General features: G+C 36.2%; 23 protein-coding genes and 1 long non-coding RNA gene across 44 annotated transcripts in view; 9 read left to right on the forward strand and 15 right to left on the reverse strand.

Annotated features, from left to right (window-relative positions):
- Positions 1–639: 639 nt before the first annotated feature.
- On the reverse strand, positions 640–4,983 carry LOC111498410 (probable sodium/metabolite cotransporter BASS6, chloroplastic). 3 transcript variants are annotated; one of them, XM_023149650.1, is made up of 8 exons: positions 4,633–4,983; positions 4,436–4,542; positions 3,572–3,702; positions 3,280–3,473; positions 2,947–3,199; positions 2,611–2,864; positions 2,444–2,526; positions 640–1,168 (listed from the first exon to the last, which is right to left on the reverse strand). In XM_023149650.1, the coding sequence occupies exons 1-8, from the start codon at positions 4,817–4,819 to the stop codon at positions 1,085–1,087; spliced, it is 1,293 nt and encodes a 430-aa protein (XP_023005418.1). In that variant the 5' UTR covers positions 4,820–4,983; the 3' UTR covers positions 640–1,084. The 3 variants fall into 3 exon arrangements, with proteins under 3 accessions (XP_023005418.1, XP_023005419.1, XP_023005421.1); XM_023149651.1 differs by lacking the exons at positions 4,436–4,542; positions 4,633–4,983 and having other exon boundaries at positions 3,280–3,484; positions 3,572–3,663; XM_023149653.1 differs by lacking the exons at positions 4,436–4,542; positions 4,633–4,983 and having other exon boundaries at positions 3,554–3,643.
- A 4,387-nt stretch (positions 4,984–9,370) lies between these two features.
- On the forward strand, positions 9,371–14,952 carry LOC111498339. Of its 5 annotated transcripts, none has more exons than XM_023149527.1 (7): positions 9,371–9,427; positions 9,560–11,277; positions 11,391–11,541; positions 11,640–11,787; positions 11,887–12,132; positions 12,763–13,042; positions 14,702–14,952. In XM_023149527.1, exons 2-6 carry the CDS (start codon positions 9,609–9,611, stop codon positions 13,039–13,041), a joined length of 2,493 nt encoding a protein of 830 aa, XP_023005295.1. In that variant the 5' UTR covers positions 9,371–9,427; positions 9,560–9,608; the 3' UTR covers position 13,042; positions 14,702–14,952. The 5 variants fall into 5 exon arrangements, 4 of the variants coding, with proteins under 4 accessions (XP_023005295.1, XP_023005296.1, XP_023005293.1 ...); XM_023149528.1 differs by having other exon boundaries at positions 9,397–9,435; XM_023149525.1 differs by lacking the exon at positions 9,371–9,427 and having other exon boundaries at positions 9,442–11,277.
- Positions 14,953–15,688: 736 nt separating this feature from the next.
- On the forward strand, positions 15,689–17,339 carry LOC111498435 (probable sugar phosphate/phosphate translocator At1g12500). Its single transcript, XM_023149685.1, has one exon. The coding sequence runs from the start codon at positions 15,895–15,897 to the stop codon at positions 16,966–16,968; it is 1,074 nt and encodes a 357-aa protein (XP_023005453.1). The 5' UTR covers positions 15,689–15,894; the 3' UTR covers positions 16,969–17,339.
- A 2,014-nt stretch (positions 17,340–19,353) lies between these two features.
- On the forward strand, positions 19,354–22,226 carry LOC111498372 (guard cell S-type anion channel SLAC1). The gene is made up of 4 exons (XM_023149583.1): positions 19,354–20,128; positions 20,197–20,658; positions 20,775–21,118; positions 21,704–22,226. The coding sequence occupies exons 1-4, from the start codon at positions 19,580–19,582 to the stop codon at positions 22,080–22,082; spliced, it is 1,734 nt and encodes a 577-aa protein (XP_023005351.1). The 5' UTR covers positions 19,354–19,579; the 3' UTR covers positions 22,083–22,226.
- Positions 21,471–21,820, reverse strand: LOC111498557. Its single transcript, XR_002720802.1, has 2 exons — positions 21,729–21,820; positions 21,471–21,616 (listed from the first exon to the last, which is right to left on the reverse strand). It is a non-coding gene; the product is annotated as an uncharacterized LOC111498557 (long non-coding RNA).
- A 90-nt stretch (positions 22,227–22,316) lies between the features above and the next one.
- Positions 22,317–27,489, reverse strand: LOC111498391 (protein TPX2-like). Of its 4 annotated transcripts, none has more exons than XM_023149617.1 (17): positions 27,126–27,489; positions 26,614–26,757; positions 26,421–26,510; positions 26,058–26,202; positions 25,657–25,762; positions 24,889–24,939; positions 24,436–24,533; positions 24,267–24,342; positions 24,119–24,181; positions 23,887–24,002; positions 23,709–23,787; positions 23,568–23,633; positions 23,411–23,470; positions 23,239–23,316; positions 23,078–23,122; positions 22,797–22,900; positions 22,317–22,713 (listed from the first exon to the last, which is right to left on the reverse strand). In XM_023149617.1, exons 1-17 carry the CDS (start codon positions 27,292–27,294, stop codon positions 22,695–22,697), a joined length of 1,509 nt encoding a protein of 502 aa, XP_023005385.1. In that variant the 5' UTR covers positions 27,295–27,489; the 3' UTR covers positions 22,317–22,694. The 4 variants fall into 4 exon arrangements, 3 of the variants coding, with proteins under 3 accessions (XP_023005385.1, XP_023005384.1, XP_023005386.1); XM_023149616.1 differs by having other exon boundaries at positions 26,421–26,522; XM_023149618.1 differs by lacking the exon at positions 22,317–22,713 and having other exon boundaries at positions 22,798–22,900; positions 23,078–23,085; positions 26,421–26,522.
- A 1,975-nt stretch (positions 27,490–29,464) lies between these two features.
- On the reverse strand, positions 29,465–33,210 carry LOC111498333 (probable LRR receptor-like serine/threonine-protein kinase At1g12460). Its single transcript, XM_023149519.1, has 3 exons — positions 32,837–33,210; positions 31,247–32,567; positions 29,465–31,144 (listed from the first exon to the last, which is right to left on the reverse strand). Exons 2-3 carry the CDS (start codon positions 32,410–32,412, stop codon positions 29,659–29,661), a joined length of 2,652 nt encoding a protein of 883 aa, XP_023005287.1. The 5' UTR covers positions 32,413–32,567; positions 32,837–33,210; the 3' UTR covers positions 29,465–29,658.
- A 1,964-nt stretch (positions 33,211–35,174) lies between these two features.
- LOC111498460 (transmembrane protein 64-like) lies at positions 35,175–38,901 on the reverse strand. The gene is made up of 4 exons (XM_023149721.1): positions 38,319–38,901; positions 36,685–36,921; positions 36,375–36,592; positions 35,175–35,681 (listed from the first exon to the last, which is right to left on the reverse strand). The coding sequence occupies exons 1-4, from the start codon at positions 38,577–38,579 to the stop codon at positions 35,501–35,503; spliced, it is 897 nt and encodes a 298-aa protein (XP_023005489.1). The 5' UTR covers positions 38,580–38,901; the 3' UTR covers positions 35,175–35,500.
- Positions 38,902–40,285: 1,384 nt separating this feature from the next.
- LOC111498447 (copper chaperone for superoxide dismutase, chloroplastic/cytosolic) lies at positions 40,286–44,275 on the reverse strand. Its single transcript, XM_023149701.1, has 6 exons — positions 43,957–44,275; positions 43,828–43,854; positions 43,562–43,634; positions 43,121–43,255; positions 41,081–41,304; positions 40,286–40,694 (listed from the first exon to the last, which is right to left on the reverse strand). The coding sequence occupies exons 1-6, from the start codon at positions 44,209–44,211 to the stop codon at positions 40,431–40,433; spliced, it is 978 nt and encodes a 325-aa protein (XP_023005469.1). The 5' UTR covers positions 44,212–44,275; the 3' UTR covers positions 40,286–40,430.
- A 354-nt stretch (positions 44,276–44,629) lies between these two features.
- Positions 44,630–47,223, reverse strand: LOC111498492. The gene is made up of 3 exons (XM_023149761.1): positions 47,014–47,223; positions 46,581–46,696; positions 44,630–45,372 (listed from the first exon to the last, which is right to left on the reverse strand). Exons 1-3 carry the CDS (start codon positions 47,119–47,121, stop codon positions 44,910–44,912), a joined length of 687 nt encoding a protein of 228 aa, XP_023005529.1. The 5' UTR covers positions 47,122–47,223; the 3' UTR covers positions 44,630–44,909.
- Positions 47,224–48,137: 914 nt separating this feature from the next.
- Positions 48,138–54,773, forward strand: LOC111498449 (PGR5-like protein 1A, chloroplastic). The gene is made up of 11 exons (XM_023149704.1): positions 48,138–48,459; positions 49,404–49,519; positions 49,984–50,080; positions 50,165–50,265; positions 52,428–52,484; positions 53,101–53,177; positions 53,452–53,503; positions 53,821–53,931; positions 54,037–54,134; positions 54,244–54,320; positions 54,523–54,773. Exons 1-10 carry the CDS (start codon positions 48,270–48,272, stop codon positions 54,311–54,313), a joined length of 969 nt encoding a protein of 322 aa, XP_023005472.1. The 5' UTR covers positions 48,138–48,269; the 3' UTR covers positions 54,314–54,320; positions 54,523–54,773.
- Positions 54,774–54,890: 117 nt separating this feature from the next.
- LOC111498523 (histone deacetylase complex subunit SAP18-like) lies at positions 54,891–56,535 on the reverse strand. Its single transcript, XM_023149814.1, has 6 exons — positions 56,356–56,535; positions 56,159–56,191; positions 55,662–55,772; positions 55,466–55,561; positions 55,223–55,297; positions 54,891–55,126 (listed from the first exon to the last, which is right to left on the reverse strand). Exons 1-6 carry the CDS (start codon positions 56,506–56,508, stop codon positions 55,094–55,096), a joined length of 501 nt encoding a protein of 166 aa, XP_023005582.1. The 5' UTR covers positions 56,509–56,535; the 3' UTR covers positions 54,891–55,093.
- Positions 56,536–57,316: 781 nt separating this feature from the next.
- LOC111498496 (transcription initiation factor TFIID subunit 11) lies at positions 57,317–60,880 on the forward strand. The gene is made up of 4 exons (XM_023149766.1): positions 57,317–57,806; positions 59,998–60,085; positions 60,282–60,381; positions 60,535–60,880. The coding sequence occupies exons 1-4, from the start codon at positions 57,448–57,450 to the stop codon at positions 60,660–60,662; spliced, it is 675 nt and encodes a 224-aa protein (XP_023005534.1). The 5' UTR covers positions 57,317–57,447; the 3' UTR covers positions 60,663–60,880.
- A 1,819-nt stretch (positions 60,881–62,699) lies between these two features.
- LOC111498471 (expansin-A7) lies at positions 62,700–63,886 on the reverse strand. Its single transcript, XM_023149739.1, has 2 exons — positions 63,679–63,886; positions 62,700–63,594 (listed from the first exon to the last, which is right to left on the reverse strand). The coding sequence occupies exons 1-2, from the start codon at positions 63,848–63,850 to the stop codon at positions 62,966–62,968; spliced, it is 801 nt and encodes a 266-aa protein (XP_023005507.1). The 5' UTR covers positions 63,851–63,886; the 3' UTR covers positions 62,700–62,965.
- A 3,033-nt stretch (positions 63,887–66,919) lies between these two features.
- Positions 66,920–69,780, reverse strand: LOC111498469 (protein P21-like). 3 transcript variants are annotated; one of them, XM_023149736.1, is made up of 2 exons: positions 68,912–69,780; positions 66,920–67,052 (listed from the first exon to the last, which is right to left on the reverse strand). In XM_023149736.1, exon 1 carries the CDS (start codon positions 69,724–69,726, stop codon positions 68,917–68,919), a length of 810 nt encoding a protein of 269 aa, XP_023005504.1. In that variant the 5' UTR covers positions 69,727–69,780; the 3' UTR covers positions 66,920–67,052; positions 68,912–68,916. The 3 variants fall into 3 exon arrangements, with proteins under 3 accessions (XP_023005504.1, XP_023005502.1, XP_023005503.1); XM_023149734.1 differs by lacking the exon at positions 66,920–67,052 and adding an exon at positions 67,077–67,319; XM_023149735.1 differs by lacking the exon at positions 66,920–67,052 and adding an exon at positions 67,077–67,183 and having other exon boundaries at positions 68,912–69,779.
- Positions 69,781–70,504: 724 nt separating this feature from the next.
- LOC111498470 (protein P21-like) lies at positions 70,505–72,070 on the reverse strand. The gene has a single exon (XM_023149738.1). It carries the CDS (start codon positions 71,321–71,323, stop codon positions 70,520–70,522), a length of 804 nt encoding a protein of 267 aa, XP_023005506.1. The 5' UTR covers positions 71,324–72,070; the 3' UTR covers positions 70,505–70,519.
- Positions 72,071–74,167: 2,097 nt separating this feature from the next.
- Positions 74,168–81,334, forward strand: LOC111498336 (phospholipase D beta 1-like). Its single transcript, XM_023149523.1, has 10 exons — positions 74,168–75,595; positions 76,390–76,506; positions 76,714–76,908; positions 77,182–77,430; positions 77,541–77,609; positions 77,692–77,839; positions 78,334–78,482; positions 79,514–79,684; positions 79,791–79,991; positions 80,907–81,334. The coding sequence occupies exons 1-10, from the start codon at positions 74,636–74,638 to the stop codon at positions 81,198–81,200; spliced, it is 2,553 nt and encodes an 850-aa protein (XP_023005291.1). The 5' UTR covers positions 74,168–74,635; the 3' UTR covers positions 81,201–81,334.
- A 434-nt stretch (positions 81,335–81,768) lies between these two features.
- Positions 81,769–86,227, reverse strand: LOC111498400 (hydroxymethylglutaryl-CoA synthase-like). Its single transcript, XM_023149632.1, has 12 exons — positions 85,966–86,227; positions 85,100–85,206; positions 84,887–85,019; positions 84,258–84,401; positions 83,955–84,113; positions 83,696–83,769; positions 83,542–83,617; positions 83,384–83,439; positions 83,219–83,306; positions 82,999–83,139; positions 82,770–82,919; positions 81,769–82,313 (listed from the first exon to the last, which is right to left on the reverse strand). Exons 1-12 carry the CDS (start codon positions 86,026–86,028, stop codon positions 82,107–82,109), a joined length of 1,398 nt encoding a protein of 465 aa, XP_023005400.1. The 5' UTR covers positions 86,029–86,227; the 3' UTR covers positions 81,769–82,106.
- A 4,159-nt stretch (positions 86,228–90,386) lies between these two features.
- Positions 90,387–93,734, forward strand: LOC111498428 (E3 ubiquitin-protein ligase At1g12760-like). Its single transcript, XM_023149677.1, has 5 exons — positions 90,387–91,232; positions 91,471–91,590; positions 91,683–91,815; positions 93,023–93,187; positions 93,298–93,734. The coding sequence occupies exons 1-5, from the start codon at positions 90,673–90,675 to the stop codon at positions 93,469–93,471; spliced, it is 1,152 nt and encodes a 383-aa protein (XP_023005445.1). The 5' UTR covers positions 90,387–90,672; the 3' UTR covers positions 93,472–93,734.
- A 580-nt stretch (positions 93,735–94,314) lies between these two features.
- On the forward strand, positions 94,315–114,889 carry LOC111498329. Of its 7 annotated transcripts, XM_023149503.1 has the most exons (26): positions 94,315–94,575; positions 94,933–94,997; positions 95,649–95,922; positions 96,132–96,198; positions 96,406–96,556; positions 97,074–97,241; positions 98,994–99,089; positions 99,244–99,411; positions 99,506–99,607; positions 100,423–100,653; positions 100,905–100,979; positions 102,275–102,361; positions 102,471–102,653; positions 102,758–102,916; positions 106,550–106,642; positions 109,494–109,565; positions 109,962–110,079; positions 110,421–110,587; positions 110,881–110,965; positions 112,176–112,307; positions 112,731–112,837; positions 112,985–113,062; positions 113,136–113,231; positions 113,397–113,492; positions 113,588–113,774; positions 114,600–114,889. In XM_023149503.1, exons 1-26 carry the CDS (start codon positions 94,398–94,400, stop codon positions 114,638–114,640), a joined length of 3,276 nt encoding a protein of 1,091 aa, XP_023005271.1. In that variant the 5' UTR covers positions 94,315–94,397; the 3' UTR covers positions 114,641–114,889. The 7 variants fall into 7 exon arrangements, with proteins under 7 accessions (XP_023005271.1, XP_023005274.1, XP_023005276.1 ...); XM_023149504.1 differs by lacking the exons at positions 94,315–94,575; positions 94,933–94,997 and adding an exon at positions 95,063–95,121; XM_023149505.1 differs by lacking the exons at positions 94,315–94,575; positions 94,933–94,997 and adding an exon at positions 95,285–95,326.
- Positions 114,890–115,095: 206 nt separating this feature from the next.
- LOC111498376 (DEAD-box ATP-dependent RNA helicase 47, mitochondrial) lies at positions 115,096–117,847 on the reverse strand. Its single transcript, XM_023149589.1, has 2 exons — positions 117,657–117,847; positions 115,096–117,076 (listed from the first exon to the last, which is right to left on the reverse strand). Exon 2 carries the CDS (start codon positions 116,932–116,934, stop codon positions 115,273–115,275), a length of 1,662 nt encoding a protein of 553 aa, XP_023005357.1. The 5' UTR covers positions 116,935–117,076; positions 117,657–117,847; the 3' UTR covers positions 115,096–115,272.
- Positions 117,848–119,518: 1,671 nt separating this feature from the next.
- On the reverse strand, positions 119,519–121,116 carry LOC111498527 (bifunctional bis(5'-adenosyl)-triphosphatase/adenylylsulfatase FHIT-like). The gene is made up of 5 exons (XM_023149819.1): positions 121,004–121,116; positions 120,664–120,829; positions 120,206–120,352; positions 120,023–120,121; positions 119,519–119,841 (listed from the first exon to the last, which is right to left on the reverse strand). Exons 2-5 carry the CDS (start codon positions 120,778–120,780, stop codon positions 119,725–119,727), a joined length of 480 nt encoding a protein of 159 aa, XP_023005587.1. The 5' UTR covers positions 120,781–120,829; positions 121,004–121,116; the 3' UTR covers positions 119,519–119,724.
- A 4,800-nt stretch (positions 121,117–125,916) lies between these two features.
- On the reverse strand, positions 125,917–128,657 carry LOC111498396 (cytochrome P450 87A3-like). 2 transcript variants are annotated; one of them, XM_023149626.1, is made up of 8 exons: positions 128,072–128,657; positions 127,841–127,990; positions 127,187–127,438; positions 127,025–127,114; positions 126,877–126,955; positions 126,682–126,788; positions 126,427–126,554; positions 126,095–126,199 (listed from the first exon to the last, which is right to left on the reverse strand). In XM_023149626.1, exons 1-8 carry the CDS (start codon positions 128,585–128,587, stop codon positions 126,112–126,114), a joined length of 1,410 nt encoding a protein of 469 aa, XP_023005394.1. In that variant the 5' UTR covers positions 128,588–128,657; the 3' UTR covers positions 126,095–126,111. The 2 variants fall into 2 exon arrangements, with proteins under 2 accessions (XP_023005395.1, XP_023005394.1); XM_023149627.1 differs by lacking the exon at positions 126,427–126,554 and having other exon boundaries at positions 125,917–126,199.
- Positions 128,658–133,257: 4,600 nt separating this feature from the next.
- LOC111498348 (peroxisome biogenesis protein 5) overlaps positions 133,258–134,461 on the forward strand; it is a 14,985-nt gene continuing 13,781 nt past the window's right edge. For all 3 annotated transcript variants that reach the window (XR_002720769.1, XR_002720770.1, XM_023149544.1), the window contains exons 1-3: positions 133,258–133,625; positions 133,924–134,046; positions 134,127–134,307. Coding sequence is in view for 1 of the 3 variants with exons in the window: in XM_023149544.1 (XP_023005312.1) it covers positions 133,506–133,625; positions 133,924–134,046; positions 134,127–134,307 (424 nt within the window). In the remaining 2 variants the exon portion in view is untranslated. The remainder of the gene's footprint in view (positions 133,626–133,923; positions 134,047–134,126; positions 134,308–134,461) is intronic.

The raw sequence follows: 134,461 nt of genomic DNA on the forward strand, positions 1-134,461 counted from the left end.
TTTTAATCCTAATGTTAACATAATTTAGTTTAATTTAATACTGTTTAAATAGGTTTGAGAAAATTTATAGCTCCCATCTTATTTATTACATGTGTCTACTATTTAGGCAAGATATCGCCACCTATTCTTACTAAGATACGGAAGGAAACGGGGAGACTAAATAGGAACAAGAGGGATCCACCGAACAAGATACTTCTCCTTTCCTTTTTTCGGAAGAAAAGGAGGATCCGGACAAAACAAATGATGAATTCCACTTTAAAAGGACACGCAATCAAAAGATAAAAAGACCCGTTTATGGAACTTCTTACCCTTTTGATGGAAATAAAGAAAATTGCAAAATCCGGTTATAAATTTCTATGTTACCCACTTGCTTTTCATTTTTCTTTTTATTCGATAAGAAACCACTTTATAGTATATCTTAAACATTTGCTCATAAGACGTTCAATGTTATATTTGAGTTAGATGTACCGAATGGTTTCTACATTTTTTTTCGTAATCATCAAATTTTTAATAGTGTTCAATATGAAATATCCGATCAATGAAAAAGTAAGTATTACCCATTCATTCTGATTGAGAATAATATAAAGAAAATCATTCAAGCCATGAACTCATCAAAAAAAATCATGTAAACATAGCATCACACCTTAAGATAATTATATTAATTAAGCATAATAATTCAAACAAACATTCATTGTAACAACTTAATAATGCACAAATTACCATTTCAAAGATCAATGATTCAATCTTTACCTATCAACAATTGTTGAGCTAAAAAACGGTACCGACAGATTCTTTCTAAGCTTTACTATCGATACCAATTCTATCAAGCCTTTCATTTTTTTTTTTTTCTTTTTCTTTTCTTGTTATTCAAAAATTTTCATGAGTAAGTCACAGATCGGAACATGGGCCAATTTATTAAAGCATTGGTAATTTCTTTAAAGCTTGTAAGTTTAAATAAAAGAAAGAGTGGGAACCTCAAGTCCAAGTGTTGGATGCAATTCTAGAAAAGCTGTTTCTATAGGTTGGTTCGTCTTCAACTGCCTCCACAACGCCTGTACAATATATAAAAATTGGCCTAACTTTGTCAGCTCTGCTTTATCAAATCCTGTTCTTTGTTCTTGCTCCATATCATAACCAGAGAGAACCCCATTAAGGACATCAGCACAGTCTGCAAATTATCACCCCCAAAAAAAAGAAAAAAGAAACCTGTTACTTTTTTTAATGTAGGAGGAATAGTGCAGATTAAGAAACTGGAACATTCTGATCAAGGAAATATGCTTTTAAGATTTATATCCTATTTTGCTCCTAAACTTTCGTGCTAATTCTACTTTGTTTCCTAATTTTCAAAACATTATGCTTTCGTTTATAATTAGTGAGATCCCAAATCTTTGTAGACAGAACCAATCATTAGTTCCCAACCATGGGGCGAATGGAATCCTATACATAAATCTAATTATAACCCAAATCTTTGTAAACAGAACTAATCATTAGTTCCCAACCATGGGGCGAATGGAATCCTATACATAAATCAGTTAATAAAAGAATAGAAAAAGCTTTTATTGTGTCGCTTAAATTATATAGGAACTCTAGAACCCAAAAGTTAAGAATAACAAGTTCATTCATTACCAAGAATAGAATAACCACTTAGAATAATGAAACAGATTATATTTGTCGAGAAGTGCAAAATCGTATGGATACGATCCTCATTGTGCATCACATTGGTTGGAGAGGAGAACAAAACTTTCCGTATAAGGGTGTGAAAACCTCTCTCTAACAGATGCATTTTAAAATCTTGAAGGGAAGCCCAGAAGGCAAAGCTCAAAGAGGACAATATCGGCTAGCGGTGGACTTAGGCTGTTTCAAATGGTATCAGAGCCAGACATCGGGTCGTGTGACAGCGAGGACGCTAGGCTCCCAAGGGGAGTGGATTGTGAGATCCCACATCGGTTGGAGAGGGGAACGAAACATTCCTTGTAAAAGTGTGGAAATCTCTCTCTAATAGACGCGTCTTAAAATCTTGACCTCCCTAACAGACACGTTTTAAAACCTTGACCTCCCTAATAGACACGTTTTAAAACCTTGAGGGGAAGTAGATAAGGGAAAGCCCAAACACCCTAAAATATATGAATAGATGTCTACATGGACAAGTTTTTGAAGGCAAGTGTGTAGGTTAGATGTCAAATGTATAAATGTATATAGGTTCTTGTTAAATGATTAATAAAAAATTAACAGCTTTACTTTTTATGCTAAGTTAAGGGCTAAAATGAATGATTGAAATAGACTATTTGAAGGTTTAGTGCCAAATCAGAATGAGTATCAACTAATGAAAGTGTTAAGATAAATATAGAATCTCTTTTATAATTAGTATTCGAAATAAATAACGATGAATGATCCATTATTTAAAATCATACCAAGTGTAAGGAACAGAAAGAAAATAACTCACTGAAATGGCAGGGGGCACACTAACAAGGGGATCCTGGAAAAACCTGTTTGCGAGAGCAAGGGCAAGGAGACTGCTTTGCATTCCTACAGAAGGGGAAAGTCTATCAATTTACTGTAAGCAATGTAATGTAATCTTTTGGATATTCAACTGCTGAAAAATGGTCAAACCTGTCTCATAGGATAGTGTTCTCTGCAGTGCTTTCACATCGGGTGCCCGATGAAACGCAAGACCAGTCAAGAAATAACCAGCTACAAAGGAAGATAAATGAAAAGCTACAATGAGCAGTAATATGGAAAATCCAAATGGGGACATAACAGAGTTGATGTTAATAGCTAGTGGAGCTCCAACACAACAAGCTGTCACCAATACCGAAAGTGGAGGCAAAAAAGGCCGTATGGCATCACAAATCCTAGGAAAGAACCTGAAAGGATAGATATATAAGATAATGGCAAGCTCTCAGCAGATGGGATTTTGGATATAGTTATCTGGAAATATTTCATTACCGATTCAGAAGCAACCCTGCAGCAATTGGTGCAACTACAATCTGTGTAATGCTAGATATCATCCCTTTAACATCAACTGGAAGTTTCTTTCCAATGAGCAATAAAGATAAAAATGGAGTGACAAAAACAGCAGTAGCAGTGGATAATGATGTCATAACAACGCTCAAGGGAGCGAGGGCTGGATCAGTTAAAAACGTAGCGTAACTTGAGAGTTGTGCCCCACTAACACAAGAGACCAGCATGATTCCAGCACCTGATCGATTTATTGACGAGAAGGTTAGAATTCTCCAAAGTCCAAACAGTTCGGTATTGATTGAGGAAGCTCATTCTCACCTATTGAAGTAGGAAGACCACACAAAGTCACTGCGATCGTCCCAAATAGATACCCAAGAAGCGGTTTGACAAAAAATTGCCCAACATAACCAGCAAAGATAGCTGCTGGCTGCTTGAGGGCTTCAAGAAAATCCTTTTCACTGGAATTAACCCCAACTGCAAACATCAAAAATCCTAATGCAGGGGCATAGTACCTGTAAAAGCACTGACATATATCAGAAGATAGTCAAACTTCTGGTAAGAATACAAATATAGTTCAATCAACCAAGCTTACTTCAATAACCTTTATCACCTGCTAGTAAACCAAGCAAAAGATGGTGGGAAAATAAGGGCAACCAGTGTGCTAGCAAGAACCACATGAGGCAGGAGAGAATTTGACTGTTTCAGTATCTTGACAAATGTAGCTTCCTTTTTCTCAAAGATCTGGTGAATATGAAAAGAAATTCCAACAGCTACATTAGAATTAATGTCGACTTTAAAATTGCACAAGTCTGCATAAAGAACATGCATATCTTCGTTTTAATTATGCTTGTATTACAAACAATTACTATAAAGAAAATGTTTCAAAATTCGTCATGTTCTAAAAATTAAAAAAGAAAAAGGTTTCTGGGATTTAAACGTGGCCAAAATTTCAAGCATGTTCTTCGAAAATTAAAAACTAGATCTCATTTTGACAGACTAATTTTACAATTATCCTATATAGATTTGAAATATGCTGACTCCAAGGGACAATCAAATTTTAACCTCCTCACTTTTTAACTCCTGCAGCTAAACCAGCAACCTAAGGAGAAACTAGAAATTCGTCCTATGTTTCTTGAAATCCGCTTCCTGTTGTAATCCAATCATGATTTCAACACATCCGCACATAGGTTCTTACTTTTAAGACTCAGAATGCCAAGAAAGGGGAAGGAAAATGCTTATTGCTGACTTCCTGTTGTTTTATCGATTATTTAATTGAATGCTTTTAGACAACATGCACCTTGATGATCCAGCTTATCTGTTTCTAAAGATCATTAAAACTCTTTATTCGGATACTCCATCTTCTATTTATTCCGCACTTGTTAAGGTCCTAAATCTCAATATATTAATATAATCAAGAAAAGACAAAAGCATGAATACTGCTGAGAAAGATATTCTAATTTAACAAAAACATCACCGGAGGTGAACTGTTAGAAGAATCTTGATCCGGCTCCAAAAATTCAGAAAACTTTTCCGGTACACATCTTGTGAAAATCGAGAATCGAGAGCTCCAATCAGCAGAAACTAGACAAAATTCAACTCAACTCAATCAGCTAACAAAACTCGAATTCAGTAAAACGAGACCAATAGCAGGAAAAGTAAGTGAAAACTCACGCGAAGGATGCGAACAACGAACAGAACCTCCATCAATCCGCGGCGGTAAACGAGGAAACGCCCCCAAAGTTGACTGATGACGAGAAGAGATAGAAGTAGGGAACTCCAATCGAGAGCGATGCAACCGATGAAAGCGATGAATCTGCAAATTCTTCCCAGAAATGGTAGAACTCAAATTCATTCTCATAGTGAAATTCCTACTTTTTTCCTTTTACCCGACGAGAGATCGAGCGATGAACGGGTTAGAAACTTGCGATTATGAAAATTGTTTTGAAGAAAATTACGGCGAGAGTTCACAAATTTAGTAATATTGTAACTGTTCAAAACATCTCCAAAGTTTTCTGCTGTTTAAAATGGAACTTATTGTGAAACTCTTCTTTCAATAAACGTCTTTTTGTAAGTTCATTAAATTATAGCCAGGGTTCCACACTTCTTAATAGACTCATCTCAACACTTTTAGGTCAAACACTTCTTTTTAAAAAAAATTAATAATATTTAAACCATGTAAATATTTAATATTCGAATGCTACAAAATTTTAATTATTAATTATTAATGCAACATCGATCGTAAATAAATAGAAATTTTAAAATAATTAGAAAAGAAAAATCCAACCTACATATTTAATGAACAAAGTTCACAACCCAACTCAATTTGTGTACACGCTACTTATAACTTTCTTCTACATATGGTCCACACACATACTCGTGGGTCCACTATGTAGGTTCGTTAGCGTGATATCTAACCCTAACTGTGGGTAAGCATGTGCTCATATAGTCGAAACTAACGTAAAACAAAGGAGCACAAACAACATTGCAAATGTACGTATTTGTTTATTCCACAATTGAAGAATTAATCTATGATTCAATCAGTATGCATGATGTTTCACATTTAAATTTATAGTTAGTGAGATCTTCAATTCCTTAAGAGACGATGTACATTTTCATGGTATCTTGCAAATTTTATTCATGATCATAACGTGAACGGATATATATGGAAGCGTATGCAGCTAATAATCCTAGACAATGAAAATATATTAATCCATATAAAATAGTAGTTTAACTAACATGTGTGTTAGGATCGCACAACAATGCACACACTCGATATAAATGAACACAAAAAATAAAGATAGAAATATGTACCGTAGGAAAGAATACAAACAATATAGTAAGTACATTTCAAAACTCTACCTTTTAGCTTACTATATATAGTTTTACCATATATAACTATCTACCGTATATAACTTTATATGTCATTTACTAAATATAGCTCTACTATGCATAACAGTTGACTAAGCTATAAATAATAAATAAGGAGTATAACCTAACAATTCTCTCACGGTTGACTAATCTAGTCAACCAAAAATTTTATTCTCAAACGACCATGAGCATCTTCATGGTACCATACCAATTGAGGCTTTGCACAACCTTAATATTCCAACATCAACACATTTTGTCAACATGTTTGCTGGATTCTTTGCACCCTTTATCTTCTCAAAACACATCACCATCTTCTACTAACCTGCAAGTGAAATGGTATTGCCTTACGTGTTTTATCTTTAAATAATAGATCGGGTTCCTCACCAACTGTATGACACTCTGACTATCTCTATAAAGAATCTTTTCGTGCTGCTTCTTGCCTAATTCTTCCAGATAGTCAGTCATTCATATCACCTCCTTCCCAGCTTCAGTTATTGCCACGTACTCAGTCCAGTACAACGCATTTTTGAAGCCTAGGCATCCCATCATCCATGGCTTGCTCCCACTTGTTTGTATCCTCCAACTGTAGGGTCTCGTCAAAGGGCTCTAGTTCCCTTTCATCAACAACAGATAGTGTAATGAAGATACATACATATCTGGTACTCTGATAATACTGGATGATCTTCTCAACACCAGTTCAGGTGTCACTTGCTCTACCGCTGGTTCCTGTGCAACAGTCTCAGGAGTGTCTTGAGTATATGCTACAACATCACTAGGTGATTTTTTTCGCAACTCAACCTCAACTCCCACTTGCTTCATTGTCTTGGAACCTTACCTCCACTCCCACTTGCTTCATTGTCTTGGAATCTTACCTCAACTCCCACTTGCTTCATTGTCTTGGACACTTGCTCCACATCTGGTTCCTCAGCAGGAGTCTCAGGAGTTTCATGAGTATCTACTATAACATCACTAGGTGAGTTTCCATGCAACTGAAGCTCAACTCCCACTTGCTTCGTGATCTTGGAACCTTGCTCCACATCTGGTTGCTCAGCAATAGTCTCAGGAGTTTCATGAGTATCTGCTACAACATCACTAGGTGAGTTTCCATGCAACTGAAGCTCAACTCCCACTTGTTTCGTGATCTTGGAACCTTGCTCCACATCTGGTTGCTCAGCAATAGTCTCAGGAGTTTCATGAGTATCTGCTACAACATCACTAGGTGAGTTTCCCTGCAACTCAAGCTCAACTTCCACTTGCTTAGTGGTTTTGGAACCTTGCTCCACATCTATATAGACTATTTCCAACCACACTTTCTTCAATTCTCTTGCATTCCTTGTGAAGTTAACTCGTTTCTACTTGCTCATAATGCAATTCTCACAACGACCCACATCAACAAATTTCAGGCCTTTTAGAACTCCTTTCGCAGCCAACATCTTCATTTCTTTCATGCTCATATGTCTAAGTCTATTGTGCCATAGACTTGAATTTGAAGCACTCTCAACAACAGCAGCTATGTTCATACACTTTGCAGTGATGTATAAGGTTCCAGATTTTGTGCCACGTGCTACCACCATAGCACCCTTCATAATCTTTCACGAACTCTTCTCTAACTCTGTTGCATAACCTGTGCTGTCCAACAAACCAATAGAGATCAGGTTCTTCTTGAGACCAGAAATATATCTGACATTCTTTAATGTCCAATGATTTCCGAGTTTTTATGCAGACATCTCCTTTTCCTTTAATCTCCAAATCTTTGTTGTTGGCAAGATACACCTTCTCGAAATTTCCAGACTTGAAATTCCGGAACAACTCTTTATTTGGAGACGAATGAAAAGATGCACCTGAATCCAAAATTCAGGATTCAATCGAACTGTCCATGCTGAGGGTTAGAGCATCTCCAATGTCTTCGGCTGAATTTATAGAATCATCATCATTTCCAGATTTGTGATTTTGCTTCCTCTTTGGTTTTGTACAATCTATCCAAAAGTGTCATTTTTCTCCACAATTCCAACACGTTATGTTTGGTCTATTTGAAGATTTTTCTCGGTTCTTTGATTTTGATCGCTCTTTGTTTGGGCTCTTCGGTTTACTTCTTCCCCGTTGGTGAACACTGAGAGCACTACCAGATGAATTTTCAATTTCTCGTTTGCGAATACTTTCGCTGAGAACTACATCTCGAATTTCATCAAACTTCACTTTATCAAATCCTCGGGAACTGCTGATTGCGACAACAACAGTATCGCACGACTCGGGTAAAGATGACATCAAAATCAATGCTTTAATTTTATCATTGAAATTAATTTCCATCGAACTCAGTTGACTTACGATCGATCATATTGAATTCATTTATATGATCAACAACATAGCCACCTTCAGACATTTGTAGATTGAACAATTTTCGCATCAAATACACCATATTCATAGCCGACGGCCTTCAATAGATCTAACGTTGTCTTCTCCTTGATGATGTTGAATGCCACGTTTCTGTACAGTGTCAACCGGATCAGCCCTAAGGCTTGTCGATGCTTGAGCTTCCACTGCTTCGTGGTCATGGTATCCGACTTCACCCCAAACAGGAGTTTGTGAAGATCTTTCTGGTACAGATAATCTTCAATCTGCATCTTCCAGAAACCGAAACAAAGTCGATTCACTTAGGTCAAATGAGCCAACGAGGAGCTGTTGAGTCGATGAAGCCGAGCAATAGATGACCGACTAGGTGGAGACAACCCTAAGCTATCGTCTAGTGGATGACTCGAAGAAGTCGAACAGTGTGTTGTTTGAGAAGATGACTTAGAGGGCTAAGTCGTATAGACATTGGACTGGCTCGAGAAGTGGGTCACATGCTTGAGGCCTGACTGGTGTTCGTGTTTAGCTCCGTCTTGTGGTATTGGTTGGCTTGGGCCAGCATATCAATCGAAAGAAATAGATTATCGCTTGAAAGAAATTGAGTTTTGTCCATGGCCGCATGCCCAGTTCCAAACCTCTCTTACTTGCGTCCCGTTAGATAGACATTTACTATTCTTGTTGTGTAAATACGAGAGTGCATATCACCAAAATCATCTCTACACCTAGCATGACTAAAATGCCCCCAAATATATTGTAGGGAATGTAATTAGTTATCAATTCTTCCTACCCAGATTATATGCTATCAAAACTATGGTGATTGCTTATTCGCTTTTAGCTTATAAAATTGATTTATTTCAAATTGTTTTCAAACACATTTTCTCGTTCATATTTTCTAAAAACATTTCTATCAAACATGATCCAAGACTGAGTATACGTCAATATTTTTCGCGAAGTCCAAACTTCACACGACTGAGTTCTCTAGGTTAAGAACAAGTGCTACCTAATCGCTATCCTGTTGTCGTAAGAGTGCGATCGTGCCCACTTTAAGCAAAACCAAAAAGTTAGAGGTCAAATCCCGTGCTTTATGGAACTAATAATTATAATAAAATAAAAATAAATATTATGTTAACAAAATTTAATAAATTTTTATACAAAATGACCTAAATTTAATACTTTTTTTTTGAAATAAAAAAAGGGTTCAAATTTCTTATTTTTGTTTCTGGTGTGGAGGAAGATACCTACGCGCTCATTGGTAACAATGTATTTTCCTTTCATCAATGGTTTCTCAATTTTGTAGAAGAAATGATAAGAATAAGATTGCATAAACAAACAAATTCTATCTTCTTCTCTTCTAATTCCAATTCATTTGTTTGATTCTTCTAAGCTTTCTTTCATATGCTCCGCTCGCCTTTTTTGTACCTCCAAATGATAAGATGGCAAAGCAGGCGAATTCTGTTTTCCTCGAAGAATGGTTGAAGAGCATCAGCGGTATAAGCAGTGGTTTTAACTCTAAAATCAGTTCCTCGTCTGCTCGAGAAATTATCCAAGCATGGGCTGAGCTTAGAAGCAGTTTGGAGCATCAATTGTTTGATGATCGCCACATTCAATCTCTCAAAACGCTCGTTAACTCTCAATCGTCACTCTATGTTGCTGACCCACAAGCTAAGCTGGTTATTTCTATACTATCTTCTCCGAACTTATCTCTTCCTGATGAATCGTATCCTCTTTTCCTGAGGATTCTTTATATCTGGGTTAGAAAATCTCTCCGGCCCTCTTTAGTTCTTGTCGATTCATCCGTTGAGATTCTCTCTCAAATTTTTTCTTCCAAAATTGGATTGAGGAAGAATCCTTTGTTCATCTCGGAAGGAGTTTTGATTTTGGGTGCTATTTCGTATGTAGTTTCAGCTTCTGAAAAATTCAAATTATGCTGTTTGGAGTTGCTTTGCAGGATCTTGGAAGAAGAAGAATGGCTACTGATTGGATCAGTTGGAGGTACAGTTCCAGAATTTTTTGCTGGGATTGGTTATGCTTTATCTTCATCAGTGAATGCTCATGTTGTTAGACTGTTAGATTCTTTATTAGGAATTTGGGGTAAGATAGGTAGCCCTACTGGTAATCTTTCTACTGGGCTAATGATTTTGCACTTGATTGAATGGGTGACTTCTGGTCTGATTAGTCTTCATTCATTCAAGAAATTAGATTTTTTAAGCCAAGCTGCTTTAGAATCTTCAAAGGAAAGCTATGCTTCATTTGCTGTTGTAATGGCTGCTGCTGGAATATTGAGGGCTTTTAATTCTTACAAAGCCTTGTTGAGTAGTTCAGAAAGAGAAACAATATCAAGAATAAGGATTTCAGCCCAGGATTGCTTAGAATCTATAGCTAAGAATTTTATTTCTACTATGGAAGGATCTTCAATTACAGGCAATGATGATCATGGAAGGAGCCTGCTTCTATTGTGTATTTCATTGGCAGTAGCACGTTGTGGTCCAGTGGCATCTCGCCCGCCTGTGCTAATTTGCGTTACTTATGCTTTGTTGACTGAAATATTTCCTTTGCAGCGTTTATATGCCAAACTTCTCGAATTCTCGTTTGGTGAGTCGGGTGTGTTGGGGCTTTCTCTAGTGAAAGAGCATCTGGATAGTATTCCTTTTAAGGAAGCAGGGGTAATTGCTGGTGTTCTTTGCAGTCAGTATGCTTCAATTGATGAAGATGACAAAAAAATTGTAGAGAATCTTGTCTGGGATTACTGTCAAGACATCTACTCAAGGCACCGACGAGTCGGTTTGGTGCTTCGTCATAGAGAGGATGAATTACTTGAGAATATAGAAAAAATTGCAGAGTCTGCTTTCCTCATGGTTGTAGTTTTTGCATTAGCTGTCACAAAAGAAAAGTTAAATTCCAAATATACACTGGAAACACAGTTTGATGTATCAGTAAGAATACTCAATTCATTCTCTTGTATGGAATACTTTCGGCGTATTCGCATGCCAGAATATATGGATACTATCCGAGGAGTTGTTGCAAGCGTTCAGGAGAATGAGTCTGCCTGTGTCTCTTTCATTGAATCAATGCCCTCATACCAAGATCAAACACATGGGCCAGGTATTGGTTTCAAATTATTTTACTTTGCCATGAAAGTTAATTATTTGGGTTCTTATGCTAATATCGTTCTATGCTTTAAGAGGATTTGAAAATTGAAATTCATTGTTTTTTAGATAGCTCTATTGGGCAGAAATTACAATATATATGGACTGAAGATGAGGTGCAAACTGCGCGTATGTTGTTTTATATACGAGTCATTCCAACCTGCATTGAGCTAGTTCCTACACAAGTGTACAGGAAGGTGGTAGCTCCAACAATGTTTTTGTATCCTGTTCTAGTGAACGTATTCTTACAAATCCGCTTTCTTTATTTTTATTTTTTCTCGCGAACTATATTTTATTTCCTATTACCAAGTCTATTAGATATATGGGACATCCAAATTCCAAAGTAGCCCGAGCTTCACACTCGGTGTTTATAGCTTTCATATCAGGCAAGGATGACGGCGAAGATGGAAACAGAGTGATGTTGAAGGAGGAGCTTGTTTTCTACTACATTGAGAGATCTTTATCAGTATCACTCTCAACTTGAGACTTTTTTCTTTATTTGTTCAACAAACTTTAGCTTTATAAATTGAGTTAGATGTTGAGTTTTCAACTTCTATGATTTTAGGGATATCCTGGCATTACACCATTTGAAGGTATGGCTTCAGGAGTTGCAGCTTTGGTTCGATATCTTCCTGCTGGAAGTCCATCCATTTTTTATTGTATCGACAGTTTGACTGTAAAAGCTACAAGTCTTTGCAGTGAAAACTTCATGGACGATGCTGATCTGTGGAAGACATGGCAAGGAGACTTGGAGCCTTCCAAGAAAATTTTAGACATGCTTCTACGGCTCATTTCTCTTGTTGATATACAGGTAATATACTACTTTGTATAACTTAAGATGCGTGTTCTTCCATATTTAGTGTGAGATCCCACATCGATTTGAGAGGGGAACGAAACATTCCTTATAAGCGTGTGGAAACCTCTCCCTAGTAGACGTTTTTTAAAATCGTTAGGCTGACGGCGATACGTAACGGATCAAGGCGGACAATATCTGTTAACAGTGGGCTTGAGTTATTACAAATGATATCAGAGCTAGACACTGGCAGTGTGCCAGCAAGGGCATTGGGCCTCCAGGGAGGAAGGGGGTGGATTGTGAGATCCCACATCGGTTGGAGAGGGGAACGAAACATTCCTTATAAGGGTGTGGAAACCTCTCCCTGGTAGACGCATTTTAAAACTGTGAGGCTGACGGCGATACATAACTGGCCAAAACGGACAATACCTTTAGTGCTGAATTCATTTTCGATTCTTTCTTGTAAATGAAATGTTAATTTCACGAAATTAATTATGCAGGCAAGATATTATTCAATTAGATGTTGGGTGACTTACTAGCAAATTTACTTATTTGATGTACTTCAATTAGTAGTTACTGATGAACTAATTACTTATATATTTCTATCTGATTTTCTTTTGTTTGGATTTTACATCTGGCATATTTTAGGTACTCCCAAGCTTGATGACGAATTTAGCACAACTGGTCATCAAGTTACCGTCAGAAGGCCAAAACATGGTTCTTGATCAGTTATACTCCCTGGTTTCAGAAGCTGATGATGTCACACGCAAACCCTCGTTAGTCTCATGGCTACAATCATTATCTTATCTTTGTTCACGATCGAGGAGTGCCGATGCTCACTCCAACGAGAAGCAAACTACACGGCTTTCAAATTTTGCATGGATTGTTGACCCATTGAACCGTATTCGATCCTATGCACGACTTTGAGGTATGAGTTTTTAATTCTTGGTTTGATTTTCTCCTTCCATGTTAATAATGTTAATTTTATTGCATATGCTGTACGTATAAGATTTTCCTTATTCTTTTATCCTAGTTGTGTTTATCATGGAAGCTGTCTTTAATGTTTCGTTCTCCTCCTCAACCGATGTGGGATCTCACACACAGTTATGAAACATGTTTTATATCATGTATAATACTGATGACACAACTATTTTCAGCCCAAATGATAAGGGCGTGCTGGAAAATTAAATATTCTCTTAAACGCCTCTTAGTTATACATCAACCTCTTGGAAACAGGTACCTAAACACTAAAAATGAGGAAGTTGGTGGATGGGCTACCTTTTCTGGTGTATAATTTTTGCCTTTTAACAATCTCTAGCATTCATCCAGAGGATGATCCTAAAGGGAGCCCATTTTGGGACAAGTTCGAGGCTGAATTAGTTGAATGAAGTGTTCATATCTAAAGGTGGAAGGCTTAGATTTGCTCAATCTACTCTATCAAGTAAGCCTAAAGAAACAAGGACAGCTGCCCTTTACCTAAAATTCCTAAATATGATGAGTAGTTTGGTCGTTTCCTTAGGTTTAAGCTAGAAAATAGGCTGTTTATCAGAATTTAAAAGGATTACTGGCTGTGTGTTAGAATTTGTGTTATCTCCAACCAAAAAGACTACTTGCGAGCGACTGCTGGAACTCTGAACATGATAACTAGGATTTGGGACAGATTACAATAAAGAATCTCGTTGGGCTCTCTCCTTTTGGTTGGAGTTTACATTTTGTAACGACTCAAGCCCACTGCCAGAAAGAAGCTAGTAGGTATTGTCCTCTTTAGGCTTTCCCCTCAAGATTTTTATAATGTGTGCTAGGAAGAGGTTTCCAGACCGTTATAAAGAATGTTTTGTTCTCTTCTCCAACCAATGTGGGAACTCACAATCCACCTCCCTTCTCCAATTGATGTGGGACCCCCCAATCCACCCTCCTTCAGGGCCCAGCGTCCTTGCTGGCACACTGCCTCGTATCCACCCCCTTTCGGGGCTTAGCCTCCTCGCTGACACATCATTTGGTGTCTGGCTCTAATATCATTTGTAACAGCCTAAGCCCCCCGCTGCTTTCCATTTCGGGTTTCCTTTCAAGATTTTTAAAATGCGTTTGCTAGGGAGAGGTTTCCACACCCTTATAAAAAATATTTTGACTCTCCTCCCCAACCGACTTGGGATATCATACACATTCTAAGGATGAAGCAACTACAGATTACTTTTTCACTATTTTTCTTCTGCGGTTAAGGAGTACTCCTTCCAGAAGCTCTTCCAGGTTGCTGGCTGAACGATATGGAAATTTGTGGAAAACTGTGACGGTTGTTCTTATGGATTGATAAAAATCAGACAATTACAAGCTGTTGGGAACTTAAAAATGGTCATAACTCATAACTCTGTAGTCTGTTTCCATACAATGGCATGAGCTGGTGAAGAGAAACCTGTTGTGCTTGACTTCCAACTAGTTGATGAAACTCCTACTGAAATATCTCTGTGCTGCTTCTGTATTTATTCATAGTCGGTAGAACTGAAACTAGAACTAAACCCTGCCCCCGACCGTGTTTTGATGTCGTAACTTCACTCAATCTTACTGTGTGTGTTTGTATTTATTTGCGTAGGTGTTGCCACCGAACGACCAACATATTTAAAAGAGAACGGTTTCGGTCGCTAGCCGTACTAGAAAGGCCAAGCCATGACAGACAAGAAGCTCTTCGACTCAATTCCAACATAATTACTCTCATGCTATCACATCATTTACTCATTTAGGTATCGGTAGCAATCAGCGATACGAGAATGATGCATTGTAGTTGTAGCTGATATTTTGTTACAATGATATTTACAATTAATTTCATAGCATCATTTTCTTTTATTTATTTATTTATTTATTTATTTAAATCTTTACATTTTATGTTATTAAATAATAAATAAAAAATAAATAAATTTAATAATTCAATATTTCCACGTATATTTAATTAATCTAAGTGGATTAAAAATCGAGATGTAATTCCTTCTATTTGAAGCTTTTCCATTCAATATTAAATGCAGGGACATTCAATCACATGGCTGTTCATTATTATTATTGTTATTATTATTGCTTTCATTAAATTACGTGTTTTTCAACCAATAATATAATTTCCTATTTTTGTTTCTGTATTTCTTCAAATATTCAAATTTAATAATTAACCTTTAATTTATAACAAGTTGTCATATATATATGAATATTTATTCACTATTTAAAGTGCCACATAGATTTTATGTAAATCAAGGATCGAAATTGAATTATTTGTTTTTAATCTTATTAATTGTATAATTCTATTAAGGAAAATAATAATAATAATACTTTATAACTTAATTCAGGAATAATTAGTTTTATTATTCTAAATAATATGTATATTTTAAAATTAAAAAATATTTATTTGTTTATTAATTATTCTGAAATAATTTTAAAATATTTTAAATTAAAAAAAAAAATGATTTGTTAAGCGAAGTAGTAAGCGTGAGGCCGAAGTCTCCAAAATGGAGACTATAACTAAAGTAAAGAACTCTTCAATTATATACCGACACTCTAAATCTGTCATCTCTTAATCCAACGGCTGATATCTATCTTCCTCCTAAATCTGAATCTCCACCGTCCGATCATATCACCCTCCAAAATCCACGTTCCCTTTCGTTATCAATCGTCTTCCTCGACTCTCCTTCTTCTTCTTCATCTTCCAGATCCGATCTCGCTCTTTCTTTCTCTCTCTAAAAACCTGCATACTCTCTGGAGAGAGAAATTTGTAGCTCCTTCTCTCTCTCTTCCTCTTTGGCCATGGTGGAGGCTCAGACATGGACCACTCGCCGAATGAGCAACCCTCGCCTCGATGCCTCCGCCGCCGCGGACCAGGCTATCGATATTCCAATGACGCCGCCCAGTGACGCCCGCAACAGTGCGGCTGGTTTTCCGATCGGATCCTACCTGTCGCCGAACGTCTTGACGGTGGTAACTATACTCTCATGGTACTTCTCCAACATTGGCGTTCTTCTTCTCAACAAATATCTTCTAAGCTTTTATGGCTACCGGTACCCTATCTTCCTCACGATGCTTCATATGCTTGCCTGTGCGGCTTATAGCTATATATCGATTAATTTTCTTGAGATTGTTCCGTTGCAGCACATTCTTTCTCGTAAACAGTTTTTTAAAATCTTTGCTCTCAGCGCCATTTTCTCCTTCTCTGTTGTTTGTGGGAATACGTCTCTTCGTTACCTTCCGGTTTCGTTTAACCAAGCCATTGGTGCTACGACACCGTTTTTCACTGCCATTTTTGCCTTTTTGATTACTTGTAAGAAGGAGTCTGCTGAGGTTTATCTTGCGCTCTTGCCTGTGGTGTTTGGGATTGTTTTGGCTAGTAATAGTGAGCCATTGTTTCATTTCTTTGGGTTTTTGGTGTGTGTTGGCTCTACGGCTGGACGGGCGTTGAAATCTGTGGTTCAGGGGATTTTGTTGACCTCAGAGGCCGAGAAACTTCACTCTATGAATTTGTTGTTGTACATGGCTCCGATGGCTGCTATGATTTTGCTGCCTTTTAGCCTTTATATTGAAGGGAATGTAGCTGCCATTACTGTCGAGAAAGCTCGAGGGAATTCGTTTATTGTATTCTTGTTGCTTGGCAATGCTACGGTGGCTTATTTAGTGAATTTGACCAATTTCTTGGTGACCAAGCACACCAGTGCGCTCACATTGCAGGTGCTTGGGAATGCAAAGGCCGCAGTGGCGGCTGTTGTCTCTGTTTTGATCTTCAGAAACCCAGTTACGGTGATGGGCATGGCAGGATTTGCTGTGACTATCATGGGTGTGGTGCTTTACAGTGAGGCGAAGAAGAGGTCCAAAGTGACAACCCATTGAAGATAAGATAAGATCTCGATTAACTTTATGTGGATCGATCTCTATGGAAATAAGGGTGCGTCCATTTTCTTTGATTTATTGCTTTTTTGGCTAAATCTTTCAAAGTGGAGAATGGAATGTATATGATTTAGGAAGAAAAGGAAAAGCTTATTGATCTCTTCCTTTCTTCTTTGAGTTCTTCTCGATTGGAGTGGTCATCATTGGGAGTGAATTTCCTCTCCTTTTGGCCTTGCTGTATCTTTGTGTACTTTTGCTGCATCCTGGGTTTCCCAGATGATTCAAATATATAATGTTCAATTTGATTTCGTGGGGAGGGAAATAATTTCTTCTCCCTACCTCCATTTTGTTGAAAAAAATCTCTTGAAGGGTTACCTGAAAGGTCTCTAATTATTGTCACTTAGTTAAACTTGTGTAGTTTCAGAAAGGCTCAGTCAAAGAATGCCAAGTAAAGGCAAAAATAGCACACACCAAATGACATATTGTCAATAATAATTACTTTGTTGCCATTATTTCAAATGACCATCTGTTTTCTGGTTGTCTACTTTATTGTCACATGCTGTGATTCTTCACCTTTCTATTTATTTCCTTGTTTCAGGGGAAGTGACTCCTTGTAAGTGTACCTTTTTCAACCAAATTTTGTTGCGTTTATACTTAATAGATGGTTTGGACAATTAAATTCTTGAGAAATTTCCAATGGGATGCTTTGGTTCTTGGGATTTTTCTGTAGCGTAGTGATATTATTGTACTAATACTCCTGTTTACTCTGGTTGAACCCTTATGGCTGTTATGATCAGTTGGTTCCTACAAATGCATTCAGAGTATGGATAGATTTCAAGTATCGCTCAGTTCTTATTTCTTTATTGCTTCAAAAAGGGTTTTGTACATAATCTGATTACTTTGTCTCTTAGAACACATAGCAACATCTTATATTATGGTTATTAGGGACATGCTGATTTTTCATCCACACCATGACAGAGAGAAACTACAAAAGTATTTCGAATTTGTATATTATGGTTATTGGGGACATGCTGATTTTTCAATCCAACACCATAACGGTCTACTCAATGTCGTTGTTACACTAAAGCAAAGCTTATTATTATCCATCTTGAAGTCGTATATTGCAAGTATACTTCTCTGTATAGAAAAATCATGAACTTGGATTAATCTTTGGACTGAATGATTGATTTGGATAATGTGAATGATGTATTGGACTGAATTATTTGGATTCTGCATGGTTGCTTGAGATATGGAGATCTCTTTCATTCTCATCTTCTGTCATCATTTGTTGTATGCTATGGGTGAAAATGATTCAATGCCTAACCCCTACCTTCAACCTTAAACAAACCAAATCCACTGTGACCTAACCTTGTTGCTTTGTTCTTGGATTACTTCTGAAATTCAAATCTTCTATGTTCTTGGATTACTTCTTATCTTAACCTTTAAATTTAAATTAAACTAAAATTAATGAGTGAGATTTATGGTATTATTGATAAAATAAAATAAAAAGTGTAAACATTATGATGATGCATTAAAAAACAAATTAAACATTACGTAACCTCTTTTATAATTATAATGATCTGATTTCCACTTTCAACTTATAATATTATATTCGTAAGAAAATTATGTACTTATAAATTTAGAATAATAGAAAGAGACTTTTCACCTTTTGTAAGGGAATGACATTCTTTAAAAATTTTATTCTAGGAAAAATTAACTTTTGGTCGGAAATTTTGATTTAGGTTGCATTTTGGATCGATATATTTTTCAAATTTAATAAAATTTGCATTCGGTAGCATATTCTTAGTCTCTCTATTTTCGTTTTACTAATTATTAAGATAAGTCGAGGTTAGTATCCGTTAAAGAAAAAAAGAAATTAAATTATTTGGGCCCAAAAGTCCGAGTCTAAAGTTAACAAGGCCCAAGTCTTACCGTTGGGCCCGAAATCTATTAAAGTACTTGCACACGTGCCCGTGAAAAACTATATAAATATGGAAGCTCTCTTTCATTTAAAAAGTTCAAAAGTTAAAAGGGATGATAAGACTCGTGATCTATTGACTTCGAAAATAAAAAATCTCTTTGAATATTTGAATATCTCACCACGATAATTGACTCTTTAATGAGTTAATGATCGATCTCGAGAATAAACAAATTTACATTCGCAAACAAGTCAAATTAACGTTCGAGAACAAGTTGCAAAACCCTCGAGCTAACTTTAGTACATTTGAGAACGAGTGGAAAGCTCTCAAGACAAATGAACGTTTAACGATGAGTTGCAAAACCTTCCGGATAATTATGAATCTGAGTGAGATGAGTAATTCAGCACTGATTATTTTTTAAATAATCCCGACCCATCCCGCGTACTTCCTTTACAAATTATGGCCACAAACTTACCTAAGAAACTATAATTAATGGCTTCACCACTTTTCCCACGAGATATCCATCCTAAAGGCCTCACTAAAGTATTGGTCTCAATTTGATTTAACACATCAATCCTCACTTTTTCCAAGTTCTTGTGAACAATAAGAACAACCTCATCAATACCCAAAAACAAATATAATCAACAAAACAATCTTCCCCATTCCCAAATTTCTCTAAAAAAAAACCAGAAAAAATGGACAAAAAACAAACCCCTCCTCCCATTTTTCATGCAAACCCTCGTCTCGTCGACATACGTGAAGTTCCTTCAGAGGGCGAGGAGGAGGAGGAAGGAGAAGAAGAACACGCTCCGCCAAAAATGGCATCGGCGTTGCCCGATGCCATTGAGAAGCGGATGAAGAAACACAACAATCGGCTATGGCCACCGCAACCTCCGACGCAACAACGGAGTTTCGGACGACAAATGTCGTTGGAGACGGGTTTGAATAGGGAATCTAAAGGGAAGGGCATTGAGAGAATGGCTCTCCCAAGGAGTGGGAGAAGCTTTGGAGGGTTTGATTCTACCATTGGTGAAGGGAAGAAAGGAGATTTTAGTATCTTTAGAACAAAGTCAGGTCTGAGTAAGCAGAATTCTGTAATGACATCAAGAAAAGATGATAGAAATGAAATGGAATTTCAAAGAACTCATGAAAGATCTGAAGGAATGGATGAATCTGTGGATAAAAGTGTTCCTGTTGGAAGATATTTTGCTGCTCTTAGAGGCCCTGAGCTTGATCAAGTCAAGGTATAATAAGCTTCTCTCAATAACTATATTCAACTAAGATCATCTTCAAATAATCTCTTTGATTTCAGGACTCTGAGGACATTCTTCTCCCGAAAGATGAGAAATGGCCATTCCTTCTTCGGTTCCCGATCGGATGCTTTGGTATCTGCCTTGGCCTCAGCAGCCAGGCCGTGCTATGGCGGGCGCTGGCGACCAGCCCCGCCACTGAGTTCCTTCACGTCTCCCTGTTCATCAACCTCGCCATTTGGCTCCTTGCCATGGCTGCTCTTTTCGCTGTTTCAACGACCTACATTCTCAAATGCATCTTTTACTTTGAAGCTGTTAAGAGAGAATACTTCCATCCTGTGCGTGTAAACTTCTTCTTCGCTCCTTGGGTTGTCTGCATGTTCCTTGTCATTGGCGCCCCGCCAGGGTGGACGTCGGAGCCGCTCCATCCGGCTCTCTGGTTTGTGTTCATGGGACCTTACTTCTTGCTCGAGCTCAAGATTTACGGGCAGTGGCTATCCGGGGGGAAGCGCCGTCTGTGTAAGGTGTTTGCCTTAAATTACCTAAACCAAAACTCAAAAGTTTAAGTTTGTGTACTATGCATATCTAATCTAATCTAATCTAATCGGTTTAAGTTCACAATCTTTTGTTCATATTTCAGGTGGCGAACCCGTCAACACACCTGTCGGTGGTCGGGAACTTCGTCGGGTCGATACTGGTGGCGAAATGTGGGTGGTTGGAGGCAGCAAAGTTCTTATGGTCAGTGGGGTTCGCACACTATCTTGTAGTGTTTGTGACATTGTATCAGAGGCTGCCGACGAGTGAGGCGCTGCCGAAGGAGCTGCACCCTGTTTACTCCATGTTCATTGCAGCGCCCTCCGCCGCCAGCATCGCTTGGCAGACCATTTATCGAGACTTTGATGGCTTGTCAAGAACTTGCTTCTTCATTGCTTTGTTTCTCTATATTTCTCTTGTTGTAAGGATCAACTTCTTCACTGGATTCAGGTTCCACTCTCTTCTCTTCTTTTCTTCTTTGATGGCTTGTCGCCAAAAGGTCTCCGTCTCCCACCCCGTTTTAGCTAACGAGGAAAAACTCCTCCCCTCTCCCTCCCTCATTTTATTAGCTTAAATGGAGTTTCTTTCACCGTGTTCGAGGCGAGACTCCAGTCCCATAGGTTAAATAGATATTCTAATCTTTTGAGTTTTCTCAATTCTTTCTTGATCTATTTTATCCTTAATGGTTGCACATATTCCTAACTAAATACAAAATTTTCAATTAAAATTTTGAAACTTAATTTTATAAGTTATTGTCATGATCATTTTATAAGTTTAGTTCGCTAGGAAACCGAGGGCATTCATAGAACCTACTTTTAGAATTTCATATGTATATTATATAAAATAAGCATCCATAGAGAATCCAGAGAATGTACTTTTTGTAGTTTTCCCCCATGTGAACAGCCACTGTCCATCAAACCCAAGAGACTGCCTTGGATCACACCATCACTGAATGAAAAACAAAATAGACATCAGAATTTGCATTACAACAGATCAGTACAATTATTATACCTGAAAACATGTGAACTTTTACAGGTTTTCAGTGGCTTGGTGGTCTTACACATTTTCAATGACAACTGCTTCAGTGGCGACCATAAAGTATGCAGAGCATGTCCCTACAATTGTAAGTAAAGGACTGGCAATTGCCCTTTCTTTCATGTCCTCTACCATGGTGTCCCTTCTCTTTGTCTCTACTCTCCTCCATGCTTTTGTTTGGAAGACACTGTTCCCCAATGACCTGGCCATTGCTATCACAAAGAGGAGACTTATAAAGGACAGGAGACCCTTCAAAAAGGCCTATGACCTAAAACGCTGGACAAAGCAAGCTCTTACCAAGCACAAGGATTTTGATGCACAGAATGAACAGCTTGAGGCTCCTTATACAAATGTCTCAACCAGTCAGAAGAGTTCATAAATCCACATTAATTTCCCAGAAAAGTTGTATAACATTCAGAGTACCAGTATTGTAACATTCAGACTTCGATTCATTGCAGTGTTCATAATATAGAAGACATGAGTTCCTATAATGAAAACCTCCTCAGGATCATGAGTTTCTACACTTGCTCTTGAATGAATGAACTACCAGTAATGTAATGTTTAAAAATTCCAAGAGTCTAAAGTCTAGTAAATTTTCAATGAGGGATGCAACTGTGAAGATGAAGCTGTGTATGTATATTCTTTTTGAGTAGCGAACAATACAATTACGTAGGGGGTACACAAAGAAGCTGAAGGGGGGCAGTGATGGCTGTACATATCCGCCGAACTTGCATGTTTATTTGGATTAGGATACAAGTTGGGGGAACATAAAGACCTGGTTAGATAAATCATAAATCTCGAAGCCACCTGTTTGACAACCTTTCCTGTACTATATGGACAGACTTTAAATGATTTCTATGAAGAAAAAATAGCTCGAGAACCTTTCCTGTACTGTTGTTCTCAACTATCATGTAATGATTACTACTTCAAGGCTGATACCAAAATCAGATGCCCCAGCAGAAAGAAATCATTCTTTCAGAACACTACATACTTAGCGAACTCCCAGATTCCTGTATGGATAAAAAAATTGTCTTAGATAATTTAAGTGGTAAGATGATTAGCAAAACTATCACAACTGATGCATACGGCATACCTCATGGTCAACGGGCTGTTGCAGGAATCAGATATGCATCCACTATTTCCCAAATAAATCTGGTTTCCCGCAAATGGAGGCGTTTCTTTCACCAATGGAGTTATCTACAACGGAATACTAATGTTTAAGACAATATAAAAACTTCATTTCTACCAGTGAAGCCATATACTGAACCTTATTGAACCCAGAAAAGAAACCTTATATTACAGTATAAAATCGAATCTGTAGGATATTGAAATGAAATTGTACAAGAGAGAAAAAAAAAAAAGTACAGCATTTACCTTATATTCTGGTTGAAATAACACCGAGTTATTTTCCTTCGAGCTCTTATTCCAAAAAGATCAAGAATAAAAAAAAATTAATGTTTAGAAAATTTTGATTTTTCTCAGTAATTGCAAGTAAATATGCTGATAATTTTGAAGTTATGAAAATGAATTAATACCTTCAAAGGCATGGATAGATGGGACGGAACTTTAGCCAAGGGTCCATTTTTTGAATAGAGTTGAGATGTTAGGGAAAGCTAATATAAGAAGATTAAAACAATCACATTAATCATAGAACTAATGATATAGAAATATTAAAGAAGAAAAAAAACGAACTTAACCCAGAGCTACCTTGTTGAAAAGTTCTGTTGGTGGTTGTAGAATTCTCTTCTCACTATGGAATTTAAATTCCTGAATGCAGTAAGTATGTCAGCTTAGAGACCTTAAGGAATAAGAAAGGAAAGAATGTACATTAATGAAATATTGGGGGGGTGGGGAAGGATTTTACCATTGGTATTGTGGTTTCTTGCTTGCTATTTCTAAAAACACCTATTTCACCTTTACTTGAAAACATCTGCACCAAACATGCCATAAATAAGTCTAATTGCACAACATTATTATACAAAGTACCAATTAAGTAACTATCTACCTTCCTATTAAGAGGACATGCCTTGAAATTCTGCATGACATGATACTCATCATTCTTTTTATCATCAATGGCATTTGATCTGTAGACAGATAAATGTCAATTATTAGTATTCTGACAAAAGAACGTCAGTATTTGCACTTTAATGGGAGCAAAACAAGATTCTTTTCCATTTGCATACCTTCTAGACTCCATATTTCTGGTTACTGTAATGTCAGAATAATCATGATGAAAGGCTGAGGATGAAACAGCAGAAGTATTTTGCATGGCCCTCTCCAACGTCCTCAAATGAAATTCCTTAAGAGGCAGGGAAACAAACACAAAAGACAATATGAGGAATAGTATAAAGCTTTTCTTTAAAAACACTGGTTATAATGAATCCTCGTTGGACAAGATAGGGAAATGTCTCTAACTTGGAACTCAGGCAATTTGGGAGTGCTTTTCTTTGGGAGCGGAAGTGATGGAGCCTCTAATATCTGCGATATGAAAAAGAATGCATTGCCAATCAGCAAAAAGGACACGACAATCCACGACCAATTGTTATTGGATAGAAGTACCAACTTTTCTGTTTAGCGGACGGGCTCTAAACCTTCGAGTAGTTGTGACCTCATTATCTTCTTCCATCCTACTTTTTAATCTGACATCAAAGCAAAAAGTAGCTGTAACCCCATGAAGGATGGGACCAAGATTTTTCTTACTACAGTAAATTAAAGTAGTATAAATTTCAAACCTTATTCTATGTGCCCTATGTGCTGTTTCAAGGTCAGGCTGCCTAGGAATTGTAATCTTCAGCTTGCCATTCGTAGTAGATTTATCAGCAACTCCATCCTGCCAATACATCAATATATTTATATTCTTGCATATAATTCACTAAGATTTCTTGTCCACGTAATGATTAGAATCCAGACTCAAGTTAAAATACCTCAAAATGACTTTAAAATAATGCAGGGAAAGAAAAAAAAACAAAGAGCAAACTTCTAAGATTGGAAAATCCCAGCATATATGTCCATATAAGACTGAAGAACACATGCATTAGAATGGCCAACCTACAGAACTTACAGTACAAGATAGACACCAAAATTTGGAGATACGCACTGGAATTTCTTGCAAATTTGAAATCTATGCTACATTAGTATGGTTAACCACGTAATGATCAACAAAAATAAAAAGAACAAACACACACCTTTTTAGGAAGCTTATGGACCAAACTAGTCTGCTGCTTTATTTCATTCACCTGTAATGCAAGGTTAAAATTAGAACTCATACCAAGTTAAGTGCATAGCAGATTCGTTCAAAAGACTCCATAATCAGCTAAGTACTCAACTGCACACTAAGGCACAAAGAGAACATGCAAAGTCCCTATAAAAAAAGAAGAGAGAAATAATAGAACATGCAAAGAGAACATGGACAAATATCTGCTAAAATCCCTATAAAAAAGAAGAGAGAAATAATAGATATATTATTGTTCATCAACAAATTATAAATTAAAGTGAAAAAAGGAAGAGTAGGAAAGAAAGACATTGAAGAAAAGCACTTGTGCACAAAAAACGTGGAAAACCCCATAATGATATCACTAAGACACACGATTTGCTCATTTGAGTGAAATTATCTCCATCGACTCCCGACAACACCCAAAGGTGCACAACGCCTAGAGCCAAACATGCCTTTTAAAACAGTGATTCAACAATATCAAGTAAAAACATTGATGATAACCAAAAAAGAAAAAGAAAGAAAGAAAGAAAGAAAGAAAAAGGGGTAGAGATGTAACATTTTCCAATGGACTTGAATATCAGAAAAATAATAAGAATGATGATTCAGAAACTGCACCATAAAAAAGACCTATAATTTATGGCGATTTAGAAATTATTAATAAGCTTTAGAGGAAGTTATCAGGACAAACTGACATAATCACAGATCATAGAGACAGGGATATATTGTACAACATATGTACCTTGCGTGAGTGACCTTCATCCAGCTTTTGCTTCTTGATAGCTTGACTTTCGGTCCCAGAACTACAGACACTTGTCTCATTGTTTTTAACAAGTACTCTCTGCAACCTAAAATATACAGGATATTAAATCATTATTTGAAGAATTGATTGAACAGAATCATTACCGGCCTCCATATAAGCAAATAGGCCTTTTACGAAAATTAGCCTCACTGGCTAAACTAAGAGGGCATTGTGATAATTATGCACGCTAGAAGAATCCCAAAGAAGTTGATGTATTTTTCATGATAGTTTGTGCAACAAAAAGGTTTGTGAAATTTTACAAACGACAATATCAAATAAAAAGCAATTTTGGCTTATATACAAACAAGAAAACAAAATGAAGCAGCATCACTAGCACTCACTTGATATCAGTATATTGAGTTTGTCTCGCTAAGTGGCTCACTGTTGGTTTCATCAGAGTGGTGCCCCTGGGTCTAGATGGCTTGACACAAGATGGGGCTTTCACTTTGGGTATGTTCAAGGATGGACGATTGTATGATTTAGATCCTGGAAAACAGAATTAAAGAGAAATAACACATTATAAAAGAAAAATGGTTGTGAATTCAAATACCCATTTCATCCCATTCATTACTATTTGAGAAGTGATCAATTTTGACAGAAGCAAAATGCAGTTTATCAAATCCTTTAGTAACTCAATGTCAAAGAAGAATAAACTCTCCATCTTTTAACATCACCAGTTACTTCTTCAGAGACGGACTGACCACCTGATGTAAATTGAAGTTGTTGATTGTGAATTTTTTGTACGTTTCCATCCCGTGAGTTGGTGAAGAATCCTCTAGTTGCATCTTGGCAATCTACAAGATAATCTTGTAATTTGTCAATATCAGCCCCCGACCAGAACAGTGTATCAAAGCAGAGATGGATAGAAGTCAGAAGATTCTTCAACCAGAAATGTACCTCCATCATTTTCACGTACTGAACCAATTTCCTGGTTGACATCATTATGCGAATCAATTGTGCTGTCCCGGCCTTCAGATTTTTTCGAAGCATTTTCAATGGCGAAAAGACACTCTTCCCTCAAGAACAGTTTGGCTACAAACGCTGACAGAAAGAAAAGAAAATGAAAATTCAAAGGAACAAAATGAGCACAACGAAAGCGCCACACATTATTGCAAGAAAATCAAAAGTACCAGTTCCCTTGGCACACTCCCCGTGCCATACATTTCAAGAAAATCCCAAATTCCAGTCCCCTTCACACACTCCTCACTCGACGAAAAATCAAAGAAATAAACCCACGGCATAAACAACGAAAGCGGATCATCTTTAAGATTAGTACAACCAAGCAAAACAGAAATTTCAATAGCGTATTGATTCGTAAAATCCCTCTAAAAACGATCATCAAAGTCCCCAAAACCAATGAAGAAACAAAAAAAAAAAAAAAAAACACACAAAACCTCGAGATTACTCACGAGAAGGAGGGTAGCTTTCAGCAGACTGGAACCAAAGCTCAGCTTCACAAGCCTCAACAAAACTCTCCTCGCGAGTGAAATCAAAATACCTAGCCGCATCAAACTCATACTCAATATCGACTTCATAAGCATCAAAAACAACCGGCTCAACCTCCATTTCCTCATCCATTTCCTTCCTTCTTCAGAGTTCAGTTTCACCAACACTGTGAATGGAATGGCGATCGCCCTCTTGGTCGAAAAAGAAGGAGCAGCAATGGTTATTGTCGGAAAACTCGCCGAAAAAGCCCTAAGTCCAGAAATCGAAGAAGCGATTTGCAGCAGACTGAAGAAGACGGGGAGCGTGGTTTTGTCCGTTGCCTTGTTCACTGTAGCAAAATGTGTGAACTCGAATCAAATCAAATATTTATTAACCCCCAAAAAAAAAAAAAAAAAAATTAAAAATATAACTTTTAAATCTCTTTTTTGAAAAATAACGGAAGGATGTTATTTTAGGTTTAAAATTCAACTTTTTCTAATATTTTAGATTTTTAAAAAATAAGTTTAATTAACAAACCTAGTTTTAAACCCGTTGATACATAAATAAGCATAATCCATTAATTATTGATATCTAATTTGATTTATCGGAGCTAAAACGATAGGTAAGAAGTGTAGATCAGTCCGCAAGATGGAGATTCAAATCTTCATAACTTCACGTTTATTGTACTAAAAAAATTATGTGAGAGCTTCCCGTCATAAAATAAATTAAAGCGGAAGCATTTAAAAACATAAAATTAATGGAGTCGTCCCATAATTGTTTCTCTCAACCCTACACGTCACTCTCGTAGTACAATCTTGCTTGACCTAAAAATTATTTTGAAAAAAAATGAGTATTAATAATATAAGTAAGGCGCTCCTCTATGACGTTGCAACAGGTCGTAAACTACAAGGATCTTAAGACACTCTTCCCTGACAGCAAACCTATCTCGGGTTTACTTTTTCTAGCCGAGTTAGGTTGACGGGTAGGATTTTCTTTATAAGGATGAATTTTTTAAATATTTAGAAATAATACTCCTATTATTTACCTCAAAACTATGTTAATATGTTGGTGGGAGTTGGATTAAAAAAAAAAAAGAATTAAAAAATAATTCATAAAAATAAAAAACATAAAATTATTATTCCGATTACACCCCTGAACGATATGGAAAATGGCGGAAATTGAAATGTCGTGAAGGGCAAAAGGGTAATTTGGAATAGGTTTTGCTTGAAAATGAGGGAACAGAAACGTGGGGGTTCGAGCTTTTCTTCTGTTTTCGGGCGGCGATATTCTTCTGTGTGGAAGACTGAAAATTTCGTCTGCTCTATTAGTTTACCCCTGAGAATTGGAATAATTTACAAGAATGCCACCAACGGTTTTAGCCGTTTTAATAAGGGAGCAGGTTTATAGTGGGGCCCGCAAGGAAATTCAAATGGATTTCGTTGCCCAAGGGTAGTTTCGGTAATGCAATGGTTTTTTTTTTTTTTTTTTTTTTCAGTCTCTTTTATGCATGTGACACGTTAATTTTGAATAATGATTTTTGAAAATTTAATATAAAGAAATTAAAACTCTTTATTGTATTTATTATTATTATTACAACACCTTGTTTTGTTTTTTTATATGCTATGGTTTTTGTATTTATTTGAAAATAATTCAACTTTTTGCCAACAAAGTCCCTTTATTTTCTTTCAAACTTACAGCTTGTCATTCTATATTTGTGAAATTATTTATTTTTTTAAAATGTGTTTATGATATATTATGATAATTTTCTTAATGGGTTCAAATTTATTGTTATGCTTGCCTATGTATTCTTATTTAATTTTATAATTTTTAAGATAATTTTTATAATTATAAAATATTAATTAAAAATTTGATAATGCTTATAATAAGTCAAAATTGAGGTTAATCTAAATTTAGGGAAATTTATGAACATTTAAATTCATTTAAACTTAATCTAACTCAAATAAATTAATCCTTTTCATTCATTTAAATTGGCTTCTTCAAATTTCTGAAAATTGAATAAATCCACACCGTTGAATTTTTACCAATTTTAATTGTGCGGTTGAGATTGATAGGGCCCAGAATCACATAAATAACTTCAAACATTAAATGAATGAAAAAATTAAATTTGAAACATTAAATGTATATATTTAATTAATTAAAAATGGAACTTCAAACTCGTTATTTCCTTCCCTATTTAAACAACAAATATCTTTGCTTTGTAAAAAGTATTTTAAGGTTATACCCTTAATATTTGTATTATATTTTTATCGGACATTATAAAAATATCTAGACCATGAATATACGAAAATGTAAATGGGAGGAGTTGTGAAAGATGATCCATCTGAGTACAATAAATAAAGAATCTTATTGTTCGAAAATTACAAACAAATCACGAACGAACGACCCGACCCGATCGAATGAAGAAAGAATACAAAAGAATCCACAGAAAATTGAAAAAACTTCAGCTGTCCTCTCTGCTAAAATCCTGACTGCTACCATCATTTCTTAGATCTATTCCTATGATCCTAATCCGTTTCTTACCGACTCGAGAACTTGAACAACCTCGGCCATGCTCGGTCTCTTTGAAGGGATCTCAGATGTACAGATCAATCCCAACTTCATCACTTCAATGAGCTCGCTTTCAGCAATCCCGCGTAAGTTCCGATCGAAACAGTCAGAAGCCGAACCACTTTCCAACAACTCCCTTACATATTCACACAAAATCACTACCTGGTTTGCTCTTGGACTCTCAACTGGCTTCCTCCCTGTTACCAACTCCAGTAGAATCACTCCGAAACTATAGACATCGCATTTTTCGCTAACTCTCAAACTTTGTGCCAACTCCGGTGCGACGTAGCCTACAGCGGTATGGTATTTGGTTAAGATGTAATTGTCCATAACAGGAAGCAACTTCTCCAGCCCGTAATCCGATAACTTGGCTTCGTAGTTTTCGTCTAACAGAATGTTAGTTGATTTTATGTTGAGGTGAAGAATTGGAGGCTTACAATCATGGTGAAGATAAGCAAGAGCTCTAGCTGTTCCAAGTGCAATTTGATATCTCCTAGACCAATGTAACTCTGTATTGCCAATGCCTGTGCTGGTGCCTGGATAACTCATACCGTGTAAATTGTCGTAAAGATTGCCATTTACGACGAATTCTGATAGAATCAACTGCATTGACGAAGACCAATAGTATCCCTGAAAAGCGACTAAGTTAGGGTGTTTAATGTTTCCCAAACGTCCAATTTCTGTCTCGAACTCGTCTTGGGTTCTGATCCTCCCAAGAGTCTCCAGCTTCTTTACAGCAATGGAGATTCCGACATCAAAACTTGTCTTGTAGACAGTGCCGATAGAGCCACCCCCTATAAGACATTCCTTGTCGAGCAGCGCTTTGGTGCCAGCCTCCCAGTCTTCATACTTCGATGGCAAGGATTTGCTGAAAAGAACCAGCTTCCCAATTATGATACCTGAATCGGTTGAACCGAGTGGTGTGCTCTCAATGATTTCCGTGCTCCTCGCCTTCCTTGTCCGAGCCATTAGGTTCAAAATCGAGATCACGCAAACCCCGGCCAGGATCACAACTGCTGCTACAATTGCAATGATTGCAGATAGACTAAGAACTTTAGGCTTCTTCGATATGGAAGTCGTGCCAGTGGCGTTATTAGCAGAGCAAGGATCCAAGGGAGCACCACAAAGAAAAGGATTGTTTAAGAATGCAGATGGCCCGAAACCTTGGATCGTCTTGGCGGGAGGTATAATGCCTGAAAGGTTATTGGACGAGACATTGAAATGGTGCAGCAATGTGAGATTTTCAAGAGTAGGAGGTATCGAACCAGACAGTAGATTTCGAGATAGATCCAGAAACTGTAGTTTTGAGAGGCTCCCAAGCGTCGACGGAATGAGTCCGTTCAGATGGTTATCATGAAGATCAAGAATTTCAAGGTATGTCATGTTATAAACAGATTGAGGAATTCCCCCTTCCAATTCATTACCAGAAATATCCCTGCAGCAAAAGAAACGACATTCAAGGTACAAGTCGAGTCGAATTTACACATGGGATGAACTGAAAATAATGTCGTTTAAGGTTTTTTTTCATAGAACTTACAGCTCAAGAAGAAACCTGCAACTGGTTATATCAGCAGGTATCTCACCAACAAGTTTGAGACCGTGCAAATTCAAAACCTGAAGCAGCTCGATGTTCCCGAAAATGGCTGGAACTGTCCCGGTGATCGAGTTATAACCCAACCGAACCACCAAAAGCTTGTTCAAATCTGCAAGTTCAGCAGGGATCCTCCCAACCAGCTTGTTAGATTCCAAATCCAAGATTTTAAGGCTCCTACACTTTGTAATGCTCAATGGGATCTCCCCATCTAATTCATTCCATGAAACATCAAGAACTTCCAGATTATCACTACAACCCACAACCTCTGCAATTCCCCCACTAAACCTGTTATATGAGACATTAAAATAAGTGATGTTTTTGAATCCGAGAACCTCGATCGGTGGCGACCCAGTGAACGAATTGCTACTAAGATCCACAAGTTTCAAGCTCTGGCAAGCAGAGAACTGCCTTTGAACACTCCCAGTAAGTGAATTGCTTCTCACAGAAACATATTCTAATCTTTGAATGTTACAAAGTTGCAAAGGAATACTCCCACTTAGATCATTGTTTGAGAAATCAAAGCCTTCAAGGTTCAAACAGTTCATAATTGTTGAAGGAATCATACCTGAAAATCTGTTATGAGAAAACGACACAAATCTAGTTTTGAGACAACTCTTGAACACAGCTGAAGGAATCTTCCCTGTAAAGCCATTTCTAGACAAATCTAGAAACCGAATGTTTGGCAAATCGCCAATGAACTCCGGGACCGAACCTGACAAAGCATTCGAGCTCAAGTTCAGCTTCCAAAGAGTAACAATGTTGCCATATTCAATTGGAATATTGCCAGTAAATCTATTTCCATACAATGCCAAAGTCCTCAAGAACTTCAATCCGGACAAGGCAGGCGATAAAGTTCCAGCCAAGCTGGTGTTCCATAGCACAATCTTCTCCACAAAACCATCGGAATTACACAACACGCCGCTGAAGTTCAGGCAATGATCCTCGCCGGCGACCCAAGTTTTCAAGAAATCAAACGGATCCTCTGTAACAGCACCTTTGAATTGAAGTAAAATGTCCTTCTCAGTGATGGCGGAACAAAATCCGATGAGAAATGTAATCAAGAACAGAAGAGCATGAGAAGAAAAACAAAGCCGTGGAACCCTTCTCATGCTCAAGGAGATTTAGAACAATTTCTGGGCCAATCTATCTATCCATATGGCATTTTAGGAATCCGATTTAGATCGATTTACGATCTGGGTTTTGAAGATAATAAAAAACATCCCCAACATTTCTCCTAAAACCCGTACAGAAATTGCATAAAACCCTGAAGAGATAAACAAAAACACTCAGAAACCGCATAAACAGATCAAGAACAAGAAATGCAAGAAGTACCCAGAGTTCGAATCTACTTTAATCAGATTCTGATCCTACTACACTGCCAGATTCCATCAGAAAATTGTTGAAATGAAGATCCAGAAACAGAGAGAACAAGAAGAACAAAAGGGAACAGTAAAATGAAAGAAAACTTGATTTCACAGCCTTGGAATCAAAGAAAGAGACTAAAAAATCAATGAATGAAGTGAATGGAAGAACCTGTAAAGAAGAGAATTGAAGAAGGGTTGGTTGAGCACCCAATCGGAGTGGCTGAAGCACGTGCAGGAGAGAGCAATGGCGAAAACTCTCTGTCTCTCTGTCTCTCTCTCTCTCTTGTTCTTTGTTTTAGTTGAGATTAGATTGAAATGGGGAATTAAGAAATGAAACCCAGAGTGTGAATGTAGGGCCTTGGCTTTAGAAGGCAACATTTATTCCTTCTCACCAACCAAACCACCAAAACCAGGGTCGCCATTAACGCGGCTGAGAAGGAAAATGAAGGAAAAATCAATGGAAGCAAATGATTTGTCTGTACTCTCTCGATCGCTAGAGAGAGAGAGGAAAAGGGGAAAAGGGAAAAGGGAATTATATGCCATTTCGCTTACAAATTAGAATCAGTTTTTGGGAGACGAACCCAAATTTGGTTGCCTTCTTTATTGTGTACCCTTAATGAACTTCAGTGGACCGAGTCCAACCCCATTAGACCTTTCACACTTTTTTTTTTTTTTTTTTTTTTTTTTTTCTTTTTTTAACGTGACAAAATTCTTAAATTTGGTTAGAAAACTAAAAAACTTACATTTAAAATTCTTATGAATATTAAAAATATTTAATAAATATTTAATATTAGTAATATGTTTATGAAATTTTAGTTAGTAATGTATCCTATATAGTGAATAAGTAGAATTTTTTTAAATAATAAAAAAAATCGAACAAAATCAATAAGTTAAGTTGAATTATAAACTTTATTCGGGTGGCTTAAATCACAAAATACTGAATATTTTTTTACATATATAATATTTTTGAACCATGATGGGACACATAAGTATTTTAATTTGGCACATTGACCACTTCAAATATATATTTATGTATTAAATGGTTTTAAATTTGAAAAAAAAAAACTTTATATTCTATTATTAAAATAAAAATCTAAAAAGGGTCGAAATATGTCAACCCAGCGTGAAATAACCATAATAATAACAACAATAATAATATTATAAATTTATAATAGGTAGTTCTTTTGTCACATTGATTGACCGTTTTATGAAATAAATTATTTTGTAATTATAATAACTTTTAGGTTAAATTATGAAATGATTATAATTTTATTTAATGTCTTTCCTTAAAAAAAAATCTAATAATTTATTTTAATATAATAAAACTTACAAATTTAGGTTAATTTAAATGATATGCGAGAAGGGATAGTGTCCCAGAATCAGAGGGGTGTCCCATTGGGCGCGTGTCGTTCAGAGGCGCGTTGTTCAGGCAACCTTTTTTTTTTTTTTTTGCTTTTTAATGCTTTTTTTTAATATGTATTTATTTATTTATTTATTTTTGTGAAATCCAAGTCAAATAAATAAATAAATAAAGGGACAGGACAGACAATTGCTTACAACTTTGTTCTGTTCATTTGTTTTTCTTTTTTGTTTTTCTAAAGATTCATTAATGTGTACTTTGACTGGTTCACCACATTCGACAAGCCCATGGGCCTTTACCTTTGGGCTTTGGCCCATTATGGACAAGCCCATGGGCCTTTGACATTTGGGCTTTGGCCCATTCTTGTTATTATTAACTTAATTAGATATGTTTTTGAATTTTCAATTTATGGTTAATATGTCTGCTAAACTTTTAAAATATGTAAGCATAAAATTGAGAATTAAACATATAAAGAACCATCTATTTATATTTTGAAATAAAATTTTAATAATTATATCAAGAACAATAAAGGAAATAAAATAATGTACAATAGAAAATGGCAGGTGCTCGATAGCAATCCGATCTACATTAACGACAAACATGGAACGATTAAAAAAATGAAATTGTAAATATGACACAAATATTAATTTATAGCTCTAAAACTTACTCCCGATAATTTCATACTTCTAATTGTAAATCTCATACTTATTACTATTATTCTCTGTCGGTTCATGTCACCCATACACAATCTATGCTAATCTTCGATGCATTAAGATTGTTACAATTGTTGTACTCTCGTGAAGAGGTTAATAGGTCGCACTTCATTGCATATACAAAACCAATACGATCATTGTTGCACCTAATCAAATAGCAATTGTATTATATAGAATCGTTCTTTACGTTACAATTAAAATTAAAAGTGTCTTCTAATTCCAACTTGTTCTAAGTTAGAATTTAGGGATGTACATCATATCGTCTGATAGTTGAAAGCTATTGGGACACTGTTCATCAATGGCCACTGTACCCATATGAGTTCTCTCCCTGAAGATAGAGAGCTACATTGAACTATGCTCAATTTGACACTAAAAGAAATTTATCTTAAAACGAACGGTCTAAGATTTAGTATTGAAAATTGTGTGACATTGAGGAACTCAGCAGCAGAAGAATGAACATATTATATACCATCATCAGCAAACAACACTAAGATTTCATATACAGACCCCCAGCATTTGCTTAAATCCAATCCAATACTTCATTACAATTGAGATTTGAAAGCAGACAAAGTGATAAACACAACATACTTGTTTCATTCCGTTTGGTGCTTTTGGTATGAGTTTTGTCGTTGATTTATGATGTTTGGTGTCGGATATTTGCACTGTTCTTTGTTTCTGTGAAACCGGACATGGATTGAAGCTATTCCATTGATGTCACCATTGCCCAGTGGGGCTCTATGTGCTTGAATAAGCTACTTCACTACTGCAATAATTGCTCATCTTCTGTCTGCAATTCCTTCAGTTTCCTTTTTGCATATACAGTGAAGTAAACTGTTGTAGCAGCCGTAACGCAGAACCCAACAACGGTAAACACAATCTGAGGGGCCGACAGGAACTGCTGAGATTGTGAAGCATCTGCCAATGTCTTGATTAAAATGCCACTGCAGTAGAAAGCTCAGCTAAATAAATTTTTGAAGTATAAATAACTGTCTCAAATATGAAATGGCATGCGAGATCCCACATTGGTCAAAGAGAAGAACGAAACATTCTTTATGAAAATGTGTAAACCTCTCCCTAGCAAACACGTTTTAAAAATCTCGAGGGAAAGCCCGAAAGGAAAAGCCCAAAAAGAACAATATGTGCTAGTATAGTAGTGGGCTTGAGCCGTTACAAATGGTATCAGAACTAGACACTGAGCGGTGTGCCAACGAGGACGCTAGGTCTCGAAGGGGGTGGATTGTGAGATCCCATATCGATTGGAGAGGAGAACGAGTACCAACGAGGACGCTGGGCCTTGAAGGAGGTGGATTGTGAGATCCCACGTTAGTTGGAGATAGGAATGAAGTATTCTTTATAAGGGCATGAAAACCTCTCCCTAGCAGACGCGTTTTAGAAGCCCAAAAAGAAAAGTCCAAATAAGACAATATCTGTTAGCGGTGGGTTTGGGCCGTTAAAGTGAACTTAACTAATGAAAAAGTTGTATTGATGTGGTTTCTTGCAGCAGTGATTCCCACATGTTTAAAAGCCAGAGACATTCTAAATGTAAATTTACAAGCAAGCATTCAAGAAGCATGGAAATCACCATGTGAAAGTATGAGTAACGTTCGAGGTAGGGTAGAGTTCGGTATACGTACGTGTATATCGTAACAAATATTTCTGGCACCATTCCGACCAGCGACCCCAAGATGTAAGGACCGAATCTGACATTGGTTGCTACAGCACAATAATTATATAAAATATAAGGAAATGGAGAAATCCGAATAAGCGCTACTGCCCGAAACTGATGAACGCAGTCTCCTTCGCCTGCTAATCTTAAAACAGAAGCTCTCTTAGGATATTTTTCTAACCATCCCTGTGAAAAGGGGAAACAAAGTTTAAGTATCAAGGGATAGAAACTATGATGAACATTAACAAATAGGATATAAAGTTAGAACAAGCACTAACTTGAATTTTATGATAGAATAAGGAGCCAATGAAATATGGAAGTGATACACCAATAGTTATTGCTGATATAATTAGCAGGAACCCAAAGCCATAACCAAAAGTCATCCCTGCCAGCCACATAGATGGTGAAGATGGTAAAAGTAATGAAGGGAACAGTGCTACCGAGGCGAAAACGAAAACTGCCAGCACCGGAGGACTAAACGTTTCAGCTTCCCAGTTTATAACCGGTATTATTTCCTGTAGAAAATGAAATACCCGTCAGGCTAAAATGAAACGTTGTACAGGTCAGTTGAATTTTTGTATAAGCTAAAACGAATGCACGTGTCTTTACGTGTATATATACAATAGAGAATGCTTGGACCGTCTTGTGTGCACCTTAACTAATATGCCTATCACTACTACATTTGGTTGACATGGAAACATGTAAGATAATAAATCGTAGTTAGGTGCCCACACAAATCAAGGCCCTTAGGATTAGTAAGGCCAACCCAAGAGGAATGCATATGTCCTTTAATGCCTTCAAATGTAAAAATCCCCAAATATCATACATGTAACAACCCAAGACCACCGTGAGAAAATAGTCTTCTTTGGGCTTTCCCTTCCGGACTTCCCCTCAAGGTTTTCAAACGCGTCTGCTAGGGAGAGATTTCCACACCCTTATAAAGAATGTTTTGTTCCCTTCTACAACCGATGTGGGATCTCACAATCCACTCCCTTGGAGCCCAGCTTCCTTGCTGGTAAACCACCCGGTGTCTAGCTCTTATACCATTTGTAACAATCCAAGCCCATCGCTATCAGATATTGTCCTCTTTAGGCTTTCCCTCAAGGTTTTAAAATGCATATGCTAGGGAGAGGTTTCCACACCCTTACAAAAAGTGTATCATTCCCCTCTCCAACCGATGTGGGATCTCACCATCCACCCCCTTGGGACCCAACGTCCTTGCTGGCAAACCACCCGGTGTTTGGCTCTGATACCATTTGTAACCGTCCAAGCCCATCGCTATCAGATATTGTCCACTTCGGACTTTCCCTTCCAGGCTTTCCCTCAAGGTTTTAAAATGCGTATACTAGGGAGAGGTTTCCACACCCTTACAAAAAATGTTTCATTCCCCTCTCCACCAATGTGGGAACTCAAAATCCACCCCCTTCGGGCCCCAGCATCCTCGTTGGCACTCGCTCCCCTCTCCAATCGATATGGGATCTTACAAGACATCACGATTTGTTTTAGAGTGAATTATGGAATTAATGCATTGCATGGTCATTGTTCTTTTAACAGAAAGATAACATAATCAGAAGAAAACACATGATTAGCTTTAGAATAAAGCCTGATAACGTATATTGCAAGAAGAATACTTGAGAAACACATTGAATGCCAATGACATTACCATACAAAGAACTTTCTTAAACAGGAATTTGATCCACATAAATGGGAACACAATTATGGACAAGTTCTAAAAAGTAAAAACCAAAACCCAGAAACAAATAAACACGACAGAACATAGACACAATCGAGCAGAGCAGCAGCAGCACTTATTGAGATGAACTGGTACGAATTAGTACATATTCATTAAGCAGAGACAAGGTCATTACTGGAAGAATTCAACAAAAAAACCCAATCAAACATAAACACTGACCTTATTCATGAAAAATGGTCCAACCCATGTGAAAAAAACAGCAGCTAATGAGACCAAGAAAATGAACACCACCACCGACCGAGCCCATAGCCACAAAGACCTTCCTAGAGAACGAGGCTGAGAATCACCCCCTTCACAATCACAAGGGCTCTGCCTCAATCCAACATAGTCGCCGTTGTCATCGTCACCTCCAATCCCCACCGTGATACTCTCCGCCACCATTTCTCCTTTTCCGCCGTTATCCGTCTCATAATATGTCATCGGGGGCAAAACCCAGAAGCTCAAGAACAGAAGTGGAAGCAAATTTGATGGGAAATTTCAGAAAACCCTAGAAAACGAATCAGAGAAAAGAAGCGTTGTTCTAATCACCCATGAGAGAGATTCAAGCAGAGAGTTGAAGAGAATCAGAGAGAAGAAGATTGATGAATAAAGGGGAAAATCCGAAACTGAAAAGCAAAGAAATTCCGTGAACAAATTTGCATTCTGTAAAGAGAAGAACAAGATCGAGGGAATTAGAAAAAATGGGAAACGGATTTGGGTTTTGTTGTAGAGCAATTGAAACTACGATTACGGCAGTGTGATCACAGATGGAGGAATTTGATTGGTTGTTCTTGTCGGATTGCTCTGTCGTTGGTCTGTCGTGGGCTTTACCGTCACGGTCGGTGAGGTGAAAGATTTATCACGCGTTATGAATTTCCGGAGTAACACTGCTTTACGTTGTCCACCGAGCTTAACCGTCAGCAACTCCAACTATTTTTTATTTTTTATTTATTTCTTCAAAATACATAGATATTTTTTTTTAAAATATAATTTAGTAATAAGATTTTTAAAACATCTATTTTCAATTTTATGTCTACCTATGAATTTAAATAATTATTTAAAAAAATCTTTCCGATATAAAATTATAATTTAAATAGTATAATTTTTTATTTTTATAGATTAAAATATAATAATGGTTCAAATTATCTAAATTTTATAAAATATATTTTTTTAATACGTTAATATTAGAATTTTGAATTTCTTCATACGGTTTTTTTTCTTAGTTTTTAATTATTTTTCTTTTAATTTTTTTTAGATGTAAAGTTTATATGGTAATTTTCATAGCACTAGTAATATATGATGTCAATTGATAATAAAATGGATAAATTATTTTTCTTTTATTAATTTATTATTCATATTTTAATAATAAAAATTATTATATTTTTTAGAACAAGTTTTAAATACAAAATATATTTTAAGCCAATCTTATGGTTCCAACCATATGTGAATTTACATTTTCTATATATTTTTTTAACATTTTTCTTTATTCTCTATTTAATAATTTAAATCATTCGTATCATTAACAAATTATATTACACACAATTAATATTATATGGTTCCGACATTAATTGAATTTTCATTATTTTTACTTACTCATAATAAATTATATTAAATGTTAGGTCTCGTGGTACATAATTAATTTATTGCTCTCGACTTTCGGGACGTCTTAGAATACCCTTAAACAAATTAACTTGAAATAAGATTTTTTTTTAAAAAATTTTGTATCAAATATTATATTATAATTTTGTTAATATATGATATTAAGTCGACCAAATAAAATTTTACATTATATTCGATAAACAATTAATAATGTGCTTGTCTCGCATTTTTTTAAGATTTTTTTTTTATAAAATAATTCTAAAAAAACATTTTATATATATCAGAATTAAAATATGTTCATACGCATAGTAGGTCTGTGTCTTCTTATTTACACCTTCTTTGTCTTTTAAAGATTCATTCATATTCTATCATATTCTATTAGTTTAACTTGATTTAGAATATATAAGTCGAGGACTCGATATTAAAATTCATGATTTTGACCTATTTATCCTTGTCATCATCTCTCATCGCTAAGTTGAGGTCAATAAGGCTTCAACTTTGTCGTCTCTATCGAGACAACTTGGTCTTTAATTAAGTCGTTGTAGATGTTTCCAACTACGACCAGAGACCTGTCCAAGATTTATTCCCGCTCCGAATAGTAAACAAAAGTGAAATATAGGTTCCAAACACAAAATCTTATATGAGAATGATGGATCTTAGCTTCTTTCTAAGAAAGAGACGTAGATGCCCTTATTAGACTTTGCTGGTGACAAAATCCCTGTCACTTGATTCCCATATGGTAGTCCCATCACAGGTGCATAGCTTCTTGTAGTTCTCTCCGACACCTGCGCTTCGAGCTACTACTGCTGCTGCCATCCCCGGAACTGATTTATCTTCGGTCTCATACACCGCTATTGATCGTCCGATGAGATCACACACACGCAGCTTCTGTTTCACACCAGAGAAAAACGCTTCGCCATTTTCATCGGCCTCTAATGTTCCCAGGTCGCCCAATGGCTGAAAATACATTGTGACACTATATTAATCTTTCAGAGACTCATAACCACATAAAAATCATGTCAACTTACTTAGTTCACTCTATTATGGTTTGATGGTTTAGAGTAGGATTAAACTAGAGGAAAGGGAAGAGGTTTTCAAATAGGTTCAAAACCGATTTCGAAAGATTCGTGAGGTTTAACCAAATTGTAGGACTAGATGAACCGACACTAAACTCGAGACCCGACAACTAAATTATAATATGCTCATCAAAAGGCCTATTGCTGGTTACAAGTTTACAACTAATCATCCCAGACACTAACAAAAAAACAACAGCAACAGGCATATGAAATTTATGAATGAACAGGAAAAGGAATGACTTCAAAAGCTATGAGTTGAAAGTTAACCTCATTACTAGGGCCAGAATCTGCAGAATCAAACACTTTCCCTGTGCTAGCAGCACCTCTAGTCAGGTCACCAAATTCATTGATTGACCAACCATGTTTTCCAGGTGACAATCCACTAAAGTTGGCTTCAACCCTGGCTAGTTCCATACTTACTTGAGCCAATCGAACCACGCCAAATATATTCGGGCCTTTAAATTCGGAAACAGCAGCAGAAACTAAGAAATCTGCAAAGAGAGGGCAGTGGTTTATCAGATTAATAACTTTCTCACTCCTATTCTTTCAACGGGTCAATCAGATTCCTCTTTTAAAAAAACCCAAACAATCTAACAAAAAGAATTACAAGAGAAAGGGGAGACTTGGGGTCCAGATCCAATCCAGAACTAGGGAGAACTAAGATGGGCTCTCAACTAGTTATTAACAAAATAACCAGATCATTAAAGAATTGTTCGAATTAAAGTGCCAAAGAGATATGTTTCATACAAATCACACCAGTTTCCCGACACGTGCATGCTTTATTGTATTCTCTGTTAGGCCCCTAATTTGACATACGTACACTAGGAGGGGTAGTAAGGGAAATAAGCACTAGAAAATTAGCTTGTGGGGAAGTCGTGTGGTTGGTGTGGGCAGGAGGACTAGATATTAGAGGGGAGTGCTTTCGGTAGGCAGGCTTTCTTTTGTATAGAACTATGTTTGTGGAGGAGAGGTTACCAGCCTTTTCGAAATAGACTGGATGCTTCTTAGTGTTTGTCATGTTCATAATTCTCTATATTCAAACTCAGCAACTTAAAAAAGTACATGTTCCTCGACGCTGAGGGCATCCCCGAAGGGCGGGAGATTTGGTGATATTTCTGATTGGCTGTCACGGACTGATTTTTCTTTCTAGGTTATGCGAAGGGGCCAGTCCAAGATCCTATTCTTGCTCTACAAAGACAACATACGCTCTCAACGGCTTCCTACCCCCAGAAGGAAAAGTCCTTCCCTTTTTGGCTGGTTGTGAGCGAGGAGGGATTCGAACCCCCGACACTGTGATTCGTAACCATGTGCTCTACTCCCAGTTTGGCCCAATAGGCTTAGAAAATGAACCGGAGATGAAACTGTCATATTTCTCCTGAGAGTCAAAATGCCTACGTTTTCGATTTGTTAATGCAGTCATCAGCTAGAACCGAATGAAGGCCTAAGTCATAACAAATGGATTGAAAAGGAATCGGCCTATACCATTTTCAATAACCCTAGCACCCCTTTCCGGCGAATAGGTTAAACAACGTTGTCATGTACCATCTCCGAGACTCGAGATGATTTTCTATTGAGTAGACAAATACTCAACAAAGATTTGATTACAAATGATAGCACAGAGAATTATAGGGCTAGTAAAGTGGAGGGATATCATCTTCAAATTGATTTCCAAAAAGCATATAATCACGTTGAATGTGGACGACTAAAATCCCGAATAACCCCATTGAATCTATTCGCATGTCCTCCTTAGAGGTTCTTAATCCACAATGGTGTATTATGTAAGGGCATACTTCAAAAAATTTAAATCCCATCCTTTGGACTTGTTTTTTCCTCAAAAGATTCGGTGAAAGTTTCATCGGATTATTGTTCCCCACCAGTCCAAAAGTCGAGATTCGTCATAGCACGATGGAGGATGCTCTTTCCGAAGACCTGTTCTTTTCATTATTATTTGGTTATAGCCAGAAAGGAACCAGAAGATTTGTGTATATAGAGAGGAATTAGCAGGAGATTTGGGGTTCGGCTCACTTTTAACCCACCCCTTGAACTATTTCAAACAAGTTCTATTTTGATTTTCCTTCTTTATTGATTCATAACAAGATCAAGTTTTGATAATTTATATTCTACATTTCGATGGCTCTCCTTTGTCCTCACCTTATGTAATACCTATAAATTCAAATGGTTTCCAGAAGCAACATTATAACTTGATAAAACATTCAAAAATCTAAAGAACTCAAAGAGGCTTTTATCATCTTAACAGCTAAGTATCAGATTCAGAAAAAGAGAGAGGGCGGGCTTAATTCAACGTACCCTCGGGAACCCCTTGCCCAATTAACCGAGTTTTTCGACCCGTCTGCTCCAAAGCTTCAGTCATTGTCTTCACAGGTGTTGTACCCAGTATCCTAACCACTTGATTGCTCAAGTCCACATCAACACTCTTCACACCTGAAACAACAATTAAAGTTCTGGAACTAGTATACAGCACATGAATGAGGATGCTATTGGTAGAATTAGTTTAATTACAAGCTGTTTAGTGAAAGGTGTTCAATGAGAAATCATTTTAAGACTTGGTTCATACTCTAAGAAAGCACTCACAATTGGGGGGAAGTGCTTTTAGCTATGAAAATGCCCAAAAAACTCCCAAACATAGGTTAACAAGAGGTTAAAACCAACCAAAAAGGTGAAACAATTATCAATTGAAACATGAAACACGAACATCAAATAAGATAAATCTTCACCTAAAACACTTACCATCAACGCCCTGTAACTTGTTCTTGACGGCATTAACGCAGCCCTCACATTTCATATCCACCATAAACTCTGTCTGTCACTCGAACACAATCAACTAAGTAAATTCCAAACATAGACTCGAATTCTCATATTAAACCATAACAAAACAACCCCTCGAGCAATTTGACCAATAAAGTTCCTCATTAGAAAACTACACCAATATGAACCAGAAAGCTTCAAGATAATACACAAATCAGGAGAAAAAGAATTCAAAGAACTAGACTCACCAAAAGTTCGGGCAAATCAACGGTGCTCTGCATCAATCGAAAGCAATTAAGGAGCATTAGAACTGATACACGATTAATAACAGTAAAATTAACGAAGAAAGTATATGGGTTTAAGAAATCAGAGGAAACCTGATAGGAGGAGATTGGTTCCGAGGTGGGTTTCTCCATGGGAACAGCAGAGGGGGAATAGGCAGAGATTCTGGAAAATCCAGAGGAATTTCGAGACGAATGTAAAGAGAGGGGAATGGGTTTAAAGGATTGAGGGAGATGAAAATGAGGAGAAGAAGAAGAAGAAGAAGGACCGGGGAAGATGAAAGCTGCAGATAAAGCAGACGCTGTTATGGCAAGGCTAGTGGTTGTTGCTGCGGACCTTAGAAACGCCATTAAGAACGATTCTCTTTGTTGCTGTTTTCTCTTTCAACATTTGTCAACGAAGCGGCAAAAAACAACACACCCAATATACCAACAACATATTTTTTTTTCTTTTGCAAAAGAATTAATCTTTTTGAGAGAATTAGAATTCATGAAAATTTCACGAAATTTCTCTAAATTTGAGTGGTGGGATTTTTTTCGAAAATTTTCTTTGAAGTATAGTTAAATTTTTTATAATTATTATTATTTTAATCTATATCTTTAGAATAAATTCTTTTTTTATTATTTAAAAAAAAAAAAGAGTGAATTAAAATAATAAAAGAAAACTTGATTGTTTGCTAAATAATAAGTAAATATCATAGTTGTCATCTAATTATAAATTTGTCTTTAAATGGCTTAAAAATCAAGAAAATTCCTATTCAGATATAAGATTTCTCACCAAAAACAAACTTTTGCTATTAGTTTGAACTTTGAAGTTCAAGGAAAACTCACACTAACTTATAATAGTAGAATCATCTGGTCGAAGTTCTCTAAATTTGTGGCCTTCTACCAAATGGAACACAAACTTGATACATTGTGATCACATTACGAACCATGGCAGAAGAAATGATCGGTTGATTAGTCCCGACTTTCTTGTTGTGTCGCACAGGATTCGGCCAAAGACTTGTTGCAAAATGCTTAGAAACTGGTAACTGCATAAATGTAGTTCTTCAACCGAAACCAGGGGGCACATCCGGGTCTTCATCGCTATCATCATCTATACACATTTGGTGGTGCTTCGTGTTTGAAACAAAGCCTGGTGCTGGATCCACATTATCTGCATCAGACATGTCGTTTCGACTATCGTTGCCACGTTTAATAAACTGCAGCTCATCTACGTGTTGTTTTTCCTTGTTTGTATGATTACCAGCAAAAGAAAAACCGGAAGGTTCTATAGGATTAGTCTCAGTGTGTTCAGATTGACTGGTGGAGGCCTTCATAGAACCATTGTTGTCAGCTTCCTTCCAAACTGGTATAGCATGGTGGGTGGCTGCTTCGGCGTCTTCCTTCGCTTTTGGGTTCGCCAAGTTATTGTATATCGATTGTACGGTTTCTGTGATTTCATTTTTCATGCCATCATCTGATCTGATTATCTCCCATAAGTTATCAGAAACCTTGCTCATTATTTCATCCCTGAAGACAAGGCAAATATATTATTACCTTATTATCTCTCAGTAGATACTAAAATAAGGAAAATTTTAGTATGGACAATAAAATAAGGAAACAACAAACATAGGCATCCAAGATATTTGATCTTAACATAGATAACTTAAGTCACTCATTCACTGAGCTTTTGAAAGTTCGCCAAGTCAAGAATTCGAGAAATCATCAAACTCAAGTGAGCGTATTTCTCTATCTTTTGAAACGATTTAATCAACAAGAAAAGAAGTAGATGCGCTTTAGAAGAAGAAGGATTTGATGATAACTCTGATGGTAGTGTTAGAAGTAACGATGAGGAGTTGGCTTATTTCAAGAATTGGCATCAGAAGGGTTATCTGAGAGTCATGTGAAGGAGTTTGTGGACTTTTTGAAAATAGGTTTCTGATGTTGTTTTCTTCCAGGAAGTATGTGAAATCTCACGTTGGGAGGAGAATGAAACATTCTTTATAAGAGTGCGGAAACCTCTCCCTAGCAAAAGCGTTTTAACAACCTTGAGGGGAAGCCCGAAAGGGAAAGCTCAAAGAGTATAATGCCGGCTAGTGGTGGGCTTGGGCCGTTACAAAGTAGCTTGGTGGGAGTAGTTTTGCATGCTTTCGCTCGTCAATCGACACAAAAACCTCTCAAAAAAAGACAGATATATAAACCAAGAAAAAGCAACAGTCTAAGGGCAGGGGAAGAGAAGCTCCCTCCCACACAAAAACTAATGAAGCACAACCTCTCAATTATGGAAGATTTGACCTAGGCTATACTCACAAAAGAATTTTCTGTTTCTAAGACACTACAAAGAAGACATAATTTGTACAGTATTGCAAAAAATATATCAAAAGTATTAGACTAATCCTCAAAGATCCTCCTATTTCTTTCCTTACGAGATTAATCTCCCAAACAAGCGCCCACTCTACATTTTGTTCTTTGATATATTTTTTTTTTTCACTTATAATATATAGAGATTTTTGCATTTTTCTGTTTGGTTTGGGGATTTTACAGAGTTCCAAAATAGAAATTTCTTCATGTGAGTTGATCCGGATGAGATAAACCTTTCACCTCCCATTATAAGAAGAGTTCATATAAACTCCACAGCCTACTTTAGCTAGAGAACTCGAGAAAGTACACTATATTGAAAATATGACTATGTCAAAAGAAACAATGAAGAACATGGGACAGCAGAAATTTGGTCTTACCCAACCTCGTCAAATATTGTATCAGAAAGTTGCCGAGGTTTTACATTTTCAGCTCCTGCCCGATTAAGAGCTGCCGATTGCTTCACTATTGCAACTATATTATTGCGCAATTCTTCCTACAGTTAAAAGGACATTTTCTATTAAACCCCAAAATCCAACAGAACGTCAATGTTTTTAGAACTTCAAAAAATACTACCATCGATTTATCTCCCTTAATACCCTAAACAAATGTGCTTAATTTGGAACAGGAAGAAAGAAAGAACTAATAGCTCAAACGAATCAACAAATTCCACAACAAAGAGATACGATTAGCTTATAATTATGACTATTAGAATTAGAATTAACAAAAATACTAAGCAGAAATCAAATGAAGAACAAAAACCTAAGAAATAGAGGAAATCAAGATGGAAATGAAATATAAAAATGAACACACATTGTCTTTCAGCTTGCGAATGATCTTGAGACGGAGCTTATCGAAGTCGCCGTCATCCTTGAGCTTTTCGATAACATCTTCACCACTAATCTTGGGCCCGACCTCCATTAACGACGACCAGCGTGCTTCTTCCCAGCTTCAAAGGTACTGTAGGTATTGTTATGCTGCCATTCTCGTTTGCCCTACACGAATTGCATTATTATTATTATTATTATTATTATTATTATTATTATTATTATTATTATTATTATGGTTTTCGATGAAAAAAAAAAAACTCCTAAACTTGTGGAATAAGACAAAATCCTAGAAAAAGAAAATAAAAATAAAAATAAAATTATTTGCATTATTTTTTAGTACAACAAACGAATAAATAAATGATATAAACACGACCTCAATAAAAATAGTATATACCAATTGACAGTAAGCCCCGACTTCCATTAATATGTTTAAAAATTCTCAATTAGGTCTTTTCGGATGTTTATAATTAAAATTTGTTAACAAAAAAAGTAAGTCTTATTCGACCGGAACATCGGTGAGACGATAGAAGAAGAGGTACTTATTTCTCGGTTCATTAATGTTCCTTATTACATTTTTAGATTGTTACTTGAACATCCTCTTATATGTCAATTACATACTGCATGTCATACAAACACTTAATTTTACATAATATAAACTAACAATTTTTTTAATTAATAAGTGAGAAAAACGTTCCATTATAACAAGTCGAACAGAATCGAATCAATTAATGAGCTATACGGGCCAAAACCAAACCGAACCGAATCAAGTTGGGTTCAGAAAAATTAAACCAACCTAACTCGAAATGTTAATCCAACCCAACCCAATCGGTATAATTCGGGTTGGGTCGGTCTAGTTTGTTGGATTCGGTAGGTTGAATATACACACCTAGCTACACCTAGAGCAAGACAGTCAGAGTCTCCCACGTGGCCAACACCAAAGCGGCACGTGGACCAGAACAAAATACGTTCAGGTAATGAAAGATTGAGGGACACCTCAGATCCTAACGACCAATAAAAAATACACATGAAGCTGACGTGGCAGATTTCATGGATTTGAAAAACCTCTGCCAAATGAAAAACACAGAAAACCGTTACAATTTCCCTCCACACATTTTCCCATTGCCTTATCTTTCTTTCCCTCCAAATCGAGCCACAGTTTTCCAACACTCATCAAATTCCTGTTTGTTTTCTCTTCTTCTTCTTCTTCTTCTTCTTCTTCTTCTTCTTCTCCCTTTGGCCATGGCGACCAAATTGACGTTGTCGTTAGCGTCCTTGAGTTCGCTTACTGTTCCGATTCAGAATCAGAAACCGGCAGCTTCTCTGTTTTCGTCTTCTGCAAGGTCCCAATTGATTAGGGTTTCTAGCCGGCGGGTGCTTCTTCGACGGCGGGTGCGTCTTCCACCTCCCCGGGCAACTACTGATCAACCAGGTTAGGGTTTTCCCTTCGTGTTACCACGAGTAGTGCTAAGCTTAGTGCGATTTGTTGACTGTGAAGGTTGCAGGGAGTGGGACAGAGCTAGTAAGATTAGTGTGTTGTTCGATATATCTTTTGAAGTTCTTGTGGTTACAAATTAGATGTTTCACTTAAAAAACAATTTAAACGACATTAAATTCACCCAAAAATAATAGAGTTACTAGGTTTTAATGTATATATTGACAAAAATGTAAAGGTCTCAATTTAATGGAATTGTTGATGGAAATATCGATATGATGTTGATATCAATGGATGGTTCTAGAAAGAATCATAAATATTTAAGTTAGAAAATAAGCATTTCACCCTTTTAAATAAGTTAAAAGTTATTTGAGTTAATATTAATGTTCACATTAGTGATATTTTGCTGCTATTTTTTTATATAGAGAACTTTACTTGTAATAAAATGGAAATGTTGATGCCTTCCGTTTGTCGATATGAAACTCATGGACATGAAAATCTTGATGAAAATGTCAACCGATGAAAACTTAATACCATCGAAAGATTTTGAATGCTCTAAAACCACTTTGGCTAATAGTTAAAAAGAAGTCCAACAAACTTAGAAATATTTTTTGATACAGTTTTTCTTCCTGTATCTCCTTAAGTAAAAATTATCTTGTAGTTTTCAGAACCAATCAGATAGTTAGCATACGAGGTTTAAACATTAATTTGCCTGCTGAGCCTAATGAAATTAATCCTATGAACTAGTTATTTGCCTGATGCCTGATTCTGTAAGTTTTATGAAAAGTTTGGTATTGCAAATAGAACATAATATTGAGAACTTCTTGGCTTTCACCCCATCTTGCTTGCCTCTAGAGAAGCTTCTGAAAGGAAATTATCATTTAATCCTTGATTGCCAGAAGTACATGCAATATGTTGAGTTGAGTCTAAATTTCTTTCAGGTCAGGTTGGGGAAGATGAGGTTGTCGATGGTAATGTCCTTCAATATTGTAGTATAGACAAAAAGGAGAAGAAGTCCATTGGAGAACTTGAGCAAGAATTTCTCCAAGCTTTACAGGTAAAAAAATTGCAACATGAGTTCTGAAGCTCTTTGCCATCGTATTCTTCTAAGTTCTAATTTATGCAAGATTTGATTTTGTAAAGAGACATTAAACATCAGGACTTGAAGTTCTGTTTCAGAATTGGTCCAGTTTAAACTCAGTAAAATTATAATGTTTGTATGCCTCTAGATGTTAGATAACTTGACGGCATGTGTTTGGAGTTCTTTTAGTACGTTCAGTTACAGTTTTTCCATGACCAAATGCACTCTCCACTCGAAATTTTTATTTGATTCTTTTCTAATTTGTAAGAAAGCACTTATAGAATACTTTTGGCTCAAATGATTTACAAGAAGCACTTCTGAAGTACTTCTATTAAGTATCAAAGTGATTTGTCATTTGAAAAAGTACTTTTTGTTAAAAGCACTTATTCTAGAGGTACTCCCTAATGCACCCTAAAATAGTTTCTCCTCATGTTGTGCAGGCATTCTATTATGAGGGTAAAGCAATTATGTCAAACGAGGAATTTGATAATCTCAAGGAAGAATTAATGTGGGAAGGCAGCAGTGTTGTAATGCTAAGTACTTACTGATCAAAAATCAAATCTCTGCGTTTATGCCTAATTCGTTTGAAGATTTTTCAGATACTTACAATTTGTGATACAGGTTCTGATGAACAAAAGTTTTTGGAGGCCTCAATGGCTTATGTATCTGGAAATCCAATTTTGACGGATAAAGAATTTGACGAATTGAAGATGAGACTTAAGGTCTATTTGAATTATTTACCGTTTTATATTTGCTTGGCTTATTTAATTGCAATTTTATCTTGACTGACTCCTACGCGGTTTTGAAGTTTCGATTTGTTTTCTTTTCCAATCATATGGGTATGTGACTTGAAATCATTGGAAGAGGTTGGCACGCTTACAGTTTTACTTTGTTAGATGCATGAGAGAGAAATTGTAAGAGTACTTGGAATTTGGCTTGGATTAATATAGTTGCTAGGGGACTAATGTAGTTTTACTCCAAAACAATGCCAAGGGGTCTTAGCCATGTAACCCTGTTTTTCGTGATTTTTTTTTTTTTTTTTTTTTTTTTTTTTTTTTTTTTTTTTTTTTTTTTTTTTTTTTTTTTTTTTTTTTTTTTTTTTTTTTTTTTTTTTTTTTTTTTTTTTTTTTTTTTTTTTTTTTAAGAGACAATTTCATTGATGATTGAAATTTACAAAAGGGATGTATAATCCATGGTGATTGCAAAAGACCTTCACAATTTGCAAAGAGGTTGGTATCACTATAGGAAGTAAAAATATTAGATAGTTTACACCAAGATATAGCTTGGTAAACAACATTATCGAAAAGTTTTGTGTAGGTACGTGTCTTTTCTGCAAATATTTTCTGATTTCTTTCTTTACATAGATTCCAAAAGAAAGCTATGATAAGTTTTCAAAAGAAAGCCATGTCGAAAAGTTTTGTGCGTCTTTTTCGTGATGTACTTTTCAAACGCATTTCACTTCACAATCAACACTCCTCTAAAGCCTCAAGAATTTGTTTGGACCATATCTCATTATATAGTTAGACAATACGAATGAGACCTTAAATGAAAGATCCTTTTATGAATATACAATGGAGAAATGAGTGTTCTACTCATTTGAAGGAATTATGGAAGTTTAAGAATAGATTCAGATGAGACTTTGGATAGCTCAAGTTTGACACCTTGGACCTTTAAGTCTATCCCTAAGAAAGCTAGATGCCACTCTTTTCTACCTCATTCTTTAATATACTTGTTATTTTGTCTCAAAAAGACAACTAAAGTAACAATAAGCCTTTTTTTATGAGTCCTCGTGTGCAAGCTATATCAACAACCTAGACATATTCGGCGTTTGGCTTAAATATCTAACCTTATTCCAAGCTTTATGGTAAAGTAGAAAACTATGCGAACATAATAGTGGTTTACATAAAACCAATATATAAACCTATACATAACTTGAAACTATAGGAATCCTGATTTTGAATCGTCTAGTCTTAGTTTGGTGGTTTGAGATTCTCGATCGTTATTCCTTCAACAATTATAGGTGCCTCATCTCTAATGTCCCGTTCCTTCATGAACTTGGGTACCAAAGCCAAAGTGAGAATACAAGCTTCTTATTATATGCATGTCCTAAACATAGGACCCCATCCTACAATTATAGTGCCATGCATGTCATTCAACACATCCACACAAACAGTCTTAAACATGAATATGACCATAGCTACACCTTACATTTCTATCATTGTGTGTTAACTTGCTAAAGGGGACCTAAGCCTAGAGAAAAGCTACTTACATTGAATGAATTCAGGAGTGAACTTCAAAGAATTGTTTAGATCTTTACAACTAGTGCCAGGTCAACGTCTCCATGATGTGAATGGTTGAAATAGTAAAAACTGACTTAGGCAAATGATCTCCCTCTAGGGTGAGCTTTAGAGTTCAGGTTTTGTACCCGCATTAGTGCATTGTTCGTAGGAGGCATGGAGAGAATCTAAATCATTTGTTGTGGGAGTGTCAGTTTGCTAACTACTTTGGGGTCGTTGGAGGAGTTCGTTCCGGGTTAGCAGGCTTTTCATAGGCATTTTTCATAGAGATGTGCCATCTTTGATGGAGGAGGTGCTTTTGAATCCTCCCTTTTGGGTACTTTTTGTTTGCCCTTGTATTCTTTCCTTTTTTTTTTTCCTCATTGAATGTTCATCTTTCTTGCCCCCCAAAAAAGTTGAGTCTTGGTAATAAAAACTATATAATCTCGCCTTTAATCACCAAAAATCCCCTAAAATTCATTGATTAAGGTGCTACTCAACAAATTAGTATTAATGCTTTTTGCTGTGGTGACTACTATTCCTACTAGTAAAGCATAATACGGAACTAATAAAGTCGTGTGATATACTTGAAATTATTGTACTTTCAGATGGAAGGGAGTGAAATTGTGGCTGAGGGCCCCCGTTGCAGTCTCCGAAGTCGAAAGGTATGTGTAATTGTCTAATATGGTTTCAGCCCATTTTATAATTAGGGTGAGTTTTGGATAATGAAAGGTATGTGTATTTGGATGCTTGATCTACAGTACTTTTGGATTTCTTGAAACGATTAAAAGCTATTAATGGTTTAAAAAGAAGTACTTAATCCATATTTCTTCCAAAATATTTGTGGAAATAACATCAGTACATTACCATTTTGGCCAATGTACTCTCTAAAGTTTAAAGTTTAAATATAGTTCATTTGCTTTCAATAAATCTTTATCTTTGCGGTTAGTTTATTGTTAACTTTCTGGATCATATATACATGATGTTTTTTCTTGCACGAAAACTACTTCAGCCAATTTTTTTTTATAAAAATTAACTTCAAACTAGCGATAAGAACTAATTTTAAGATTTATTAAAAGTATGTGAAGAAATACACTAAGAAAGTATGTAATCCAATGGTCATTGTTTACATATTTGATTGTGAAGTAACTGCATTGATTACCGTATATCAGAGCAAAACATATTTCTCCTTGAGTTGCAAAAGTATGAACCTGTATTTAGAATTTTGAAGATCTATAATGGCTTTGTATGAACTTGTACTGATTACCTTTCTTCTTACAGGTTTATAGTGATCTCTCTGTGGACTACTTTAGGATGCTCCTCTTGAATGTTCCAGCCACTGTAGTTGCACTGGGACTGTAAGTTTGAAACTATCTATTTCAATTTACAAGAACCATTTAACCAGTGAATGGTATCATAACATTTTTGTTTTTACTTTTCTTCAAAAAAGTAAATTCTAATCTACGTTTTAAAGATTAAACAACAAAGAAAATATAGGCATATAGTTCAAATTGCTATCGAATCATGTTAAGTTTACTTTTGATATTGTAATTTTGGTCGTGCTTCGGCCCTTCTTTGTTTGCATTTTCGTGTTTAAAACGTAGACATTCATTTGTTTATGGTTACTTTTAGGTTCTTCTTCCTGGATGATATCACTGGATTTGAAATTACATACTTGTTGGAGGTAAAATTTTCATCCTTTTCCTCTACTTTTTCATGACCAAGTATTGAAGATAAAAGAATTCTGCAGCATCTCCTAAACTGCATAATTCTTGTCACACAAGGAACTAAACTCTTTTTAAGCAAGCTACGGCCATGATTATAATGATCTTTCTCCGTTCTTTGGTATATGCATTGTTGGTCAATTCTTTTGCAAGAGTAGTTCTATAGCTAAAGAATAAGCTAGCCGATATCTTGCTTCAAACTTTTCAGTATTTGTCTAATTCTAAACTTTCCCTGATAATCATTACTTGAAATTTGTTCATACTGCGTTGAATGCAGCTCCCAGAGCCATTCAGTTTCATCTTCACTTGGTTTGCTGCTGTGCCATTCCTAGTTTGGTTAGCTCTTACCCTTACAAATGCAGTTGTTAGAGACTCTTTGATCTTGAAGGTAGCGTAGATTTCATTGTTACCCATTTTTGACAATATAAACCTTGTATGACCTGCTTGAAATGACATTATGAAGCTACCTTGACTGTACAAAATCTTTTTATAGGGCCCTTGTCCAAACTGTGGAACTGAGAATGTCTCCTTCTTTGGCACCATATTGTCAGTTTCAAGCGGTGGCAAAACAAACAACCTCAAGTGCTCGAAGTATGAAGCTCATTAAATTGCTACCATTCTTAACATCTTGCATATATGCTTCGTTTTTCAATGGTTTATCATATAATTATTCACTGTAAAAACTATATATATTCTTCAGCTGTTCAACTGAGCTGGTGTACGACTCAAAAACCCGCTTGATCACATTACCAGAAGGAAGCAACGCCTAAGTTAGAGGTACACTTTGTGATCATCTTTAATCCCCTAGAGAAATTATTGTCTTCTAACATGCATCTACATTACATATCATTCTCTAATTTCTATGTGCCAATATCATCCCATTTGGTAACCAAATATTATCTCATCTACATTCCATTAGAGAACTTCAAGGCAAAGACTTCTCATGCTACTAACTATTACTATCTACCGACACATCTAGGATTTGTAAGCTGTAATTCCAGGAGAAACAAGACTGAAGGGATCATCATATGGAAGCTACAAGAATTCTCCATGGTTGAATATGAAGGATATTATGATGCTTAAAACCCTGCCTTGTAGAGAGAATTTTTTAGCAGTTGTGCAACATTGTATCTTGATGTACAAATTTGTGAATACTCATCATGTACACACTATACCTAGAGAAGGGTGTGATGAAGTTTCACCAATAAAATATAATTAATGTATGTAAAATCAGAAACCAAGTCGAAAGTTCCAAAACTAAATCTTTAACTTCTGTTTAAGAGAAAGGTAAAGTATTTCTCTTGTGAAATAAAGTTTCTGTAAAACATAGAGATCTAAAAGCACATATTTGGGGAAATATAAGAAGAGGTTATTAAATAATGGGATTCAAACTAGAACCAGATGACAGAATCAAAGTCACCATCAATACAATATGTTCTTCTACCTTCACAAGACATTTGAATATAGAAATTAAAAAATGCAGAAAACATTTGATAACACTCACTCTCCAACTAAATAGTAGCATCATCACTTCCATGTAACCCAGATTTCTACATGATTGCCACGTCCAAATAATCTCCAATCTACATTTTTCAAATTCAAAAACATAGCAGAAGAAACATCAGTTTCCTCAGAACTTGCAAGAAACTCAATTCAAGAGCCCTAATGTTAACTTTTACCTGGAAATCCAGTTCACCCAATGCCTTGCTGCCATCTAATCTCCTGCCATTTCCATAAGAATGTGTTGTTCCCACCTTAAGAATGATCAAAACGTCTTCATATTAAGAAATCACAACAATTTATCTATACAAGTAGTGCATTTAGGAAGTGAACAGCTAAACATTTAGTACAATTGTATATGAGATAAATGATTAGGTAAAATTTGAAGTCTGCAGGTGACATTTTTGTTAACGATCACTCACCGGTTTTAAAACAAATCGACCACGCTTGTCGGGATAAACAAAGGCAAAAGAAAGTTTGGCATTCCTTCTTCTTGCCTCTGGAGCAACCTCCTTAACCTGAAAGCAGACGGCCATTTATCAAATACAGAACAGAAGCAGCAAGAACAGATGGAGAAACGATAGAAAAGAAACAGAACAGTGTAGGTTTTCTGCATACTAGATCGGTTAGCTCCCGGAGTGTTGCATCTTTCCATGTATAAATCTGAACCTCATCTTTGGGTTCCTTACCTCTAATTGCAAAATCCTCATCGGTGTGGTGACTTCCAACCTGCAAAAATGTAAATGAAGCATATCCTGTATACCGTCTGCAGTAAGATGTGAATATATGAACTGAACCCCACGCCAATTCTAATATCAAAGTGAAGTTTTCTCATTACTCCTCCCAAGTGCACCAATCAAGAAAAAAAATCATGTGGAAAAAGGACCCTTCAACATAATCTTCACACAACAAAAATCATGGAACGAAGTATAAGAAATGCACAATCGCTAATAAACTCAGAAGTATCATAAAAGGTAGCAGGTCGACAATGTCAAACAGATACCAAGAACCGAAAACAGGACATTTTCCGCCATGACACATATCACAATCATCTCAAATTTTAAAAGAACAAAGATAAATCGAACAAGAAGGCTTCTCAAAGAATTCAAACGCACCTTAGTAAAAACGCGAAGCAGCAAAGGGCAAGTCTTGAAATCACCATCACGGAAGGAAGCGAAAATTGCAACAAAACGAAAAGCAGATAAGTTTCATTTGAATAACAAACAAAGATTCAAAAAACCGTGAACTTATCTCAGCGGTGTGAAGAAAAGAAAAAAAAAAACGAGAGGAAGAAGCAAGCCCTAAGAGAAACCTTTTCGCGGTCGACGGGTTCGAAACGAGCGCGAGGAGGCGGCGGCGGGGCTTTGGCCTGAGACGGCGGAGGAAGTGGCCGCGCAGACGGTCTCCCTTGGGGCGGAGCAGTTGCAGCTCCACTCATCTTCTCGTCCCTGCTTCTCTTGTCCATGGGTCGGTGTGTTACTGAGCTTCTGATTTTTTCCGTTTTTCCGTTTAGCCATTTCTTCGCCTCATTTTGGGCTTTTTAAAATGGGCTGGGCCGAATATGGGAAAAGCTAAGCCCATATCTTTTTAGCCCAATTTGCAAACATTTTAGTGACAAATTTGATTTAAGTGTAAAATTAAAATAAATAGCTGTCGAATTAAGATTTATACCTCGTTATTATTTTTATTAATGGAGACCTTATAATGTTTAATTTCAAATTCGTTTGAGTTTGAGCATGACTCTTGCTCATTTGTCAAGACTAGGGTTGGGGTCGGAAATTTGTTGTAGTTTGAGCCGGACTCTCTCATCTTTTTGAGATTAGGGTTGAGGTCGGAATTTTTTTTGTAGTTTAAGCAGGACTCTCTCCCATTTCGAGGTTAGAGATTGAAGCTGGAAATTTATTCGACAACTTTTCCTTAGTCTTTATCCTTGGGGTTCGTTGGAGCTTCTTTCCCCTTCGTCTTTAGTTCGGTATTGCAAAGAAAAAAACGAAATACGAAGGAATAGATTGAATTAGAAAGTATATCGATCACAATTATAAATCAAGTTTGAACTGACCTCCCGAAAGTTGTCTCAGGAGAGTCCTTTATGATCCTTATTTATCGAGGCTAGGGTTGGGGTCGGTTCAACATAGAGGACAAAATTACTCAAGATTCGAGCTAGATTCTATCTCGAGATATATCATACACTTAGGGTTTGATATTGATAGTGGTCTAAATTAGTGGGCTAAGTGACTCTTAGTTTACTCGAACGTTTTAAAATATAAATTGGATTCAAACCCCAATTCCTAGCTTATAAATCACATAGTCGAAATTGTTCCATGAAACATTTCAAAATTGGCACCAAATCAGGTTAGTTCATCGCACAAAAGCGATCAATTCGGAGAGTATTTCCACAAAAAAAATGAAGCAATCGAAGGACCCATTTGAAGCGGCGTTTGAGGAGCAGGAGGAATCTCCACCGAACTCCCCCTCCGCTGCCGATGATCTCGAAATTCAGACCAACGTTGCTGCCACCGCCGACGCCGACGCTATTGATTTGCACGATGGTGACGATGATCCAAAAACCGCCGCCGCCGCCGCCGCCACAAATTCCGGTGTTCCTTCTGCATCCACTACTTCTTTGTTTGTTTCGTCTTCCTCCAATATCTCTGCCGCCCCTAAAACCAAAGAAGACGACGATGAAGAAGAGGAAGAGAATGTCGAAGTGGAGCTCGCTAAATTCCCCTCGAGCGGCGATCCAGATAAGATGGCGAAGATGCAGTATGTTTTCTTGTCACTCTCAATATTTAGGTTTAACTTTTGTTCTTACTTCATTCCTCTCTTTCAAGTTTCGCTAGCTTAGTGTCAATGTTATCGTCAACTTTGATGCTAAAAAATACTTCCTCTGTCGACTTATTTGACAAGGTTATTATAATTTTTAGGTTAATTCTCATGCATTGTTTGTGTTCGTGAAAAGTTTCTGTTGAGCTTATATTTAATCGATGATATGAAATCTTGTAAAAGGGTGATAACTCGAACTGATACAGAGGAAAATCCTATCAAGGAAGGTTTAGAAAGCCTTCAAGTTTGCCAAATGGCTATGAAGATTTTAACTTTTTGAGGGGATAGCATTTACATCAAGGAAAAATGTCATAATAAAAATAGAATCTAAGAGTCTATCAGAAGAAATTGAGATTGTTTAAGCTCTAGTGTTTGGAGCCAAAGATGGTGAAACATCATACAGTTGGGAATAGCCTCAATCTGGCTTCAAGCCATTTAGAAACATGGAGCCATATCTGTTTGAAAGGGGCCTTGTGTCTCGTCACTCATAGTATCGGTTGATGAAATCAAGCATTCCAAAAGATAAAATTTGTGTAGTAGGAATTTTCTTTTTAAGCAATTTTATTTCAATAGACTGCATCAATCATAAGTTCTTGCAAATTGGAGGATCAAGGCCCTTAGGCTTATGTGGAATAAGATAGATCATTAGCAGAAACTAGATACCTAATTTATAGGAACTGCACTCGTTAGGTGCTTTCGCAGCTTGTCATGATGTTCGAAATGTTTGTAGCATCTAGTCCTTTGGTCAGGACAGTTGATTGATATGAATAGAGTGTGAACTAGTTCATGATTTAGTGTATCCTTTGGAATATTGATAATTTGTAAAACTTCACAAAATCCCTTTGAACCTGACCCAGCCATTGCATGTTGCTTCGTGCTGTTCCAAATTCCAGGTGTTCCCGATAAGAGTAGTGTAATAGCCTTGTGATGATTTTCTTAATCAAGAGATTCGAAAGGTTCGCTTCTAAGATAAGCTTATTTGTTCTTCCTAATTGGATATTACTTGATCCTTAAAACACTGATGATGCATCCACATACTGAAGTTTATAGATTGACTTACATCCGAACCCAGTTGTATGCTAGACAAGTTATTTCAAAATTACTCTTGATTAGTTAAGTGAATGTGTGCTGAAAAAATAAACAAGGATTATAGATGGCACTCAAGATTTACATGGAAAACCTAAACTTTGGATAAAAACCTTGGGACTATGTTCTTACACCAACTCCAAGGCTTAGTCAGTCATCCCTAACCCTGTGTACTATGCTGAAGACGCTAGGAAGTCAATATGTATCTTCTTCATTCATGACTTTCAACGAACTCCTCCCTTGACTTTTACTATGTAATGGAACTTACACACGTTGGCAGTGGTGAAGATGTAACAGCCCAACCTCACCGCTAGCAGATATTGTCCTCTTTGGGCTTTATCTTTTAGGCTTCCCCTCAAGGTTATAAAACGCGTTTAGGCCTCACCACAAGTAGATATTGTCCTCTTTGGGCTTTTCTTTTTGGGTTTCCCCTCAAGGTTCTTAAAACACTGTCTTTCTTTTGAATTGCTAAATTGTATAAAATTATATTCAGTGCAGTTATCTATTAAGGGACTAATTTTAAACAAAGGGATGAAAAGAAAGACTACTATTTGTCATCAAGCCGAGAATCATGAATTTTTATCTCATCGTTAAACCAATTTTTTCTGCCCTAGTTGTACATTACTTGTATGGTGCTGGAATATATTTAATTTTTATTTAAATTTGTGGTAGGAACTCAGTTCTGTATTCATGACAGTTAAGATTGTGTACTTCAAATTCTTAAGCTTCTATCATGTTTTTGTTTCTTCCAGTTTCTCTTGTACGTTTATAATTCTTCTCTAGTTAAAACATGACACCCTCTGGGCTTCATCATCCATTATATTGCAAGTCCTGCTTTTAAATTGGAAAAAAATGGTTTTTTTTTTGTTTATGGTTGCTCCAGAGAGTAGGTTGAAAATGATAGTATATTTTAAGATTCTTGTCAGATCATTTTTGTTACTCAAGAGCTTCTTTTGGTTTTGTTATGAATGAACCTTATATACAGAATTATGAAGTCTTCACTTTGGAAAGAATCTTGTTGTAACCTGTCTTAACATTTTGCCAGAGCCATTCTCTCACAATTTACAGAAGAACAGATGAGTCGTTACGAGTCCTTTCGCAGAGCTGGATTTCAGAAAGCTAATATGAAAAGGGTATGAATCTTAATATTTTCCAATAGCAAAAGACAATAGATGTGGTAACAAAGGGTGGGGGTGGGAATGCATTCTTCATCCGCCACCCCAGGAAACTTTAATCCATCTCATCCTCAATCTCTCAGGATCTAAGATGATTTTATCTTTATGAACCTGAATTCAGTTCATCTTGTTTCCATTCATTTGTAAATCATAGCTATTAGCAAGCATCTCGGGAACACAGAAGATTTCTGTACCAATGACGATCGTAGTGTCTGGGATAGCAAAGATGTTCGTTGGTGAACTCGTAGAAACGGGTATGTATAAACTTCTTGAAAACCCAATCCATTGTTCATGTAGGACTAGTGCTCTGTTCGGTTACTTTTAACAGCAATGTGAAGTATAAGCAAAAGAATCTGCATTATTCCAAAGCGAGATCGACTCATTTCAATACTTCGATTTTATTTCAGCTAGAGTAGTTATGACTGAGCGGAATGATTCTGGAGCTATCAGGCCATGCCATCTCCGAGAAGCGTATAGAAGACTAAAGCTTGAAGGTAAGATTCCTAGGAAATCAGTGCCTAGACTCTTTCGCTAATCGGTCTATTCAATTTCTAGTCTTTGTATTAGGAGTTTTTGTAGGCAAAACATCTCATCATATATATTCCTAAAGTTTCTAACATATTTTTGTATAAAATTGGGTTGTTTATGTATCAAACTTCTGAAAAGGAGGAAAACTCTGCACTTGAATTGAACTTGTACATTTTAAACATTAGAACACATTTAATAATATTATATGATGATATGCTATGTTCATAGGCGACAATCATTTAGTTTGTTCTTCAATTAAAGGTTTTCTTGCCATTTTTAAAATGTTTATTGAACTCTTCAAACATTTTAATAAAAAGAAATAGTTTTAAGGATTCATATTAGTGTGGTTTTTGTAGTTTTAAGGAGTTTTTTGAGGGTAATGATAAAAGGTGATGCAACTTACTCACTCATTTCAAATCTCTGAACAGTTTTAAGTGGACTTACCTTTTTATTTTTTTTTCAATGTAATTAAAATGACAAATATGGAGCCTTGGAAAAAAATTGATTTGAGGGGTTCACAATCCAATCCCGTCTTCTATGCTTATGTTTAGATTGAGTTGAGTTGTCGTATTGTTTTTTTTTTTTAATTTTAATTATTAAAAAAATTTAATTTATTTACAATGCATTTACATTAATAACTAAAATCTCGTTTTTTTTTATTTTTAATTATTAAAAAATTCAATTTATTCGCAATACATTTACATTTATAACTAAAATCTCGTTAAGCTCAAATATAAAACATTCAATATGGTATCTTTAGTGGTAACATATGTTAAATATTCTTGATTTTCATAATAATCTTAAAAGTAGAGTTGGGTTCTAACTCTGTTTTTTTATTGTTACTACCCTATTTTTGGATTGTTGATCTAACAAAATATGTAGGTTGGGCTTGGATCGTAAAAAAAGATGTAGGTTGGGTTGGGATAGATTATAACCCTATTTTTGAATTCGTTAGGTTGATCTAACAAAAAATATGTCGAAAAAAACGGCTTATAAAGAGATTTAATCATAGGAAGTAATTGTACTAATATGATAATGAGTTGGTACCAATATAGTTGAGCTCTTTTGAATCTTCTTGAGCCATATGAATGCCTTGTGGATGCAATTAGAGGATTTTCATCCATACATAAGTCTGTTTCTTTCTCATATAAGGGCAAATGACCACATAGGTAGATGAGTTTTGACAGACATGAGGGTCACTCCCTCTTTAATGATATTGACGTTGTGAAACCTACTAGAGAGGCACTAACTATATCCTACTAGAGAATTTGAGACACTACTTATAGCAATATTACAACCTACTAGAGAGGCACTAACTATATACTACCAGAGAACTTGAGACACTGCCCATAGCAATATTATGAGAGCTATGAGTTGGAACTATAACGAGGTTGTGTCTCAAGAACCTATGCTATGTAGGTTGATGATGATAATGATAATGAAAGGGACTAGTAAATAGCTCTTCAAGATACCTTAGAACCCTAAGATATACTTCACGAGATAGTAAGCTCCGAAGAGTCGAACTTTAAGAACCCATGAGAACCTCAAGAGTGTTGAAAGATGAAGAACTTTGAAGTTATCAAACCGAAACCCTATGTTGGGCTTGGGTGATTCCAATTGAATAGAGATGATAGTCTAAGAGAGCCTACGACTCAGAGATGAGACATCTAACTTATTACGAAGGACATAAGACTTAAAAACGAACTAATGACCTATAAGTAAACAACTTACTGAGTATTATATACTCATTCATGTTACACTCTTTCGATTTAGAAGAAAGTTGGGTTGTGCAGTCGAGGTGAGGGCGTGCACTAGTTGTGGAGCTATAAAGGTCGAGATAGGTCAATGTCTTGACTTTTTCGAATTTTATGATTTCATGGAATGTCTTGATAGTGTATTTTGTGAACAACGTCCTTGTATGAACTTGTTTTGTTTTACACTTTAAATTATTGTATTTTTTTTGAAAATTTCGTGTCAATTAGTAACTATTCGTAATATATGAAATTTAATTTAATTTAATTTATTTTTACATAGAAAATACCATTCTTTACAAGATGGAGTTGCCTATAAGCAAATAACACAAAATTTTCAAATATATAAAACGACAACCAGCCAACCCGGCTTTTAAAACAAAAAAGCTCCGAGTTGACCATAAAGTTAAAGGGTATTTCAGTCGGTTTGACTTAAATTATTCGAGCCGAAACACCTCACATAGAAAAAAAAATTATTCCGCCTTCACATTGTAGTTGTTAGTCTTTACACCGTCTCATATTCAACAGTGTAAAACTATCAACCAGTAACTTCTCGACATCAACGGAAGTTGACGTTAGCTTTGTAGGTCGCGCCAAACTTCCAATTAGAAGGAGCAACATTCCAAGCCGTGATGGTCTCTTTGGTGGTGTACGAGGTGACTATAAAAGACAGTGATTGTCCAACCAACGTGGAAAATGCTTGATATGAAGCTCCCCAATTATGGCTCATTCTAATCCACCCTGTCTTGCTTCCTTTCACCCACATCCCGGACACGTCCCCTCCGCCCCCGACATTCATCACATACGCCAAAAGCCAGTACCCATTTCCTTGGAGTGTGAATCGAATGCCATCTTTTTTTATGCATGGAACACGACGGTACGCAACGGGAATGATCCCGGCCTTCCAGTTGGCAATCTTCATAAAGGCGGGTTTCGACATGTCGAAGTGAACCCTCGGAGGGTTGCACCAGCCACCGTTGTCGGAGGGTTTAGACCAATTGGGAGGGCAGAGATTGGTGGCCGTCACCGTTGTGAAAGCAACATTAGCGTAACAAGCTTTGGATTGCATGCATTTGATTTGAAAGCAAGTTCCACAAGCGTAGCCATTATTGAAGAGTGTTGAGCTTAAAGCCACTGTGTCGATGCCATAGCCATTCGTGAAGAGGTTTCCATATCCACAAGCTCCTCCTGAAATGCAAATCCGTACTATCAATACAAAACATCCTTAACTATTAAATTACCGTTATTATCATGAGATAGAGGTTTACATACCCATTGTTTCCGATGCTGTCTCGTCACCATAAAAGGTAGCATGAGCAATCTTCCAAGGGCTCGGTCGAAAGATGGCGAGCACCGGTCTAATTGTGATCCCAGGCATCATAAGCGGCAAAACGAAAACGACGACAATGGCGACAAAGCTCGGACGAGGGAAGTAGGAAGCCATTGCTTTAGAAGAGTTTGTAACAAAGTTGTGAAATTGCCTGCCTTGAGTTCTATGTTGGTTCCTTTTTATAACGTGTTAAACCGATTAGGTTCAAAGCTAAATAATTGGCTTTTCGTGACCCGCACTCACAATCATCAGCTTAGCAACTCAAAGTCAAATAATTCTTTTTTATTTTATTTTATAATAATTATTATTTTTTTTAATTACAAAAGTCAAGTAATGTTTTAGAGTTGTTAGAAATTGGATGTACTTGTACATTTTAACATTATTTTAATTCCCGACAGGACGTACAAATTTCAAGTACGTAATAATTTTATTAAAAAAATATAATATAATATTTCATGATAACTGAGCGAATTTATCATTATCCCTTATTATAATTGACGTATATAATATTTACATTTTAAAATTATTTTTGTGGTTAGAAAATCATTTTAAAATTATTTTTGTGGTTAGAAAATTAAGAATTCATTGTAAATAATTAAATAAATTATATATATATATATATATATATATATATATATATATATATATAGATTGTCTCAATATTATACATATATATACACCACCATAAATATAAATGGACTTTTATTTTTTATATTTTAAAAAAGTTAGAAATTGACTTCAATTCCCAATTAAATAAATAAAAAAAATCATCTAAGAATTCAGTTTTTAATGTGATCATTTAAAATAATACAATTTCTGAAAATTCTAAAATTCCTTTCTTTCGGGAGAGTCAACGGTTGGATTTATTTATTTATTATTTTATTTTGATAACATTTTATTTTAAAATCGCCGACTGTGATTTAAATATATTTGTAAAATTATTATTTTTTCAGATTACGAAATTCTTAAATCTTATTTTTCTTTTTCATTATTTATTTATTATTATTATTAAAAAAAACTTTAATTTTTTTTTAAATTATTATATTTGCAAACCCATTTACAATTTTCTTAAATATTATTGGTCATGGGAATTTCAGCTGTTTATAAATAAATAATAATAAGTTTTTTGTTGGTCGGTTTATTTATTATTTATAATAAAGGTCTACTACGTGCTGGCAAGTATGTAAAATATGCGCCAAAATAATATATATATATATATACATATATACATATATATATATATATGTATATGATGCATGATAACATAGATCAGCTACTTTTTTTTTTTTCCTTCTAATTATCATAATACAATATTTATTCTATATTTTTCTTATTATTTGTTATTTTTTTCGTATCCAATGAAATAGTATAAGATCGACCACAATATGTTTGATAGTTTTCTTGTAAGGCCTTTAAAGAAAATGCAATGGCCCATTAATTAAACTTATCATATGTATAGTTTCATTTGAATTTTGAGTATGTTGTAATTTTCAATATATGCTTAGTATGTTCTTTAATTTACGTGTGATATGAATGTTTATCCAATAAGTTTTTTATTTTGAAAGCACGTTCAATTACAAAGTTCAAAACATTCCTATACAAGATGGAATTCGTTCACTGTATAAACAATTTTCCCCCGGTGAAATTGTGGTAGATTCAATAGAGAACTTTGAGGCTTAAAGGAGTGAGGAATGAAACTAGGGGTATAATGAGAATTTTGTCGAATTGGAACTATAAATCGTTTCGTGAATGGTCATATGAGCATTTATAGTTGTATCAGTGGACATGATTTCTCTACCTTACATGAGAGTGCAATTCGTAATCTATAGTCGAGTCACCTTGGGTTAATGAAAAAATTGATTGGTTAAAGATTTTGTCCGATCAATTCTTGGTCATTCCAGCTAGCTTGATACGAATGTTACTATTCTAAATGTATGATTCTTTGTGTGACATGGATGGAATGAAAATGGTATAGGAAGAGAGGTTGAAAAGGTGTGTGCGCAACATTGAGATCTATGTTTTAAAATCGTGTAATTAATTAATTATTTTTTAAAATAATTATTAATATTATCCATTGTATGCCAAATTCAAAATTATTAGTATAATTGTTAAGAGTACGTGGTTGACATATGAAAAGATCTAAAGGGTCTATAGTATATGAATAAGATTGAGTGTCTTATCCGGTAATACCGTTGATATTGACACCCTTTGTAACAAATTAAACATTTAATGTGGAGAAATGTGAGTAAAAGTATCGTGTAAAATAAGTTTGTATAAGACCGGATTATGAAATATTTAATTTTTCATTATAAATAAGTTAATTGAGAAGATTAATATTTCACATGATGATCATGAGAGACTCATTTTAATCTTGAATGAGTTAGGAACTCCGGCCCGTGAAAGCTTGTCCTTTGACTAGTGAGAATAATTTTTGTAGACGAATTCAATGTCTACAATTTTAAAATTTTAATCAAATGAGAAATTGAAACATAATTTCAAGAGATGAAATCCACTCATTTCCATTTAGGGGTAAGTAGATGAGTAATTCCCTTGTGTGCTAATTTTGAGATGAATAATAGAGTTCCACCCTCTCAATAGCACGTGAAGGACTTAGTTTATGGTTAGATCATAAATTAATTATTCATTACGAGATCATAAGGTATAAAATGTAATTATATGGGTAAAATGAACGTTTAACCAGTTATAAGTACAAACAAATTATGAAATATCAACTTATTTGTAATGATTATATTATTAGACACAACCTATCATATAGTACATCCGAGTGAAACTCTAGATCTATAATAGAGTGATCAATAGTTAATGAATAAAAATTGATTAATTAAAGAGTTTAATTAATTAATTTTATATTATTTGAACGGACCTTAAGTTCTCTTTACTAGTATCAATAGTAACACTAAAATGATTTATTTAATTTAAAAAAAATTAATGATTAGATTAATTAAATATAAAAGAAAAATATTTATTGTAATTAATATATTAAATATTAAAATAATTAAATATATTAGATATATTATACAAAAATATATTTGAAATTGGAATAAAAATCAAATTAATTGAAACCCCATTGAAATATTTTATGATATTTAAGTATAATTTGAATAAAATATATATTTTAATATATTAGATGTTAAAAAATATTATTTATAAAAGATCCTAGTACATTAAAAAAACAAACATGCAATAACCTTTCAATGTAATGCTTTGCAAACAAATCTAGTTACATTCCTGCGTGTTAAATTTGTGCAATAGTCATTATCTCGATGTAGTTCGGAAGTGTTGAGTTATCCTGAACGCAAAAGGATCAACGGGCATTACCCTTTCGATGCAACGCTTTGCGAACAAACCTAGCTACATTCCTACATGCTAAGTTTGTTCAATAGTCACCATCTTGATTTAGTTCGGAAGTGTTGAGTTATCTTGAACCTACACAAAAGGATCAACAGACATTACCCTTCCAATGTAACACTTTGCAAACAAACCTAGTTACATTCCTACGTGTTAAGTTTGTCCAATAGTCACCTCCTCGATTTAACTTGTAAGTGGTTGAGTTATCCTGAACCTATACAAAATGATCAATGGGCATTACCCTTCCGATGTAATGCTTTGAAAACAAATCTAGCTACATTCCTACGTACTAAGTTTGTTCAATAGTCACCACCTCGTTTTATTTCGGAGGTGGTTGAGTTATCCCGAAAATAACCGAGTAAAACATGTTCATTCTCCCTCATGTGGAGTTTTTTCACATACCTCAACCATTTTAGTACTTAAAGCATAATACTATTTGTTATGGATTGACCAAATAGAAGCAGGAAAAAGATTCAAATGATATACTTCATTGAATAATATGCTTACGCCATGGAAATAAGTGCAACAAAAGAGCCTAAGTCAAGCCTTAGAGTAGAAGTCTAACTCACACTCTTGTTTAACTCGCACTCTTGAAGACATCCAACTACTCCAATCAAGATGTCCAAGAGTACACACTTCTGTTTGGCACATTCACGCAAAGATAACCGATGGATTTCATGAATGTCCAGCTACTAAAGCTCACGAGTACTCTTCCTTCTCTGATTTTGTTTATATTGATAACCACTGGTTCAACGACTTCCTACACGTTGAACGACAATGCGGTAAAAGTTGGGCATAAAGTTTCAATTTTCTTGTCCATGTACGTCGGGCACAAAATGGACAAGCTGAGAAGAAACATCGACATATTGTCGAAACCAGTCCTACATTGCTTGGTCGAGCTTCCATGTTGTTAACTTATTGGTGGGATGGCTGCTGCAATTCTAGGAGGAAAGTCACCAATCCAGGTACTGTTTCAATAATCCTTGGATTCTTTCAGCTTTACTTAGTTTTGGTTGTATGTGTTTTTCATACTAACAACCGTATAATACACATAAGCTTCAGTTTTGTAGCAACAAGTGCGTATACTTAGTCTCAAGCCCAACTCACAATCGGCATAAATGCCTCAATTCATCTAACACGGATATTCATCTCTCGCTCCATTACCTTCATGTCAACTAGCTCATCCTATGATTACTCGAGAGAAAGTTGGTGTTTTTAAGCCGAAAGTTAAGCCCACTTGGGGAATACATCTCCATTGGTATGAGGTCTTCTAGGGAAGCCCAAAGCAAAGTCATGAGAGCTTATGCTCAAAGTGGACAATATCATACCATTGTGGAGACTGTGATTCCCCTTTCACGAATCTCCATAATGGTAAGATATTGTCCACTTTGCCCTTTGATTTCCCCAAAAGGCCTTGTACTAGTGAAGATGTATTCCTTACTAACTTATAAACCTATGATCGCCCTCTTAATTAGCCAATGTGGCACTCCCTCCCAACAATCCTCTAACACCTATGGGTGCAGAAATCTCGGCCTTGATGAAGAACCATACATAGAGCCTCGTTCCATAAATGGGTGTTTTAGACTAAGGTAAATCCAGATGGGCTCTATTCAATGTCACAAGGATTGTTAGTAGCTAAAGGTTTTCATCAGAATCCAGACATCAGTTTCTTTGATGGGTTCTTTACCTATTGGGGATTTCTATAAATGCATTCAGAACATGTTTATATGCACTCATGACAAGATTATAAAACAATCTAAGCAGGAAGGAATACCAATAAAACAAAACAAAATGATAGTGACTCACCAGCTCTAGGAGGGGCAGAACACGACGGCGTAGTTAGTCGCGCCAGCGCCAGGACAAGTAAATGTGCTGTTTGCATTATCCATGGGGTAGCTGTAAGCATCCGGACACTGACCTTTGAAAAACTTCGAATAATTTGTGGGCTTACAACTCGTGGAAGCATTACTGCAACAATACTCATCGGTCTTGAACACTGTGCACGGATTGTTACAGCCGCCGGCCACCTTCAACACCTTAGGGCACTGCCCGTTGATATCGGCGGCGCAACGGACGCCCCTGCTGCATCCGTTAGACGTCGGTGTGAATTCCATCGGGATATTAAACCCGTCGACGAGAGATACGTCGAAGAAATCCAGATGGTTAACTTGGTCAAGTGAAAATTCAGCAAGAGTATTGGGTGGGGAACCGAAGGTTACGCACTGAAGAACGCCGCCGCAATCTCCGGTCTGGCAATTTCCACGGCCAGATTTGTCGAAGGAACAGTTTGTTCTGCCCCAAATGCGACCTCCTGTCGTGCCGGAGGGTACGTTGATAACCCAAGCCTCGTTGGTTTGGAGCTGTCGGCCACCGCCTGGTATGGCGGCGGCCCAAACTGTGAAGGGGCAGTTGTTACGCAAAGTGAAAGGGATAGTACCGTCGAATTCGTGGCGATTGCAGTGGGTGGATAGAGTGCCGGTGATTGCGTGTGAACCGAAGGGCAGAAGCGCTTCGTCAAAATTAGGGCCGATTAGGGTTTGAGCTTGGATGAATTGATTGGTGAAAGTAAAATCGAGGAGGAGAATCGAGAAAAGGAGATGTTTGTAGCGCGCACACGACATCGCAGCGCTGGGATTTGGGGAAGAAGACGTTCTGGAAATTGGCAATCATTGAACATTGACCTTATAAGATATTGTAATCAAATTGTGAAGTTGACAATTATATATATATATATATATATATATAATGGACAAAGACTGACCATGACTGAGTAGGAATTTAAGCTATTATAAATGATATTAGTGTTAGACGAACACGACTCCCCACAATGGTATGATATTGTCCATGGGAGGCCTCCTCCTTTGGAGTCTTAGTCGCTTTGGGAAGGCCTCCTTTGGAGTCTTAGTCATTTTGGTATGATATTGTCCACTTTGAGCATAAGCGCCTCCTTTGGAGTCTTAGTCATTTTTGACTGCCTTCGTACATTCGAGAGCCTCCTTTTGGAGTCCTTTGTTCTTAGTCATTTTTGACTGCCTTCGTACATTCGAGAGCCTCCTTTTGGAGTCCTTTGTTCGACATTTAAGGATTTGTCAATCTATTGGCACGGCTAAGTTTAAGGCATGACTCTGATACCATGTTAGACGAACACGACTTTCCACAATGGTATGATATTGTCCACTTTGAGCATAAGCTCTCATGGCTTTGCTTTGGGCTTCCCAAAAGGCCTCATACCAATTGAGTTAGTATTCCTCACTTATAAACCCATGATCATTCCCTAAATTAGCCGATGTGGGACTTTCATCATCCAACAATTATAACAAAAAAAATTAAATCTTTTTAGAATATTTAAAAACTAAATTAAATTTTTATGAAATACTTTAAAAAATAAATTTACACGTGGCATGGATCCTCATCTTAGGGTCGGAAGGGGCAGAAAACGACGTCGTAATTAGTCTTGCCAAGACACGTAAATTTTGTAGCCGTATCGTCCGCGGGGTAACTAAGAGCATCTGGACACCTCTCTTTGAAAAACTTCGAAAACGCTGTGGCCTCACAACTCCTTGAAGAATTACCGCAACAATATTCACTGGTTCCGAATACGGTGCAGGGATTGTTGCAGCCGCCGGCCGCCTTCAGCTTCGTCGGGCATTGCTTGTTGATGTCGGCAGCGCAACGAACGCTCTGGCTGCATTCGTTAGACGTCGGCTTAAATTCGATTGGAATATTGAACCCTTCGACGAGGGAGACGCGGAAGAAATCCTGATTGTTGTATTGGTTTAGTGCAAAATCAACGAGAGTATTGGGCGGTGCGCCGGAGCTTTGGCATTGGAGAACGCCGCCGCAGTCGCCGGTCTCGCAATTTCCACGCTCTGAGCTATCGAAGGAACAATTGGTTCTGCCCCAAACGCGTCCCACAGCTCCGAATGGTAATTTCAAGTTCCAAGCCTCTCCGCTGTGGAGCCGTTGGCCACCGCTTGGTATGGCGGCGGCCCAGACTGTGAAGGAGCAGTTGTTCCGCACAGTGAAAGTGGCGCCGTCGTCATTCTCAATGCAGCGGCCCAAGAAACTTCCTCTGCCTGCCTGTGAGCCGAAGGGAGAAAGGGATTGGTCAAAAGCAGGGTCGATTAGGGTTTGAGCTTCAATCAACTGATGGCTGATGAAAACAAAATTGATGAGAAGAAAAGGAAAAACAAGATGGTTGTAGCGGAGAAACAACATCGCAAGAATTTCGGACAGACTCCGATCTGGAAATGCTTCCAATGAGCCTCCGCTGCGTAAGATACTCTTAACAAAATCTCCTGTGATTTATAATTGAGATTGTAGAAATAGCAACAAGATTCATAGCTAACTACTTCAAAAGCATTAATGACCTTATTTGTTATAGGGCGAATTTTCAACCCTCACCATCACATTCACATTTGTTCTTAGAATCCTGTACCTTGCATATTAGAAGCAAGTTCATGGAAACGTCTACAGAATTGACGTTCATTTTAACCAAGATTTCAGTATCTTTTGATACTGTAATATTCAATGGAGCAACTTCTGTTGTGATTCTTGAGATTGGACCCCTTTGATGGTTATTAAGAAGCTTTTAGTTTTTGTAAATTGTGTTTAGTTTCGCACTGAATATTTTCATCTTGAATTCTTAGTTATATTCCAAAAATCTAAACTAATTTTTTTCAAAACTTTAGCTTGGATTTGGTGAACATTCATAGCCTTTTTGTGACCGAGTTGACTAGTCCATTCTATGGTTTAAATGTGCGTGGGGACTTGGGTGAGGCTTCATTATGAGGATTGCAAACTGGATGAGGCTTGAAATCTATTATTTCCATAAACATTCACATCTTTTGACCCAACTAACTACTAATATGCATCTTCAAAGTCATCAGTTTTCACAACTCATTCCAGCATAGTATCTAAATTCTGCTATCATTTCTGGGTTTGTCATTGGGTCTCTTTCTGATACTTTAATTGTAAGAGCTTATCGTGAGAACCCATATCAGTTGGAGAGGAGAACGAAACATTTTTTTTTTATAAGGGTGTGGAAACCTCTCCCCTAGCATACCTGTTTTAAAAATCTTGAGGGGAACCTCGAAAAGAAAAACTTAAAAAAAGAGGACAATATCTCTACTTGCATTGAGCTTGAGTTATTACAAATGGTACCAGAGCCAGACAACGAGCGATGTGCTAGCGAGGAGGCTGAGCCCCGATGGGGTGGACACAAGGTGGCGTGGTAGCAAAGACGCTGGCCCCGATGGGGGGTCCCACATCGATTGTGGAGAAGAGTATCTACTGCCCAAAAAGGACAATATCTACTAGCTGGATTGTTGTTGTTAGGTCGAGTCGTTTGCTGCTTTTAAAGTTCATTGTTGGCCCTCTGTGTTTAAAAGTTCTTATTTGTTTTATTTACACCTCTTAGTTCAGCTAGCCTGGACACATTATAATACTGATACTAGGCTGTTTCTACAGTTTCTTGGTTATTTTTAATGTATGAGATTTGATGCCCAACTGTCAAAAAAGTATACCAGGTAGAGAGGTAAGAAAAAATTGGAGGGTTAAGGAAGAAATCAATGCCCACACTTAGAAATAGCTTGGCATAACTTTCAAAGGGGGTTGACGTACATCCAAATCCAAACCCTTATTTGGGACAAGGAGTTGGGTACTAAGGACGCTAGCTCCCAAATGGGTGAATTGTGAGATCCCACATCGGTTAGAGAGGGAAACAAAATATTTCTTATAAGGGTGTGGAAACCTCTCCCTTGCAGACACGTTTTAGAAACGTGAAGCTGACGACGCTACGTAACAGGCTAAAACGGATAATATCTGCTAGCGATGGACTTAGACTGTTACAGTAGCTCTAGCCAACCCTTAGATCACAAATGCTAAAACCCTCCAATCATATGATTTAGAAAAATTTTAAGAGTCCAATGTTAAAAATACATGCATAGATATTTGTTCAATAGCAAGGCCCAACAATGGAAACTCTGGATGGAGCCGTATAATACACGTCTTGAGTATAGTTCCTGAAAATATGTCTAAAAAGTTCTTTAAGCTTTCGTTATTTGTTATTTGTTTTTGACTTATTCTATATTTATAAAATTCATGTTCTACTAAACAAAATTAAAGTTTTAGTGTTCTTTTATAAAAAAAAAGTTTAATTTTATATTTATTAAATTAGTTAATTCTTTTTTAAAATTGAATAAGTCAACTTGTTAATAAACTTAATAGATATTTTTAAAATTAGGGAATTTATTAGATAAAAACTTGAATATATTATATATATTTTAACTAACTAAACTTATAATTTAATATTTATTTTTAATGAAATTAGCATGTTGATCACAAAATTTTCTTTTTAGCTATTTTTTTTTAAATAAGATATTTATGAAGAATAGCCATTCAACTAATTTTCGTAAATAAAAACAAAATAATTATTTAGACTAAGATTCCTTTCTAACGTCTTGAAATCAATTAATGTCGTCTTGTGCTAATATTCTACCATCAATTTTCTTTTAAAAACATATCTCCACACCCCGTCTTTTTTAGATACATAATTACAATTATAGATGTCCATTCTATCCATCTCGAGTAAGGAGAAAATTTCTCATTAAATTTAGACGGAAAATGAAGGAAGGAGTGAATGATATTTTTTTACGTGTTAGATAAGTAGGACCGACGACGACGGACAAAACTATATTGCTTCCAAAAACTCTTATAAATTATTGGCGAGTCTTTGGCCAATCGGGAGGAAGAGGGGAGAAAATTAAAAGTTTCAAAATTTGAAGAAACTTGTGATTGATGGCGGACGGCTGCAAAGTGCAAAAGTTGGGATTGGTAGGCAGGGCAGGCGCAGGCGCAGGCTGCGGAGCTTCCAAGTTGGATTATTTCATTAGCAGCTGCCCCATTGGAGTCTCCTTCCAATGGCGGCTTACATCTTCACTTGTTTGACTCACTTTCCCATAATCTTTATATAAAATTTTTAAAATTACCATTTAATTCCTTCAAAACTTTTTAATTAATTTCTCAAATTTCAATGCCCTTCTAATAAACTTGTATAGATTTTAAACATGATTAACAAACTTTAGTTTTCAACGATTTGAGCTTAATATTTGTTAAAGGGGTCGGCTGCTCGACAGTGGGCGACTTTTCTTGGTGGATTTGATCCTTGGTCAACCCTATTGTTCACTACAATCCATTTTTTTAATCCCGATCTCTCCTTCCTCGCAAGTGTCGTTGTTTGTAGGTTCAAGCCACCCAATCATGTTGCTTAGCTTCCTGAAATCGCCCATTTTTGAAGTTCCAGTCAATATACTATGTTCTTTATTTAAAGGATCAGCCGATCCACACGGCCATTTGCTAATTCTGAGGCAAGTAGTCAACAATATTCATCTTCAACGCAAACCCAGATTCAGTTTTGTTCGAAATCTTTTATATGCCCTGTTTGCTTGCTTGAAATTATTGATATCTGTTTGTTGAGCTTGGTTTAAGATTTTGCTTTTGAGCTATCTATCTACTGTTTCTTCTCTGTTAATGGCTGGTCGGATTTTTGAAACTTTGTCATTTGGGTCACAACATGGTCAAAGTAATCAATCTTTGCCATTTTCATCTGGAAATGCATCATTGAAGTTCTTGCTCTTGCATGGTTATTTGGATATTTCTGTCAAGTCAGCCAAGAATCTTCCTAACATGGATATGTTTCATAAGACTCTTGGGGATGTTCTTTCAAAAGTGTCTTTTAAGAGTTCTAAGAACAGTGATGGGCAAAAGGCTCCAAAAGTGACTAGTGATCCTTATGTGACTATCTCTGTATCTGGTGCTGTGATAGGAAGAACTTTTGTGATTGATAATAGTGAAAATCCTGTTTGGATGCAGCATTTTAATGTTCCTGTAGCTCATTATGGTGCTGAAGTGCACTTTGTAGTTAAAGATCATGATGTTGTGGGATCACAAATTATAGGTGTTGTTGCTATTCCTATTGAACAATTATACTCTGGAGATGTAGTTGAGGGTACCTACCCTATCCTTAATAGTAGCAGGAAGCCCTGCAAGCCTGGGGCTGTCTTGAGTTTGTCGATTCGGTATATTCCGGCAGACCGGGCGGCCATTTTTCACGGTGGAATGTATGCATCTTCTGATCATCAGGGAGTTCCTGGCACATATTTTCCTCTTAGGAAGGGAGGTAAAGTTACATTGTACCAAGATGCTCATGTTGAGGATGGATGTCTTCCTTCAGATTTTAAGCTTCATGGTGGGGTTGAATATGAACATAGGAGCTGTTGGGACGACATCACTGAATCGATTAGCAAAGCTCGTCGTTTGATCTATATTACGGGCTGGTCTGTATACCATAATGTTAGATTGGTTAGAGATGGAAAGGCGAAAGAATGCAGTTTAGGGGACTTACTCAAAGCTAAGTCTCAAGAAGGTGTACGAGTGTTGCTTCTTATATGGGATGATCCAACTTCGACAAGTATGTTGGGATATAAAACGGTATGTAACTGAAAAACATGTGAACTCTGTATGTTTCTATTGTTCTTTATGGCTTTTACTGGACATGGATATTTCCCATGATAATACTTGCTGGTTATGCACTGCAGATATCTGGTGACTAATCTTTCATGGTGTTTTTTTTTTTCCTTTTTCTTTTTGGGTGACTAATCAATCCGTTTTAAGGATATATGTAACGGCCCAAGTCCATTGCTATCAAATATTTTCTTCTTTGGATTTTTTCCTCAAGGTTTTTAAAACGCATCTACTAGGGAGAAGTTTCTACATACTTATAAACAATGCTTCGTTCTCCTCCTCAAACGATATGGGATCTCACAACCCACCCTCTTCAGGGCCCAGCGTGGAGAGGTTTCCACACTTTTATAAAGAATGTTTCGTTCTCCTCCTCAAACTATATGGGATCTCACAACCCACCCCCCTTCAGGGCCAGCGTGGAGAGGTTTCCACGACCTTATAAAAAATGTTTCGTTCTCCTCTCCAAACCATATGGGATCTCACAACCCACCCCCCTTCAGGGCCATCATCCTCACTGGCACTCGTTTCCTTCTCCAATCGATGTGGGACCCCCCAATCCACCCCCTTCGAAACCCAATGTCCTTGCTGATATTTCACCTAGTGTCTACCTCTTATACCATTTGTAACGGCCCAAGCCCACTGTTAACATATATTGTCCTCTTTGAGTTTTCTCTTTCGGGCTTCCTCTCAAGGTTTTTAAAACGCATCTGCTAAAGAGAGGTTTTCGATGTGGGATCTTACATTTTTTGTGACATGTGCAGGTTGGGATGATGAATACAAATGATGAGGAGACTCGGCGGTTCTTTAAGAACTCTTCAGTCCAAGTGGTATTGTGCCCACGATCTGGTGGAAAAGGTCATAGCTGGATTAAAAAGCAGGTTAGGAATTATGGAATTTTATTATTCACTGCCATTGCAAGGGGAAGCTCCCTTTGTACACAATTCAATCTCCTTTTTTTGCCATTTTGATATTATCAAGAAACATTCAGAACTCAATCCTTTCTCCACCATTTTTAATCATCTTTTGGTGTCTATAAATGTAATGTATAATCTTGTTCCTCTATACCCCTTGATTCTCCTCAACAGGAAGCTGGAACCATCTATACCCACCATCAAAAGACAGTTATTGTAGATGCTGATGCTGGCCACCACAAAAGAAAAATTGTAGCTTTTGTTGGAGGCCTCGATTTATGTTTAGGTCGATATGATACTTCGAGGCATCCTCTTTTTCGGACATTGCAAACTACGCACGTGGATGACTTCCACAACCCCAATTTTACGGTAGGTGTTCGATCGAAAATGATCGATATTGTTTCCCCATTTTATCTAGTTTCTTGGTAATTTCATAATGAACAAAACACATGCACTTGCATCACTGTCATGCAATACCAAACTGCATACGCTTCTAAAACCAGTATACATTTCTTGGCTTCGTTCAAAGTATGATACTCTAGAATTAGTTTAGACGTTCATGTGCTTTTAGTTAATGATGCCATGAACATAATCTTTTCATGGAACTCATCTATGAACTACTCTTAACGTTTGTGCAAACAGGGACCAGCTACTGGTTGTCCAAGAGAACCATGGCATGATTTGCACTCTAAGATTGATGGTCCAGCAGCATACGACGTCCTAACGAATTTCGAGGAGCGTTGGTTGAGAGCTTCAGAGCCTCGTGGCCTTAAAAAGCTAAAAAGGTTGAATGAAGATGTATTGCTCAAAATTGAAAGAATTCCTGAGATTTTGGGAATTGCTGATGCTGCTCGTTTGTGTAACAATGATCCAGAAGGTTGGAACGTGCAGGTAGAGTTAAAAGCAATTGATCATTACAAATTTAAGAACTTCATTTCTATGATTGCTGTTTTGTATTAATGGATGTCACTGAATCAGTAAAACACTTGATGATCTTGCAGATTTTTCGTTCGATCGACTCGAATTCGGTGAAAGGATTTCCTGAGGACCCGAAAGATGCTATAAGTAGGGTAAGAGAAAAACTGCAAGTACTTGATTACTTTCCAAAATTGTCTTACAGAAACTGAGCTTTTGTTTTCCATGTTGATGCAGAACTTGGTATGTGGGAAGAATGTGATGATAGATATGAGTATACATTCAGCATATGTTAATGCAATTCGTGCTGCCCAACGCTTCATTTATATTGAAAATCAATACTTTCTTGGGTCATCTTATAATTGGAGCGCTCATAAAGACTTGGGTAAGCTAACTCTGAACTCTGAGATGAAGAATTTGGGGGAAGTAAAGGTATTATAGGAGAATAAGTTCAAACCTTGGGCACTTAGTGTAAGGTCTCACATCGGTTGGAGAGGGGAACGAAGCATTCCTTTTAAGGGTGTGGAAACCTCTCCCTAGTGGATGCGTTTTAAAACCTTGAGAGAAAGCCCAGAAGGGAAAGCCTAAAGAGAACAATATCGGCTAGTGGTGGACTTGAGTTGTTACAAATAATATTAGAGTCAGACACTAAGCGGTGTGCCAGCGAGGATGCTGGGCCTCCAAGGGAGGTGGATTATGAGATCCCACATCGGTTGAAGAGGGAAACGAAGCATTCCTTTTAAGGGTGTGAAAACATCTCTCTAGTGAACGCGTTTTAAAATCTTTAGGAGAAGCCCGAAAGTTTATTGGATAGCTATATGTTTTTATTATTTATTTCTTTTGGATTCTTCAAGTAACAAAAAGTTTACATAATTGCAGGGGCTAATAACTTAATACCGATTGAAATTGCCCTTAAAATTGTGGAGAAAATCAGAGCTAAAGAAAGGTTTTCAGCGTATGTGGTTATCCCAATGTGGCCAGAAGGTGTTCCTACAAGCACTCCGATTCAAAGAATTCTCTTTTGGCAGGTTTGCTTCATCTATTGTTTCTTGTTAGCTTCTCAAGTCTTTGTTTTGAAACTAGTTTATCTTATTTTTTATGTTCTTTCTTTTTCTTAATTGTAAACCAAAACCAACACAAAAAGAAGTAAAACAAAAAGAAAAAAAGAAAATGAGGAGATAGATCTCCCCATGGTTGCATAAGAACGAGCGGAAAACGCCCCAACTCTAGAAGCTATGTACTGTAAAATGTCTCAAGATTAACTTCGGGTAGCCCAACTGAGGAACAAATATGTAACAGCCCAAGCCCACCGCTAGTAGATATTATCCTTTTTGGGCTATCTCTTCTAAGCTTCCCTCAATATTTTAAAACGCGTCTGCTAGGGAGAGGTTTCCACACCTTTATAAGGAATGTTTCGTTCCCCTCCTCCACTGACGTGGGATCTCACAATCCGACCCCCTTCGAGGCCCAGCGTCCTCGCTGGCACACCGCTGGATGTCTGGTTTTGATACCGTTTGTAATAGCCTAAACCCACTGTTAGCAGATATTGTCCTCTTTGGTGTTTCCCTTTCGAGCTTCCCCTCAAGGTTTTAAAACGTGTCCACTAGGGAGAGGTTTCCACACCCTTAAAAGAAATGCTTCGCTCCCCTCTCCAATTGATGTGGGATCTCACAATCCACCCCTTGGGGGTCCAGCGTCCTCACTGACACACCAATGTAACGATTCTAAAAAGAAAAATAAAACGCAGTTGCCGAAGATCTCACGTTCTTAGAAGGTAAGTGTGTGTGAGATTGATTGTGCTGCGTGCATCTCTTTGCAAGTGTTGTGGATGGTTGAAAACGCGAGATCTCCAGTGCCTCGCCGAAAATCTCGCATTCTTTTCTGGTGACTGCGTTTTTTTTTAATCGTTACAAAATAGATGATCCAATTTTCCCTCCGCCCACCTGTTATCGAGTTTTCTGCAAGCCATACTTTGAAGTGAAAACTTGATAATTCCAATCACAACTCTCATTATATGAATACATAGTTTTATTTACCGGTGCTTCTTTGTTTTCTTCAGAGTAGGACAATGCAAATGATGTACGAAATGATATATACAGCTTTAGTGGAGGTTGGACTTCATGAACAGTATAAGCCTGAAGACTACTTGAATTTCTTTTGCCTTGGAAACCGTGAGGTGATCAGTGATAGAGATGGCATTGAAGCCGGAAATGGAGAAAAGAATGCTCAAGTACTTCGTTATTACCCTCCTGAGTGAAGCTTTAAATTTCTTGACTTTGACAGTATACTCCAATTGTCCATTCTATATCTTAATGTACCATTTTTTGGTTATGCAGTCACTTGTTCGTAAGAGTCGACGTTTTATGATCTATGTCCATTCTAAAGGGATGATAGTAGATGATGAATATGTCATATTGGGATCTGCAAATATCAATCAGCGATCCCTTGAAGGTACTAGAGACACTGAAATAGCAATGGGCGCGTACCAATCTCGTCATTCTTGGTCGTCAAGCAAACGCTCGAGCCCACGTGGTCAGGTATGTTTCAAAAGTTTATGATTTTCTATATTGAGTCATTACTGGCTGCAAGAATAGGGAATAAATAAATGGGTCCAAGAAAACTAAATAAATCTTGGAGTACTTCTAGTTATCCTCGTCCGGTTCTTAAACGGGTGGTATGCGTGGCCCCTTGTTACATTGCCTTTTTCAATCCTTATGGTATAAGACATTAAGCCATATCGCCCTCTCTAAGTGGAGGTCTCACCAGGTTCTACCACAGTTAGGCCCAATCATACTCAGAATCTGAGTTTGATCCTGGCTCATAAAGAACACTAACTATATGCTTAACACATGCAAGTTGCGTTAGCGTTAGATTCTTTTTTTGACTTCTTTCTTTGAAAGAGGAATGCATGGAACGAAGAAAAAAAGAGAGGAGGAAAATGATTCACCGGTGGAGTTTGTCTGTGATATCAGAGTCAAACACCTGACGATGTTCTAGCGAGGAGGCTGCTCCCTTAGGGGGTAGACACGAGGCGATGTGTCAGTAAGGACAATGGGTCCCAAAAGGGGTGGATTTGGTGGGAGTTCCACATTGATTGGAGAAAGGAACGAGTGTCAATGAGGACGCTGGGCCTTAAAGGGGGGTGGATTATAATATCCCACATCGATTGAGGAGGAGAACAAAACACCCTTTATAAGGGTGCGGAAACCTCTCCCTAGCATACGCATTTTAAAAAAGTTGAGGGTAAGCTTGAAAGGAAAAACCCAAAGAGGGCAATATTTGCTAGTGGACTTTTGAGCCATTACATTCTCTCGAAAATGGTTTTCTTTCTCTCTTTGAACTCTTGTTCTCGATTTCCTTTCATGGTATCCGAGCCAACAAGAGGGTAAACCCAAGCATCATTCGTTCAGAAATAGAATCATTAATGACAAGGAACGTGTCTGTTGTTGCAGGTCTATGGATATAGAATGTCATTATGGGCAGAGCACACTGGGACTATGGAGGATTGTTTCGAGAGACCAGAGAGTATTGAATGTGTAAGAAGAATCAGATCAGTGGGTGAGAGAAACTGGAGACAGTATGTTGCTGAGGAAGTGACAGAAATGAGAAGCCATCTTCTTAAATATCCATTGCAAGTTGAGCCAACTGGTAAGGTCACTCATCTTCCTGGTTCTGAGACCTTCCCAGACCTTGGTGGTAACATATTGGGAACATTCATAGCCATCCAAGAGAACCTTACAATTTGATTCCCACTGAATATCTATTTGTTCTTAGGAAATTCTTTGCCTGTAATCATTGGTGTACATTATGGATTCTTACAACAACTTTGATCGGTAATCTTTGAGTTGTTAGACATACCTCAATTATATTGAAGGGTGATTATCTATGTCTATCATCAAATCTATTATTACCGCACATTCATCATAGCTAGAACTTCCCGCTTCATATTACCACTTTTCCACAAATAATATCTACTCTCTCAACCCATTCGAAAACAAATAGATTTTTTCCTTTCAAGTCCTTGATATTCAAGGACAGAAAAAAAAAAAAAAAAATCACAAAAATCCAAACATCTATCTTTGGCTACTTCAAATAGATCATATATCAATTCTCCTTTTCTGTAAATATAGACGGGAGTTCATGTGCCACATCCACGAAGCTGGCCATAGAAGGGCCAAACAAGTGACTGTGTTATATTTATCTATTCTCACCTTTATTCGCATCCTCGTTTTCTTGTTCCAAACAGTATTATATAAAAGGCGTTCGGATTGAGGACATAGGAATGAGAATAAGGGTGGAAAAGAGGGTATAAAGTTTGGAAGATAGGACATATCTCATGAGAATATATCTGTTTATATGCCTATGAGTAACAGTATTTGAGAATCTACACGAGTTCATGGTTGGGGTTCAAAATAGTATAGTTGAAGGTTAATAACATAATATGTTCTGAATAAATAAAGCCAACCCATTATTGAGACAATTTTTTCTATAAAAAAGAGAAGGAAAGAACAGAAAACTACCTGTGCTAGGAACATACTGCCTTCTATCTTAGCCTGTAAATAGCTTATGAGAAGAAAAATGGTCGTTGACACTGAATATTTAGATGAACAGCTTTGGCTACACTCCTCTTGTTGTTTATTCTCATTTTTATTTCAGTGGCCATTGGCAACCACACCATTGTCAAGCTTCTCGCATTCGCCATCCTTCTTAGCGTAGAATCTCCTGTACAATGAATCGACTTTGGTGAGATAGTAGGTGCCTGGTGGTAGGAGGCTGCAGTCCTTGTTTGTCGTAAAGTCCTTGGCCCCGTACCGATGCTCCATCAGCTTCATTATTTCGACAAATTTCTCCGGTACTAACTGTACAAAAATTAGATGTTAAAATCCATGGATTAATAAGGCAATCGTCTCTCTATGTCGTATTTGTATTGTCCAACACAATGCACAACCATAAAATGCTAAAGTTCTATAAATCATCAAAAGGCTCTGAACCACAGATCTAGCTTTTGAGTTCAATGGTGGTTTAACGATTCCTACTCTTAATATTATCATACGTTATAGGATACAAAATGATGATTGAGACAACATCGTTGTTCGACTTTTGTGCAGTTCATCTGAAGTTCAAACTGTCAAGACTAATCATTGTGCTAAGCCTGAATTCAAGATACATGGAGGAGCTTGATACGGTCGTTTTCAGGGTAAAATGGACATTGTTAACTTGACTACGCTCTATACAATTTCTCAGGAGATCTATTTACCGTCTACACTACAGCATAATTGTTAGGTTTGTAGAAAACATGAGATAGAAGTAAATACCTCATGCCTCGATTTCAACTTTTTATCTACATTCAAGACAGCTGCAACGTTGGAGAGACTAAAAGGATGTTGACCTTCATTGATTTGCAATGAGAACATCGTTGCGGTTGACCCACTGCCATAAGAGAACAATATGACCCTATTTCCTGCCTGGCATAGAAACAGACCATTTAGACAGGTGAAAGTAAAGCAGCCAAATGTGTAAATTGGTAGTAGAGAAGGTGAATACCAGTAGGCTATGCTTATTGTGAAGAAGCGAAATAAATGCTGCATAGAGAGAAGCAGTATACATATTTCCAACTTGCTTTGGTATTAAAGTGGAGGGTTGCACCTTGGAATCATAAAGTGGCTTTGCAAGTTGTTGAGTTATCTGCAAATCCAATATATTAGTTAACAAAAAGTGAAGGATAAATGACCAGCTAAAAGGATGTCTTTCAAATGTATAAGACCTTTTCAAGATCCCGACTCTGGTAACTTTCATCGTTAGACAAGGTTGAAAACGGAGCCAACTTTTCTTTAACGACTTCGTCTATTGAGCTGTAAAGAGAAGAAAAGACTTAAACATCCACTAGAACCACCAGAAACAACCAAAGAAGCATAAGAAGCATATATACCTCGCATTTCTCTTAAAGTCGTTAAAGAGCAATCGAGCAAAGCTCTTCTGCACAAGCTGCAGTACATGAAAGGAAATTCATTCATTAAGTCATCTCCTCCCTCATTCTTTTACTGGGAAAACTAACAAGTAATAAGACCAATTTCTAACACATGTTACCTTGTTATAGGGAGAATGAAATACAAAATAGTCAGAATCAGAAATGGTAAACTGTTTGCCCTCCAGTTTCTCATACCTAATTAAAGTGCAATGAAAGTAAGAGAAAATACGTACAACCCGCACGACGATTAATTTATTCAAAATATGAACTTACTTGTGACATAATTGTTTGTAGCAAGAATCCAGGGCCATGAGGTAACAGGTTTGGGAGAGCTTACCATCTACAACCTGCAAGTAAATCATTATAGAGATGAATCACTAGATGTAGCAAGAAACTATGTAAATTATAAAAGCCAGGTTATACAAAATGCACAATGTTTTATACAAAAGAAAGACATCTTTTAATATAATGGAAACTAGAGGAAGAAGTTGGAAATAACCGATGAATTACAATGTATTATGTTAAAGATTACCGGGTATTCGCTGGCTAGGTTAGGCTTGTAAAAATCATAAACATGAGACATATGACTTCCCCTCAACTTGCTTTCAAAAGCAATAGGAGCATCAGGTCCTATCAGCATGGCAATGGCAGCAGCTCCACCTGTAGGACGAGCTGGTCCTTCAGCATAGACCTAACAGAACGGACCAGTAATTAATGCAGATTTTGACAGCAAATATGGCAAGAAAATTTTAGTTCAATATATTTCAACGAATCAATGTCAAGAAAAACTTAAATCTCCCATGTTGAAAAATTATAAACCTAGATTATATCATACCGCACTGTCTGTGCACACCACAAGACCATAACGCCCATCCCAGGAGCTGCTCTCCACCCAATTGACACAGTTGAAAAGGGCAGCTGTACCCCCATAGCATGCATTAGTTGAATCAACACCTTCAATATCGGTATTTCCATGTTTCTGCTTACATGAAAAGATAAGAACTTCAGTATTGTACCATCAATAATGGCTTAAAACATAAACTTTGAACCGATATTTATATTATCAAGGGAAGGATTCCATTCAAGCTAGGCAGTAGACAAAAACTAAGATTTGCATCCTCATAAGTACCAAAAGACGTAACCATCTACAAGCCAGTTCAGCTACTCATGAAAATCATTACAAGTATTTAACATTAACTTTCAATCTGCAAACTCTATTAAAATGCTATCCACCAAAAAAAACACACAATTGGGGCCAATCAACAAAATTCATCCGTTAAACTATTTCAAAGCGTACTTCAATGACAAACTTTTTGGCAGATCATAACTTCAATAAAATAGAAGACACATAAAAATCCCCACTTTTAGTTTTGTTCACCCTCACTCTTGGTGGCCCCTGTTTTTATTTTATTTTTTTTTTTTTCCGTTTAAAAAAAGTGCAAGAGGAATACCCAAAATTTTTACCTCAAAAATTTGCATCAGGAAAGTCTTAATTGATTTGCTTTTATCTATAACAGTCTCACTGCCAACTTCCAGCCGGCCAACTTGCTTTGGGTCAATTCTATACTTCTCAAGAAGGGAGGTGACAACTGTTAAGCTGAAAATCCAAGAATTTCGATGTTAAGAACAATCTTCAGAATACAGAACCAAGTAGATTGTAGCCAATATGGTCACTACCTCATTGAGATTACATCTTCAACCTCAGAACAGAACGCCATGCAATCCTGTCCGAGCCCAATCGTGTATTTCCCCTTGCTTGCTCCATCATGAGCCTCCAAAGCTTCCTATGTTGCCAAAGCAGAAACCATATTAATTTCACTAGCAAGCATACAAGTGAAGGTACCAAATAGTGAGCTCTAGAGACGCGATTCTTCTTTGACATTACAATGATGTCAAAATCTTATTAGAATTGTTTGTTGGTCAAGGACATAACATCCACGGAGATTGAATACAAATAACTTTTCCTCTCAAAACTTGATGCAGATCCAAGAAGTCCCAAAAAAGGGGGAAAAACAGAGACAAAAGGAAAATAGACCAACAGACAAAATTTAATCTAAGAGAGCTGTTTAACAACATATGCACATGTTGTGTGCTAGATATGAGCTCAAAAGCAGCCACCAAACAATTGGGTCAGGTCCCTCAGCCCAGAAATGAGCTCAAAAGCTTCAGTGGCCCAACTCACACACCACACAAACAGACATTATGTACGTACATGTGAAAATGTATAATTTAAAAAATCAATCTCCGATCGGAAACAACGAAGCAGGAAAGAACGAAACATTTCGAAGCATTCAAAAAACCAAAAACAGACGAATTTCGCTGGTCAACATCGGAAATCACCAAAAACAACACAACTCAAAGATTATAGCAAAAATTAAACAAGATTAAGAAAAACCAAACCAATTCATAGAAACAATAACGAAAAGCTACACCCAGTGTACGAATTTCTCCAAACACTACCAAAATACAATCCAAAGCCAAATGCAAAGCAAGCAGAAAGTAAAGGAAAGCTAGAAATTCAACTCAAAGTGAGAGATCCTCACCTGCTGAACACAGGTAGGTGGGAAGTAGATATCAACGGCGAGAATTCCCACATTCTTGGCCATTTCCAGAACCTCTTTTCGGCGTTCAATTCAAATAAACCTATCCAAATCAATAAAGAACCAAAGTTTGATACAAAGCTCTCCTTCGAATCTCGTTTTGCTGTGAAAACGAAGAAATCGAGAGAATGAAATTGAGAGAGAAGAGAGAGGAAATCCTTTGAAGTAGCAGAGGAAGATGGCGAGGCTCACATGGGGGCGAGTCTTAAATAGAATGCAGTCTACATGAGCTTCCAGCCAAATATTTTGTAAAATGGAGGACGAATTTCCACTTTTGCCTCTCTTTTCTGCTTATTTACTTTCTTTGCCATTTTTTTTTTCTTTTTCCGTTTCCTAAATTATAATTTTTTTAATACAAGCCCTTGTTTTTAATATTTTCTACATTTATGTTTGAAATTTAGATTAAGTTGTTAAATTTTTAAAATTAATAAATTTCGGTTTAAATTAACAAATTCTGGACATTAAAATTAGAGATGAGCTTCAAATAGAGTTTGAAAACGAGGTACCGAGTTGACAGAAAGAAGAATGATTATATTTTTTAGTGACAAGGTTGAGATTTTCAATGGTAGCAGTGTGGTCATTATTAAAAAAATATAAATATTTATTTATTAATTTAAATATTTTTTAAAATTTTATTTTTATTTTATCGATTTTTAAGAAATATATATTCCCATGTTAACATTTGACAATACTAAATAATTAATTTATAAATTTGAAACATTTTCAAATTTGTATTTTTTCTTTCATAAAAAAATATTATTATTTAATTAAATTTCGATAAATTAAAAAAATGGACTAATTTTAAAATTTTATTAAAAGTAACTAAATATTTGAAAATATAAAAACTGAAATAGAATAAAACTAAAAAAGAATAAATAGTAAATTGGGTAATATATTTAGCTGTCTATTAACTAAAATCTAGTTTAATTAATAAAGGATATATTAGCCATTATTATATTTAATCTCTAAAAAACGAATGTTGTAATAAATTTAAGTTTTAAATAAAAGAAATTATTATTTACTTTATTTAAATATTTCAAATTGTTTCATTATTATACTGTATAGTCTTTTGAAAAAATTATATAACTAATAAGGTAATAATATTGGGACATGCATTAAAATACTATTAAAATATTAAAAATTACCCTCTTTATTATTCAAGTTAGGTATTAGGCCATCTATTATTAAACATTAAATAATACCATCATCTATCTTCAATTTTTCATTAATTAATTAGTTAGCCAGTGAGTGAATAATTCAAAGTAGATATTTTTTTTTTTTGGGCTTTCTCTTGTAGGCTTCTCTCTCGATTTAGAGGGAAAAGTTTTCACATGTTTATAGGAATGTTTTGTTCTCCCAATGTTGAATCTCACATTTTCATTTTTCGATGGCTTCTACTTGCTTTAAAAAGTTTACAATGAAAGTTATCAAAGATTTCGTTAGTATTTTTATTAGACCGTTCATCGTTTTTAATATATCTAAATAATTAACAAGTGGGTTGATCCACGTGTGGCAATCAGAGATCATATGCCAAATAAATCTTGGGGTATTTTTAAAGTGATTTTATTCAATTTTTTAAAAATTGAAAATTTAGTTTTGGCTGCGATCAATCTAAAAATATGTTATAATCATTAAATCTTCGATTTAAAAAAAGAAAAGATAAAATAAAAAACAACTAAAATCTTTCAAGATTATTAAATGATAACTTAATAGCTTACTAAAAATGATTTTCTTTTTAAGTAATTAAATTATATTCAAATTTAAATTATATATATTTTAATTTTATTTGAACCGAGTCTAGTTTATTGACCGTTATTGACCGTCTTATATTTCTTGTCTCCATTCCCACCTTCAAACTTGCTCAAATCCTTGCCTCCCCCTCCTCAAATAAATAGTCATTCGTTGCTCCTTGACTTGATACGATTCTACCACCTTGTTCACAATAAGTTGCGAGTAGCTAAGGATAAGCAAGTTGGTAATTCTAAACGTCTCAACTACTCATAATTTGACCAATAAGGTCTCGTGTTGGATCGGTATGGCAACCTTAGAGGGGTGAATAGAGTTTTAACGGTAAAGGTATTTAAACGTGATTATTTTTTTTTTTTAATGATGAAACTTTTTATAAATAAGTATAATATGATAATTACTAGAACAAAATAATTCAAGTCAAAACAATAATTAAGTAGAACATGCAATAAATTACAATAATAACTTTGAAATTAAATAGGAAAGAGTTAGAGAAAATGACACCGTAGTTTTATAGTGAACTCGACCTACTCCACTCCCCAAGCGTCTCTTGGGAATTTGAATAAATAACTTTCTCGACTCTTTCCACGGATCAGAGCCAAACCGTTACACCGCTCTTTTTACGAGTTCAAGAGCAAACTCAATCCTTTCCACGACGTAAGAATAAACCGATACAAGTATTTGAGTTTGATAATAACACACCACAACTCTCTCAAAGAGTAGATTTACAATTTGAGACACTCACAACTATTTCCTCACAGTACAATAATAATCTCTCTCAAGAATAAGATGAAGAGAAATAAACTTGTAAGCTTGACAACAAACAATGTAGACTTTGAACAAAAGTAAGGATTGGAGAATTTATGGAAGTCGTGTCTAAGATGTGGGGAAGTTCATGAGTTTATAAGAGAAGGAAAGTGACAAAATGTAGAAATTAATATTGACCATTCGATTATATTAGGAATAATCGAAAGTGGAGATTAAAAGTAAATAAATAAGAAAAATTTCTAAATTCATTTATTTAAATTAAATAATAATAATAAAAAGTTACATGAAAAGTTCAAATGAAAATTCAAAATTTATTATAAATATAATAATATAATAATATGATATAATAATAATAAAGATTGATGTGAGTAACTCTTAGATTCAAATTTATATTTTGTAAAAATAATTTTATTTAGAAATATAATAATGAGAAAAACTCAACCATTTGTTACTCTTCCAACATTATAAATGTCATACTTTGATATATTTTGATTTGTCCATCATTTTGATTTTGCTGCCACATCATCACGTCGGGTATGTTGTATCGACTCTAATTTTTCGTTTTAGCTATGATTTGAGTAATTGAAAAGTCGTTGTAATCGTTATTCTCGACCTTATATCGTGGACAGTTCAAAATACTTAAAGTAGTTAATAATTAAAAGTAAGTTTGTTATCATCAAAACGTTAATGGATTGAAATTAATCAAAACATCCTACTAGCATCACTATTCATTATTCATTATTGGAAGACTGAAACTTGAATTGTAGTGCATATTCAAAAATTTTCTCTTCTTACTCGATTAGCTGTAATCTAGCACCACACCCTTTGTCTTTAGATGACTCATCCCATAAAAAGTAGGAAGCCGTAGCTTGGTGACATGAACTTCTGGCAATGGAGTATGACCTTTTTCATGGCGGTTCAGGGTCAAAATTGATATCATATCACTCAAAATATTTTGTTACAATCTCTCATAATCATTTATATACAAAAGTTTATTTAGTTGATGCTTGCACTAAATTGTTGGTTCAAATGTTAGATTACTATAAAATTTCATTATTAAATAATATGAATTAACTTAAAAAAATTTAATTTTATGTGATTTTATGTGATGTACCCGTTAGGTTGGGGAGAAGAACAAACCACCCTTATTAAAGGTGTGAAAACCTTCCCCTAGAAGACGAGTTTTAAAGTCTTGAGTGGAAGTTCGAAAGGGAAAGTCCAAAGAAGACAATATCTATTAGTGGTGGATCTGAGTCATTACAAATGGTATCAGAGCCAGACACCAGACAATGTGCTAGCCTTCTCGCTGTCCCCCGAAGGGAGGTAGACACAAAGCAGTGTGCAAATAAGGCGCTGGCTCTAAAGAGGACAATATCTATAAACGGTGGATCTGGATCGTTACATTTTAAATGATTTCTAATACTAAGCTGACAAACAATCATTGATGATGAAGTAACGACATTCGTAGTGGTTTTTTGCGATAGTGGACGACAATTGTCACGAGTAATTGGCAATGAATGACCACAACTACCAATGATGATTGCTTGCAACAACATTTTGTTAGTACAATCGGTTGCAATGGCGACCATGGAGGTAGTGAAGGATATTTTGGTCATTTTAATATAAACCGAAAGAAAGAGAACCAAAAAAAGAAAAAAAAGTGTGGTCAAAATTAAATTCCAAACACTCTCACACAACAAAGTTGTTGTTTGTTTTTAGGGGACAGCTAAATTCTATATTCAAAGCAATCTAGTTAATAGAGCATGATGTCAGGAATATCGTGTCGTAAATGATCCAGCCCGCCCTCCAGCGATTCCCACTTCCTCAAACAGAACAACACGACACGTGGTGTTCATCCGATCGGCCGTGTCCCACCGGTGACGAGCACGCAAAGAGCTACATATAAACCAAAACAAGACGATTCATCGCAAAATCTTCCCCCATTTTTAGCCGGAGCTCCAGAAATCCTTCCGCTACCCACCACCCCTTTTCGCGAATTTCTTCCATTACCAACTCACATTTGTTCTTTCTTCGTTCTCCCAGATTTCCCCAATCCGGTTGTTTCCCGTCCGGGATGAAGCAAGTCAATTCGCGGATATAGGGATTGATGATTTTTGTCTTTTTTGAGAATTTCGAATGGCGTCTTCAAGGTCCCCGAATGGATCGTCCGATAATATCGTCGATAGCACTCCATTGATGGGGAATCCAAACCGGTCGTTGGAAGATGGGCATTCTGGTCGGCGATTTGTGCAGAGGCAAAGTCTGCATCAGGCGGCTAGGTTTCTGCGGCAGGCGACTAGTCGGAGGGCGTTGCGCGAGCCGTCTATGTTGGTTCGAGAGACGGCTGCGGAGCAATTGGAGGAGCGGCAGAACGATTGGGCGTATTCTAAGCCGGTTGTTATCCTTGACATCTTGTGGAATTTCGCTTTTGTTGTTGTTGCTGCTACCATTTTGATTCTGAGCCGCAGGGAGTCTCCTACAAAGCCTTTGAGGCTATGGATTCTGGGGTATGCGCTCCAATGCATTCTCCATATGGTGAGTGTTTGTATTGAGTATTATCGGCGCATACAGCGACGATTCTTGGCGTTTAACTCGACGGATGAAGGAAATTCTGCGCGCGGGATTTCGGGTTTGGGGCCGAGAGGAAATTCGAGCCATTATGCATCCCTGGCACAGTTGGATGATAACGATACCAGGTTAGGTTGTCTATCTATGGCTGCACTATGTACTGTTCAATAATGAGAAAGTGCTGAAAGGTTTTCTCCTGCATTTTTCTGGTTCCTTTACTTTCAATATTACCCTATTACTGTCTCAAAGGTTGATGGTTCGATCCCTTGTTCCTACCATTGTTGAATCAAAAAGAGCAAATCAACTATACTCTCGTTCCGCCATTGAGCCACTCACTTATATTCATTTTCTTTTCTGTCACGACAGTATAGCAAAGCACCTTGAATCTGCAAATACAATTTTTTCATTCATCTGGTGGATTATTGGATTCTACTGGGTATCTGCAGGAGGCCGATCTTTAGCGCACGCCTCCCCTTTGCTTTACTGGTTTGTGATTACTCCTTGTTTGCACTGGGTTTTGAAGTTGATGGTTATCTCGTCATAGATTCTAACTTCTATTAATGTGGGTCGAACTGCAGGTTATGTATCATATTCTTGGGCTTTGATGTGTTCTTTGTGGTTTTCTGTGTTGCTTTGGCATGTATCATTGGGATTGCTGTTTGCTGCTGTCTTCCCTGTATCATTGCACTTTTGTATGCTGTAGCAGACCAGGTAATTGTATGATGTCCCAGGATATATTTTTATGCCTCCATTAAAAGGTATAGATTATTGCCTACCATTAATCAAATTCCTTTGCTATGTCCATTGTAAAACCATTGAAGTAAAAATAAGGGAGCGAGACGAGAGCTATCTTCTTTTAATTATGTAACGTTTTCGTGTATTAGATGGATAAACCCCTTTGAAATGTGTACAAGCGAAAGTGTGTGAGAAAGGAGAGTAGAACCCTTTGTTTTGTAACTAGACTCTGGGGCTGTAGTAAGGGGAGGCCGACGGGTACTAATAGGAGAGGAAAGTGCTCTATAAGGTACGTTTTGGCTTGTTTGTGCGTTGGCTATACTCGGGAGTCGAGCAAAATGGGAACCCCTAGAATTCTTCCTTGATTATACTTTGCTGATAAATAAAACCAGCTGTTTTCCAAGACTATTATAAATTCTTCTGCTTTGTGTTGGCATGAAGCCCTTCTTGTTTATAGTAGTTCGTCCCGAGGTAATTGAAGCCTCCTTGATGAATTCAAGATGCAAGGGGTTGGGTCCAATATATTCCGTTATTACGAACGAGAGAGAGAGAGTCATGACCTGAGCTAGGCATGGCCAATTTAACCTTTTATCCTAAACCATCTAAGATGGGAGTATGAACAAGGACTCTCCTCTTTTACGTTGCGGCCACCGGTGTGTTCTTTGCAGGAAATAGGAGAACCCAGACCATCTTTTGTTGGATTGTCTGTTTGCTTATCTCCCTTTGGTGTTGGTTTTTCAGAATCTTCGGGGTGGATATGGCTCGTAACAAAGGGTGTCGTTCCACGATTGAGGAGGTGATTCTGAACCATCATTTTCGCAACAAAGGGAAAGTTATGTGGCAGGACTCGTTTTTTTTTCTCGCTACTTTGTGAGGGCATTTGGCTTGACAAGAATAGTAGAATGTTTAGCGGGTCTGTGAGAGGTTTGGTGAGGAGCTTTCGGAGTCTGTCGGATTTAACTCGTCTTTATAGAGCGTCCGTAAATCAGACTTTTTGTAATTACCAAGTGGGTCTCTCATTCTTTTGGCCTGAGATCCATTCTTGTAATTAGTTTTGGGTTGTATCCCTTGTACATTGTTTCATCTCTCAATGAAATCTTGGTTTCTTATCAGAAAGACCATTTAGTTTTGTTTACAAGGCCAACTTTACTGGCTTGATGCATATAATAATGCTTATATGCAGGAAGGAGCAACCAAAGAAGACGTTGAACAGTTGTCGAAATTTAAATTCAGAAAGGTCGACGATGCCGAGAAATTCTCTGCTGATTTACACCAACCTCTCGGTGGTATAATGACCGAGTGTGGTACAGATTCACCCATTGAACACGCCCTCTCACAGGAGGATGCGGTACGTATGACATCCCTTATCATGTATCGACCTTCGCTGGGATCTTACTTTGTTATAAACTAGAATTCGCTTGTTCTGTTCTCAAACTGACGACATTTCCTGCCTTTTAGGAGTGCTGTATCTGCCTTTCTGCATACGACGATGGCGTCGAGCTACGAGAGCTCCCATGTGGTCACCATTTCCACTGTTCCTGCGTCGATAAGTGGCTGTATATTAACGCTACATGTCCTCTCTGCAAGTATCACATCTTGAAAAATAGTTATCTTGCTGAAGAGGAAGTTTAAAAATACTCCTCGATGCGAGTGTACGAACGTTTATACGTGTTGAGTTATGTTTATGTTAATCGTGAAAGGGCCTTTGGCTGCAGTTGTTAGTGTTGTTATCGTTGTGTATATTATTCTTTGCTGTAGTTGCTCTGCTCTGGTTGCTTGTGTAAATGGCGATGTCAAGGTCCTGACTATTGCTCAAGGCATTCCTTTGTTATTCTTCTCCTTTTCCTTAGTCCTCAACTCTTGTAATCTCATTACCAGTAAATTTAAGTAACAAATCCTTTGCTTTGAACGCACTCTTTGAGCTATGAATGAGGCTCGGGGCACTGTCTCTCGTTTTGGAAGCTCTCTCTCGGGAAAGAAACTAGTACTTGGGGAGAGGATTTAAAAGAACAACTAGACAATCCAATATAAAAATAGAGAGTTGAGTTGAGTTAAAATATAAGTTCCTCCCGCTTTTATGAGTTATGAAAAAAAAAAATCCAATCCACATGGTGTTTGATTTAAGAATTTAAAATAGTATATTTTAAAATTAAAACAATAATATTCTTCAAATTATTTATTACAACTTGATTTTTTAATTTTTTTTTTTTTAACAATTGTTTTACGAAGTCTCCTAAAAAACTAAGCCCGTCAAAGGGCACAACCGTAATAATCCCCACCGAGATCGCAATTTCTAAAATATCACAAAGTTGACATTGGACTCCCTGCTCGACGTTGACCATTAATGAAAGAATGGCATACTTCGTAATTCAGGGAACTTCCAGGGGTAAAATCGAAATAACAAAATGTGAAATCATCGACTTCTCTTACAAGGGCCGTTATATTTTTATTCATTACAGTTAAGTATTTCGCGCTCCTTCTACACGCTTTGCTTTGCTTCCATCTCTGATTTTACCGTTTCTTCTTCTTCCTCTCGATTTCCGTCGTGGTGATCGCCGATGGAGCCGGGTTCTTTGTTGCAGCGGTACCTTCGTGACCGGAAAAATCTGCTGGCATTCTTGCTTTCCTCGCGTTTTGTCAGAGAGCTGAGGACTCCGGCAGGTCCTGTCACTGATTTATCCGCCATCGACCTTGACTCTCTGAGCGCTAGCTATGTTTTGGAGTGCATTAAGTCTGGTAATCTTGCTTCTTTGTGTGTGAGAGATGAGTGCGAGTTGTTATAGTTTGAATGAAAGATTTGATATCGAATTTGCGGTTTAATCTCGAGTTTTTTTTATAGCCAATGCTCGAGAATGAAGCTGGAAGTCTATTTCATTTTCTTTAGCTTCTTCTCGGTTCTATTAGTTTTTTTTCTTCTGTAAAATGGATTTGGTTTCCTTGTTTGGGATCGGAAAGTTTGCGTCAACCGTTCTGCGGCGGAGTGCTAGCTGCTTTCCATGTTTTTATAGCGCGTTCTCTGTTTTTTAGTTGACCGAGTCACGTAACTGTGAACACTTGTGAGGAATTTAATTTCATAGTTATTTTCTTGCTTAGGTGGAGTTATTGACATTTCTACAGCTACTAAGAAGAAGCGACATGAATCTTCTTACCCGATAATGGTAAGAATATGTTAGCCAGTAGTTATTTGGTTTTGCCTTTTTCTCCGCGATTTACATTCTGCTATGCCGTCGCTCTATGGAGAGAAAATAAATCATGCTAATGCTTCCGTGTTTCAGTGTTTCCGTCTGTTTATTTATTTATTTATTATTTTTTAAATTTAAATTCTGAATGGACTGTGAAGTTTATGCACTATCTGAAAATGCTGAATTGAAACTTGAGCTTTCCCAAAGTTTCTGGTGATTTCTTTTGCGTGATAATCAGCGGACATTTCTCTCTCGAACTATCTTCATCGCATTTAACAATGCCTTCATCGTCTGTACACCAGAGGGTTTGGGCCTGAGCATCTTTACTTAGTCGGGTAGTCAATCAAATGCCTCGCGAAGGTGCAACTTAGACAAATTAACTTTCGACTTGTACCAAAAGTATTTAAATTTCGAACATTAGTTTTAATGAAGATTTAACAGTAATCCATGCCAATTTTCTCTTAGTATTGTAGTTATAGTAACTTTGTTTTAGAATTTCTTTTCTTCATTAGAGTTTTTGATTTCGGATGTGCAAGCAATAATTTTTATTTATTTTTTTATTTATTAGAATTAAAAGAGGTCTGTGTGCATGCTTGCATTATTTACCAATTTGATTTTTGAATGCAGATACAATCTCGACTACGGACTTCTTATTTTCTACTTTCTCATCCAGATTTGTCTGGATCACCTCCTAGCCGTGCGCCACCACCACCTAAAATGGTGGAGAGATCCTCTAGTGACATATCGTGTTCATCTAGGTCGCTTGGGTCATCAGTTGATGACAATATTGCAACTTATAGTGATGACTGTGGTCCTCAGTCTAATGGAACAACAGCCACACCTTCGAAACTTGTGAAGGATCTCAAAGTTCCGGCTTTAGGACTACCTAAGTTGTATACAGGTATTTGATGCTTTTATTCTTCTATTGAAACGAGATTTCATTTTCATTTAAATTCTTAGCAAACGGACATGTTTATCCTTTCATATTTTTCCCATTAAAAATAAGAAGAGTTTTCCGAAACAATGCTTAAATTTGTCAGTTAAGATCCCCTCCTCCCAACCATCATTTCTTATTTTGTAAATTGATTCATAGTTTTATGATGATCAAAGGACTGACAGATGATGACTTGGATGAAGCAGCATATTTAATCTTGCTTGCATCAATCGCATTTTCTGGGTGCGCTCTTTTCTTATGGAAATGCTAGATTTATTTATTTATTTTGTAGTTTGTCCTGCTTATACTTGCTACGTATTGTGCTTCCGGAAACTTGAATTTGAGTTCATGTCTCTTTTTCATTTTTCTTTTCCTGATAGTGATGGGGAACATAAATATATCTATCTTCTTTATCATTTGTTTGTTCTCTCTCTCTCTCTCCATCACCAGGGTTGAAATCTATTCATCTGAGGATAAAAAGAAAGAAAATGGTATTAAACATACTGTAGGGATGACAAGTATAAGGAATGAACTAGATGTTCAATCAGAGAATTTTGAAGGACATTTGAATTTTCTTCACGCTATCCGCACCCAGATGCAGGCAAGGCAGACTCTATCTCTAAGTTGATCTTATCGCCATTTCCTTTTTACATTGATGTCATACATCTTAAGCTTAACGATCTATTGGAGCTATTTTGCTGCATATAGTGAGATTTTCTTTTCTCCTAGAGATGTTAACAGAAGTCTTCTAATTCTTATATATTGTTTCTAACTTAAAGTTAAATGTTTTCACTTTTTTGATTCACTCATAGCTTATGGCATATAGTTGTTTATTTATGTATTGATTAAAAGCCCATATTCTAAGGTAGATAGTGAATGTAATAGTCTTGTCAGAAGCTGGCCTAGAGTGAAGCATAAAGCAGGATACATATGGTTTCATTTTATATGTTGTTTCATTTTTATCTGATCAATGAAGTTTAGAATTGCCAGTTGAAGTCTCGATGCATTAATACATGTTTCCAATCTATCTTACTGTTCCTCTCCCTCTCTCCCTATCTCTTCCCCCATTAACTTGGTCAATTGCTGATTTGGACTCAGAATTTATATTATTTGACCAGATTTCAGCAATTTCTGATGCATGTATGAGGAAAAGATTAATGGAATTGGATGCAAAGAGAAACTGGGGGCAAATTAATGTTCCTCAAGTTTTGTTGGTCCTCTTGCATGGGGTTTTCAGGTCTGATTTTCCTAGTGAGAAAGCTTATATGCAATGGAAGTTCAGACAGGTAATAAATCAATTATGGACAATTGGAGAAAAAATCATTGCATTTTTTACCTTAGTTAAATTGGCTGAAAGCTCTTTAGTTATTTTTTATGCGTCACTGTTTATTAATTATGTACTATGCACATCCTGTAGGGTGTAACCAATTGTCTTTATATTGGGCGTTTTTCGATCAAGCAGCTTTAGAGGGTCATTTATGGAACTGCTTTTTGAGAAAAAAGAATGTATGTATATCTTACATCTATAGGAAACCATATATTCAAAAAACAGAGAAGAACTGAACAACCTTCCATTCTAGGTCTTCACTTATTCCATATATTGTAGTATACACGGGCATTTGAAACTCCGAGAAGCATGATACTTTCATAGCGATTGACATCTCTGTTGGTCCTGCAACTATAAGTTGGAATGGTGACATTAAAGTGAGGGGCTTAATGGGTACTGTAATTTTAAACGAATCCTTGTCAACCCCTTTGAAACATGAGCATCACAAATTCTTTCTTTTTAGATTTCTTACATACCAGAAAATCTTTTTTCTGCCCAGATGTTGTCTAATTTGAACTGTATGTTGAATAGCCAAATCAAGGCTGTTACGAAATCCTATGGTTGAAGAATATTGTATTATTAGGTTTTTAAATTCCAAATTGTAGGGTTATGAGGTTAGATAAAAGTTTCTGATCGTGGTTGTGGTCTGTGTCATAATATGTTCGCAGTGTTGAAGGAAGATGTAATTGATATTATGTGACGGGTAAAATTAGTGTGGATTTCTTTCAAAATACTTGCCCCCCTCCCCCTCACACTTTTGAAAAAGTTGTAAAAAAATTTAGCCGAATATGATTATTTTTTATTTACTGCATGGACTGCAACATTAGATTAAGAAGTTATAACGTTAGGGTGTTGTTAGGAATCACAGACCTTCACAATGGTATGACATTATCCACTTTGAGCATAAGCTCTCATGGCTTTGCTTTTGGTTTCCCCAAAAGGCTTCATATCAATAGATATAGTATTTCTTATAAACCCATGATCTTCCCCTTAGCTAATGTGGGACTACTTCTCCCAATAATCCTCAACAATCCTCCCTTCGAACAAAGTACACCATAGAGCATCCCTTGAGTCCTCCTTCTCTGGAGCTTTTGAACAACCTCCCCTTAATTGAGGCCCGACTCTTTCACTAGAGCCCTCAAACAAAGTACACACCCTTTGTACGACACTTGAGTCACTTTGACTGTACCTTCGAGACTCACAATTTCTTTGCTTGACATTTGAGGATTCTATTGACATGCCTAAGTTAAGGGTATAATACCATGTGAGGAATCATGGACCTTCACCATGGTATGATATTGTCCACTTTGAGTATAAGTTCTCATGTCTTTATTTTTTGTTTCCCCAAAATACATCACATGAATGGAGATAGTATTGCTTATAAATCCATAATTTTTCTCTTAATTAGCCAATGTGGGACTACTTCTCCCAATAATCCTCAACCGGTGATGACTGTTATATTTGTGATTTTCCTTAAAGTGGATGAAGTATGCTTTAATTCAATGTTTCGTTCATAATTTTATTGTTGGTTAATTGCTCGGGAGAAGGATCCTGGCTTCTTTAAGAAATGAACAATTACATTATTGATTATGGAACTCGATAATATAAACATCCCGGTCTATTTTTTACTTTCTGTACTATGAGTTACCTTACATGGACATACAAGTCCTCTCCTTACTTTAACCATGAAGTTTGGCGGCTGCATCTCTAGGTCAATCTTTTGGAAGAATTCTGTTACTCTGCTAATCTTGTAGCTTCTGAACGTCAAATCTGTGAAAGTTCTCTTGTGAAGATCAGAAGTACAAAGGTTCAGTTTTATTTTTATTTTTATTTATTTTTACTTTAATTAGATACAGAGAATTAAATGCTAGTTTAGAGTGGTTCATTCTTCAGATTTCTAAATTTCTTCTGAGATCGATCATATATAAGAATCTGATTTACTGCATTGTTGAACATGGTAGGAATGGGATATCAATATGGTTCGATCTGAGCGTGCTAAAGTATTGTCAGGTATTGGACAAGTACTGTCGAAGTTGCCAGCTCCCTCTGCTTATCACTTAAACATCAGGTTATATGAGAAATTGATTTTAGGCATATTTGATGTTCTTGACGACAGCCATCCCGTTATGGTATTTGTTCTTTAATTTTTGTTTGATTTAGTTTTGCCTGTGCTGTAAATTAAGGCTCATAACGTATGATGATTAGCCTGTTACTTTTGTATAGGAAGTGGATGACAGTCTCGTCCTTCTCAAATTGACTTGGTCTGCTTTAGGCATCACTCCGGAAGTACACAGTGTGATCTTCGGGTGGGTCCTTTTCCACCAGGTATACTTCTCTGTGAAGTGATTAGTAGGGCTCGTTTTCTTTAACAAACCGGATTATTGAATTCTTCACCGTCAAACAAGTTATTTGCTAAGAATTTTTAACTACTTTTTGAACCAGAAACAATTTTTTTTATTAATGAAATGAAAAGAGACTAATGCTCACGAAATACAAACTCCCACGAGGGAGTGAAAGGAAAAACTAAAAATTAGGAAACCTTTAATCAAGCAGATTCAAAACGATCTAGTCTAAGAAGAAGCCTGCTTGCAAAGATTCTTTGATGCCGTTCCAAACATAACTTGATAAACTCCCGAGGAGGCTACTGCTATTTTGAGATAACAAAACCCCAGAAAGGGCTGTTGGCATGCCAAACATTCCAACAGAAGTGACAAAACAAAGCATTTATTTCCTTTCTCTTTAACTGAATATGAAAAAAAATGATCTTTGAAAGGCTTGAGATAGCCCAAAGGCCAAACCATGGAAGAAATTGAGCAAAACTTGCAGGTGCAATATTTACTATGGTAGGAGGATAGGTTAGGCATGCTATGTAATTGTTTCTTTAATTCTCGGGCAATTGTTGACTATTTGTACAGGACAACCTGTTGTTTTTGTTGCAAACCTGCAGGTACAATATTTTACATGTTGGTGTGGTTTATTTTTGAATGTTATATTTAAAATTTAATTACTTTTCATAGCAAAGAAATATGCCTTATCCTCTAGTTATAACTTGTAAGAAAAAAAGATAGTTAGCTGTATGCTTAGGAAAATAATATTGGTTGTTTCTTTTTTTTTTTATCTAATATATTTTTCTATTGAAGTTTGTCAAGACAGGTGAAGCCTCATTCTTGGACGAGGCCATTCTTGAGTTACAGGAGGTTGCATCATCTAAAGATGACGGTGGGAAGGAAGAACAATATTTGAAAAGCCTATCATGTTCAATATCATGCAATGGCAATGAAATGAAGTTGAGTTTGGTGGAGTCCGCCTTCTTCTTAATTAGCAGTTGGTGTGACATTAAACTACAAGCCTACCATTTGCACTTCCGTGAGGTGAATTTCAATTCTTGGTTGACATTTTTCCTATGATATCCTGTCAGCCCCATAAATGTGATGACCATTGCTCAAATGTTTTATATATTACACAGTTTTTTTTTTTTTAATGTAAGGTCCCAATATTATTCTACCTCCGTTAATTACTATTTCTAGGGTACCATTGCCCTTATATTTGTTATCACGTTCTTGAATGTACCAAATTTCCTATCATTTGTCTACACTAATTTAGCTATTTTTTTTAAAATCAGAAAACTTCCTACTTTGGGAAAGTGGTGAGCCTGTTGTCCACTGTTGGAGTTGTTACTGATTGCAATACTGTAAAGGTAGGTACTAATGCCCAACGTACTAAAGTAGATATTTGATTTATAGATATCTTGGGCTATGTTTTCATGAATCTTCCTTTTTGATACTAAATAGAAATTTGTTCCCAGAAAAAATCATTTCTCCCAATTTTTTTTTACAATAACTTTCATATTACATTCAGTGATACAAACTCCGTGGGAGTAAAATGAAAAATGAAAATGATGTTAAATCACCACAAGCTTACAGGTCATATATGGTAAATTTATTTATTTTTATTTATTTTAATCAATGTTGTAACACTCTTCTCCACTTTTGGGCTTGAAAATTAGTAGAAGGCCCAATAAGTGAAAATCAATAATACTAGGAGCATAAATTAGTTACAAAGGTTTGAACATAAGACCTCTCTAAACTCAAAAACTTAAGCTTTTGAGTATAACATGCCTGAATTATTCAGTCATGTGGAGTTACGCGTGTTTATCATGTTATGACGAGGATATTAAGGGATTGGAGGTTATCATTTCCTGATGCTATATGGAATAACTAGCTTTAGTTATAATGTTGCTTACTGAATTAGCAAAATTCCAGGAACTTGCTTGCATAATTATGGAAGTCACTTTAAATAGCTTGTTTTCTATCCTTTAGCGTGATGCATTCTTTGCTGTTGTTTGTGGGATTTAGTTAGAGAGGAATAGGAGAGTTTTTGAGGGGTTTAAGAGATCTCCTGGTCTCCCGATAGATTTATTGCATGTCTGTTACTAAGAGATTTTTTTTCTCTCTTTTTTTAAAAAAATTATTTATTCATTTATTTAATTATCCTTTATACCTCATCCTTTTGGATTGGACTCTTTTTTGTGTAGTTTTTCTTGGGTCTGGGTGCTTCTTTTTGTGTTATTTGTATTCTTTCAATTTATCTCCATGACAGTAGGTTTTTTTATTTAAAAAAAAATGTAGGGTGCTTCATGAGAGATTATTTCTATGGGAAGGAACCAAAAAGTGTTAGATATTTTCATTTTATTTTTATTTCATTTTAATCTGTCGGAATTAAATTAATATTTTTTTTAGGGCAGCAGAGTCTAGTTTTAAGATGATGATAATTTCAAGTCTACATGTTCAAATTGGGGCTAATCAGGCATCGGATTTTTACTTGTTTATATTAAAAGGAAACTACTTTTCCATCAATACTGGAAAGTTGCAACCGAAATTGTAGGGAACAACTCCTTTTAGGAGATTACAAGGAGCCCCTGAAGCAAACTTATTCATTCATTCTAATCTTGCTGTTTTGAACCTTATGTAAATTGTCAATATTTTGCTTTAGTTAACAAAATTGGATGGTTTGAAAGCAATTGGAGCTAGAAAACTCAGAACCTATGTCGAGAGGTCCATAGAAGCTGCTTACAAAGAGGTAAGTCAAGATGTGTTACACAGTATCATAAGAATATGGTTGAGAAAGCATCGTTTCTTTACAATCCATCATAGAGTATTCAATTATTTTAGTCTACTTATTTGGTTAGGCGGAGAATAATGCAAATTCTGAATCCAAAGCGAGTATACATCCTCTGGCACTCCTTGCCAATAGGCTACGATTGGTTGTGGAGAAAGAAATTACTGTATTCTTCCCGGTGTTACGTCAATTATGTCCTGATTCTGGGATAATTGCAGCGATGCTATTGCACCAATATTATGGAGAAAAACTGGTTTGTTTCGTTAGTTCCTTTTGTGAAATTTTTGTTTTGCCAGTGCTGGTTTTCCTTTATTTCATTTTTTTTATATTCTGGATGTTGTTCTCATCATAACGCAGAAGCCATTCTTAAAGGAAGTATCGAAGCTTTCAGATGATGTAAGGTCGGTGCTTCCAGCTGCCTATTCCTTAGATCGTGACCTAACTCATTTATTTACTGCTGCTTCCAAAGAAAGTAGATTAAGCCCTCTTCTCAAGGAAGACCTTGAGCACTATCCGGTCAGCCAATCTTTTCCCTTATACAATATCACATATGGATGTGTAATGCTTTTATTTGAATTTTATATTCTGTATGCTTGTGGTTGTTTTGAACTCCAAGAGACACTAAAAGTTGAGTAGTATAAACAACTAAAATTTGAGAGAATCAAAATAATTACCATTCACCAAAAAGATAAATATATACAAATGCACAAGGTTAACCTTAGCAAGAGAAGGTAAAGAGACAATAAAGAACCACAGAACTAGTATATTTACAAAATTATAATTATTCCAATATAAAGACTTTATTTAGCACTCCCTCTCAAGTTGGAACTTATATATTCATTATGCCCAACTTGTTAGAGATAATCTATATTCATGCTCCGTTGGTTTGGTTTTATCTTTTCACGTACAAAATGATAATTGACCTCAATATGTCTAGTTTGCTCATCTAATATCGGATTAGATGTGATATGAAGAGTTACTTGATTAACACACCACAATTTGGTCGGTGTTGTGATATCAAATCTCGATCCAATGAGAAGTTGACGTATCCAAACTAATTCACATACAGAATATGTCATTGCTCTATACTCTGATTCAACACTTGAATGTGACGCTACTGTTGTTTCTTACTTTTCCAAGAAACTAAATTATCCACAAATACAGAATATCTTGAAGTTGCTCTTTTTATCTTCCTTAGACCTTGCCTAATCATCATACGAGAAGCATTCAACGTTAGAATGCCCATAATTTTAAATAAAAAATCAGGTCCAGGAACTGCTTGCAAATAACATAAAATCTACTCCAATGCAGGCCAATGATCAACTGTAGAGAATATATATACTGGCTTATGGTACTCACTGTATAAGCTATGTCTGGTTGAATCATTGCAAGATAATTGAATTTTTCCATTAGCCTCTTTCCATATTTTTTTAATAGTTCTTCCTATTTTGTGAGCTGGAAATTGAGCACCATTTGAGTACTACTTAGCTTAGCCCTTAGCTTTCCTATTTTAGCAAACAAGTCAAGTACATATTTTCTCTGTGATAACAAAATTCCCTTCTTGCTTCTTATTACCTATAAAGTATTTCAAAATTTCCAATACGGTTTAGCCCTAACTTCCTATTTCTGCCAATAACTCAAGTAGAAGTACATATTTTCTCTGTGATAACATATTTCCCTTCTTGCTTCTCATTACCTCAATTCTTAGAAAGTATTTCAACATTCCCAAATCTTTTGTATGGAATTGACTATGCAAAAAGGTGTTGAGCGGTTAAATGGCTAAAGTGTCATCACCACTAATAACAATATCATTAAGATACACGATCAACAGGATGATCTCACTCTCTGATTATTTATAAAAGACAAAATGATCAGACTTTCTTTTCCTCATTCCAAAGTTTTCAATCATCTGCTTGAATTTTTTCAAACTATGCTTGTGGACTTTGCTTTATCCAAATGAGAATGGAAGGATGCTATGAGAGAAGAAATGCATGCTTTAGAAAAGTGTAACACATGGGAAGTTGTGGATTGGCCAAAAAGAAAAAATATAGTTGGGTGTACGTGGCTTTTTACAGTAAAGTATAAGGCTGATGGAACGTTGGAAAGGTATAAGGCAAGATTAGTAGCTAAGGGGATACACTTGACCTTACTGTATAGATTACCATGAGACATTTGCCCTAGTTACAAAGATGAGCATTCCTCTAGGATTTGAAAGATCAAGAGGTAAAGTATACAAATTGAGAAAGAATTTGTATGGATTGAAACAATCACCAAGGATGTGGTTTGGAAGATTGTGGTATTGTTCAAGTCAAGGAGATCACACTTTCTTTATCAAGGGGAGTTACAGTGCTTCTAGTGTATGTAGATGAAATTATAGTTCCTGGAGATAATGAAAAAGAAAAAATTGAACTTATAAGGAAATTGATGAAAGAATTTGAGATCAAAGAACTTGGAAAGTACTCTCTTGGTATTGAAGTAGCATACTCAATTTAGGTTCTTTTTTTAAATTTTTTTTTTTATTATTATTATCACAATAGGATTTATTGATGGAAAGATGGAAAATGGATGTGAACATCTACCAACACCAAAGGATCCACCTCAGAAACTGGCAGAGTAAAAAAAGGAACCTGCAGTGAACCGTGAAATTTTCCAGAGGCTAGTGGGGAGGCTTATATTTCTAGCTCACACTCAACTAGACATAGCATACTCAGTGAGTATAATTAGCCAATTTATGCCTGATCCACAGGAGCCTCACCTTCAAGCAGCGTATAGAGTGTTACATTACTTGAAAGGAACTTCAGGAAAAGAAATTTTGTTCCAATGACACAATTCCCATGCATTGGATCAATAGTGGACATAAGATCTACTACGGGAATTGTACTTTTCTTGGAGGTAATTTGGCATCAGAAGGCCAAGCTATTGCACAAGAGCTATGTGAACTCTTATGGTTGAAAACAATCCTTGATGGCTTACAGATTAAAGGAAAAGGTCCGGTAAAGATGTACTGCGATAACAAATCAGTTATCGATATTGCACAAAATCCTATCCAGCATGATAAGACAAAGTATATTGAAATTGATTGACATTTTATCCAAGTGAAACTAGAGAAGGGGATGATATGCATTAGTTATGTGCCCTCACAACTTCAACTAGTAGATATACTAACAAAATAATTTAACAACTCAATGTTTCATAAGTTAGTATCTATTCCTCAACTTGAGAGGGAGTGTTGAAGGAATAACCTATATTTAAGGAGTATTTGTGTAATTCCTAGCCTGAACCTAAGAGATACTTGTGTAATCCCATTAAATAAGGGAAGTAGTTGACCTCCCTAATTTATCTATATTGTTACCTAAAGATTTATTGTCACATACTATCTAGGGATTTATTTATCTTTTCTATAATAGGGGCATGCACTTTCATAAAGATAATTTAGACTTGCAACACTATCAAAAATAAAAAACTTAACTAAACCCAGCAAACCAAGGAGCCAAAGAATAACAACAAGGTTCACGAGGATTCTTAAGTAGTTGTCTTTAGTATCTTTTAACTTCTGAAATCATATAATTTAACCCCTGAGGCTTTGAAAATGTTCCAAAAGAATTCTCTCTCTTCTCCTTTGCCTCCTTCCCCTCTGTTGCACTTGTCTAACCATGTCGTCCATTCTATGCCTCTCTCTCCACTCGTATGAGTGCACCCAAAAGCGTACATCCTCTCCCCTAGAGATTTGAAGGCAAGGGAAGGTGGTGGGAATCTTTTTCATTCCAATGTGAAAATTGAACAATGTGGGGACAGCGGGGTGGCAAATATAAGGGACAATTGGCTGGAGCCTTTTTTGCTAGCTGACTGTTCTCTCTCTGAATATTTTACTACAGCTCATTATTTTTTTTTTCTTTTCGTAATCTTAATTTCTTTTAATTGTAAAATATTTTATTTCCTTGTAAAATATTTTATATTGCCTATTTCCTCTCGTAAGCTCTTAATAGGTTCGTATTTATTAGGTTGTAATCTTCTCATTTGGAGATTTGAAATTGATTGGGTTATTCATTTCTTCATTAACGGCAGTGTTAAATCCATATGTAGTGTTGTATGTACTTGTAATATCAAGGCATGTAAGCTGTTTGTTTCTTTCCTCCGTCTTTTGGGCAGATTGTACAAATTGCTAAGCCCATAATTCTTGACTGGATGATCGATCAACTGGAACAAACCTCTGAATGGACTGGACGTGCTTTCAAGTTAGAGGTTAGTTATTTGCAGAGTGATTTTTCTGGTTCAATATGTAATATGCTATTTGTCTGAGTGAAAGCAGTAGCTAGTTTATTTTAAGGAAAGATGTATCAGATAGGAAGTCAAGGATCAAGTGAAGGGTGAAAATATGATCTTGATATAATTGCTGTTATTTATCTTTCATGTACAGTAATAAGTAAAGGAATGAAACTGTAGAAGCCATGGTAAAAAAGAATGTAGGTTGACATAGCCTGGACAACTGAAACTTAGAGAGATCGAAAAAAGAAAAATTCGGGGGGGGGGGGGGGGGGGGGGGGGGGGGGGGGGGGGGGGGGGGGGGGGGGGGGGGGGGGGGGGGGGGGGGGGGGGGGGGGGGGGGGGGGGGGGGGGGGGGGGGGGGGGGGGGGGGGGGGGGGGGGGGGGGGGGGGGGGGGGGGGGAATTGCAGAGATATGTCAGAGAAAGAAAAAAGAAAATACTGCGTTAGAAGAAAACAGTTTTTCTTTCACTTTATCTAATATTCTCTCCCTAACATCTCACTTTTCTCTATAGATGTTCTCTTTATCTTTAAACATTTATTTTCTCTCTAAATTTTTTTCCCCTTGATCTAACATTTCTCTTTGTTTTCCAACTTTCTTGAAAACATAAATGATTAACAAGCATGTTTGGTTTTCTATCTTTGAAAAAAACAAAAACCAAAAGTTGTCGAACCTGGTTTTTGTTTTCTATTAAAAGTAATCGGCTTTTGTTTTTTTTATAAACAGAAATAGAAAAATTAAAAACCAAAAGTATAATGGTTATTAATGAAGCCTTCGGTTTTTATTGAATGATGCTGCCAAATCAACTAGAACCCACTAGAAAGCAGCACTTGTGAGGTTGCCACAATTCATGCTTGTGGTTAGAAAGGCTGAGGTTGGAGAAGGTCTAGAGCAATGATGAGTTGACTGACCGATGCTGGACTCAAGGGATGCTATATTTGTCAAGAAGAATGGACTGGCACAATTGGACAAGACATTTGGTGATCAATGTCTTCAAGGTTCGATGGATAGAGAATCACAGATGTGTACCTCTTCTGAGCTTTATCTGCGTTGTTAAGATCCCCCAACTAAAGATAGATTATACCCTTCTTGAGGATCTTGATTTTCCCTAGGATCTTACGAAAAAGAGGAGGAAGGAAGAACTAACTAACAAAGAGGGGTCCCATGAGAGAGTAGACAACGAAGATGCCGTTGCTATAGACACTCCACACCATCTAATCTGGAACAAGAAAAGCCTCTTGTTATTCAAAACAGTGAAAAAGGGAGTTTCAATCCTCCACGTAAGTCTCTTAGAGGTTTTCTAAAGGAGGGTTCCCAATAATTGCCCTGACTGCTCCTAATGTCTTTGATTCAACTGTGTTGCTGGGGGAAAGAGTGAAGTTTGGGTGTGTCCCCCACCCTCTTAGTCATCACCAAAAGAAAAATTTTGGACCATCATCTGTTTTGATAGAGCTGAATTTGAGAAATATGTCTTTCACTTTAGGATATTGAACCAAATAGAGGGTAAACTATCCATGGGAAAGGGTGCATATTTGGCATTAATAAAATCCTACAGGAAGTTGTCCATAACTTTCCAGAAAGTGTTGTCAAATAATATGCTGGTTTCTAAAATTGTTATTTCGTGTCAATTCCATTTGTTAGAACAACTTCCATCGGAGTCTTTACACCTACTTCTTTTTTTTTTTTTTTTTTTTTTTTTTTTTTTTTTTTTTTTTTTTTTTTTTTTTTTTTTTGCTTTTTTCCTTTTGCTTTTTTCTTTCAGAAAAAGAATTTGTCTCAAGATTGTCCATTTTTAATCGCAAGCATTCTCTAGATTTGAAAGTTATCACGGAATAGGTTTCCGTATCAAGGCTCTATCCAGTTAAGTACTTAGCGTCTAGTGGTTTCACCATGTCCCCCTTTAGCGTCTAGTGATTTCACCATGTCCCCCTTCTTTTAAGAGTAATATATCAATATGATGTTCTTTCCCTTTTTCTTTCATTTATATTATCCTCGAACCACTGAAGTCAAGTTTGGGTGCCCACAATGTTGGGTTGACCATGGCCAACATAAATGTCAATATGGTTAAGCCATGCAGAAGGTTGTGCTATATAGATCAGCCAGACAGAGGACATGTGCATGGTGCTATTAAGGTGCTTGTGCATGGAGGTTTCTGACTGCTGAGGAAACTCCAGGATTTGTGGGCAACAAATCGGAATGAGCACACAGACTTGCATGCAAGTGTAAGGTTTGATGAGCATGAAGGCATAATGCAATAACACTCCTGGCATGTGCTAGGCACAGATGTAGTGCACAACTAACTTGCATAGGGCTAGCTACTTAACAAGTAACAATAAGCTAGCGTAGCAAGTGATGTCCACAACAACAAGTGGCAAAGTAAACTTTTCTAAATCCACATATTTGGTTGACCTTTGCATTTTTTTAGTTTGGTTTAAATAATTAAAAAATTGACGGTTTGCTTTGGTTTTTTAAGAATACTGAAGAACTTTGAACAAACCATCTATTAGAAATAGCACTAAGAATAAAAAATCAAGATAACCAAAAACCAAAGAAAAAAAAAATAACATCTAACCTTAAATCATGCAAATTCGATCCAACCAAACACAGGAAAAAAAGAACTAGGTTGGTTCATGACTGGTTTTTTTTTATTTTTTTAATTGTTGAATCGAGTTATGATTATTGGAATATCTATATTTTATCTCTTCTTTTATGGACTCAAACTGCTGGACAAAGCACACAAAAAACACATTAGATATATCTTTTCTTTCCATTGCATGTGTAGGTTGATCGACACCTCTTACTATTTTGGGTTTTTTTTGGCAAGTGAAGGATTGGGAACCAATATCGTTTCAGCAAAATCTGGCAGCATCAGTTATTGAAGTTTTTAGAATTATTGAGGAGGTATTTATCATTGTAAAGACAATTACTTTAGTTATGTCTGAAAGGCGAGAAATTTTGGTTTGCTCCTATGAATTCTAATGATACTTTCCTACCAAAGTTTCTGAGGTTGGGGAGTGAAAGAATATTTTTAGAGTCGCTGTTAAATATACTGATTGATAACTTTTGAGCACTTGGGGTTATGTTCTACCGATGTCATAGGTGTTAGTGGTCATTCTTGTTGGTTTCTTCTGCATTTTTTTTTCCAAATAATTACCATATGCAACCAGTGGAAGTAGTAGCAGTGTGTAAAATTTTCTTGTAGCTACATTTTTTCTGTTTCCTTTTAAATTTACTATCGAGGGCTAGTTTCATAAATTTTTGTTTACTAATTATGGACTTATAATGAAAAACTTGCAGACTGTTGACCAGTATTTTGACCTGAACCTTCCGATGGACATCACACATTTGCAAGCTCTCCTGTCCATTGTCTATCACAGCTTGGATGGCTATCTATCGGGTCTTCTCAACCAGTTAGGTAATTTATGAATTTCGGAATTTACGAAGAATGAAGGTTGATGGCAAGTTGCAAAAAATTCAGACATATGTACACACACACACATAAAAGGAAAAGCAAAAAAACCTAAGGACAAAGGGATTAGGCATCCCTTTTCCACAAGGAATGATGGTGTGTAAGTGGAGTAGTTACAAATCACAAAAGTAATCAAAGGAAATATTCTTATCTGAAAAAACTCTTGAATTCCCTTCCATCCATGTCAACCATAGAATAGCCTCGAATGGTACATGTTCGGATTTATTAATTTACTCTTGAAAATCACATTCTATTGGAGAAATGATCATATCATTTTTCCATTGCAGTTGAGAAGAATTATTTGTATCCACCTGTTCCTCCATTGACTCGTTTTATGGAGACAGTTGCAACAGGAAAGAAAAAGTTGCCCGAATGTCATTTAGATGAGCATGTGAGCAGCAAATTGAATGGATTGACAATATCTAAGCTTTGTATAAAATTGAATACCCTTGGTGTAAGTGATGCTTCAAGTTAAAAGCTTTTTTTTTTTTTTTTTACATTTTTTTTTTCACTAAATGCATATGCATGTTTGAAGTTATGTGAGATCATTCTTCTGTAGTAAATGCAGTACTTATAATATTTTGAGCGTGGTCTTTGTCATGTATGATCAGTTAATGACAATACAAAATCAGGGGGAAGGGTAGTTCCCCTTAAATCTTTTACGTGATCATAGTTAACATGCCATTCTTAATGACGCTGTCAATTGGTAGTTTTATTTTGTGTTACCTCTCTTTTCTCTTCATGCAGTACATTCAAAAACAAATTGAAACACTGGAGGATAGAATTGGAAAATCTTGGGCACTTATTGGAGAATCTGCTAAGCATAAACGCGGTACATATATATTTATTTCACTTGATATTACCATTCAATATACCTAACATTAATTATTACTAAAAGACAGAAACTAGTGGTCTGTCTTCATTTTGCATAATGACAATAAAAACCATATGCGGAAAAGGATTGAATTAGTTGACATCAGTATTTTTATTGCTATAGTACTAAGAAGTCCCCACGGCATATGACAAAATGTTGCCTTCTCATTCCTTTCTTGTGTTTGTTTATCTGGCTTGTGGAATTATAATACTTCGTTACCACTTCTTAAAGCTTGGTTCAGGTTTAAGTTTTCTTATTTCAAATTTTCTTTAATATTCTTAATCACTAAAATAAAAAACAGATTGATGTGCTTATTCGTTCTGTATATTAAAAAATTTGTGGAGGAAGTGTGGCGTCTTTAGAGTAAGCTATAGCTGGAGTCTGATTGGAATGCTATTAGAATGTTATTGGAGTGTTAAGGGTATGTTAGTAATTAGCTAAATAGTTTGTTAGGAGTGTTTTGTTATAAATAGAGTGGGTTAGAAATGATGGAGGTGAGCATTGATTTAGTTGATTTAGGCATGAGTGTTCATAAGAGGGGGAGGCGCTATATATTTTGGTTCTATCAGAGTCTCTATAGAGAGGGATGAATATGTTGTTTATTCCTTCTTGGTGGTTATTAAAACTTTAGACAAAAGTACACTTTTCGTCCTTAATATTAGAGTTTAGTTGACCATGAAAATATGATGTGCTATGTTGAGGTGACAAATTTTAAATGAGGTGCCTATTTTCTCTAATTTATATTATTTTTTTATTACCTTACTTTTTCATGTTTTTCCCTCTCTCCCTTCCTCAAATCTAGTCTGGTCTAATTTACTAAGAGTGGGAAAGAGGAAAAGAGGAAAAGAGGATGCAGTATGCAAATGGAGGAAACCAGTCACCGAACTCGGACACTTCTAGTTATTTTGAACCCTAAATTTCTTAGCAAATTAGACCAGACTAGATTTGAGGAAGGATTAAAGACTTCTCGCAACATCTAGACACGTTTCTCTAATTGAAGTAATTTGATTTGCTATGCCTATGATAAATTTAGAACGGTTGTTTTCAAAGTTTTGGCCATGGTAATTTTCCAACAGATAGCCCGATCTAATTAATTTCATTCAACCCCAAAATGATTACTTTCATCACTGTATATTTGATGTTAATACCTATAGTATCGTCCATTCAGCCCAGGAAGAGGCGATTGTCAATGGTGGTCTTCGTACCTGTAGTGACGAAGTTAATGAGTTGTTTGCCAACACTTTCAACAACATTAAGAGTTTCATTGCAAAGGCTATCAGCAAGTTTTGTGACATTACTGGTGAGTTTCTCAACCAATTTTATGGTGGCCTTTAAATTTATGTAGTTATTAAGGTTAAGCTAGATTGATTTTAGGTTATGCTTTAAAATATAATTTGTTGACCCTAAGTATGGTGCATTTTCTGGTCTCCGTATTTTCAATTAAGTATGTCCTCAAATAAGAGGGAAACTGGGAAGAACATAACCATTTTATTGTTGACCCTAAGTATGGTCTCCATATTCTCAATTATGTCCTCAAATAAGAGGGGAACTGGGAAGGACAATACCAATTTTTTAGTCAAGTTCTTTTACACTTCTATTTTTGGTTTTTGTTAAACTGTTTTGCAAGATGACTGTAGAATGCTTACATAAAAAAAATCATATTTGTAACAACTTTTCCATCTCTGAATAATAGTCTTAATTTTGTTCAAATTCTACTCTCCAGGCATAAGAGTTATTTTTTGGGATCTCAGAGATGGGTTCATCTCGTATTTGTATCGTGGCAATGTTGAGGCTGTTCGATTAGAAGACGTTCTTGCACATCTTGATACGGTAAGATCTTTGACTCACTAAACGTGATATTGTGCCAATTTTGTCTGTAATGTCTTTTATGTGCGTCATGCTTGCATATGTATAGTATATTTCTTTATACATTTTATCTGTGGGTTGCACTCATCTAAGACATCTATTATATTATAGGTCCTAAACAATGTATGTGGCAGGATCGACGATACTCTTAGGGATCTCGTGGTATTGAGCATCTGTCGAGCATCAATGGTACGATCATTTAAGAATGCTACTTCTATCTCCTACCTTTTGCTCCTTCCATCTGAAATGCATTGTTTTCCAGGAAGCCTTCATATGGGTGATGCTTAATGGAGGTCCTTCACGTGCATTTTCTGATTCAGATATTGTTCTCATTAAGGAAGATCTCGGTATATTGAAGGTATGTGCTCTAGGTTGAAATTACTTTTACAGTTGTAGTTTATGATAGGATTCCTGCAAAAAACTAATGCCATAGCCTTGCATGTAAGTTGGGGAAATGGTTGATTGAACTTGTGGTTTACGATAAACGATTACATTTATATTGTTCTTGCATCTTCAATTCTAGGACTTCTTTGTAGCTGATGGAGAAGGTCTTCCCCGTACTCTTGTTGAGAAGGAAGCAAAATTTGCTGAAGAAATATTGGGCTTATATTCACTTCCGGTTTGTTTATCTTGTTGATCAAGTTTATATTATAAGTCCTTATTATAGAGTTTCTCATGTGTTCCGCGTTTTCTAATTGGTGCATTTTTCTGCAGACTGAAACTATTATTCAACTGCTGATGAGCTCAGGTGGGGATATTTCTACGGAATTGGATCCGTGTAGTAATAATGGCAATCTTCATTTTAACGATTCCCAGGCATTGGTACGAGTCTTATGCCACAAAAAAGATACGGAAGCTTCCACGTTTCTAAAGCGAAAATTTAATCTCCCTGCTTCTTCAGGTAATTCTCTGTCCATTATTGATTTCATAGCCTTTTTCCTCCTCCACAATTGTTGAGAAAGAATGAAAGATTAAAAGGATATTGGAGAACTGATAACCAAAAATCTTGTTGCCGTTCATCTAGAACCAGTTACCACGATTTTCGAGTTGAATAGTCGAACAAGCTATCTTCCACCACCAAGATTTTGAAACGTTGTCATGAGCTCTTAAAATTTGAGTTCTAGGTTATGACCTCTTAAAAGTTTTGGATTTTTTTGAACTTTCCGAGGCATTAAAAGTCAAGATTCATTTTACCTAGTTTATCAGCATGGTTAAAAAGAATAAAAGAAAAAACATAAAAACGAGGGGTCTTTTAGCCAAAACAGATTAGTATCGAGGGAGATATGACCAAAATATGATTGCACACTATGATCACACGATCGCATGCTAATCATAATGCTTGATCGCGATGATAATATGCAATTGTATTTAGTCATATCTTCCTCTGTTTTAGTAGGACGACTACTCCTTTTTATACCCCTTTTTTTGTATTGTTTCAAAACTATGCTTAATAGCTAAGCTATTTCTGAAATTGAATGCCTCCAAAAGTTGAAATAATCTATATGTTTAAACTATGTGAGATCATAACATGAACTCAATTAACTAAACTGAGTGATACTTTTTTTTATTCCGTGTAATCAATTTCTACATGTTGGAAGGTAGCTTGTTTGACCCTTATGTGTTTCTTTTCAAACAAAATTTTCTGGATTTAGGTAATTTCCAGCAATTATCCAGTTCAATAAGTTCGAAAATAATATGCCCTAAAACTTGGTTGAAATTCTTGCAGATTATGATATGACCCCCTTGCAAGCCTCAACTCAGAGATGACATCCGACTTGTGACAAATTCAAACTGTGATTCATAATTGATAGAAAATAGAATGACTTGGCAATTTCCAACGGCCACTTTGCACAAAGAGTAGGAAAGGAAGAGATTGAGTTTGGTCCCATGTGGGTAGATTTTACTTGCCGAAGGCAAATTTTATGGGTGATCCAATCAAGAGTGGAGTTTTGCCTTAAAATGTAAATAATATATTTCATTTTATAATAAAACGAAAATTGCATTTGTGTTTGATTATAGTTAAAATGATCATTTTGAAATATGGTGAAATGAATTTTTATTATATAAGTTTCTCAGATGGATTAATTCAGTTGACTGATTCTTTCTATTGAAACTAAATAATGAAAAGATTTAACATTTCCAACATTGTTCTTGAATTGTGACAGGTCTAGTAATATATCCATTCTAACCAGTTTTTCATTTTCTCTTATTAGGATATATATTTCGAAATTATGTATATACAAACCTAATTAGATCGGGTTTGAGATAAGTTTTGGGAACACTACTTCAAAATAATAAAGCACTTTCTTAGCCAAAAAATTTTACCACCTGACCAAACGTACAAATTTCAAAAAACTGCTTTCAATCAAACACAAACACACTTCCCATTGTGCTCCTACCTAGCTTTTCTCTTTATCCACGAGCTTTCCCTCAATAAAGTCACAGGCTAAAATGGGTACACCAAGTTGCTTCTGCAGTTTTTTCACCACAAACACTTCTGGCTCCTCGCAAATACTCACCACCGTCCCCATCCGACCAAGCCGACCTGTCCGACCTGCTCGGTGTGCGTAGTGAATCGAGTCTGTGGGCAAATCCAGATTAACCACAAGGTCACATTCAGCAATATCCAATCCCCTAGCAGCTAATTCGTTGGTCACTAGAACTCTTATTTCACCATTCTTGAAACTTTTCAAAGTAGTTGATCTTGCAAGTTTTCCGAGATCCCCATGTAGCTCTGCCGCATTCATTCCACGAGCCTTTAGCTTGAAGACGACGTCCCTTAGTTGCTTTGTATGGTTCATGAAAACCATCACGAATTTGGCATCGAGTGCATGAACACAACGTCTTAACATATCGACCTTGTGGTGCAACCTCGAAGTACAATAGTAGTGTTTTAAAGATGGAGGTAGAGTATCAATGGCAGTCTGATTCTGCGAAGTTGTGTTCGAAGTCGGCCCCGAGGAAGGCCCTCTCAGATTTACAGGTCCCATGAGAGGAACCGAGTCAAGAGGGGCAACCTTGTTGGCCTTGACAAGAAGAGGGTCACACCCCCAGCTTTTAGCTGCTCTTACTACTGAGAATGGCATTGTTGCAGATACCATGACTAATTGACGCTCCACCCTTCTTGCTTGAGCATTTTCTGATCCTTGTGAGTTTGCACCTGATCTTCTTCCAACATGTTCCAATATGCGATGCATGTCTTCCCGAAAATTAAATGAAAGTAGTTCATCGACCTCGTCTAAGATCAAGAAGCTACAACCATGGGTGTGCAGCCTTCCTGATGCACTGATTTCAGCAATTCTTCCTGGTGTCCCAACAACAATGGCGGGTTTGTTTTTCTTCAAAGCCTCCTCCTGTCTTGTTCGGTTCGCACCTCCGACAAGCTGCTGAACTACTTTCCGGTTTGCAGGTCCTAATATCTTCTCAAACTCTCTCACAATTTGCATTCCCAGCTCCCTTGACGGAGCTACAATAACTGCCTCTATCTCCTTTTTCTTTCCAGGTTCATCATTGTAATTGGAAGCTGTATTCTTAAACGGGCCTATTTCTGAAAGGATGGGAAGAATATATGCCAATGTTTTTCCAGAACCCGTGTAGGATTGAATGACGACATCATGGTTTTTTAAAATGGTCGGAATCGATGCAGATTGAATGTCAGTAGGAACGGTGAAGCCTTCAATTTCCAACCTCTCTATCAACAAAGCTGGAAGACCAAGCTCAGAAAATAACTTGGCAGAAAATGGAGCCATCTCTGCTTCTACCATGTTTCTCACTCCAACCACCTTTTTTTCATTGTTTCGAACAATCTTCACTCTACTTTTCGGGATGTCCCGTGGAGAATCTAACTCGGTAACCTTATTCACTTTGCTCTTGCTTGTATTTTGAAACTCACTTTTGAACCCAAGGCTTGCTAGAGTAAGGGGTCCTTGGTTCAGTTCAGCCTTGCTAAGACTAAACACACCACTGTGAAACCATGTCGATCGATAAACGCGAGGTAACTTTTGGAAGCTAAACGACTCTCCAGCAAACACAAATAACCTGCTTGGTATTAAAGCATTCATGTTTTCCACAGTTTTCCCTAGAAATGATTACATAAGCTGTGTAGAAAATAGCACAACTCTGATAACCCAGCAAGGATAATTGCTACAAAAATTCTCTGAACAAGAACGAATTCCAATTCAAGTAGATGATATCAAATACATTCTGAAAACAAGAAAAACGAAAAAATCAGTCAAGATAACAATGATGATACATCAAATTAACATTCAACTTTTACAAACAATTAAGAATCATTCCATCCAGCTTCCTGTCAGGCAGATTAACCTTTTAATTAACATATAGAATGCGCTGAATCTGCACACACCATCAACAAATACTGAAGATTTTTGTAAAACAGGCGACAATAATTTTAATTAATGATAACGAACCCGAATACAAGTTGGCATTTTATCAAACATGTGGTGGACAACGCAGTGTGAAGTTATCAACAAGTTCGCAACATAGCTGAATTAATACATATGCAAGAACTGCTTTCTATTAAAAAACAATCGAAAATGCGACATTGAACTACAAACATTCATGAATCGCAACCCTTCTTTCCTTTTCCCAAGCACAAGCGCAAGTCAATTTTGATGGGAAAAAACGTAAGATATGGCAAATAATTGGAGCATGGAGGAGAATCCTTGAAACTTAAAGCAACAAGAGCTAAAGAAGAAGCATGGAAGAGAAATTAAGTGTGAAAAAAGATGAAAAATAGAACGGACGAAGAAGAAACTCCACTTACACTACAGTCCAGAGAAATAATTCGACGGAAGAAGAGGAAGAAGAAGAAGAAGAAGAAGATCCACTCCGGCTATGGTAACGGAAAACGAGTCTCCGGCGACGGCAACCTCAGAACGGCGGCATGGAAGTGGATTCGGGGAAAAGGAAAATTAGGAGGAAGGGTGGAGACTGTAGTAGTGCTATCTAAAAGAAAAAATTAGATTTTTGAAAGCAAATAAATAATTATTATTATTACTCAAAATTTCGCAAATGACTCTTAAACCCCTCAAGTATGTTTCTACAATCCACCCTTAAAATTTTAATTAAATAAATAAATCTATTTAATTAAATATTACAATTACGCCCCTAAATTTTTAATTTTTTCAAATTATCTTCAATAATTTATTGAATATTGATTACGCCCCTAAATTTTTAATTCTTTCAATTTATCTTCAATAATTTATTGAATATTGCAGCCAACCTCTCGTATTTCATTAATATTACAATCAACCCCTTGTATTTTTTTTTTTTTTCGGTCTTCCAATAATAAATTTGTTTTTCGGTCACATTGGAGTAGTCCTCTCGAGTTTAGTTCAAAAATTAATTTTCATCAAACCTTATACGTATGATTCTAATACTCCTCCGTCTAAGATTCTTCTAGATTTGAGAATGATAATCATCGAAGTATCTTGATGATTACCATAAGACCTTGTGGAGATTATTCTAGTAGTTCTCGGTGTAAGATTCTCTTAGATTTAGAAACGATATTTCTCGAATTATCCTAAGAATTGTCATCATACTTCGTGGAGATGATTCTAATAGTCCTCTGTGTAAGATTCTTTTAGATTTTGGAACGATAATCCTCGAGTTATCTTGAGAATTACCATCAAACCTCGTGAAGATGATTCCAGTTCCTTGTGTAAGATTCTCTTAGATATGGGAATAATAATCCTTGAATTATCTTGAGGATTACCATCAGAGCTCGTGGAGATGATTCTAGTAGTCCTCGGTGTAAGATTCTCTTAGATTTTGGAATGAGGGCGCCATATGCTAGGAGCCCAAACTATGTGATTGAATAAATCCTCCTCTATCTGTTGCGGGTTGAGGACTCCTTCTTCTTCAAACTCCGATCCGTATTGTTCATAGAGAAATCTCTAATCAACGACAGAACAAAGAACAAGATCCATTTTGTATCATATCTAAAGGATTCCTAGGTTTGGGCCGAAGACGCAATGTCACTCGATCATTATCAAATCGATTGCAATCTTTTTCTGTTTGTGAGGATCTCAATCCCAACAGAGTACATTCTACTTCTAATAGATCATGAACTAAATCAGAATCATTCTCAAATGAGTTTATAAGAAGTGATCCCATTTTTTTCATTCGATCCGAATAGAGACCAAAGGTCTTGAGCAACCGATCTGGCAGAACAACTCAAAAGATAAAGAAGTATCGTTAATTTCTTCATGCTCGTTTCAATTTCAAAATACCATTTGTACAAATAAGAACCCCCCTGATAATTCTCGGATTATCCTGAGGATTACTATCAGACCTCATGGAGATGATTCTAGTAGTCCTCAATGTAAGATTCTCTTAGATTTGGGAACGATAATCCTCGAATTATCCTAAGGATTGTCATAAGATTCTCTTAGTATTCCTCCGTGTAAGATTCTCCCCTAGATTTGGGAGCAAAATTTCTCAAATTATCTCGCAGATTGCCATCAAACCTCGTGGGAATGATTCAACTATTCATCAGTATCTGAAAGTAACCTTGATTTCACATATAAACCGCCATCAAAATGTTCATTACAAAAATTAAATGGTATCAAATAGAAGGTAAGGTTTTAGGTGCACATTCCTCTTTACTACTGCAATCATAAGAAGTCCAAAATTAATCACGTAACATTCTAAGGACAATCTAACTCTTATAAATAAGGTAACTATGTCCAAGTTATAAAGGAGACTGAAAGATGTTCGAAGTTTAAAACATAACACTTAAAATTTAAAGTCTAAAACCGATGTAAAGTGCAACGTCATCTTCATAAGTTTTTTTTTGACGACTTTTAAAACATTAACAAAAGCCATCACAACTAGAGGAAAAGCTTTGTGTATTCATCAGCTTCTTGTGCCATCTCCTCAAATCCTCTATCCATCCTCTTCTCATCCAAATCAATATGTTGCATTAATGCTCTATCATTCTCATCCATCTACAAACAAACAAAACAAAACCAAAATAATAATAATAATATTCAGTTTCGTCTAACATAAATCGTGTTACAAAACACAACACGACACATCTTCCTCGACGAAAAATGTGTCATTCGAAAACATCTCGAGCATAAAAAAGACTGAATAACTTCAATGCAAAATTATAAGGGTTATTCTTACTGCATCATAGATATCATCATTTCTCGCAAAGTCACTAGACTTTCGTGGGATAATATGAATGTGAACGTGTGGAACACTTTGTCCTGCTTCTGGGCCATCCTGACGTTGATATACACATCGAGCTAAGCGGTAAACATGTGAGTAAATGTTGGTAGAAGTCTTAAAATATGAGTTATTTCTTACTTGGATGTTCAAGGTGAGGGAGGAAGCATTATGGTAGGACTCCAATTTGCCACTAACTAGTTGGGTTGTGAGCCATAGGTCGCAGATCTCATCAGCATTCAGATCTCCAAATCGCTTAACCTCCCGCTTTGGTATCACTAATACATGTATTATTGTCAAAGCCAAAACCACATTCCATTTCTTTAGAGGGGTTCTCGTATCAAAATATTGAGCTACTTTGTTGGATTGACGCGTCTTTAGTTTAAGAGTCGATTCGAATTCAGAAATCTCATTAACAAAAAGAGTTTATAAACTATATTCATTATACGTCAACAAAATCGATCTTTTCTTTAGTTTAAGTGGTTAAAATACAAATAGCCTCGGAAGAAGGATATGACCTGAAAAGAAACAAGATTTGATAGTTTAGAACATCCACGAACATGAGCGATCAATTACGATATTCATACAAATATAAGTATACCAGGAAGGACGGGACGAAGGTTGACCATTGCATATGAAAGATTAGTGGTATAGAATATGAACTTTGGATGTATCTTGTGAGGCCCGAATGTGTAGTATTCTGAATCTGATGCCATCCCTTTTGATATCTTTGAACTTTTCGGGTTCTAGTGTAGTCTCTATACTCTACACAAAAACGTGATTGTAGTTCATTTTAGATAAATTTATGGATCAAACTAAAAAATCACATAAAAGTTAACATGAAATTGAAAACTTATTCAAATCCCCAATGGATTGAATCGGATCATCATCAAATTTCCCCAACATAATTGCCGATAGCAATAAAGAATGAAATATTACCTTGTTGGCTGCAAAAAAATGGAGACCAGATCAAAACGAAGAAGATGATGACTGGAAGGATATGGTAGTTGTGAACAGGGAAAAAGTCTAATTGGGAGTGGAAATTATTCATTGAATTTGTAATATAAAAGAACCCATTGGATGAGCTAAGTGGTTTCGATGTCTATGGGTCGGGTTTTTTTAATATACGTTGGTTCTCTCTGTGTGGACGTGTTTGGACTAACTTGTCTGCTTCTCGATTAATTTTATAGAACAATGATTCGATAATGAAAGGATAATTATATGTCCATATTTTAGTAATATTTTGAAAAATATGTTCTACCTAATTCTAAAAAAATTATGAATTTGTCTTCCAATTGGATTGAGTTGAACTTGCAATTGGGTCGTTGCGATTACGGGTTGGATGTCTAATTGTCCAGGCTTTTCCATTTCTATTTACCCAGTTCATATCTTTCTTTCGTGTGTTCCCGGGAGGAATTCTATCTCGGAATACCTTTTTATTTTTTCTTTTTCGTTAATGGGTTAAGGGCGGGGGTTCCGTTATAAATTAAATATAGTAAAGTAATAATAGCATGACACTTTGAATTCGATATGAGAATTTTTTTCTTGTTTTTTTTCTAAACCATTAGGTTATGTATCGAAAGAGTAGTATGAGATAAAAGGCATCAAATTTAAAAAGTAATAATTTATTACTATACAATTATATATAGATATATTTAATTTCATAATATTTATTTTTAAACTTCTACGGACAAGAACGACTGAGAAAGACTGGTTGACTTAACAGTCGGGGTGTGATGTCACCAGAACTTCTAAGGCCTTTCAGAGTGTTTCTATTACATGTAGAAACAGGTCAAAGCGGACGCCACAACTTCATAAATTGGTCTTGAGAAGGGACTTGAGACTACACAAGTCGTTAGCTCTTCTATTGCATGTAGAAATGGGTCAAGGTTGGTGTCGCGACTTCATACACCTGTTTTGGAGATAGACTTGGGACTATACAAGTAGTTACCTCAAAGTAAGTATTTTTATTACTTGTAGAAATAGGTCAAGGTTGACACCGCAAATTCGTAGATTGGTCCTAAAATGGGACTTGAGATTACACATATAGTTGACTCATGAAAGTTGTCCCTAGTGAATATGGTAATGGTCTCAGGCCCCGATAAGTATTGGAATAAGCCTGAACTTCCGAGAGCCTAGAAAATAAGTTCATGATAACTTATTAGGGTAAAAATGCAATGAGAGCCTACAAGTAGTTTGCTTATTGAGTATTTTTGGACTTACCCCTTTCCCCATTTCTTTTTCATGTGTTCATTGGCAAGTGATCAAGGTGGAGCGTTCGAGAGATGTACGGTCTAGGTGTGTACGTAGGTCGAGTCGGATTGGATTGAAGGAATTTTTTAGACCTACCGAAAAGTTCGAGTTTGTTAGATTGGTAACCCAACCCAACCCAAAAGTTTCGAGTTGGGTTCGGGTTGTTTAAAAACATATTTTATTTTCACCTCTTTCAAGTGCTGAGACAACCAACTATTGAGTGCTAATGAACACGGACTCAACCTAGTGCTGAAGACCACGGACCTTGTGAGACAAAACTCAATTGAGTGCAGAAGATGACGTCGACGTTGACGAAATTGAGACAACCGACTACCAAGTGATTGTTCATACGTGAATGTTTTCCTTTAAAAATTATTTGTGCAGCTTTAGGGAAACATATTGAGCCATTCTTGTAAAGAACGTGAGAGAGATAGTCATTGAAAGATCGAGTTCCATTCGAGCCCGAAGAAGGTAATGTTTCAAGAAAACTAGGTAACTTTTGTTGGGATTTATGCTCTAAAGCTTTGTAATTAATTATTTAGTTTTTAACAATAATTTTTATTATTTTATTTGTAATTTAATTGTTATCCATGGTATGAAAATTCAAGGTTATTAATGTAATCTTGAATAGTATGTGGTTGACATACAAGAGGATCGTGTTAAGTAATAACTTAAAGAGTTTATAGTATATGAATAAGGTTGGGTGCCTTATCGTGGTAATACTATTTATACGACCCACTTTGTAATTGTTATCAATGATTTGATCCAAATCGTTCATGTGTAGACATGTAAGTGGGGATATCCTATACAATGAGTTTGTATATATAAGACTAGACCAAGAAGTATTTAATTTCTCTTATAAATCTGTTAATGAGAAGATTAATATTTCACGATGATCATATGCGACTCAGATCTTAATCCTGAGTGAGTTATGAACTCATGCTTGTGAGAGCTTGTCCTTTAATTTACATGGTGAGAATGACTCTTTTAGCCGATTCAAAATGCCTACCATTTTGGGGACTGACCAAATAGAGAGTTGGGAACATAATCTCATGAGATGAAATTTACTCCTTTCCATATAAGGAAAGTAGATGAGTTGTTCTTTTAAATACTGATTTCGAGACTTGAACAATGGGCCCCACCCTCTCATTGGCTCGAAAGGGACTTGGTTTATGATTGAATCATAAATAAATTGTTCGAGAATCAGTGGTACAACAATGTAATTATAGGGGTAAAAATGTAAAAGGAAATACCAGACTAAAAAAAGATTGAAAACGGACTGATGCTCGGTGACGACTCCTTTTGTGACAGCAAAACGCTAGAACGCTCCTCAATCTCAATCGGCAGCCTGCAAACACCTGAAAAAAAGGAAAACTGGGATGAGTATAAAAAATTATACTCAGTCAAACACCTACTTACTTTATGGTATCTTACCAAGGGGTGTGCCGAGTATCTCCTAGGCCCATGATAGTCCCCCTTATTGGGGCGAAACCCCTCCCTTCCATGGGGATGGGAGGTATGTAGTGAAATATATCTATTTCCTTTTTTAGGTTGTGTGAGAGCTTGTTACTCCTTTTGGGTTGTCAGAGAGTTGGTTACTCTTGAGATCTTATATTGGTTTGAGAGAGAAATAAAACATTCCTTGCAAGAATGTGTAAATTTCTCGATAGCAGACGCGTTTTAAGACCATGAGGCTGACGGCGGGGCCAAAGCAAATAATATCTGCTAGTATTAGGCTTAGACGGTTACAAATGGTATCAGAGCCAGACACGGAGCGGTGTGCCAACAAAGACGCTGGAACCCCAAAGAAGGAGGATTGTGAGATCCCCATCGATTGGAGAAGAGAATGAAACATTTGTTATAAGAATGTGAAAATCTTTTTCTAGTAAACGCGTTTTAGAACCGTGAGGCTGACAACAACACATAAAGAGCCAAAGTGAATAATACTGATAACGGTGTGCTTGGACGCATGAGTTTTGATGGGGGGCATGAGGTTCTATGTTGGTACAGATTTTACCAGACTTCAAATGGCTGTGCTTCATGTTCAACCACTTTCCATGAGATGAACCCGAGCCTATGTTGGCGAAGTCTGTTAATGACATGGGACACCGTTCTCATGTACTTAGCCAAGCTTGGATTGCGAGATTCCACATCGATTGGTGAAGAGAACGAATTATACCTTATAAAAGCGTGAAAAACTTATCTCTAGCATATACATTTTAAATTGTGAAGCTAATAACGATCCATAACAAACTAAAAATGATAATATTACATGAAGAAAATTACTTGGATTTGTTTCAGACTATGCCAAATTAAGAGTGAACTTTGATAAATGAACATGGAGCAATATAATAATCCCGTGAACTTGCTCTGTCTATTCAACTCGCTTAAATCACAACCAACGTCTTTGTTTAATACAAAAAGATCCATTGTTGGAAGACCGATAAGCTCATCAAGTCATCGACATCGTACAAAACATCCTTGACCTTTGAAATCCAATTCTTCATTTCATGGCTCTTGAACTGTTGCTCCTCTGCATCAAGAAGCGCAGCTTCCATGGCCGAAATGGTATGTTTGAGTTTGTTAAGCTCATCATCCACGCCCCCAAAGCAATTGAAACTCAGTGAGTTCAGGAGAGCCCAATTTGGTTATAAGGGGATGCCACAACATTCAATAGAATTGATTCCAACAAGTTTGAATGAGATTTTTTTCTTTTCTTATAATGACTTTGTCGGCTGCTTACAATTTTGTAATGTTATAAGCTAAAAGCAATTACGTAACAACGACTTTGATAGCATGTAACTCGAGTAGAAATGACAACTATTCATATCTTTCCATAGTATATTTTGGGGCATTTTAGCCTTAGTGAGTATAGACGTCATTTTGGTGAAAGGTCGTACACCCCCATGTTGACACAACAATAATAGTAAAAGCCTATCAAATATGAAATTTGGAACGGGCATGCAGCCATAGACGGCCATAGATAACACGTCCTGGACAAGCATGATCGAGACATCCATCATGCGGCCATAGACAACATATCTTGGACAACCATGACTGACACTAGACTCGAGTGCAACCTTACGTCACTCTCAAACTTATCTTCTTTCCACCATTGTTACAGCATATATTCTATAATGCAAGACACCAAAAATTATATTGGGGAGGATTATTATTATATTTCTCCAAGATTGTTCATCTTTGAAACTTCACTCTTTATTTGGCACAGTCTTCCGGTACAAGTCTTTGTTTCATTTCCGAGTAATTTTCTTTATGTACTCATATTATTATGTGCCCATTCAATTGTAATTTTAATTTTGTGGAATTGTTAATGAATTGATAATGTCACATTGGTTTCGATAATAACCCACTATCAAATATTATCCTCTTTAACTCGTTACGTATCGTTGTTAGCTTTACGATCTTAAAACGTGTCTGTTAGGGAGATGTTTTCACACTTTTATAAGGTATGTCTCGTTTCCTTTTCCAACCGATGTGGGATCTCACAATCCATCTCATTTGGAGCCCAACGTCCTCACTAGCACGCTATCTAGTTACATGCCAATAATGAACTAGGAAGAGTTTGGGTAAGTACTATCAAATCCAAACAAAAAATAAGAAGAAAATGAAAGGTAACACTAAATATTAATGTTGTTGATTATTGATTGGTAATTTGTCTTAGGAACCACTATATATTATGCAGCTTATTTGGTTTGGACATTTTTTCTTCACAATTATCCTTTGTTTGCTACTTCTGTTCATCTTCTTCTTCAAGGTTTTTTTTTTTTTTTTGGTCACTTCTCCACGATTTGAACGTGTAAGCCGTCGGGAAACTGTAAACCAGGCGTTCGGACGATATTGCCTCCCTTGATTGCTTTGAACCTGATACTCCCAAACGTACCAACGTTAGTTTCTCTCTCGATCTATTAGTTTTCACAACTTGTCTTGAATTTTGAAAACATTTGTAAATGGTACGTAACAAAACAAAACACTTATAGATAGAACCAAGAAAGAATCTACGAATCGAGAACTAAATGATTGTCGAACACGAGATTTAGATATAGAGAAAGTTTGCCTCTCTGTGTAATCATCTCATTCTTGCAACTTACCTGTACTTTGTAACCAGGCAGTGGAGAAACACAGCCATTTGAAGTTTGGTAAAATCTGTACCAACACAGAACCTCATGCCCCCACCAAATGCCATGAAATGTTTAGATGCTCCATTCAATTCACATTTCTGCAAACCATATCAAATCCGCTTAAGTTCACCGCTAACAGATATTATCTGCTAAATAGAAGTTTCTACACTCTTAAAAGAATGTTTCGTTCCCCTCTTCAATCAATAATGGGATTTCACCACATACCTCCCACCGCCACGGATTAAAAGCGAGAGGATCAACATATTTTTCAGGATTCAAGTGCACGGCAGGAGGGCAGACCATAACTGACCACCCAGCTGGAATGGTATATCCTGCTCCAACAAATGTGTAGCCGCCATTTGTGATGATGTTATGAAGAAAAAGAATCTATGAGCTCAATTTACATACGTACATACATACCCTTAAACTGGATGTCTCTCAGTGCTTTTCGAAAGATTCCCGGAACTATATTTGCCAGTCTCACAGTTTCATTGATGAACTGACCAATTGAAGAAGTTTGATTATGAGAAACAAAGAGGGCTTACAGAGATAAAATAAGTAAAGTAACCTGAAATGTGAATGTCATGGATTTGTATTCTCCCCATGTAAGCCCACAATCTGGATTCTCCCTTGCCTTCAATATTCCCTCATGTTCACACTGATAAAGATGCAAATAATGGATTCAACATGAGGATATTGTTGTTAAAAGTTGAAACAACATTAAACAGACCGTCAGCTCCTCCAGCACATGAGGATTGTTGAGGAGGAATTTAATGGCGGCAGTGATAGCAATTGAAGTAGTTTCGAAGCTCGAAAAAAGCAGCACAAACATGAGGTCCAGAGCAATTTCCTCTGTGAGAAGAGTTCCATCCTTTGCCAGTTCTTCAAGAACAAAATCAAAAAAATCCATGTGCTCTTTCCTTGGATTTGCACGCCTTTCTTGTAGCATGTTTTTCAGCATCCTCATCGCTCTTTTCCTGCCCTGTTGAATTAGGGAAGGACACCCTCAGTTCCCAAGTTCCTATAGGTGCCTAAGTATACCACTAGCAGATATTTTCTAGTTTGACTCGTTACGTATCGTCATCAACCTCACGGTTTTAAAATTCGTCTACTAGGGAGAGGTTTGTTCATCTCTCCAACTGATGTGAGACCTCACAATCCACCCCTCTTGGGTCCAACGTTTTTGCTGGCACACCGTCTGATATTTGGCTCTAATACCATTTGTAACAGCCTAATCCACCGCTAACAGATATTGTCTGCTTTAGCTTGTTACGTATCGTCGTCAGCCTCACAGTTTTAAAACGCGTCTACTAGGGAGAGGTTTGTTCCTCTCTCCAACCAACTCGACCTTATAGTTAGAATGGCGGTAGTATAATTGGTTTACCTGTAAACATTTGTTATAAGCTGTTCCAAAAACATTTAGAGGGAAGGAAATCAAGCCCTGTATGAATGCAACAAAGTTCTCTCTCAAATTCTCTCCAGAATTTTCTGAATCATAACTAATCAGCTTCTTTGCAGTCAGATCAAAAATCATCTGCAAGAACAACAAAAATCAGTATCAAACAAACATGGAGAAGGAACAGGTTTTGTTCTAAACTTCTCATTTTGTAATTACACTTGCAGTCTCATCCTTCAATTCAACCGATTCAAGACATGACCATTGTCTCAATCTTGTGGTAGCTACAGCCTCCACTTCAGATATCATCTTCCTCAGATTTTCAGGGCCAACAAGATGAAGAACCATGTTCTTCAGAAACTTATACATGAAACCGTGCAATGAACCAACATTTTGCCTTCCAAATATCTCGGTGAAGGTAGATGGATACCAGCTCTGGAACAAGTAACCCTCTTGTTGAAAGATGAAGTGATTGAAGTCGGGGTCTGTTGAGACAATCAGAGGTCTTCCCACCAAACTTGTTCTGAAGATTGGTCCGTACCTATCCACTCTGTTTCTTATGAAAGGAGGAACATCAGAGGAGGTATTGGGAGCGAAGAACTGCAAGGTTTCACCAAGCAGAGGGAACCCCATTGAACCTGGTGGGAGTTTTCCATTACATTTGGGGTTTCTCCAACGATAAAGGCAGTGTGTAAAGCTCAAAACGACAATAGCTCCCATCAAAAGAACCCACATTTTGGTTGCTGCAAACTGAAATGGAAGTATTGTGGGCAAGTGGTGCTTGGATGTGCTCTTATCATCTCTTATAGCCTCACTGTTGGACGTTGCAAATCGTTAAGATTTTAATGTTTTTCAATATCATACTAATTTCTTTTTACTTTTAATAATTACATCTTACCTTAAATATATTTAGTCCTAAATTATAATTTAACATATATATCATATTTGACTATCAAATATCTAGATATTTGTTTTCTATTACCATTCAATATACATTTATTGCTTTTTCATTTATTTCTCTTTCTATTATCTCTTCTAATTTATTTAAAATTACACTAAATCCTCTTCTCATCTTCTCTGTCATTAATGTTGGCTTTGACGCCGCAGAGGCAATCGTCATGGTTGGCTCAAGCAGAGTCGATTGATTACTCTTCAGCTCCACCTTTTTTGTCTTCAAATCATCCTTCGCAAGCGGACCTTTCGTCGTACTTTGTACATACAACCTCACCTTCTCCAAGACAATGCCTTGAACCAGAACCAGAAAACTTCCCTTCCATCTTCCATTTTCGTCTTCTTCTCTTCTCTTTGCATTCTTCACGGCTATGGCTTCCTCTTCTACCTTTGTCGTCGTCGTCCTTGTCGCTTTAATCACTGACTCTTTGAGCCAAGCCCTGGGTGCCGCACTGGCCTCTTTACCAACCAAGTTGTCGCCGACCTCCTTGCCAAAATCGGCTCCTTCACGCACTGTGGCGACTCTTTCGACTTCAACACTATCTTCATCTCTTGCTTTGGGGGGCGTGGCTCCCTCTCCGTCCATTGGAACTCCACCACCTACTATGGCGCCAACTATTTCTCTATCGGTTCTGCTTTCTACTCCTTCCGAGTCACAAACGCAAACTCTAGTTACCAAATATGCTCGAAATACTCTTACTCGTGTTCATTTGCTCGATAGCAATCCAGTCCGCAAGGAGCCCACTCCATCTTTCTTCTTCATCTAAAATACACCTCAAAGTCCTCTTTCTCAGTTTAGTTTCTGTCATCTTCTTCCTCTCTTTTCAGTCACCATCAAACCATCTCTCTATGTCTCTAGCCCTTTTCTCAAAATAGTCATTGTCCTAATTCTAAAGCCTCTATCTTGTATCGTTACCGTTCACACTCATGATTGCTTCTCAACGCCAGATTGCTGATGGTTCACCTTTCTCTGATCCTAGATTATTGTCGTTGCCGATCCTTTTGCAGTTTTCGATGACCAAGAAAATACTATGGTGTCCAACCAAACATCTCTTCCGAACCAAGTTGCTGACATCTTCACAAAAAGTATTTCTCTACCTCTCTTTGAATTTTTCTGATCAAAGCTTCACGTTCGTCAAATCCGACCCTCAGCATGCAAGGATGTTAAAGATATTTAGTCATGAATTATAGTTTATCATATGTATCATATTTGACTAGTTAAATATAATTATCCATTTATTGCTCTTCCATCTCTTTTGTAATTTATTTGATTCTCTACACGGTTATAAATAGAGAAATTTCGCTACCATTTACGTGTGTGGTTTTAGCAAATATTATCAAACACGACTTATTCTTTAATGAATAATTTGTTTATGATTCAACCATAAATTAAGTTTTTCTCTTGGCCGTGAGAAAGTGGGCCCCTTATTTAAGTATCGAAATCAAGACTCACAGAACTATTTGTTAAGGATAAACTAGAGTTATATTGAATTGGTTTCAAAAGTTATTCTCAATCGAGGCAATTTAAAGGATAAACTCTTCCATATAGAAGTTCATAACTTACTTAGGTTTAAGATCGTGTCTCATATCATCATTTTAATAATTATTATTTAATATGTTAAATTACCATTATAATTTTTAAACTTTAAAATTTATGTCTAATAGATTCAACCGAATATTTGTGGTATATAAAATTGAAACTATTTTAGGGTTTCATTAATTAAAAATATTATTCCTTTATAATCTAATTAAATTTATTAATTTTAAATGGTATAAAATGCATCCGAAATTTAACAATCTATTATAAACACTATTAATAATAAAATCAATAATCTTAATAAAAGCATAGCTCGTGGATTGTTCGATTATTTTTTTTTAATTATTTTAAAAAATCATTTTCACAATATATGTTACATTAATAATTAAGATCCAAGTTGGGGTGTGGGTTATTTTTTTAATTATTTAAATAAAATTTATATTCATAATAGATATTATATTAATAACTAAAACCTCATAAAATTCAAATGTCAAACATTTATTAGTAACAATTCATCATTAACTTCGGTTACAAACGTTAATATTCTTTATTTTTTAAAATTAGTGTAGCGTTGGATTGACCCAACAAAAAAAAATGTCAAACCACAAACCGAACCAAATTTTTTAGTTTTTAAAAAATTCAACCCAACCCAATGTTTATGGTTTAGGTTAGATATTTCGAGATTGTCTGTAATATCAAGTCATATGAACCACTTTAAATTTAAATTTGTTAACATGTGCATAATTCAACTGGCATAAAACCTTCCTATTTTTAATTTTTTTTTTATAGAAATTAATTATAATATTTAAAATTATAAAAACTAAATTTTAATTTTAATTTTTTTAATGATAGGGACCAATTTTTTAATCAACTTTATTTTTAATTTTATTTATGTGCCAATAAACTAATAGAACTTCTAAATATAGAATTAAAATGATAAAACAAAAATTAACCTGAAATAGTAGAAATCAAATTTATAATTCAATAGCGCCCGAAATTAATTCAAATATTAACATAAAAGATATTTATATTGATTAATATGATTATATATCAATAATATTAACTTTTTTGTGGAGATATTTAATGCTATTAATTTTTAATTTATTTGTTGATATTAAATAATCTAATAACATCGCTTTCTTCTTTATATCTAATTAATTATTTAATTATTTAGTATTAACTCTTGCTTTCAAGTTTAAATTAATATCTTAATATAAAAACTATATATTTATTTTCAATGTTATGTGCGGATATGTTTTAAAATTTTCAAATCGTGGATGTAATTTTTCTGTTCGTGTATACTTGAAAATGATATTAAGATGATTATCTATCAGTGTGCAAGACAATTACATATTTACGTGCACGTAAATTTTTGACTGTGTAATAATCTTGGAGGCAATTATTTATCTGTGTGTATGAGAATTGTATCATTTTTCGTGACATGTCTTTGTGGTAATTACTTTTATGTGGCTTGAAAATTATATCAATGTTTTGTGATCTCGACTTGTCGCAACTACTCATATGTGTGTATGGAAGCTACCCAATTTCAAGCTGTGTTTTAAGCCCTTTGATTTTGCGATATTTTTGTTATGTAGGTATAAATATCTAGCCCATAAGTGGGGTTATAAACTAAGTATTTTCAATACTCGGTCTTTCACAAATATTTTTCAAGTAAGAAAAGTTGTGCAGTTGTCATGATGAGGAAGAACTGCTAGCTGCTATTGGAGATGATGGTCGTGTTTTTTTAATTATAATGTTTTCGTTAAAATAATAAAAAAATAAAATAGAACAGTAACCTAACCTGGCTTGTAAAAATAAAGCTCACAAATAGTCAATTTTGTCACCCACTTTTACAATTTAATTTAGTAAATAACTCTATTGAGGGTGAAATATCATAAACTACAACTAAAATACCTAAATATGCTTTTTCAAAGATATATTAGTAGCTTCGTTAACGGAATGTTTCAATTCTTAGTGGTACATAGGTGAGTTCTATTCTAACAGATAAGAATTGACACCTAGCTAGAAAAATCGGGCCACCTGTCATTAAAAAAAATACTAAAACTCCTAATTCTCTAAGGTACATATGTGAGAATATTGGTGGGTTTTACTCTAATCGATAGAAATTAACACGAGCAATGAGCCAAGCCACTCTTAAGGCACATTCTCGTAACAAAAGATGGGTAGTCGCCATAATACATGCATGTCCAACCATTACAATAGAGCTCACACAACAATGATACACATAGGTGTTTGATATTTTGGGCATTGAATCTCTTTTAATTTGGTTTCAAATCCAATTTCGATAGTTCTGATTTTTTTTTTTCTTTGATCTACAGCCTCTGAATGAAAGTAACCATCCATGATTGGTACATTTATAGCCCTAAGTTGCTATAAAATATTCCCATTTTAAGTTAATTTTAATGCAACAAAAATTCGATGACCAAAAAACTTGATGAATCCAATCCATTTTTACTGTTCGTTGGATTAGATTCAAATAAACAAACATTTTATGAATTGAATTGGTTCATGAGTTTTCCAAAAACTAGATTGAGTCTGATCAACCCGAATATATTGCTAACCAATTGTTTTTGTTACGATATAATTATATATACATATATTTCCTTAATTTTATTTTCTGATTATTTATTCTCCAAAAACTATTAAATAACTTTTAACTTTTTGGAACGTAATTATTTAAATATATATTCAAATTGAGTTACATAAGTGTTAGAAAATAATAAAAATAAAAAATTGAACCAATACAATACAACGGAAGAGAAAATTATGGTTAAATTAGGTTAGATTTATTATTTAATAAAATTTATTTATTTATTTATTTGTGTATTTGTAACTAGTATATCTATTGTTTAAGTACGGCGGTGAAAGATGATCATCGTTTCTATTTAATTTCGTGGACTCTGCCTGCTCCGTGGGAAAGTTCGCAATTGTGGCTCAGGGCACTTGAATACAACACCCATAGGCCCATTCCGTTATCGTTTTTCCTACCAATTTCACATCTTCTACGAAAAAGGCTATCCAAATCAATCATATTACGTAATCAATTGAAGTTCTTGGGAAACAAGATGGATTGAAACAATTCACAGGAGGAACGCGAATCGAGAGGAAGAAAATTGACTGTCCCGAGGCCGAAAGACAGAAGACATGGCGATGCGCGAGCTGGTTACTGGAGGCGCTGCTTGTGCCGTTCCTGGTTCTTCTTCTTCTTCTAACCCTCTCGGTGCCCTTGCCAACGCTCTAGTTGGTTCCTCTTCCAAGACCCAGGTTCTTTCCACCTCTACTTTCTGAATTTGTTCGATGCTTCAATTTAATCATTCTTACTATCTGTTATCTGGGGTTCCACTAGAATTGTGTTTTCTTATAGTTTGATATGTTAATTCATGAATTTTCTGTTGCCTAGTATTGTGAAATTCAGATTGAGCTTTGGTTAACTTGGTCTTAGTTGCTGATTTTGTTCTTTATCTTATTCACGTTACCAAATTGGTATTTCTTCATATGGGTTTGATCTTGTGAATGAAGTTATTCGGTAATTCGTCTTATGTTTGAACAATATTCTGAGCAGGAAAGATTGCGGGAAATTCCTACATCGCAGCTCACAGGTCCTGAGAGACCTTTTTACCCTGAGAGCCATGGGCAGCTCCCTGGGTCTGAATTGGATCATCCACCGTTTCAACCCAATGAGCAGGTTTGGTTTTGCAAATTTTCCTTTTAGAATCCTCATTTAGTTTTTAACATATCGATTGTTTCGATTTTGCTTGATGTCAGGCGTCAAAATTTTTTAGTGGCTTCCACTCGGCTGCTGATCAGAGTGGTCTGGCCTCTGCATGGAATGAGGTACAGGGCGGTCCCCCTCCTCCCCATTTGAGAGAAATGCAACCAGGCCTTGCTGAATTTGATCGTATTTATGATCAAATGCCTGCTTCTCAGCATCAACCAGTATTTGAAGGTACTTCCTGAGTTTCTTCTTTATTCTTTTAAATTTCTGGATTGTTGGTATTGTTGGCTTGTCTTTTGTGTTGCTTCCAAACTGTTTTAGTTCAATTACAAGGACTCTGCTAATGATAACAAAAATTTAATTCAACGACATGGAGTTTCAGGCT

This window comes from Cucurbita maxima, unplaced genomic scaffold (assembly GCF_002738345.1).
Source record: "Cucurbita maxima cultivar Rimu unplaced genomic scaffold, Cmax_1.0 Cma_Scf00025, whole genome shotgun sequence".
NCBI lineage: Eukaryota > Viridiplantae > Streptophyta > Magnoliopsida > Cucurbitales > Cucurbitaceae > Cucurbita > Cucurbita maxima.

What these genes read in the sequence shown, in the direction of transcription:
- LOC111498410 (XM_023149650.1), bottom strand. Translation starts at nt 4,819, where the DNA reads ATGAGAATGAATTTGAGTTCTACCATTTCTGGGAAGAATTTGCAGATT. An exon ending in AACACTATCCTATGAGACAG is followed by an intron (nt 2,527 to 2,610) that starts GTTTGACCATTT and finishes CCCCTTCTGTAG; the next exon opens with GAATGCAAAGCAGTCTCCTT. An exon ending in GTGTGCCCCCTGCCATTTCA is followed by an intron (nt 1,169 to 2,443) that starts GTGAGTTATTTT and finishes GATAATTTGCAG; the next exon opens with ACTGTGCTGATGTCCTTAAT.
- LOC111498339 (XM_023149527.1), top strand. Translation starts at nt 9,609, where the DNA reads ATGGCAAAGCAGGCGAATTCTGTTTTCCTCGAAGAATGGTTGAAGAGC. An exon ending in AGATCAAACACATGGGCCAG is followed by an intron (nt 11,278 to 11,390) that starts GTATTGGTTTCA and finishes ATTGTTTTTTAG; the next exon opens with ATAGCTCTATTGGGCAGAAA. An exon ending in TTTCTCTTGTTGATATACAG is followed by an intron (nt 12,133 to 12,762) that starts GTAATATACTAC and finishes GGCATATTTTAG; the next exon opens with GTACTCCCAAGCTTGATGAC.
- LOC111498435 (XM_023149685.1), top strand. Translation starts at nt 15,895, where the DNA reads ATGGTGGAGGCTCAGACATGGACCACTCGCCGAATGAGCAACCCTCGC.
- LOC111498372 (XM_023149583.1), top strand. Translation starts at nt 19,580, where the DNA reads ATGGACAAAAAACAAACCCCTCCTCCCATTTTTCATGCAAACCCTCGT. An exon ending in CTGAGCTTGATCAAGTCAAG is followed by an intron (nt 20,129 to 20,196) that starts GTATAATAAGCT and finishes CTTTGATTTCAG; the next exon opens with GACTCTGAGGACATTCTTCT. An exon ending in AACTTCTTCACTGGATTCAG is followed by an intron (nt 21,119 to 21,703) that starts GTTCCACTCTCT and finishes GAACTTTTACAG; the next exon opens with GTTTTCAGTGGCTTGGTGGT.
- LOC111498391 (XM_023149616.1), bottom strand. Translation starts at nt 27,294, where the DNA reads ATGGATGAGGAAATGGAGGTTGAGCCGGTTGTTTTTGATGCTTATGAA. An exon ending in CATAGGGCACATAGAATAAG is followed by an intron (nt 24,343 to 24,435) that starts GTTTGAAATTTA and finishes CTTTGATGTCAG; the next exon opens with ATTAAAAAGTAGGATGGAAG. An exon ending in AGAAATATGGAGTCTAGAAG is followed by an intron (nt 23,788 to 23,886) that starts GTATGCAAATGG and finishes ATCTGTCTACAG; the next exon opens with ATCAAATGCCATTGATGATA.
- LOC111498333 (XM_023149519.1), bottom strand. Translation starts at nt 32,412, where the DNA reads ATGAGAAGGGTTCCACGGCTTTGTTTTTCTTCTCATGCTCTTCTGTTC. An exon ending in TGCAGGTTTCTTCTTGAGCT is followed by an intron (nt 31,145 to 31,246) that starts GTAAGTTCTATG and finishes CTTTTGCTGCAG; the next exon opens with GGATATTTCTGGTAATGAAT.
- LOC111498460 (XM_023149721.1), bottom strand. Translation starts at nt 38,579, where the DNA reads ATGACATATTATGAGACGGATAACGGCGGAAAAGGAGAAATGGTGGCG. An exon ending in GACCATTTTTCATGAATAAG is followed by an intron (nt 36,922 to 38,318) that starts GTCAGTGTTTAT and finishes CATTTTCTACAG; the next exon opens with GAAATAATACCGGTTATAAA. An exon ending in TATTCTATCATAAAATTCAA is followed by an intron (nt 36,593 to 36,684) that starts GTTAGTGCTTGT and finishes CCCTTTTCACAG; the next exon opens with GGATGGTTAGAAAAATATCC.
- LOC111498447 (XM_023149701.1), bottom strand. Translation starts at nt 44,211, where the DNA reads ATGGCGTTTCTAAGGTCCGCAGCAACAACCACTAGCCTTGCCATAACA. An exon ending in AACCAATCTCCTCCTATCAG is followed by an intron (nt 43,855 to 43,956) that starts GTTTCCTCTGAT and finishes CGATTGATGCAG; the next exon opens with AGCACCGTTGATTTGCCCGA. An exon ending in ATTCTGGCCCTAGTAATGAG is followed by an intron (nt 40,695 to 41,080) that starts GTTAACTTTCAA and finishes ATGTATTTTCAG; the next exon opens with CCATTGGGCGACCTGGGAAC.
- LOC111498492 (XM_023149761.1), bottom strand. Translation starts at nt 47,121, where the DNA reads ATGGAGGTCGGGCCCAAGATTAGTGGTGAAGATGTTATCGAAAAGCTC. An exon ending in TTCGCAAGCTGAAAGACAAT is followed by an intron (nt 46,697 to 47,013) that starts GTGTGTTCATTT and finishes TTTTAACTGTAG; the next exon opens with GAAGAATTGCGCAATAATAT. An exon ending in ACAATATTTGACGAGGTTGG is followed by an intron (nt 45,373 to 46,580) that starts GTAAGACCAAAT and finishes CCTTGTCTTCAG; the next exon opens with GGATGAAATAATGAGCAAGG.
- LOC111498449 (XM_023149704.1), top strand. Translation starts at nt 48,270, where the DNA reads ATGGCGACCAAATTGACGTTGTCGTTAGCGTCCTTGAGTTCGCTTACT. An exon ending in AATTTCTCCAAGCTTTACAG is followed by an intron (nt 49,520 to 49,983) that starts GTAAAAAAATTG and finishes CATGTTGTGCAG; the next exon opens with GCATTCTATTATGAGGGTAA. An exon ending in GCAGTCTCCGAAGTCGAAAG is followed by an intron (nt 52,485 to 53,100) that starts GTATGTGTAATT and finishes TTCTTCTTACAG; the next exon opens with GTTTATAGTGATCTCTCTGT.
- LOC111498523 (XM_023149814.1), bottom strand. Translation starts at nt 56,508, where the DNA reads ATGGACAAGAGAAGCAGGGACGAGAAGATGAGTGGAGCTGCAACTGCT. An exon ending in TGCTTCGCGTTTTTACTAAG is followed by an intron (nt 55,773 to 56,158) that starts GTGCGTTTGAAT and finishes ACATTTTTGCAG; the next exon opens with GTTGGAAGTCACCACACCGA. An exon ending in GTCGATTTGTTTTAAAACCG is followed by an intron (nt 55,298 to 55,465) that starts GTGAGTGATCGT and finishes ATCATTCTTAAG; the next exon opens with GTGGGAACAACACATTCTTA.
- LOC111498496 (XM_023149766.1), top strand. Translation starts at nt 57,448, where the DNA reads ATGAAGCAATCGAAGGACCCATTTGAAGCGGCGTTTGAGGAGCAGGAG. An exon ending in GATAAGATGGCGAAGATGCA is followed by an intron (nt 57,807 to 59,997) that starts GTATGTTTTCTT and finishes ACATTTTGCCAG; the next exon opens with AGCCATTCTCTCACAATTTA. An exon ending in AGAAAGCTAATATGAAAAGG is followed by an intron (nt 60,086 to 60,281) that starts GTATGAATCTTA and finishes TGTAAATCATAG; the next exon opens with CTATTAGCAAGCATCTCGGG.
- LOC111498471 (XM_023149739.1), bottom strand. Translation starts at nt 63,850, where the DNA reads ATGGCTTCCTACTTCCCTCGTCCGAGCTTTGTCGCCATTGTCGTCGTT. An exon ending in GACAGCATCGGAAACAATGG is followed by an intron (nt 63,595 to 63,678) that starts GTATGTAAACCT and finishes TTTGCATTTCAG; the next exon opens with GAGGAGCTTGTGGATATGGA.
- LOC111498469 (XM_023149736.1), bottom strand. Translation starts at nt 69,726, where the DNA reads ATGTCGTGTGCGCGCTACAAACATCTCCTTTTCTCGATTCTCCTCCTC.
- LOC111498470 (XM_023149738.1), bottom strand. Translation starts at nt 71,323, where the DNA reads ATGTTGTTTCTCCGCTACAACCATCTTGTTTTTCCTTTTCTTCTCATC.
- LOC111498336 (XM_023149523.1), top strand. Translation starts at nt 74,636, where the DNA reads ATGGCTGGTCGGATTTTTGAAACTTTGTCATTTGGGTCACAACATGGT. An exon ending in ATAGCTGGATTAAAAAGCAG is followed by an intron (nt 76,507 to 76,713) that starts GTTAGGAATTAT and finishes TCTCCTCAACAG; the next exon opens with GAAGCTGGAACCATCTATAC. An exon ending in CGAAAGATGCTATAAGTAGG is followed by an intron (nt 77,610 to 77,691) that starts GTAAGAGAAAAA and finishes ATGTTGATGCAG; the next exon opens with AACTTGGTATGTGGGAAGAA.
- LOC111498400 (XM_023149632.1), bottom strand. Translation starts at nt 86,028, where the DNA reads ATGGCCAAGAATGTGGGAATTCTCGCCGTTGATATCTACTTCCCACCT. An exon ending in GACTTTAAGAGAAATGCGAG is followed by an intron (nt 83,307 to 83,383) that starts GTATATATGCTT and finishes TTCTCTTTACAG; the next exon opens with CTCAATAGACGAAGTCGTTA. An exon ending in AGTTGAAATCGAGGCATGAG is followed by an intron (nt 82,314 to 82,769) that starts GTATTTACTTCT and finishes ATTTTTGTACAG; the next exon opens with TTAGTACCGGAGAAATTTGT.
- LOC111498428 (XM_023149677.1), top strand. Translation starts at nt 90,673, where the DNA reads ATGGCGTCTTCAAGGTCCCCGAATGGATCGTCCGATAATATCGTCGAT. An exon ending in TGTATGCTGTAGCAGACCAG is followed by an intron (nt 91,816 to 93,022) that starts GTAATTGTATGA and finishes GCTTATATGCAG; the next exon opens with GAAGGAGCAACCAAAGAAGA. An exon ending in CCCTCTCACAGGAGGATGCG is followed by an intron (nt 93,188 to 93,297) that starts GTACGTATGACA and finishes CCTGCCTTTTAG; the next exon opens with GAGTGCTGTATCTGCCTTTC.
- LOC111498329 (XM_023149503.1), top strand. Translation starts at nt 94,398, where the DNA reads ATGGAGCCGGGTTCTTTGTTGCAGCGGTACCTTCGTGACCGGAAAAAT. An exon ending in TTTGGAGTGCATTAAGTCTG is followed by an intron (nt 94,576 to 94,932) that starts GTAATCTTGCTT and finishes TTTCTTGCTTAG; the next exon opens with GTGGAGTTATTGACATTTCT. An exon ending in AAGATCTCGGTATATTGAAG is followed by an intron (nt 113,232 to 113,396) that starts GTATGTGCTCTA and finishes CTTCAATTCTAG; the next exon opens with GACTTCTTTGTAGCTGATGG.
- LOC111498376 (XM_023149589.1), bottom strand. Translation starts at nt 116,934, where the DNA reads ATGAATGCTTTAATACCAAGCAGGTTATTTGTGTTTGCTGGAGAGTCG.
- LOC111498527 (XM_023149819.1), bottom strand. Translation starts at nt 120,780, where the DNA reads ATGGCATCAGATTCAGAATACTACACATTCGGGCCTCACAAGATACAT. An exon ending in CCCTCACCTTGAACATCCAA is followed by an intron (nt 120,122 to 120,205) that starts GTAAGAAATAAC and finishes TATCAACGTCAG; the next exon opens with GATGGCCCAGAAGCAGGACA. An exon ending in ATGATGATATCTATGATGCA is followed by an intron (nt 119,842 to 120,022) that starts GTAAGAATAACC and finishes GTTTGTTTGTAG; the next exon opens with ATGGATGAGAATGATAGAGC.
- LOC111498396 (XM_023149626.1), bottom strand. Translation starts at nt 128,587, where the DNA reads ATGTGGGTTCTTTTGATGGGAGCTATTGTCGTTTTGAGCTTTACACAC. An exon ending in CTTATAACAAATGTTTACAG is followed by an intron (nt 127,439 to 127,840) that starts GTAAACCAATTA and finishes CTAATTCAACAG; the next exon opens with GGCAGGAAAAGAGCGATGAG. An exon ending in GAGAGACATCCAGTTTAAGG is followed by an intron (nt 126,789 to 126,876) that starts GTATGTATGTAC and finishes TTGTTGGAGCAG; the next exon opens with GATATACCATTCCAGCTGGG.